The sequence below is a fragment of the Candoia aspera genome, chromosome 4, assembly GCF_035149785.1.
Source record: "Candoia aspera isolate rCanAsp1 chromosome 4, rCanAsp1.hap2, whole genome shotgun sequence".
Taxonomy (NCBI): domain Eukaryota; kingdom Metazoa; phylum Chordata; class Lepidosauria; order Squamata; family Boidae; genus Candoia; species Candoia aspera.
In genome coordinates, this window is record NC_086156.1 from 28755408 (window position 1) to 28899586 (window position 144179).

At 39.0% G+C, this 144179-nt stretch overlaps 2 protein-coding genes and 1 long non-coding RNA gene across 3 annotated transcripts; all 3 read left to right on the forward strand.

Annotated features, from left to right (window-relative positions):
- The first annotated feature begins 55368 nt into the window (after nt 1–55368).
- Nucleotides 55369–106644, forward strand: SCIN (scinderin). The gene is made up of 16 exons (XM_063303701.1): nt 55369–55620; nt 58240–58394; nt 59403–59564; nt 63521–63670; nt 77989–78081; nt 82243–82375; nt 83472–83560; nt 86194–86409; nt 87498–87619; nt 90554–90644; nt 96964–97134; nt 98059–98236; nt 98487–98608; nt 100389–100466; nt 101683–101743; nt 105668–106644. The coding sequence occupies exons 1-16, from the start codon at nt 55419–55421 to the stop codon at nt 105799–105801; spliced, it is 2157 nt and encodes a 718-aa protein (XP_063159771.1). The 5' UTR covers nt 55369–55418; the 3' UTR covers nt 105802–106644.
- A 5271-nt stretch (nt 106645–111915) lies between these two features.
- ARL4A (ADP ribosylation factor like GTPase 4A) lies at nt 111916–114628 on the forward strand. Its single transcript, XM_063303702.1, has one exon. The coding sequence runs from the start codon at nt 112219–112221 to the stop codon at nt 112819–112821; it is 603 nt and encodes a 200-aa protein (XP_063159772.1). The 5' UTR covers nt 111916–112218; the 3' UTR covers nt 112822–114628.
- Nucleotides 114629–126911: 12283 nt separating this feature from the next.
- LOC134496183 (uncharacterized) lies at nt 126912–131609 on the forward strand. The gene is made up of 3 exons (XR_010067871.1): nt 126912–127274; nt 129163–129230; nt 129923–131609. It is a non-coding gene; the product is annotated as an uncharacterized LOC134496183 (long non-coding RNA).
- Nucleotides 131610–144179: the final 12570 nt, after the last annotated feature.

The following is a 144179-nucleotide window of genomic DNA, read 5'->3' on the forward strand; positions in this document are numbered from 1 at the left end:
CTGCCTCACTCCAAAAGCTCTCTGTAAGTAATCAGTTCAAGTCTCTGGCAAGATGGGCAGAAGAAGAAGAGAAAGGAAGATGGATGGCACAGAGGAATAGAAAAGTGGTAGCTACTTTCACTACTGGCTTCAGCCCCCACCTTCTTCTAACATGGAGTTCCTCAAAGACTATTCTGGAGAGAACGTGGCCCTTAAATTTGACTACCTCTACTGGCTAACAAATAAAGCAACAGTCAATGCTAAAAATGCAAAACAACAAAACATGCTGAGAGGACAGTGGGATGATGATGATAATGATGATGGGCAGCATCATGACCAAGTTGCCCAAATTATTGATTGGAAACTTTGCCAGAGGTTTGGATTTGAATGTAGCAAGAACCACTGGGACCATTAAGTTGAGGTGGTTTTGGAAAATGAGCAGGTTAAGATCTTATGGGACTAAAATCCAAATAGACAGGCACCTTGTTCATAACATGCCTGATATAACAGTCATTGAAAAGAAGAAAGTCTGGTTCATTGATGTTGCTATACTGGGTGATGCTAGGATTGAGGAAAAGCAATCTAAAAAAGTTACAAAATACTGGGACTTGCAGATTGAAGTTGAATGCTTGTGGAAAAAGAAATCCACTGTTATACCAGTTGTGATGGAGCCCTTGGAGCAATACCTAAAGGACTCTCTCGATATTTGGAAATTTTGAATTTTCAGACCTGAACACCCTATATCCTCAGACACTACCTTAATAATTCTTAGGTCCCTTGGTTAGGACATGAATTATTAAGTTTTCACCAGTCTTTGACTGTGAATCTAACTGTAAATTACCCAAATCAATATCATCATCATCCCTCTAGGGCAATTAAAACATTTTTCAGTGCTGGAAATATTATAAATTGGTACCAGCCAAACTATTCTTGGGAGAACATCCAGAGAAACACCAAAAGAAAAATACTATCTTGGGTAACTATTTTCCTCACCTCAGACAGTGAAGAAACAAACAAACAAAAAAGTACATTTGAATAAAATCTGAGTCAAGACAACTACATGTGGGAATATTTGGATATTGAGATACATTGGTCAGGAAGTTTAAGATTAAAAAGTGAAAGCCACTGTTGTTTCAAAACGTGGTAAGGTGTGTTCAATGTGGTCAGTAGGCTAGTAGTATTTTAACTTTTTAAAGGCACCTCCAGCCAAGTGGATTACAATAAACCAAACAGGATGTTCTCAACAAAGTCCAACCTTTCTCTTTCGAGAAGTAGATGCAGTTAGGCTCCAATCAAAGGCAGTGCTTTGGTAATTTCAGCCTCAAAAATAAGGATGGATCGGATCACCTCTTGAAACTTCAAATCTTATCCATAAGTGGGAGGGAAACCTCATTTGGAAGAGGCTGAAACAAATGACCCCTGACACCAGTGCATCCATCCATAATGCTTCCATTTCTCTGCTTCCCCATGCTGGCTGGGGAATTCTGGGAGTTGAAGTCCACACATCTTTAAGTTGCCAAGGTTGAGAAACACTACCCCAGATTCTATGTGCATTATGCAGGTAAAAATATACATCTGTTGCATAGATGGAAAGACAGAATTCATGCAAAATGGTTCAGAAAGTGCTCTATAAATACAGTACAGTGGTTAGACCATAGATCAGAGAGAGGGAGATTCACCTTTAAGACTCCACTCAGCCATGAATCTCTGGATGACCTGAATAAGGAATACTCACTGTCTCAAATGTATTAGAATGACGCAAGAACCATGTATATTTATGTTAAATTGAGTAGCTAGGGACAACTGTAGTATAGAAGTGCAAATGCTTACAGGAATAGTCTTCTGCTAGGTAATTTTGGAGATCACGAAAGAGCAACATATATATTGGTACTACTGCATTTTTACTGTCAGGAAGGGAAGATGTGTGATTTCTATTTTGCTTTAAGCAGGAAAAAACCCCATGTACTAAATGAAATAACTTGATCTGCCTAGAGAGCCACCTGCCCTGATTTAGGAAAGGGAGAGGTGGCATTTGCTGTAATTCATATTGTTGTTGTTGTTATTGATGATGTTATTAATATCCCACCTATACTACAAAATCATTGTCCTCAATCAACCTAAAATAAGACTAAACTAAATGTCACTGAAAGCAGTGAAAATTAAATGATGATTTTATTTTCTCCATTACTATTCGACCTTTCATGTAATCAAAGGGCATTTTCGCCCCTAATCTTTTTATAATACACTTTTTTAATGCCTTGGATCATTCCCTTACCTCCTCTATTAATTCAGTCAGAGGCACTAAGGTCTCCACCGTGAGACAGAAGTTCGTATTTCGAATGTAACCTTTTTCTTAGCCGCAGCCACTATTCTTACGATTAGTACTACTAGCTATAATGGTGATCGAAGTACAACTTTTATTATTGAACTCTTGTCAGTTTTATTTCCCTTCCCTGCCGCAAAGCGATGCACAACGGACATAAAACGTGTTAACGAAACAATCTTTCTTAAAAACTCATCAGGACAAAAAATAAAACCCAAACACCCAACCCCAACGGCACCATGAAATGTATTGCATTTTCCATCTTGATCGCCCACTTTTGCATGATTCCAACTACAAGCTGTTCCCTTCCCTTCCCTCCGAGTCGGGCCTCTCTCTCCCTCTTACCTCGCTGGCGACGCGTGGCCTCGACGCCCACCAGTGCCACCCGAAGGGAGAAGGGAGGGCGCGGCGGGCTCGCAGAGTGCTGGAGGGCGAGCTGGAGCAGCCACCGAGCCGGCCAGCCAACGCGGTGGGGTGGGGAAGCAGGTTGGCTCTCCGTCCGCCCCGCGCGCACTTCTCCCGCGCGGTTTCCTCTCGGAGGCAAGGAAGCTGGACGAAGGGGGTCTTGTGGCGCGCCCTCTCTCTGCACAGGCCGGTTTCCTTGGAAAGAAAGGGAAGGCGGCGACCAGAAAGAGCAGCGGCAGCAGAATTAGGAGGGAGAGGCAAGTAGCCGCAGCAGGGCCTCTTTACACTCCTCCGAACTCCATCCGACCAAGTTGGCAGAGCCTGTTGGAAAAACCTCGCGCAGACGGGGGCAGCCATCCCTCGAAGCACGGAGGGCTTCAGATGAACTCGAGGGGCTGCTGCTGGCTCCGGCTGCATGGCGTAGACTTGCCAGGTCCAGGCGGGGATGCCCGCCTTTCCAACGCACGGGTGCTCGCAGGGGCGACCCGTGAAGGATAAGCACGAAATCGGGGGCGGGGGGGGATGTGTCACAGATCCGCTTGGAGGGAGTTTCTCTATGCAAGCGTAGTAACTACAACACTAGAAATGAGCCGGGTGTTCGATTAGGACTAGGGAGATCAACCACGGTTCAAATCCACCTCGGCCAAGGAAGCTACGGGGTACGGGTGGGGGGAATGAGCTTGCATACCGTACCTCCCTCCCAGGACTACTGCTCTGGGCATTGTTGTTGTTTATTCGTTTAGTCGCTTCCGACTCTTCGTGACTTCATGGACCAGCCCACGCCAGAGCTTCCTGTCGGTCGTCAACACCCCCAGCTCCCCCAGGGACGAGTCCGTCACCTCTAGAATATCATCCATCCATCTTGCCCTTGGTCGGCCCCTCTTCCTTTTGCCTTCCACTCTCCCTAGCATCAGCATCTTCTCCAGGGTGTCCTGTCTTCTCATTATGTGGCCAAAGTATTTCAGTTTTGCCTTTAATATCATTCCCTCAAGTGAGCAGTCTGGCTTTATTTCCTGGAGGATGGACTGGTTGGATCTTCTTGCAGTCCAAGGCACTCTCAGAATTTTCCTCCAACACCACAGTTCAAAAGCATCTATCTTCCTTCGCTCAGCCTTCCTTATGGTCCAGCTCTCGCAGCCATATGTTACTACAGGGAACACCATTGCTTTAACTATGTGGGCCTTTGTTGTCAGTGTGATGTCTCTGCTCTTAACTATTTTATCAAGATTGGTCATTGCTCTTCTTCCAAGGATTAAGCGTCTTCTGATTTCCTGACTGCAGTCAGCATCTGCAGTAATCTTTGCACCTAGGAATACAAAGTCTTTCACTGCTTCTACATTTTCTCCCTCTATTTGCCAGTTATCAATCAAGCTGGTTGCCATAATCTTGGTTTTTTTGAGGTTTAGCTGCAAACCAGCTTTTGCACTTTCTTCTTTCACCTTCATCATAAGGCTCCTCAGTTCCTCTTCACTTTCAGCCATCAAAGTGGTATCATCTGCATATCTGAGATTGTTAATGTTTCTTCCAGAGATTTTAACTCCAGCCTTGGATTCCTCAAGGCCAGTTTGTCGCATGATGTGTTCTGCATACAAGTTGAATAGGTAGGGTGAGAGTATACAGCCCTGCCGTACTCCTTTCCCAATCTTAAACCAGTCTGTTGTTCCGTGGTCTGTTCTTACTGTTGCTACTTGGTCGTTATACAGATTCTTCAGGAGGCAGACAAGATGACTTGGTATCCCCATACCACTAAGAACTTGCCACAATTTGTTATGGTCCACACAGTCAAAGGCTTTAGAATAGTCAATAAAACAGAAATAGATGTTTTTCTGAAACTCCCTGGCTTTTTCCATTATCCAGCGGATATTGGCAATTTGGTCTCTAGTTCCTCTGCCTTTTCTAAACCCAGCTTGTACGTCTGGCAATTCTCGCTCCATGAACTGCTGAAGTCTACCTTGCAGGATCTTGAGCATTACCTTACTGGCATGTGAAATGAGTGCCACTGTTCGATAGTTTGAACATTCTTTAGTGTTTCCCTTTTTTGGTATGGGGATATAAGTTGATTTTTTCCAGTCTGATGGCCATTCTTGTGTTTTCCAAATTTGCTGGCATATAGCATGCATTACCTTGACAGCATCATCTTGCAAGATTTTGAACAGTTCAGCTGGGATGCCGTCGTCTCCTGTTGCCTTGTTATTAGCAATGCTTCTTAAGGCCCACTCAACCTCACTCTTCAGGATGTCTGGCTCTAGCTCACCGACCACACTGTCAAAGCTATCCCCGATATTGTTATCCTTCCTATACAGGTTTTCTGTATATTCTTGCCACCTTTTCTTGATCTCTTCTTCTTCTGTTAGGTCCTTGCCATCTTTGTTTTTGATCATGCCCATTTTTGCCTGGAATTTACCTCCAATGTTTCTAATTTTCTGGAAGAGGTCTCTTGTCCTTCCTATTCTATTGTCTTCTTCCACTTCCGCACATTGCTTGTTTAAAAATAATTCCTTATCTCTTCTGGCTAACCTCTGGAATTTTGCATTTAATTGGGCATATCTCCCCCTATCACTGTTGCCTTTTGCTTTCCTTCTTTCTTGGGCTACTTCTAGTGTCTCAGCAGACAGCCATTTTGCCTTCTTGGTTTTCTCTTTCTTTGGGATGTATTTTGTTGCCGCCTCCTGAACAATGCTGCCAACTTCTGTCCAGAGTTCTTCCGGGACCCTATCTACTAAGTCCAGTCCCTTAAATCTATTCTTCACCTCCACTGCATATTCCTTAGGAATATTAGTGAGCTCATATCTAGCTGATCTGTGGGTCTTCCCTAATCTCTTTAGTCTGATCCTAAATTGTGCAAGAAGAAGTTCGTGATCTGAACTACAGTCAGCTCCAGGCCTTGTTTTTACCGACTGTACAGATGTCCGCCACCTTTGGCTGCAAAGGATGTAATCAATCTGATTTCGGTGTTGTCCATCTGGTGAAGTCCATGTATAAAGCCGTCTCTTAGGTTGTTGGAAGAGAGTGTTTGTTATGCAGAGTGAATTGTCTTGGCAAAATTCTATCAGCCTGTGTCCTGCTTCGTTTTGTTCTCCCAGGCCATACTTACCTGTAATTCGAGGTGTCATTTGACTGCCCACCTTAGCATTCCAGTCTCCTGTGATGAAAATAACATCTCTTTTAGGCGTGTTGTCCAGTAGGTGCTGCAGATCCTCATAGAACTGCTCTACTTCAGCTTCTTCAGCATTTGTGGTTGGGGCGTATATTTGGATCACTGTGATGTTAGATGGCTTGCCCTGAATTCGAATTGAGATCATTCTATCATTTTTTGGGTTGTATCCAAGCACTGCTTTAGCCACTTTACTATTAATTATGAAGGCTACTCCATTTCTTCTGTGGTCCTCTTGTCCGCAGTAGTAGATCTGGTGGTCATTTGATGTGAAGTGGCCCATTCCAGTCCATTTCAGTTCACTGACGCCCAGAATGTCTATCTTTAATCTTGACATCTCACCAATAACCACATCCAATTTGCCCTGGCTCATAGATCTTACATTCCAGGTTCCGATGGTGTGTTGATCCTTAGAACATCGGATTCGCCGTTCACCACCAGCACCGTCGGCCGCTAGCCGTCCTTCCGGCTTCGAGCTAGCTGCGTCATCATGTCTGGGGCTAGTTGAGCTCATCCTCTGTTCCTCCCCAGTAGCATTTTGACCATCTTCCGACCTGGGGGTCTCATCTTCCGATGGTATACCGACATATCTCTGGTTGTACTGATCCATTTAGTTTTCACGGCAAGAATACTGAGGTGGGTTGCCATTACCTTCCCCAGGGATCGCATTTAGTCTGACCTCTCTGTCATGACCTTCCCGTCTTGGGTGGCCCTTCACGGTTTAGCTCATGGCATCATTGAGGTGCTCAAGCTCCAGCACCACGACAAGGTAACGATCCTTTGCTGAAGGCTCTGGGCATAAAATTGGAGAAAGGCCTACCGTGCCTGAAACCCCTGGAAGGAAAGGGAGGAAATAATCAAATCAACAAATATATAAAATAAAACTACTGTCAAGAGTGGACGTAAGTACAGCCAGGCCTTGGGGCTGCCTTCCCCAACTACCCTCCAGAACCATCCAACTTCTCTATCCCAGCTTCTGCTCTCTGGATCACTCCGCCCCCCCCCCCCCGAGTCATACAGCCCCTGGTCTCATTTAAACAGCCTTAAAAAACTGGCAGGCATCCTAATGGAATGTTTCGTGTTCCTTGTGTGTTTTATTGCAATTATTATTTTCAGATGAAGATGACCTAAGAATAAAAATAGCATTCCTCTTGGCTAAATAAAATAGCCATTGCTGTTTCAGAGTAGCTTGCCAATGAGCACTGAAGAATATTTTTTTTCTCTAAATAATCTTGGCATTAGTCTATATCAGTGTTTCTCAGCCTTGGCAACTTCAAGCTGTGTGGACTTCAGCTCCCAGAATTCCCCAGCCAGCTTGTATAGAGAAACTCCCACCAAGCAGGTCTGTGACACCTGCCCCCCACCCCATTTCTATATATTTGGTCTATATATTCAGCAATCCTAATGGTTAAGTATTAATGTTAAGTATTCCTCCTTCCTTTTTTCAGGAGGAAGACAGATTGAATTAATAGGAACAATGCAGTTTTGTTTGCATACAGAGATAACATTTAGCATATTTTTGTTTGTTCATGTTTAGCCTCATAAAATGTTCACCAGCTGTTTTGTGACAAAGTATAAGCAACATAGGGACGCGGTGGCGCTGCGGGTTAAACCGCTGAGCTGTCGATCGGAAGGTCGGCGGTTCGAAACCGCGCGGCGGGGTGAGCTCCCGTTGTTAATCCCAGCTCCTGCTCACCTAGCAGTTCGAAAACATGCAAATGTGAGTAGATCAATAGGTACCGCTTCGGCGGGAAGGTAACGGCGTTCCGAGTCGTCATGCTGGCCACATGACCCGGAAGTGTCTATGACAACGCCGGCTCCAAGGCTTAGAAACGGAGATGAGCACCGCCCCCTAGAGTCGGATTCGACTGGACTTTACGTCAAGGGAAACCTTTACCTTTTATAAGCAACATATGTGAGCCAAACCTTATGCACATTTATTTAGAGGCAAGCACAACGATGTTCTATATTGATTCTTCCAGATAAATATATGTAAGATTGTAAGGTAATATTTCCTCAGATATATTGATGTAATAAACAAGTGTGTATTTGACAACTGAAAAAAACTGATAGCGCACCGTATTGACAGGGCATCCAAAGTAGCTATTACTTTAGCAGTCCATCAGATGGCCAGGAGAGGAGCAAGTATTTCAGAAAAGCTTTAAAAATATGGAAAGTTGAAACAATGAACAGGCTGGGACTGCTGTAGACAAATAGGTAAGATTAAATTTGAATGTCCTTTGCTTTATAATTCATGCTTCTCCTTGAAACTTTGTATAGCAATAACTTTGCACCATTCATGCGTTTGCTGAAAGCTCTGAGCAACCCATTGCCACACTGTCAGTTGAAATTAGTAGTATAAGAGATGGCAGGTAGGCTGCCCAAACAATGTTGCTGATGATTCATATTCTGGGGTAGATACTAAATGTGCAGTAGAAGTTGCATTACACCTGATTGATTTTTTGCCCATCGAGTCTATAATTGTCCACTTTGATTCACCATGCTTCTCTAAGATGTTTTGTCATCACCGGCTAGGTAAAGGTAAAGGTTTCCCTCGACATTAAGTCCAGTCGTGTCCGACTCTAGGGGGCGGTGCTTATCTCCGTTTCAAAGCCGAAGAGCCGGCATTTGTCCGCAGACACTTCTGTGGTCATGTGGCTGGCATGACTAAACAGAATGCCGTTACCTGCCCCCCGAAGCGGCTACTTGGCTACAAATACTAGGCACTGAACCTGGATCCATCTGCCAGAGCTCTCTCTCTGAACATTTCCTCACTTGCCTTTATCCACAACATGAATATATTCCGGCAATCTCTTTTTGCTGCTGTGTCCTCGTGTTGCTTTCGTAACACCTGAGGCAGCTTAAGATATCATTAGTTGTTCTAGTGTTACAAATTCCCCTCCCCCCATATTCTAATGCAGTTTTTGCCATAGATACAATCTGATGGACTTGACTACCTATTTCATCCGTGATGTAGTTGGGTGACCACTAAATGGTGAGATTGTCCCAGCTCACATTTGCCACTTTAGGCTTGTGAAGACAAACCTCCTCCCCCTTGGCTTTTGGGCACTGTCCTCCAGGGTTTTTCTGCTCAGGCAGTAGGAGAGACCTGATTTTGGCAGAGGAATCAGTCTGTTCCCAGGAGGGGTTGGTCTTGCAGTGGTCACCTGTTAGCTGGAGTCCTTTTGAAGGAGAGAACACTTCACTGTACCACTCATCCTGCTTTTGTCAGCTGTTAAGTTCCTTTTGATGCTAAATCTATGTCAAAAAGGAGCCAACTAACAACTGAAAGATGGGACAACAGTTACAGGCCCCACCGCACTTTCGAATTGTGCAAGGTAGAATTTGTCTCCCAGGGCATGCACAATTCCTCCATCCTTGCTTTTCAGTTAGGCTCATTATGAACATGTTAAACCTGACTTAAAGCCATGCCTAGCAAGAGCTTCAAGGTGCCTTGCTGCTTCACCGTACTGTCCTGCAGAGTGCTGCTCAGTTGTTAGGATATTTCTGAATCACTCACTCGAAACGCTTGTGCAAAGTCAGTAGCAAACACAGAATCTTCAAAACTCCTTCCCCAACCCCAGCCAATGGTACGGAGAATAATGGTGGACGTTTTTCCATTAGCAGATGACATTGGGAAAAGAAGGGAAGTTATTTAAGAGAAAGGATCTCATTCTGAAGGCAGTCATGTTCTTTATTAGATAAGGCACCAGCAAGCCACCAGATAATACCCTCTTCGAAAAAAATAATTTTCCAGGGAGTCAATTCATATATATTAGTCTCCCCCAGTAATTATTTTATCCATCTACCATTGTTACATTTTTGGAAAGGTAAAGTTTCTTAGTTCTGTCCCTCATTAAGGAGGTTGTGGTGTACCCCCTCTTCAAGAAGCCAACAGTGCAGGACAATTTTCATCCAAACCTCCTATTTCGGGGGAGAGGCACTGATGATACCCAGCGGTATGCTTTCACCTTGGGCCAACCAGGTGATAAGGTTTTGTCCCAGTGTGTGGAAGCTGTGCAGGTTTTGTGTCCTGGCTTCAACAAAGGGAGAAAACACCCATGCAACTGGCAAGCAAAATGCATGCACAATGCAGGCACTTGGGGTGAGGCTTGCAGAGGTGCTGGGTGGGAAAACACACACTGTGGGGGGAGCTTGGTCAAAATGCAGCAAGGAGGGTGGCTGGAGCTGAGCAACTGGAGCAGAGCATCTGCAGGAAGGCTTGTGAAGGTGTCCGGAAGCTTGTCTGGAGAGATGGCAGCAGACAGTCTGGGGAGGCAACAGTAGAAGAGTTGGGAAGCAGGAGGAAGAGCATGCATGGCAGCTTACTACAGGCTGAGGAGAAGACATAATCTGAGTCAGACAGCCTGTAATCAGAAACTCACAATGTCTTGAAAAGTACCAAGGGAAGATCCCTAGACTTGGTCAGGACCACTCAAAGGTCAAAAACATAGCAGGAGTCAAGAGCAAGAATACACAAAGCAGATGTCACAGATGCTTCTAGCAACGGAAGGCAGGCCCTGCACAGTTTAAATCCTCTCCCCACCAAGCATGCACAGCTGAGTCTTTCCCTGCTGAGCTGTTGCCAATAATAAGGCACCAGGCTTGCTTGCAGAGTCAGCATTCTCAGGGTGAGGGGGTTTGCCCTGCTTCTTGGCACCTGTGTTGGCTAAAGAAGAATCCATGCTGGCTGAGGAGGGACCTGAGAGGGTGTCAGTGTTTGATTCAGTGGCGGCTGAATCAGTTGGCATAGCTCCTGGTGGGACCTGATCCACCCACATCTTGAAGCCTGGCTCTGAGGCCATGACAGCAGGTCTGGATGGGAAGGAGCAAACTCAAGTCCAACACTGACAAGCCCAAGTGACTGTGTGTATTTGGATCAGCCAGTCCCAGACTACCACTAGTCCTAGACGGTTGCACTTCCTTAAGTGCCTTGGCAAGGACTACTGATGCCCCTTTTTTTCCTCCTTTTCCCCTTCAGGTTTATGCTCTTTGCCATTGTTTACAGGTAGTCCTCACTTAATGATGGTAATTGAAACTGGAATTTCCATCGCTAAGTGATGTGACATCACGTAACTGCTCCTGAGCGACGGCAGTTCTGGCACTTCTGATTGCCATCATTAAGCGAATCCCATGCCATTGTTAAGTGTGATGTCAGGTGGTTGCCAGTTGCAGCCTCCTGTTGGCTTCCCCATTGACTTTGCTTGTTGGAAGTCAGCAGTGAAGGTCGCAAATAGCAATCAGATGACTGTGGGATGCTGCAACAACGTAATTGTAAGGCAGTCACCAAGCACCTGGATCACAATCATGTGACCATGGGGATGTTGCAACAGCCGCAGCTATGAGGACCTGTCATAAGTACCACTTGTTCACCACTGTTGTAAGTTCAAATGGTCACTGAACAAGTGGTCATTAAATGAGGACTGGCTGTATTCTTTTGTCTTGTGCTGTTTTTGTGTTTTTTTTTTCTGTATTGTTCCTTGTTACTAAATGTTTTAACAATTGTTAACTACCCAGAGTCGCTGGTAGTCAGGTGGCATATAAATTTAATAAATTATTATTATAATATTAGGTTGAGAAATCAATACAATGGGTATTATTCAACACTGTAAAATTCAGGGTTGATCCTTTAATTCAGTTGATACTCCTTGCACCCTATGTACTATAAGGTACTCCTAAGTATTCCTAATTCATAGAGAAAATTAGTCTTACTGCTTGGTGCAATTTCTTTGATGCCCATAAAAGAGGTTTAAAAGCAATCGTAGTAGAATATTATCTTGGTCAACCATGTAACATCCTGTATATTAAAAATCAACTTATGGATCAGTATTATGGTAAAAATATCAGGAAATATTATGGTAAAAATCTAGGAAAAGTTGAAAACTTCCTGATTAAAATTTTACTCCTAGAAGTTTTACAATTAAATTGAGAAGTCCCTGTTGAAAAGCATTAAATAAGCTAATCTCATGTCATGAATTTTGACTGTATTTCCTGCTCATTGAAAAGCTGAGCTTTTAAGATTGATCATTTTTATCTTAATCATTAAATGCTGTTAGACTTTTGTATGTGAACTGTGAGAGCTTAAAAAAGTCCCCTGGGTGATTATGAAATTCTCCTCGTTTTCTTTGCTACAATTAAGTGATGGAATCTGAATATTTTATTTTTTTACTGATAGCGAAGTAGTCATACAATGTAATATACATCAGTGCTCTAGCACCAGGCAAAATTATTTATTGCCGAATAGCCTTCTATCTATAGCTGTGCTGTTCTTGCACAAGGGAACACTTCTGTTTCTCCTCTAATGGACATAGATAGTATAAGGGAATCATAGTTCAAGCAGTCAGAATCACAGAGCAATAAATAATCTGTTAGTTTGTCTTTCCTTGTATCCTGGCAAGTTATTGACACTTTTATAGAAAAGAGAATAGACATTTTTTAAGGCAGCTGTGTGGCTTTGATACTATTGGTCGATTGGTGATGAAAAAAATAATCCTGAAAGAGAGGAAAAACTACTAAAAAATATAGAGAAGTAAAGAATTAATGGGGCTTTTTATCTATGGATAAAAAGCATGGATATTCCAGGGTTTCTATTAGTAATTCAAGAATGTTCACTAGAGATTGTGATCTTTGTTGTGATAGTATGTGGGTTAAATCCCAGCATGCTTTCATGTGCAACAAGCATGTCCAAAGACAAAATAAAAAGTACATCCCCAATAGTATGGCAGGAACAGTGATGACCATTTACTCCCTGAATGCTCTCCAGGATAGCTCAGTCTTTCATAGCTTCCAGAAGGCCAAAAAACAGGTATCCTGGTTTAGTTTCCAGAAGAAGGCTGTTCCATAACACGGGGATGCAATTGGAAATCATTGGTTGTGACCTCCTGCCTCCTTCACTTAACAAGCTTGGGGGACCATTAAAATATGTTTGTGGCATGGATGTATTGGATGAAAGTACCTTGGTGCCAACCCATACAGGGTTTTATAAGTTAAAGCCAGCACCTTAAATGGCACCTAGAAACCTAATGGTATCTAATCCAGCAATTCTCAAATGGGTATTATATGACTGTAGCAACTTCGATTTGCTAATATATAAGCCACTGCACTTTGTAGTGGTTTCCAGCCCCATGTTGAGTGTGGTGTAACCCCAGGCAGGTGATTGAGTCACTGTGGCTAGTTATAGCTGGCACTGGTGTACCAGCTACAACTGAGCAAAACAAAAAACAACACCCAGCCATGGCCTTTACCTGCTTATCTGGGACAAGACCTTGCGGAAGGGCTACATAAGCAGGAACATGAAAATAGTTCCGAAACCTTCTACATTACAACACTACAGGACTCTTATTTAAGTTCTAAGCAAGTGTTTGTGAACCAATACCTTGGCTGGCCACCCTTCTGTGGACTCAACCTCTATTTATGAAATGTCAGTATCAAGCCAAATAATACCAGGAAAGGAAATCATATTCAGGAGCATGTTCTGAAATCTTATATGTATTCTATGCAAACTGGGGATAAACTAAGCCTCTCTGGTATAGCTCCAAGATTCAGCCTTTGAATATGTGAAGTGTTATTGCATGTAAAGAACATGCTCTTGAGTCACCACTAAGCCATTACAATAATCCACCATCACAGAAAAGATTTAAGTCTAGAAAGGATTATTACACTCCAAGCCAAGTCGTTTAGAAATGTGGAATTCCAAAGAATGCCTCCCATGATTGATTTCTATTGGTTAAGCCAAGGTCAACCAGGGTTCCGTGAAACCCTAGGATTCTGCAAGAGGTCACTAGGGGTTCCCTGGGAGATCACAATTTATTTAAAAAATTGTTTCAATTTCAGGCAACTTCACATTAAAGAGGTAAGTTTCATTCTTTATTTTTAGTTTAAGAACTCTGTTAATGCATATATATAGGCCTGCGCATGAAGTGAATCTAATAATTTTGTAAGTTCTGGCCTATATTTGAGCCTGAACGTGCAGGTGTTCCCTGAGGCCTGAAAAATATTTCAAGGGTTCCTCCAGAGTCAAAAGGTTGAGAAAGTCTGGGTTCAGCTGATAGTCACTTTTCTCTTTCACAACAAAGTAAAAGCTTTGATGCATATTTGCAACAGTAAAATAAAATAAACAATAAAATGCATTTAAAGACATAACAATTTAAAAGTGGATTAAGGCAGAATCTAAACTCCCCCCTCCCCCCAAAAAGATCTCAACCAATCTCATTTTAATTCCCTTCAGAACTAGCCTCAAAAGAAGCGTTTATATTTATATACATTTGGGAAGCTTTTATATTTTATGTAATAAAATATATTTTACCTTTTACTATAGCATTACAATCTGTGGTTTTCTGTTTTCTTTGAAGTTTGTAGTCCTACAAGGTATTATGTCATACTGTATAACCAGTTATTAGATTATGTTAATTAAAAGTCCTGCACATAACAAAAGTTTTAACTCAACCCGGATAGTTTTGAAGGTGAAATATACCGCACATTAGTCTGGACGATTAAACACCTGTTGCTGGTCTCTATTTTAAAAGGGATCTTTAAGGATAGGAATATAATGCATATAATTTCACTGTATTTTAAAGATTATTTCCAGATGTGGAAGGACACTAGAAATCTTTGTATTTGCCTGGGAGAACAAAGTAAGAGAATTTATTTTGCTCAGTGGGGCAAGTTGCAAAAATAAAAACTTACTTGCAACTTCACTTGAATTGTATTATATATTTCTCTGTAATGTTTGCTAAAAAGTTATGGAACACCATAAAAAGATAGATAATATAGAACAGATAGAAGGAATGAAGCAACAAGCTATTAGAAGTCTTAACACAACCCCACCCCCCAAATATGGCTGAAACAAAACTGTCCTAAAGCAACTGTCTAAAAAATGAAGAAAAAACCAGACCACCCCTGTAATAGATGTGCTTTTCAGGTGAGTTAACGAAGGGTGCAAAGTAATCAGCAGACTTTGGATAGTTTAAGCCAGTCAGGCAAATAATTATCACCACCTTTTAAAAAATCTATTGTCTTCTTACTATAGCTATCTATTGAGAAGACAAACATGTCCTTTCTGATTGTGATTTGTTAATTGGGTTTTATATTATCTTTTTGTTCAGTTTGGATTGTTTTTTATTTTTACACCACCCAAAGTCATAGATTATGAGTTTGGCAGCATTATATCTTTCTTAAATAAATACATCTCAAGCTGTAGATCACAGGAGAAGAAATCTTTCCAAATAATGACCCTGCTCTTAAGTTCCAAAGAAGGATCATTTGCTAACCAGGAAAGGAAAAAATGGCACAGTATGGTTGCTACAAGGCCCCATAAAGGTCCATTTCAGAAGGTCCACCTAAATATGGCATCAGCATTACCATTTCAGGTAGCTAATAAACTTCCTGGAAAAATTTATCAGGTTTAGCCCGGGATATGCAGCTGTTTGAGGCAGAATTGCAAACAGCGTCCGTCCCTGGGGTCAGGGGGCTAAGATCAGCAAAATAGTTTTGTTTTATGATGGAAAATGGCCCCAAAACATTTCTTTCACTTTTTAGCAATAAGTAGATGACAACCTTGGCTGATCCCCAAAAGTAGCTGCTAAGAAAATTATATGGACATGTTTGTGAAATCAGAAAGAATTGAGCTCAGTGTGAGGACATCTGTTTTTTTAGGGATTGCCCTAGAGTTTTGAGTGTTTCTCACCTGTTTTTCTCTTAGCTAAGTGAGAACAAGTGGTAGAAATGACCTCTTGCAAATCAGTTTGGCCTGGAATTTAAAATCGTTAAGAAAAGTGTGTGCAATTCTGCTTCCTCCTGTGAATGATGAAGCCTTTGACTATGGAAGTGTAGATAACATAGCTGGGGTAACCTTCTGGAATGTAGTATCCCTAATGCTGAAACTGCAACTCAGGAATCCCAACATATTGGAGGGTACCAAGTTTGAAAGTCCCAGAGTGTTTTGGTGCGAAAATTTCCCATATGGTACATTTGATCCACATAGTATTGAAGAAGAACATACTCCTTTTGAGAGCAGGGAATTTCCAGCTATATTTCTGTGTCATACAAATAAAAAAAGTGTTTCACTTTTGCTTTTTGCAATGAAAGCCACGATCTTTCAGCACCTGGTATTCTGAAAATGGTTGCTAAAGTAGAGTAGAGGTTAAGTGTTGGGCTTGGACTGTGGAGACCCATGTTCAAGTCCCTGCGTGAACATCCCAGCCCACCTCATTAGCGGCATCATTCCCCCTCTGTAGACTTGGCTACTCAAAATAAGGGCCCAGAGCTTACTGGGTTGTTTGGGGCCAGTCACTCTCTTGGCCCTACCTCACAGGATTGTTCCTATATAGATAAAATGCAGAAAGGTCCCCAGGTCCCATATATTGTCTTTTAAGAAAAAAGGCAGGAAAAGAGAAATACAGAGATGAATAATATGAGATTAGACTGTGGAATTATGCATGTTCTGCTTCATATTGTTCTATGTCAGTTCTATTAACTGAATGTATTTAATTCTAGCAAATATACCAGCAACATAGCTCCACATGCAATAAATATGAGCGCTTGAAAGCTACTCAGTTTGCTGTGGGCATTGGGGACGATGAAATAAATAGAAGAGCACATTTGATTATTGTGCATGAAGGAACTTAAGGGAGCCTTTAATTTAGAGTATGCAATGATAAATTAAGTAATTAACTTTTTTTTATCTATCTGTGACACCTGAGTCAGCCGTTTCAATCTGCCTAATAGTAAAGTCAGCTCTGCTACTGATAGTGATCTGATGCCTTATTTTTACTCCTAACTGAGCAGTCCAGTCAATTCCAGGTGAGTATCACCAGACCTCTAGGTAAGCAATTTATTGTGATTTCAGAAAATAGGTAGCATTTTGATGGAGGAACCCACAAAATCCCACTAAAATACACTTACCACCATTTTAAAAGTACAGAGAAAAAAGAAAAATCGTAGCCCCACCCCATTAGCAGTATCATTCCCCTTCTGTAGACAGCTACTCAAAATGTGGACCTAGGCCATCAAAATGTTGCCACCTCTCACCATCTTCTCTTCCAAAATGCCTTTGACCTGATTTTGTTCTAAGAATTGGGAAATTTTAAAGGCTTTCCACGCTCTTGTAACATTTCCCTCCCAGCCAAGAAGTCCACTGGGGGCCAAATACAAAGCAGTATCCCACCTGAAGACTACCACTCCCTTTAAACTTGAATCCACCCCTGAGTAGGCCAGGAAATGAGGCAGCCTTCCTGAAATAAGGCGAACTATGAATGGCACTAGGTCAAACAAATTTGGGACCAGAAGTTCCTGTGGAAATGTGGCACTATTCTGCTGTACTGTAACTGCTGCTTTCTGTGACAAGGTTTAGTGACAATATGACAATATTGTCACTAAATTGTGACAATATGAGTGAAGCAAGCATACAAGCCTAACAGTCCAAGTGGTATCACAGAAGTGCTTGTGAGACTTGAGTTATGTCTAATCCACAGTGGCTTTGTGACAAACAAGCGATTACCATGTTGGACTCAGATTGGGTTCAAATCTGCTCTCACCCATGGAAGCTCAGTGTCTGGAGCTGCACACTTTGTTACCTTCGGGACTACAGTCCATGAAACGTCAGTGTAATATGGATGCAGCTGCTGCAAACTAAAGGGCTCTTGCAATGACACCGTAACTCTGATCGTAATATTACATTTGCCTGGGTGTAATGTGACATGGGTGAAATGCAGACAGATTCATAGATTTCAAGTTTCTCTGTCAATTCTACCTACCCCCAACAATTTTCATCTGCAATGTGCATGGCGGTAGTAGCCCCTTGAATGGTTTGTTCCATTGCTTCATCTGGCTTTCTTGTAACTGGTCTTTGTGAGTCATAGATTCTCCATCCAGATATTCTTTAGAACTTGTCGTGAACAGACCTTTGTGAGATCATGGACTCACTTCCCAGTGGAAGAATTCTGCATCACTGAGAATCACCATGATCTGAGTCTCTCCCCATCTCATCGGTTGTGAACCATTTCTATCTCTTTCATTGCTGTATGTAGGACCCATATTATGATAAATGTTTGTGTGTAAGTCTCCCAAGCATGGGGATTAATGTTTTTACTTGTATTCTTTCATATATGGAATACTCATTTTCTAGATAAATTTAAGCCTCATAGAAAGGTCCTGTGTAATAATTATAATAATTATAATAATTATAATTATTTATGGCCAAAAGACCCAAATAAGATACTGCTTAATACTGATAGCTTGTCTAAGTTTAAATCCATTATACAACCTGATGCATCTAGCAACTCTGAAATTAGTGAAAGTAATCTCAGTTGTGCCCCAGCAAGTTGGGCAGTACATTGTCCCCTGCACTGGAAGACTTTAAAAAATGAGCAGACCAAAAATGTTCCAGATACTAGCTTTCCTTCTGTAATTACATAATCTGTAGACAGGGACGCGGTGGCGCTGTGGGTTAAACCGCTGAGCTGCTGAGCTTGCTGATTGGAAGGTTGGCAGTTAGAATCCGCGTGATGGGGTGAGCTCCCGTTGCTAGTCCCAGCTCCTGCCAACCTAGCAGTTCGAAAACATGCAAATGTGAGTAGATTAATAGGTACCGCTTCGGCGGGCAGGTAACAGCGTTCTGTTCAGTCATGCCGGTCACATGACCACGGAAGTGTCTACGGACAAACGCCGGCTCTTTGGCTTTGAAACGGAGATGAGCACCGCCCCCTAGAGTCGGACACGACTGGACTTAATGTCAAGGGAAACCTTTACCTTTACCTAGACAATTGTATGGTTTGAATATATCTATTACATGTACACTATTTTCATATAGTTTTTTTTAAATGTATCTATTAAATGTATATACTTTCTTGTATTAGTGGTTGTCCTTTTTTGTTAGGTTTGATCCTGACTTTCTTTGCAAGGCAGCAGAACTAACATTCCCTTCTCCCATTTTTCCCCACAACAATAACCCTGTGAGGTAGATTACACTGAGATATAGAGTGACTGGCCCAAAGACATGCAGTAAATTTCTGTGCTTGAGGGTAGCAATGAACTGAGGTCTCCACAGTGCTGCTCCAGTCACCAAACATGGTAATTTTTGCAATGTTTCTTTCATAACCCAAAATAAAACGGGTTGCTTTTTGGTGTAGTGGTTAAGGCACCAGGCTAGAAACCAGAAGGCTATGAGTTCTTAGGCACAAAGCCAGCTGGGTGACCTTGGGCCAGTCATTCTGTCTCAGCCCTAGGAAGGAGGCAATGGCAAACCACTTCTGAAAAACCTTGCCAAGAAAACTGCAGGGATTTGTCTAGGCAGTCAACACTGACTCAGAGCCACACACGCACAAAAAATGAATAGATGTTAACAATTTTGACATTAACGTTTCATTTTAAAGAGCTTTTATCAGTGAGATCTACAAGACTGGCATCTTTCTAAAAGTGTGCAAGGTTGCAGTTGCCCATGGCTAAAATTGTCCAGTGATGTGGATATATGTTGCATTTTATTGTGAGTTAAGCCATCTGTTCTGCAAAGAATTGCACAGTACAGCTGGAAAGATAATTGTAATTCTGCAGCAAAATATGCTGTTAGATGTGAGGTGAGTTGCAACTGGGATTTGTCCCTTCCTGAGTAGTATCCTTTGAGAGCCAGTCTTTTGTAGTGGTTAAGGCACCAGGCTAGAAACCAGGAGACTGTGAGTTCTAGTGCCGCCTTAGGCATGAAGCCAGCTGGGTAACCTTGGGCCAGTCACTCTCTCTCAGCCCTAGGAAGAAGCCGATGGCAAACCACTTCTTTTTAATAAGAATTGTATTATGTTTCAAGCAAAGATAAAAGCTACAGAAAAACAAAAAAACTACAAAGAAAAAAAGAGAAAAAACTAAAAAAGTGTAGAAAGACAAGAGAAAAATTTTTCAAAATTACAAAAAGAGGTGACTTCTGACTTTTAACAGCAAGGTATACAAAAATTTCCATACTCAATCCCTTACTCTATATTAAACTAAAATCACATTATTTCTATAAATCATTCCATTGGCACATTATAAAAATCACTAGGTACAGTTGCTCCCTCCCCTTATATTAAAAGAAAAAAAAAAGAAAAATTTATATAAACCTCCTAATCAACTCCCCCCCAAGATAACATTTATTTAATTATTTCCTTCCTACTACTATTCTATACATTCCTGCCTACTATAATAAAGATCAAACTAAAAAACAAATTGTCCGCCATTGTACTTTATAATACAACAATTTTAATAGTCTTAATCATATTAAACCCAAAACCATCCAAATAGACATTTGTTATTTTTAAAAATTATTCCTTAATAATAATCCAAATTGAAATTAGCCAAACCCTAAAAGCAATCCAGATAAATATTCTTAAACCCTTATCCCACTTCAAAATGAACCAGAGTATTTACATATCCCCACAATGTGCACAGAGCTTTTTTCTTAAAAAAATTGAACAGCCCAACTGCCCCCCTCAAAAACTCCGACTTCTCTTCAGGAGACCTCCCATACACAATAACCCCTTCTTTTCCATGGTGTTCCACTAGAAGATCAATTTCACTTGTGGCTTGCAACTCAACTCTCCCTTAAATTTCTCCAACTCAACTATCCGATCTTCGTCCAGCATTTCAACAGAAATCCCGATCTCACTCTTAGAAGAGACATTTCTGTCACTGTTGAATTCCTCAGTTTCATCCACAACATCCCTAAACAGATGACACATTTTAGACCTCATATTTTCCGCAATGTCCTGACTGCCTTGCATAAAAACTTGGTAGGAATCAGAAAGAATCTGTTTAAAATCTTGTTGGAAGTCAGAGGAAGTCTGTTTAAAATCTTCCATGTCTCAAGCAGTAGATTATGGCGCCCCCTGGGAGCTTAACCAGTGAAAGTCAAAGAGATGAAAGAATGTGTTTACACAAGTGAAAGTGAGATAAGCAGACAGTTCCCCAGGGCAAGTAGAAGCAGGAAACTGAAAGTTCAAAACAGCCGATTCAATGTGTAGGAAAATGCTAATATCTTCAAATTTAGTACAAAAATAATAACAGGGAAACAATTATTTACTCTCAATACTCCTTAATATTTGGAGGGAAAACAAAGTCCAAAACTTAAAAAGATTTTTTTTAAAAAATCCCAAAAATAATGATAAGCACCAAGACAGCCCACTCTTCCTTGCTGTAGAAAGCCTCTCTTAGGGTACGCATACTTAAAAGAAATATAAATTGGGTGATTTAGAAATGGGGTGGCTGGTCTTGGTGTCCCTTTAAGGCTACAGAGTGGCTTGGAAATGGTGATATCCCAGCCTCCCAGGTGCTCTTACCAGTCGAGTCCAAAGGCTGTTTGTGATCTTCTGGTTGCAAGCAGCCGTCTGGAGGACAGATGGAGTGATTCCAGGTGTTTTCCTTTTTCCAGAAAAACACTCCTGGGCTTCAGGAAAATCCTGCCTGAGCCTGAAAAAACTGCTGCATTGTCAGTTCTGCCCGCTGAGCCTGCGGGCACAGCTATTCAGTCTGCCATGTCCCCACCGGAAGTGACCAAGGGCAAACCACTTCTAAAATACCCTGCATTGACTTGTCCAGTGCAGACAAGACCGCAGGGACTTGTCCAGGCAGTCTCTGAGAATTGGACATGATTGAACAGATTAAAAAAAAAAGTAGTATCCTGGTTTGCCCAGCCTGTGGTTAGAGCCTACCCTTTTAGCTTTTGAGTAGCACTTGGACTGTTTTATTCCCCTAGGAGTTTAGTGGCTGCTGCATTTTCCTTCTTTTAATATAGTACTCTTTTTCCTAGCAGACTTTATACCTCCTGCTATCTTCTTTTCACTGTTGTTGTCATTTTATTAAGATTTGATTTTTTTAAACATCTGTTTTAGCCAAATCTACCATGAAAGGATTTTGAAAAGAAGACTTTTAAATAAAAGAATCATGGACACAGAACTTAATTTGATGTTATTTCCCTTTGTAGAACAAATAGAGAAATCTTTGTGTCAGTTTTGGATCTTTGAAAATGAGATCATAGAATACAAAACATATCAAACCAGTCTTATTATGTGAATCATAAAATTAGCTATGCCTATTTCACTGTCTCTTCCCTGGGCCCATTTCTTTAATTGGATACATAGATTAAATGAGCTGCATTTTTCTGAGCTGCCAGTATGCTGCTTAACTCTGGATGTAAATGTCACATAGCTCAAGCCTCGAGTGTGATTGATGGTGAGATTATTTAGTGTACAACTGAGGTTGCCATGTTCATATCATTTGGAATACAAATGTCTCCAGATCGCAATCCTCAACTGCCTTAAAAATCAAGAGCAATTTTCCATGACAAATAGTCAAGATATAAACTGAGCTTGAGAGCATGAAATTCAAGGATGACAACGCTGGATGCTCTAGAAATTATTCATTCCATGCCTTTTTGCATATGAAGCACCTTCATGAGTCTGCCTGGTGGCTCCTACTGAGTAGTCTGCCAATCTGGAAAGCTGTATTTCCCAGTGATATACTGCAATTTCAATATGCTAAGCATAAGAGAAGAATTAATGATTTATAGACTGGCCTCCTGATTTTTGCTATTATCACATACATTTTAAGTAAATGTAAGGCCATCATTATATAATATTCCAAGGTACACATGGAACTGACAGGAAGTCCCATTGTGCTACGAATCCACTTCCAATGACGTTAAAGGTCAGACTTGGGAAGAAGTCATTTGCCCTTTCTTATTGGCATTTCTGCATTGCTGGCTTCATATCAAAACACCAACACAGTAACCTCTCAGCACCCACAGGAATGCCAAGAGCAAGTGGCATGTAAGAAATCATCCATTGTTTAATTTTTTGCTCTTGATTTTTAAGACAGTGGATACAGTGTATGACATTATTTTTTTCAACACGTTCTTCTGAAACTCCTTCTTGCTATCTGTGTTCAGCTGCTACTTAGCATTTTGGGATGCTGCCATTCCACTTATTATTACTATTATTGTGCTTTTTATTATTGTGCTTTTATTTATTTATTTATTTATTTATTTATTTAGATATCTATAGCAAGTGACTCTTTGTAATGGATGTTTGGCATATTTGTTTTTAAGCAGGCATATACTCATTAAAAACCCTTAGAGGTGCTTTTGGAGTTCTTTTTTCTTTTGCTAGGAAACTGGATATGACACCTGTGTGCCTAGTGACATTTTTAAAGAATCTATGTAGATGTAGATTAGAAAGTTCCATTTGTTCCAAACTATCCTCTCCTTTTGTAAAATTTGCATTACTATAACAAGTAATATACTGCCATCTAGTGGCAAACCATCCCATTGTTTAAATTCCTAAGAGATAAACATTCATTTTAATATACACTGAGGAATCCTGGTTATTTATAGTTAATATCATGAACACACATAGCAATCATTTGATGTAGCTATTTTTCACTGATTGCACTGACATAGTAGACAATTTAAACAATATTTGAATCATTTAATAATCTCTGTAATTTAATGTAATAATTTAATATTAATATAATAGTCTAAATAATAATGTAATAATTTGTTAATACTAGTAAATAGTATAATAAAAATTAATAAAATTTTAATAGTCAGCATTTAATAATATATATATTGAATTCAATATGAAAACATACACTAATTAAAAATGGGTCTTAAAAGATAATCTGGTTATGTCAGCCATTATTTGTATCTCATTCTTTTTGCCTTACAGGGGTCTTGTAGAATCTCAACAAAGACAAATGCATGAACCCACTATACTGTATCCTTTTGATTGTTGTTTTACTTTCAACCTTTTGTGCCTCCTCATAGCAGTTTGTTATATATTTTATTTGCAAGAAACATACTTTGGAATTTTAGGTGCCATTGTTCAACAACCTAGAACTTGCACTGTGTTTGCAATGGCATGGAGGAAAATAAAATTTCAGGCATTGTTTGCAATGCATAGACAGGAGGCATCATAGGCCAAATCTGGAAAAAACTGACTACTGAAGTCAGGGTTTAAGTATTTAATTCAACACTGAACAGAATGTCTATGGGATTTGTATGTTATATTTGAACAGTGAAGTTTCCCCTCAAACATCAATGTTATGTAAAGAAATCAAACATTTTAACCTTGATTCCTTGGAGAAATGAGATGCCCATTTTCCCAGGGTATGAATGGATTTTTGAGAATATCTGTTCTTCTTTTGGCTTTGTGCACTATTATTATAGTATATAAAGATGGATCAATAGCATGTGTAATAGAAGTCCTAAATAAGACTTGCTCCCTTAGTAAATCTCTGCTGTTAAAAAACAGAGATAGCTTTGTTGGTCCATGAAGTTGGGAAATAGTTTTATTAAGATTAATCAAAATGTTCCCCTCATCCAAGAAAGCAAGCTTTTAAAATTTCCAGAGCTCTTCATCAGACTGTCTCTGACAAAAAACAGAAGGGAGAGAATTTGGGACTCTTTTCTTTCTTGCCACATCTCATACTTTTTGTCTTGCTTAACATCTGGCAGCATCATTTTACCAACCCCTAATCTAATTCTAGCCTGATGTACAAGTCTGGGGACCTTGAATGCACTCATGTTGTTTTGGGACATTTTGCTTGCTCCTAATTCAGGTATTGCTCAACTGTAGATTTGGAATTTGTTTTGGATGTTCCCCAATGGAAGGTTTCTGCTGGTGGCATTGCATAGGTTCTCTCTTTGACAGTTTTACTTTTTCCTGGTTAAAAAAGACAAAAGCAACAGTATGAAAACACAGGCAGGTCACAAATCAAAGCCTTCCTATAAAATTCCATTAAGGAGTCTGGACAATTTCTAAATTAAAGACTCATATGGAAGCATTCCTTGAGATGTTTATATTTGTTGATCACATTGCAAAACTGTAACTGTAATGGGGTAAAAGAGTGTCCAACATAGAAATGATTCTATTTTGGAGGAAAGGGGAATAGGAGAGCAATTCTATTATATTTCACTGTCATTCATTCAGTTATCGAACTTTTAAAACCGGTGATTTTCTTCAACTGATGGCTTCCCTGTGTGCTAGAGGCAAATTGATGATTAGAATAATTTCTCATAAATAGCACTTATGTAAATTTGTCCTAAGTAGAGTAAGTAGTATTGCATTTCATTACTCCAGCTTGATGGTGGTGTATAAAGCATGTAGATATAGTGGTATAACCTGTCCGCATTTTCACATATGTTTGATTACTCGGCAGTGTCAAAATATCAATAGAACAAGGCTAAACAGAGCTTTGCTGGCTTTAAGTAACACACAAGTCCCCATGAACTAGCCCCATATAGCTAGTCACAGCTATGTGATAATATATATTGATTTTTCCCATATGTTGTTTTTGGAGTTGCATTGATCTCCATATTGTAAAAATGGATGAAGTGTCTGGCGTACCACTGCAGATCCAGTATGTAAGGATTAAATACACATAACAATGTGAGAGAGTTTATACCAGTGTTTCTCAGTGTTGGCAATTCTAAGATGTGTGGACTTCAACTCCCAGAATTTCCCAGCCAGCATGTCCACACATCTTAAAATTGCCAACGTTGAGAAATACTGGTTCATACTGTAGTGGTGGTGGTGGTGGTGATGATAATGAAGATATGGTAGTAACTACAATATTTACTTGGAATCTCATTAAGAAAAAGAAAGGGATCCTGCATATTTTCTTCTCTTCAATAGTTTTTTTCTTCTAATGATTCCTAGCCGTTCAAATAAAGTCCTTGAATGGGTGTCCCTGTTGCCGGGTTTCACGTTAACCTTGTTCAGCCAACAGAGAAGCTATTTTCAGGGGGGTTTAAAAGTAAATCATGGAGTCCTGAGGCAAAATTGTTGTTTCTTAGCAACCCAGATGGCTTGAATATAGTTATGCACTCAGGCTTCTTTGTACCACAAAAAGGCATAAACATCTTCCAGAACAAACACTGCTGTGAGTTTTTCTCTTTGCTTGGTTTCCTCTGACACTTTGAAGAACAGTGTGATGCAGTATGAGCAGTTTGAGAAAGGTGTGGGTGAGTAGTACCTCTTAACATTTTCAATTCCATTCTGCATTTTATTGTCACTAAATTAGTACGGTTACCTTTTAAAATATGCATTTGCTCATTTCAGGGGAAGTCGTGTGAGTGGCCATTAGGATCTCCATTCTATATCTCACAGTTTTGTTGGATCACAGCCTGTCTAGCCTACAGGGTAGCTGGTGATTTCATATATTTATTTATTACTGATGGTGCAATGCCCTTCTACTCCGAAACAGCTATTTTCACAATACTGAGTTTGCATTCTTACTTCAGTTGAGGTTCTGCAAAAAGAAAACTAAAGTCCAGTATTTGTTTCTCTTCATTAATTGTGTTATTTGATGAGCATCCACAACTTTGTTAAAAGAAGTTCCTGCTATTTTATTTGTAGGATTTTTGTTTCTCTACCCAGTTTTCACTGGGAGTGCCAGTGTTGTATAAGCTTGAGATATGGCCACAACTCCAGTGTTTTCTATACCTTCAGGTTATTAGTTATGAGGACATTTTATTGAAGGACAACTCTGATGTAAATGTAATAATATGCACTGCAGAGAAAATTGTGAGTATACATGGAAGAGAGTTCCTGTGATATTATATCCCAAATGTTGATCTTAGACTTAGAATAATATGTTTATTCAGTGCCATAGGGTACTGAAAGAGTAACCAATAAATTTCATTTTTAAAAACTTCTTTCAGACATAGAGGGAGAAGTACGTTATGTTTCCCAGGACCTCTATCAAGAACCCATCCAAATGTTCTTTTGATTCAAAAGGAAAGTTTACTATAAACCTGGAATTAGCATTAGAACGAAATCGAATCCGTACGTCACAGCAACACAGGGTCCCTCCGGAAAGAGAACGCTGGATAAAGCAACCACCTGATTTTAGCTATAAACTGTATTTAACTCCAAGTAAGCCAACTGGAAGGCCACAACAGCTGAAAATGAAGAAAAAAGAGAAGACACTCAGTGAAGAATTACATAGAATAAGATCAGGATTGATTGTCCCAGACACCAAAGAGAATAAGCAAACAGAGATTGTTACCAGGTTTCCTCATGTAGGCCCCTATGAAGCCAAGTTAATGTTTGTGAAGATGGGAAAATTTAAGAGCAACAAATACCAAGATCCCAAACCATATGATTACAGACAGGTAAAAGTAAATCGAGACTGAAACAATTACCTATCTTGAAAGAGGAACCTATGCTACCTTATACAGGAAATATGGATGCTGTTTTGGTATGAGCTTCAAAATAATAACAAAGGCAGGGCATCCATGGAGGGGTCCAAAAAAGTCAAGATGGTGTCTATGGCCACTCAATTAAAGCCTTGCCCCCTTTTGAACATGTGGCAGACACAACACATATAACTAGGGGCAGGACCTTTATTGTGTTGTCTTCGTTGCCATCTTGATCTCCCTTAAATGCCCCCCAACAAAGAGAAGGCACGTTCTCTGCAAGATAGCACACTTGCAGCAAAAGCCTTGACCAAATTAAGATTGTGCTGTGGGTCACATCTAACTTTCCTTTTGGTGGGGGGCGGTTATGTGGTTCATAACAGCCTTTGAAAAATTTGTTTGAAGCCTCAGGGGTTCTCAGAAAATTCTTGGCTACTGGAATATTTATCTTCAGTCACTATGCTCAGTTGGTGCCTGGAGAATTTTTGAGTTTTCTTATTAGGCTCAAGTACTTTTAAATAGACTAGTTCAACCTGAATTTATTTCTCCCACTTAACATTACATTGTTTTTCTCCACTTGTTCACAGCATGAATTAGCTGATTAGCCCCTCTGTGATATTTTTCAATTAGTAATATTACTTTTATTGCTATGAACCTTTGAGAACACAGCTTTTTCTAATGTAATGTTTTCATGCAAGAGTTGCTTTTGGAATGATTCACATATGGAAATTATTTCACTGATTTTCTTTCTGTGTTCCATAATATTTTTCATATGGATGTCTCTATCTAGCTCATGTGTATTGACTTTCTGCCTGCACAATTGCTACAGTTGGTAGAATTTGGAGAAAATGTGGTACCTCACCGACATGCCCTGAACAGAAATTTAACATCGCGATTAAGGATGTTTTGTCAGTTTCCTTATTACCCTCTAGACCAATGTTTTGCAACCTTCTCAACCTTGGCAACTTGCTGGCTGGGGAATTCTGGGAGTTGAAGTCCACACATCTTAAAGTTGCCAAGGTGGAGAAACTCTGCCCTAGACAACCTTCACTGATCCCCCCTCCAAAGTTAGGTAGATGGTAGTATTTGGATGAGAGATTGCCAACAATTCCAGGACAATAGGCTCTACTGGGATGTTGAAAAAACATCCAGAAGAAGGCACCGGCAAATGATCTTTGTACTGATAACCAGAAAACTACACATCCATGTCCATTTAGTCATCAAAAGACAAAATTGACTCAATTTTTTTTTTTTACTTATTGAATGTCAACCTGGATGCATCCCTACCTGTCCAGGGTTGACCCGAAATATTAAAATAAATTGTAGCCCTGTAAATCACCTTAGGAAATAGAACAAATACTTTATGATATAACATGGCTTTCTAATATTATAATTTTCTCAACTTTTAATCTATGTGGAAAGTACCTGATATAAAAAGGGTTTTTAAAGAAATGAACAAGCAAATGTAGTATTTTAACTTCTATGCACTCATCTTTAAAAAAAACACTGAAAAAAATCAAAAATTAATCTTAAGATATATTGGTATTTTAAAACATGTGTGGTTCAAAATAAAAACTAGCATTAGACCAGAATGAGAAAATATTAAGTAACATGGTGTACAATTCATTACAGTTATTTGAGCATGAACAGTAGTCAAACTATTTTTCTTTTTTATTAAACATTACAATTAAAAAAATAAAAACTAATAATACAGACTAAAAAAATAAAAGAATAACAAGGAAAAATAGAAGGTACAGAAAATAAAGAAAAAATTGAAAAAGAAAAATAGAAAAGAAAGAAAAAATAAGAATATAGTAAATATATAAAGAAATGACTTCCCCTTCATCACAACAAGTATAAACAATTTTAGTAACTTATCACCTTCTCTTAAAATACAACAAATGATTGCTTCTTCCCATATCTCATCTTTTATCTATTAACAAATCCTTAAAGCTTCATTGTTCAGTCCTGATCAGCAAAAACCCATTATGGGTTAGCAGAGGTAACAACACATCTATTTTAAATAAACCAAATAAACCAACATCATATTCCTTCCTCTTACTTTTAACAGTCTTGATCTTTAACCCCTTCAAATAATGTCCTAGAATTTGATTTCTTTTCATTCTTTCTTTGTCCCTTCTCACAAAATTCTTCAAAGCTTTAACAGGTCTTTTTATAAATCCAATACAGTGAAGATATCTAGGTAAGCTAATTTTCTTTTTTGGAAGATGCCCAGCTGAGCAGCTAACATAAGTCAAAGCTAGATCTCATACTGAGAACTTGTTTAAGGGACAGAGTAGTTCCATCCAGAATAAGTTGAACACCATCACCTTGAACAATCGTATCTATATTCTGTATTGTATATCCATCTTACCTGGGCAGAGTTTCTATTTAGCAGCTCATCTGCAATCCAGCCCATTACTGACCGTAGCCATCTCGCCAAATCATTGCTCAGTTGTCCGGATTTGAATGAAAAGGAGAGATAGATTTTATCATCAAGGTGCTCATGGTACTTTACATGTAAAACTTACTCAAACATCTTCAGATAATTTAACTTATTTATGTAATGGAAATCTTTAAAAATATAGGACATACGCTAAGATGATTATAGAGCATTATAAGATCAATACTATGACACCAAAGTCTTCCAGCAATACCCTCTTGAATTAAACTCCTACTTCAGATTAGAATTTTTTTTTTGGTATGAAATCTATTACAAGCACTTACGCATGGCCAATATGGAACTGTGTGTGTGTGTGTGTGTGTGTATCTATATATGATATAGATATGATTAACTGAAAAAGTTAGAAAGGCTAAGAATAGTAGTTCCTTATCAAAAACCAGACTAACTGGAAAACTTATTTCTACCTTAAAAGGACGATGTATTATTAACAGACCATTTTAAGCCCTTTAGAGCCTCTAAACATATGAAGATATGGTTTGTTAGCTGAAAATTTAGGAGTAACCGATAGGGATAAATGTCAGTCTGTTTCTGTTCTATGTCTGTTTTGCATATGTTCATTCATCAGCCTATGATTAAAAAACAACACAAATACACACATTCACATTATTGTGGTTCACTTTTCACCAAATCTTATCCTTGAATGTTCATTTTTTTATGCATTATAACATGAATTTTATTACCATTTATTACCATATTTCCTGAACTGCAAAGCATGAAAACTGAAGGATAACTTCACTCTGATCTCTGTCTTAGCTTCAAAAGTGTGAAATCAGAACAAATACAATCTTCAACCATTCCTAGTAGCTTGAAGGAAATTTTAACCGGTTGATCTGTCCCTAACCTGGCCTTTCAGGTCTTCCAACATGCATCCATTGCCACTCTAACTGAGTTTATCCACCTTGCTGCTGGTCATCCTCTTTTCCTCCAACCTTTTCCAGCATTAGAACCTTCTCCAGAGAGCTAGGTCTTCACATAATGTGTCCAAAGTAGGATAATTTGAGCCTGGTTCCTGGATTGCTTATTATTAATTTGTTTATTTTAGAGTTATTATTCAAAAGAGCTGTCAAAGCAGCTTTGAGATTTAAAAAGCCGAAAAAAGCCTGAATAAATAAATACCAACTAATTAAACTGAAATAAAAGCAAGAGTGGAAGAGAAAAATTACTGTTTCAAATCAGAGTGTCACAGCAGCAGGTTACAAAAAGACAAAACCCAAAGTTTTTGCTGTCCTAATGAACCGTTGTGAATGCCTAACTGGAGGACAATTCAAGAATCATCTCTTCAGAGTTGCTTGCCAGCAAAACCATATCTTCCTTCTTTGCTTTCCCCTCCCCCCCTCCTTTGCAGTATGAACAAGGAATACCAGATTTTGTGACAAGTTATGCCAGGGATCCTTTAAATCTAAAGTTCAAAACGCAGTGTTTAAGCAAAAGTAAGTCTGTGCTGATGTATTAAGGTAAGTATGAAACCTTTCACATGGATCGTAGAAATGTTAGTTTAGGCATAACCTTCTCCCGTTAATACGTAGATATTAGGATGCAGATACTTCAAGAAGTCAAAGAGGTTTCTGAAATTTGGTCTGTGACCTTTAATTTTCTGGAGTGGAAACATATACCGTAGTTGGTTCCCATGGTAACCATTTATTTATTATATTTTTTAGAACAAATGCAAGAAAGGTTAGCTCTTGGTATATGATTAATAAAATATTGTTATGAGTCCCATTTGGCAGTTATATATAGGATTCATAAGTGCTAACATTAATTATTGGAGATGTTTGAAGTTCAACTAATCATTGCATATTAATAACTGTAAAAATTAAATGAAATAGCCCCAGTTTTTCACTGTTAAGACATGACAGACTAATAGTATGAGTTATAAATTGTGTCCTCCGTACTTCACAGATACAAAAATGGCAGTGTTAAATAACAGATTGTTATCCAGGGAACTATATGTTCAGTAGAAAGCAGAATATCTGCTGCAGTGCTTCCAGAATCTCACACAATATTTAATTGTACATAACAGGTACCTACACTTGGTAGTAATACTGCTACACAGCATAGTTTGGATAGTGAATGTTCAGTGTTATAGTAATGTGGATGTTCAGTGTTATAGTAATGTGGATGTTCAGTGTTATAGTAATGTGGATGTTCAGTGTTATAGTAATGTGGATGTTCAGTGTTATAGTAATGTGGATGTTCAGTGTTATAGTAATGTGGATGTTCAGTGTTATAGTAATGTGGATGTTCAGTGTTATAGTAATGTGGAACAATTGTGTTGGCCGACAAAAGAGTTAAGGAGTTAATTTTCCTGCTTCCATTCTCATGATGCAAGACAAATTTAACCCTATAGCTCCTGTTCTAATCTAGGAGGTAGAATATAATCTGATGGTAATCCATATATAAACACTTCTTCACATATAAAACGCATTGAAAATAATTGGGAAAGAAAAGAAGCATTGTACCAGGGGCTCAGTAAAGAAGGCAAAATGCTAACAGATAACCAGGAATAGGCAGAACTATTCATATCCTGGTTTGAGTAAGTCTTCTCCAAAGGTGCATTTTCCACTAAGAAACTATGAAGAGCAGTTTGAAGGGGCAAGATATTAACTTGAATTTGATAGGCATTTCCTGACCATGCTCCTGTTTACCTTGAATGAATTGAAATAATGGCTTCCAGTGAGGATTCATGATGAACTAGATGTCCCTAAAGGAGAAAAGATGGCATTGCAGTGGAGATTGGCAGCCAGATGGTGAATTCTGGCTGGCTCAGTCTTTCTGGATAAAGGAGAGACCGTAAGATTGCCCACTTGCACTCTGGACAGCTGCTCTTTGTAAGTAGACTGTAGGAACTGAGGTTTTTGCGGTTGGCTCATGAGTTCAGTGGCTGGAAGTCGAGGGATTTCAATCAAACTCACAGCCATAATGTGGCCTATATGGACATAAGGTTCACATGAGCCTCATTTTTTAAACACTTTCAAGTGTAAGTAATTTACAGCTAAAGAGAGATTTTCTGAGTGGCAGGATAAGAAAATTCCATGTGGTGAGTCAACATTCTTTCTGGATTACAAAGCGAAAGTAGGTTTTAAAGATTTAAAAACTTTTGACAAAAAGCTTAAGAAGGAATGGATATGAAACAGTTTAAAATGGATAAAGGGGATAGTTATTTTGAAAGATTATTTTTTGGGGAAAAGTGCTTTTGAACAAATTGGAATTAAAATAGACAAACAAACCGGACCTTTGTGGGAATGTTTTTTATTTACTATTAAAGGGTGCAGGCAATTGGTGGATTTTAGAAAACAAAAGATAAAGGTAGTATGAGCCAGACTGTGATGCTGAGTATAACTATGGAGTGCCATTTGAGACGAAAGTATTAAGGGCACAGGAAGACAAAATAGGGAAAAAAAGGGAACCTTGCCTTTTTTCTTTTCCTTACTTGCAACACTTTCATTTTTGGATTATAATATCATAATGGCAACCACCAGAAAAATGGCAAAAATAGCAGAGGGGAGGAGAGGATCATTAGAGCAACCTGCAGAGAGAGGAACTACACCAGATTTGCTTCAGAAAATGTTTGAGGAACTAGGCAGTAAGTTAGCATTTAGCTTGGTCTAGGATGCTCACAGTTTCCCAGTTCAACTGTTGACCAAGATAAATCCAAAAACGCTAGGGAATTCCTGGAAGCTTGGCACTCAGACACATCAGCCATTAATAGACACACAGAGATAAAGCACATTTACACACCATTCAAAAGAGACAAGAAGAAAGGTAAGAAGGAAACAAAAAGACCAAAACGCATCCTCTCCAGCAGCCAACACCCAGATAAGCAGGGATTAACACCAGACAAACAAGCAGAAAACAATACTGTAATGAAGGAACTACTGAGGAGAAAACCACACCCCCACCAACACTGGCAGGGCAAGCTACTGTGTATAAACAGGGAGCAAACCCCACACTCAACAGCACTGATGATGTGACCTGATTGGGTAATGAAACTGCAAGCAAACAACCAAGCTCAGAGAGCACCAGGGACTCCATAATGAAGATGATCAGGGGACTGGCACTGGAATCTTATGATGAGAATTTGAGGGAACGTGATAAGCTTAGCCTGGAATGTGAGGGTGACCCTGGAAAACAGGGGGAAGAGATGCTGAAGGGCCGCAAATCACGGCTTAGGACCGGAGTCCTTTAAACCTGGTATGGGTCCCAATAAACACACCAAGTGAGAAATAGGATAACCCTTTTATTTGAGTGCTCAAGTAACAAGGGGGTCTCTCCTCTGAAAAGGAGAGCCCTCTGTGTTGTGCTGTCTACTGACAGCATCTTTTATACCATTATCCATAAGATACAGTTACAAGCATAAAATGACTATTGGGCAATTTCTGTCACAAGGTACATAGGCATGCATACATTTTTGTTATCTATGTTAATTAAACAAGCAATGTGTGGAAGTGGAAGAAGGCAATAGAATAGGAAGGACAAGAGACCTCTTCCAGAAAATTAGAAACATCGGAGGTAAATTCCAGGCAAAAATGGGCATGATCAAAAACAAAGATGGCAAGGACCTAACAGAAGAAGAAGAGATCAAGAAAAGGTGGCAAGAATATACAGAAGACCTGTATAGGAAGGATAACAATATCAGGGATAGCTTTGACGGTGTGGTCAGTGAGCTAGAGCCAGACATCATGAAGAGTGAAGTTGAATGGGCCTTAAGAAGCATTGCTGATAACAAGGCAGCAGGAGACGACGGCATCCCAGCTGAACTGTTCAAAATCTTGCAGGATGATGCTGTCAAGGTAATGCATGCTATATGCCAGCAAATTTGGAAAACACAAGAATGGCCATCAGACTGGAAAAAATCAACTTATATCCCCATAGCAAAAAAGGGAAACACTAAAGAATGTTCAAACTATCGAACAGTGGCACTCATTTCACATGCCAGTAAGGTAATGCTCAAGATCCTGCAAGGTAGACTTCAGCAATTCATGGAGGGAGAATTGCCAGATGTACAAGCTGGGTTTAGAAAAGGCAGAGGAACTAGGGACCGAATTGCCAATATCTGCTGGATAATGGAAAAAGCCAGGGAGTTTCAGAAAAACATCTATTTCTGTTTTATTGACTATTCTAAAGCCTTTGACTGTGTGGACCATAACAAATTGTGGCAAGTTCTTAGTGGTATGGGGATACCAAGTCATCTTGTCTGCCTCCTGAAGAATCTGTATAATGACCAAGTAGCAACAGTAAGAACAGACCACGGAACAACAGACTGGTTTAAGATTGGGAAAGGAATATGGCAGGGCTGTATACTCTCACCCTACCTATTCAACTTGTACGCAGAACACATCATGCGACATGCTGGGCTTGAGGAATCCAAGGCTGGAGTTCAAATTGTTGGAAGAAACATTAACAATCTCAGATATGCAGATGATACCACTTTGATGGCTGAAAGCGAAGAGGAACTAAGGAGCCTTAAGATGAAGGTGAAAGAAGAAAGTGCAAAAGCTGGCTTGCAGCTAAACCTCAAAAAAACCAAGATTATGGCAACCAGCTTGATTGATAACTGGCAAATAGAGGGAGAAAATGTAGAAGCAGTGGCAGACTTTGTATTTCTAGGTGCAAAGATTACTGCAGATGCTGACTGCAGTCAGGAAATCAGAAGACCCTTAATCCTTGGGAGAAGAGCAATGACCAATCTCGATAAAATAGTTAAGAGCAGAGACATCACACTGACAAGAAAGGTCTGCATAGTTAAAGCAATGGTGTTCCCTGTAGTAACATATGGCTGCGAGAGCTGGACCATAAGGAAGGCTGAGAGAAGGAAGATCGATGCTTTTGAACTGTGGTGTTGGAGGAAAATTCTGAGAGTGCCTTGGACTGCAAGAAGATCCAACCAGTCCATCCTCCAGGAAATAAAGCCAGACTGCTCACTTGAGAGAATGATATTAAAGGCAAAACTGAAATACTTTGGCCACATAATGAGAAGACAGGACACCCTGGAGAAGATGCTGATGCTCGGGAGAGTGGAGGGCAAAAGGAAGAGGGGCCGACCAAGGGCAAGGTGGATGGATGATATTCTAGAGGTGACGGACTTGTCCCTGAGGGAGCTGGGGGTGTCGACGACCGACAGGAAGCTCTGGCGTGGGCTGGTCCATGAAGTCACGAAGAGTCGGAAGTGATTAAACGAATAAACAACAACATGTTAATTATACACTACATGTACACCCATCACCATTTAGGGATTTCTCCCCTCCTTCAGGTGTACAATTCCACCTTGGCCCCTCCTTTGGGAGTGGAATGATCTAATTGTGGGAGGAGATTTTAACAGTACAATTACCTGTCCGGTTACTTTCGGACAAGATGTCCCCCATGTGCACATGCTTGCATTCTTGTACTATCTTCTACTGGTTTCTGCTGGTTCTGGTTTGTATTTCCTTCCCTTATCTTCCATTTGTGCTCTCTCCCAACTTATATCTATCATGTACTTGTCCGCCTCCCTCATATTCCAACGTTTTCTTAGGCATCCTTATCCCCCAGGAGAACCTTGAAGCTCTTGAGACAAGGAAGCTATTATTTTCCTTGACAGTTATAGCTTACACAGTTAGCTGAACACATACATTCCTTATAAGAAGGATGCTGGTAAAATTCTGTCTCCACAATGCTGCCTAGGGAATGATCAGATGAAAGGAAAGGGAGTCAGAGAGGGGGTAACAGTCTAAAGAAGAAACTTAGGAAAGACCCCGCCTGACCATTCAAGCAATAAACGGGGGGTGGTAGGTTTGTACTTTGAGACTTGCAAGATTCTGTTAATGTAGCCTTACAATAAAGTAGAATTAGTTTATCTAGTCATGCTTCCTGTCTGGTTTACCTGGAAGGGCTGGCAGGGCAGGATAATCTTTGGATTTATTGTAGAAAAGAATGTCAAGATCAATTCTCTCTCATCCCAGAATATAGAACAAAAAATAATTAGCTTAAGTGACAGAAAGGCAGATTTTGTTTGAATTTTAGAAAAAGCTTCCTAACTTTAAGAGCAGTTTGAAATGACAACCAATTACCAAAGGAGGTGGTGGGCTCTCTGCCACTGGCTGGGTTCAATCAGTGGCTAAGCAGCAATCATCTGATGGTTTCAGCATGGATTTCTCTGCTAAGCAGGAAGTGGACTTTCCTGCCCTAAATAGCCTCTCCAAACTCTGTAATTCTATGATTCTGAAAATACCTAGAGATGGGATTTTAAGTGCAGTTTGGTATCCATTCAAGTACCCTGTGAGGGATTTTCATCGTGTTTTTGCAAACACAAAGCAATAGAAAGAAGCGAAGGACATGTATCTAAAAGGCCTCCTAACAGAGATGGTTAGGAACATAAGAATCTCCTTTTGGGGGAGATGGGCAGTGATAGAAATTTGAAAAAATAATTAAAAAATAATAAGCTGGCTTGTAGCTGTTGATCTCACAGTATAATTCATTCTGGCTCGCTGCAGCCTCCAGCAGAGGTCTTTCATATCAGCCACTACCTGAGTGTGTAAACCACAGGTGGCAAGCATTCTGAGCGACATGTTTAACTTCAGAGCTATGTCTTCTCTCCCAAGGAAGGAAATATTTTTGCATTGGAGGTTTTTATATCTATCATTCGTAGTCAAATAGAAATATCCCAGTCAGAGTATGTCAGTGTTTTGCACGGTTTGCTTGAGATTGATTTCTGTCCAGTGTATTCAGCTATTAAGAAACAACATCAGGAAAAAGGCATTTCCTGTGGGAAATAGGAACTTGGACTGGTTAGATCTTTGATCTGATCTACAGACCTCTTTTCTTCAGTTCTGCTGAACTTGCAAAATTAGTGCCTTGGGTGTATCTAATTGTCTGCTTACTTTTTTAATAATGTGTATTGCTGACCAAAAGTAAATAGTTACTGATCCAGAAGAGTTCACTAGGTAAACTATATTTAATGCTTGTAATAGGCAGTTATTGTAACCATATGATTCTATCCATTCACTGCATATTTGCAAAGTGCCTGTGATACTTGAGGTAGAAACTGGTGACCATCAGTGAGAGGGGATTTTTGTTAATCCTATTTCTCAGAACATTTCTTCTGGGGCCATTTTGGGGATATTTCAGTGTTAGGTGAAAACTTTTTCATTCACATACAGGTAGCCCTCGACTTATGACCATTCGTTTAGTGACCGTTTGAGGTTACGACGGTGCTGGAAAATGAGACTTACAACCGGTCCTCGTACTTACGACTGTTGCAGCATCTCTGTGGTCACATGATCAAAATTCAGGCACTTGGTGACCAGCATGTATTTATGACGATTGCAGCATCCCATGGTCACATGATTGCCATTTGCAACCTTTGCAGCTGGCTTCTGGCAAGCAAAATCAGTGTTGGAAGCTGGATTTGCTTAACAACCATGTGATTCGCTTAATTGCCACAGCAAAAAAGGTCATAAAATCAGGCATGGCCATGTGTTGCCTCACTTAATGAGCGCATTGCTTAGCAACCAAAGTTCCAGTCCCAATTGTGATCGTAAGTCGTTGACTACTTGTATAGTTTTTATTATTTTCATTTTTTTAAATTTGACATGTAATCATTAAAACAAATGCCAAGCTCTTTTTTTTTTAATAGTCCTTGGGGCTGTAAGGGGCATCTTAAATGGTGCTGTAATATCATTAGGTGGGCTCAGTAGAAGATCTTACTTGGGCTCAGAAGTTACGTGTGCTTTAACATGGTTACTTCTTAACTGATTAGGCATATAGAAAATCCCAAGGCTGTAAAGTAGACTGGGAAATTTTAAAAAGTCTTCAGAGAAGGCAATGGTAATCCACTTCCATCTGATTACCAAGAGAATTACTTGTGGAGTGAAACTTGACTTGGATACTTTACCATGTATTTAAGAATATGTATGCCTCTGCCTTTCCTAAAGCAGTAAGAGCAGCACATACTCTGGTTATTGGTGTTACATTAAATTCTTAGTGCAGAAATTTTGCAGTTACTCTATTTTTGAGTCTGCTTTGGACTGCAGGCTTAAATCCTGTTATTAACAATAATGCAGTATGGATATTGAGCACAAACCAAACTATTCTTTGTTTGTGTAATCCCTTCAGTTGACGGACTGCATCTTAAGACAGATGAAAAAAAAAAGTCCAGCTCAAAAGAAAAATTCATCACCTACAAGCCTCAAGAGCTGAAGTGGGATTCAAGGCTGTTTCTACCAAAGGAGCCCTGGCCTACAAAACCTGGTTCCTATACGGTTAGTATAACGCATTTTTCGTTCTTCTTCATCTGCATTTGCCATAGCTGTTTTGGGCACTTTTAAGGAGAACATTAGTTTGCTAGAGTTCCCAGAAGCCTCAGCAAAGATCACCAATGGCTGGAGTTTAACTACGTGGAAGTAATTGAGGGAGCAAACATCTAAAGCAGCCTTTCTCAACCTTCTGACCCTGGAAGAACCCTTGAAATATTTGTCAAGCCTCGGGGACCCCTGCACATTCAGGCTCAGATACAGGCCAGAAGGTACAAAATTATTATATTCATTTCATGGGTAGGCCTGTATATACGTGTTAACAGCATTCTTAAACTGAAAATAAAGAATGAAGCTTACCTTTTTAATGTGAAGTTTCCAAATTTGAAATAATTTTTTAAATAAATCATGATCTCTCAGGGAACCCTTAGTGACCTCTGGTTGAGAAACTCTGATCTAAAGATTGATTAAAAATCAGGTTTGCAGCTTCCTACGTTTCTAGGATGGATATTGCCCATGAATTGGTTTGGAAAATGTAATTTTTTCTTGCCTGATGTGAATTGCATCATAGGCAATATCATCCCCTACAATTCGTAGTAGTTTTACACTGTAAAATCTTTGACGACACCTTATACATACCTTTTTTTAAAAAAAACCAAATTTAGTTCTTGAATGTCTCAGATGGACTAGATTGTAAATTGAAAGAAGTAGGTTGGAATCTTTTTCTAACAAAACATAAATAATTGTGTCATTTTAAAGGAATCTAAGTCAGTCAGCTACGTGGCTAATTTTTAAAATTCTCAGTTAATTCAGAATGTATGATTGATATTTTGTTTTGCTCAGGAGGAACAAATTAATGCTGGCAAGTATAAATGTGCAAATAAAATGCTTAAGTTCATAATGTTGGATGGGACATCTTAAGACAGGTGGAAGAAAGTTCTATTGCAACGTAGAAGGCTTCCCTGGGATTGCTTGATGGAATAGTTTTATCTGACACTGGATCAGGCTGTCACACTCACATGTAGTCGTAGTCATTGTGCTTAAGATAAAGATATTAACAGGTGATGGTGGTAATGTAACAGTAGCTGTATCTGATGCATTGCATTCATTATTCAAAAAAGAATATCAGGGCTGTATGTACTGAGAACATCTTCTGATGCAAAAAGTGATTTAGTAGTTATAATTTTATAAATATGGAAAACAATGGCATCAACAAGTTATTAATTAGAATATTTAAGGATTCAGAAATTTATGTTTACTTCCATCTTATGTTTTTAGTTCTCTTTTTTCTCCTATTTTTTTCTAAATTATATTTAGGTTGAAAACTATTTAGTTTTTGTATTTTTAGGTATGTTATAAATCAACAAAATAAATAATATAAGCCTATATATATAAGACACACTTTTAAAGGAAAAATTGTACCAAAGGCATAACTCCCAACTATAACAATTGTATTATTTTGGTCTTTGGGTTCATAAAGGCACATCCCCTTTCACATCTCTTCCCCTTTTAATTCCCTTTGACAATCCTCAGAACTATTACACACAACATTGGTTAGAACCCCACGTACTTTTTACAATCCTACAATATATTAGGAAAAACTTAGAAAACTTGAAGGACTATATATTTTGATGAAACTCTTACCTGCTCAACAGATTCTTTTTCTTACTTGGAGTTTTCTTCATGAGATTGTATTTGAGAAAAAAGCTGCTGTAACTAGTGATCATCTCAAGGAGAAAATTATTAAAATAGTGGTCATCACAGCTGCCCCCCTCCCCCTTCACCAATGTGAAAAGAAAGCTACCTATATAATTCACCCAGTCTCTCAGCATTGTCCAGCTGACCAACTTTGTCCAACCTTATTGGAGATGTCAGGGACTCAGCCTGGAATATTTTGTATGCAAACCCACAAACCCTGAAACACAGTTAAAGCAACTAGTGTTTAAATATTTGTGTAAAGAAAGGTTGATTTTCATGGTTGCCATAATTGTGATGCTTTTGTGTTGTGAACTTCGGACTGGGTCAGTTACTATATCTAACCCTGCTTTCAGTGTCAGGAACTTTAACTAGGGAGGAAAGTGTTCAACCCAGAATTCTGTGGATATGTTTTGGGGTACAAGAATGTATAATTAATGCAGTTTTTCAGTATATGTAGAAGAAGAGTGACATCAGCTGAATCCAGAATAAAGCTTTTAGCTATTAATTTAATAGTTAAAATCCAACATGTTTCATTCCTTTTATAATTTCAGTTTCAATTAGTTCGGTTCAGATTCATTAAGTTTATTTGCTTCAAATCACAGAAAACTGGATCTGCATTTAAAGGCCTACTGAAATTCAATTAGAATAAGGCTAAAGATACTGTAAAACAGAACACTAAATACCCAATAACAAATAATTTTGCAGCACCTAAAGGCCATATTTGTTTTAAGATTAGGTTCTGAAATTCATGAGAGGAAATCATCTGTAGCTTATTTGGATAATTTGATATTTCCTAAATATAGGGACACTTTTGTTTTGGCATTGTGTGATCTACTTTCATCTGCTGATTTGAAAGGACAATGTTGAAGAAGAGAATGTCCTAACAACCAGGAAACACACTGAGACAATGAACTGGTCTCTAATATTTATTGCTAGTACTTAACAGGAATCCTAACAAACTGAAGAAGCGTGGGAAAAACCCAGACATATAACCCCCAAGGGTTAAGGCGGTCCCGATCTGTGTCTCTTTGAATGGCTGACCAATTCCTCAGTGCTACGCATGCGCTTGACAGTCTGGATGGGAGCCCCCTGCTCGCCATCCTTACTCATGACAGAGAAAGGGTTTCATACAGTACATCTGTCCCCATGGTTGTGGGGAAGTAGAGACCATAATACCTGTCCTACTGTTGTGAGTTTTATAGAGAAATAAGGAAATAGCTCATCCTATTGCTAATTTCAAAGGATCCAGGTAGAGATTCTAAATTGTATAAACTATTAAGGGATCATATTATCTTTGGTACAGAATGCATGGCTAAATTTGTGTGGGAAGCTATGAAGGTTAGGAAAAAGCTACTGTAATTTAAAGTTTGCGCTTTTGTGAAGAGTGATACTTTTTTTAGTCATTGGTCTGAATATGATGCTTATCTGTTTTATTTTATTTTGCTTATTTGTTCTGTTGTAATGCATGCAATATCTCATTTTTCTTTATAAAACAAATAAAGCCTTATTGCAGATGTCAGGGAGTCAGCCTGGAATATTTTGTATGCAAAACCACAGTTAAAGCAACTAGTGTTTAAATATTTGTGTAAAGAAAGGTTGATTTTCATGGTTGCCATAATTGTGATGCTTTTGTGTTGTGAACTTTGGACTGGTACAACAAAAAATAGGTTAAAATAACACTAATTACAAAACCATTTTTCTGAGCAGATGAAGAGATGTGCCACTTCTCTTCCATTCTCCCGTCTAGAACATTCTAGAATGTCCCTGGGTCAAGAAGCAATAGAATATCTCATCTTTTCTCGTGTCAGAAGTGCAGGAAATAGAACGGGGGAGAGTATTAATTAAAAGTTAAAAAGTTAAAAACATTTAATAAATTAAATAACGTTATTTAATAAATAATGTTAATATTTATATAACTCTAGCCCAATGCTGGGCCACATTGATGGCAGAGGTGTTTCTGACCAATAAGTCACTCTGTGTGCATGTCGGTCCCAAGGGGCACTGTAAAAGATGGGTAGTTGTTTGAATATTGCCGCATTCACAGCAAATACCCTTGCCCTCAGGGAAAAACCCCCATTTTTCCATATAATCTTTAGTTCTGGCCAAACCAGTCCGCAATCTGTTTAAACATCTCCAAACCAACCACTCCTCCTCCGAACCTCCAGGCAACTCCTCAAGCAGTTCTATCCAATTATGAAGATGTTTTACTTGAGATTTCCATCTTTTTATATCTCCTTAATATATTGGACTCTGGTCAGGTATTATCTTAAGCCAAATCCATGGCACTAGTTATACACTACTATCAGATGTCATAGGAAAACTCATAATGATACTCTTCATAAGCTTCAATAGTGTAAAAGACAGGCTTATTAAGTATGGCCCCTATAAATGGGTGCTGTATGAATTTTATTCAGCTCATGCCTATTGACATACATGGCATGTAATGGCATTTATATTCTTATAAAGAATAAGATTTACTTCTGTTTAAAGAAATTATTTCTATAAGAAGGTTCCTTGTTGTTGCTGATGATGATGATGATTTTGCTAACTGTGAGTTCCCATTTAGTTAAAAAAATACTTTTCTGATGACAAAAGTGCTTAATAATTCTCCCAAATTGTTTTATTTATTTTACTTTCAGAGGCATAGAAGCCAGTGGGGTACACATAGTGGCTTTATAGAACTTGTGGAAGAAACATTAAGCAAGCTGTGGATGAAAGAGGCAAGTAATTCTTAAATAAGAACATTTAATAGCCTACCAAGACATATTTAGGCTGGCTTTCTGAATAGATTGCATAAATACAGAAAACACTTAGGTCAACTTGTTTTGTTTTTTTCCCCCACTGGTTGGTTGATAGATATGTAGATGTGACTTTGAACTTAGAAATACCTCTGATCTTATGGCTTTTCCTAGAAAGTTACTTCCATATTTCATAATATGTTCTATCAGGCCTGCAACTAGGGTCTGTGTTACCTGGGGCAAACATGGATTCTGTGCCCATTTTGGCAACCCCCCAGCGCTCATTTTGGCGCCCCCCAGCACGGTGCCTGGGGCACATGCCTCGGTTGCCCCCCACTAGTTGCAGCCCTGTGTTCTATGATATATTTTGAGCTTAGTATTTCTTTGGAACATAGCTGGATTTTATTTTGGCCTGGAACAGACATGGCGCATTAAAACCACTGCATTATTCTTACCTCCTTCACACAGTAGCTTATTTGAACTCCTGGCAAGTTTCAAATTGAGCCTTGTAATGCAGCTGCTGAATTTTTAAAAGATGCTAGCTGTTGCTTTGTGATAAAAGTTGCACAGTTAAGCAGTTTGTGTCGCTCTCATTATTGCCACAGTATTGGGATGTTGAGGTTTTTTTTTTAATGAGAAACAACAACAACAACAAAAGAAGATGAATCAAAGATGCTGATTAGTTGGGTGAGTGGTGAGAATGAGTGTATAAAATAGGTGAGTACCAGGAGGGAACAAATTGAGTGCAGTCTCTGTGGGGTGCAAAGGGCAGAGGGTAGGTTGTCGGAGATGACAGGATTAAAGAAAAGTAGTTTGGAATAGCAAGAGTAGGCTGTGTGCTTTAGGGGTAGGGAGCATGCATACGGAGTGTGTGAATGGTCCCTCACCTGAAGGCCTTGGATACGTTCTTTAGGATTCAGAGTGAGTGTTCAATTTTTTTCACTCCAGGCAAGCAAGAAGCAGGAGGAAAGCAGGAGGAAGGCAGCAGCGACTCTAAGGCAAGGAATACCAAGCATCTCTGTTTCCATTCAGAATCCACAGCTGTCTAGACGGGAGGAAGAGAAAAGCCTGCCCAAAAGACTCCCCCCTGCATCGCCACCCTTTGGACAACGTGGGTGGACAATGCCTGAGAACACCCGCCTTTTATTACATTCAAAGCCCGAACCTTTAGGCTTCTTGCTGCCAAAAGGCATTGTTCGAACTGTTGAAGAGTTGAAGTACAAGTAATGAAGATGGGTAACAGAACTTGTCACAAGTATTTGCATGAATGTTACTACTATTGTTTTTTAACATTTAGTATCAGTGGTATTCTGGGTACTGTGGAAGCATCTCTCTTGGACCCATGCCCCCGTGCTATTAGCTCAGTGAATGTCAAACTGAAAAAATAGCACACACACATATACACACAATAAATGATCATAAAATGTCATTGGATACTTAAGCCCCTATTGGCACTTTGATTAATTTACTTTAAAAGATGACCAAACACATTATAAAACTTATAAAATATTGCGAAAGGGAAACGTTTAGAAAAATATAGGTAGACCACTCATTCAGTGACCGTTCAAAGTTACGACAGCGCTGAACGTGGGGAACTTACAACCAGTCTGCAACGTTGTGGCTGCTGCAGTGTCCCTGCAGTCACATGATCGCAATCTGGACGCTCAGTGCCCAGATCACAATTCCAACATTGAGCGAGCTGCAGTCACAGATTTCCGACGCTCCCTGCCAGCTTCCCACAACCAGAGTGAATGGGGAAGCCAGCAGGAAGTTGGAAGTCGCTCCCACTCCCGCCTCTTTTTCACCTGCCCGTGCTTCATAGTGCCTGCCTGCAGCACCCCCTACCCCCCACGGCACCCGCATACCTTCCCACACTCCAGAGTGCCTGCCCATGGCACCTTCCTGCCTCCTGCAGCAGCCCCACACCCAATGGCCTGCTTGCCTGGGACTCCCACCTCTTCCCACTTAATGATCCAGGTGATCCTGGGGCTACAATGGCAACTGGGGCTGCGGGATTGCCATCGCTAAGTAATGTGGTCACATGACATCGCACTTTATGACTGCATCACTTAGCAACAGAAATTCCTGTCCCAATTGCCATTGTAACCCAAGGACTACCTGTCTTGTCCTCTATGTACTTGAAGAACAGAATGTTGCTTTTGTAAGGAAGAGCTATCTTTGGAAATAATTTCTGAACTCTGGGCAAAATCACTGCAGAATTATTATATGAAAACAGTCTGAAAAGGTCATTCATTAAAAGCTTAACAGGACCAAAACTGGTTTCAATAAAACATCACAATACAAACAGAAAAGTGTTGTGGACCGAATCAGAGAAGCAAACTAGAAACAGATGAAAAAAGATTTCCAGCCTAATTTCACAACATAATCTCAATGTGGGCTTCTGAGCACTGTGATCTTGCTGATAAATAATGGTTTTTGGAATAAAATAGGAATTATTCATCCGACCTAAGTGCATCTCAAGGGAGGAGCATATGTGGTTCATTAGTTTTTGAACATGACTGTATTACTGTTTATCAGCCTGCGGGCAACTCTGATAGGTTGTATACAGTAGTCCGTGATAAGGGCTTCAAAATGGATATGTTGCTACCAATTTATTTGCCCTTAGGGATTCACACTGCACAGATTAAACACAAATTAGAACAATAAGCAATTATCACAGCTCCATAAACTGAAGACATTTGTTGATGAGTCTGAATAAGACTCCCATGGAAAATGAATGCTCTTAAGGCATTCATCCGCATAAAAAGTTATATTAGCAATTGCTGTTTTTTTCTAAGGCCCAGAAGCCCCTAAATCCATTCGAAGTGCAGTATGTACTGTTGATCTACCAAGAAGATATTCACCATGTAAAATTCTGAAATTCAGATCCTGATTTTTTTTTGGTGTTCTTTTACACTGATAATTCTTGTTAGTGGAGTTCATAACATTTTCCATGTTTCAGCACTTTCTTTGAACCTAAAAATACAAACAGTTATTCTTCTACAGTACATTATGTTGGTGGCACCATCTATATATGACTACAATTAGGCTGGAAAATAAAGACAGTTTGGAAAGAATGATCACAATACGTATTATTTCTATATCTTTACAGCAAAGGTTTGCAATGATTTGGGGGCCAGAAGCAAGATCTTTAAAGGGCATGCTGAAGTCCTCAGTTCAAAAATAGATTAGGTCAGGACAAAGAAGTGGATGGAGCTAGGACAAAAGAACTAAAATTTGATAATTTGGAGAAGTGTTTTCGGTAGTATACCCCCAAATTTAATGATCCAAAGAAATGTCATTTGCATTAATAATCTTGTTTTATCTGAATTTCTTCTTTGTTCTTTAAATATGAAAAGGGTTTTGCCGCTATTTTTTCAATATCAAAAGCAACTTCTGTTTGGTCTCTGGAGTAAAGAGTAGCCAGAAAAAGAACAGACATTTTGTTCTATTTTTCCAGGAAGTGTACTTATTAATAAACAGAACAGGAACCTTCTTATGCTTTGATGTGAAATGGCTCTTCCTTGGTTCTGGAAAAAGTTTAGCAGTTTTGCTTTGGCCTTTTCCTACAAAGGGTCTCTCTAAGGCTCTTCTCACCACCTTTAGAAGTTTTGGGTAGGAAGGCAACACCTTATTCCTATCTATTCCTAGGAGAGTAGAGATGAATTTGGAAATAGAAATGGTCTTCTCACAACTGATGTCAACTGACTTACCCATGAAGCCCTGATCCCTTTGAAATTGGTAGAAAAACCAAGCATTGACCTGAAATGAATCTGAATCCATCATTTAATTTGTAGTAGTCAACTGCATAACAGCACATTTTCTGACTGTTCTGACTCACTTCAACAGCAGTACTGATTGATTGTGTGCCATCATGTTGTTTTCTCCACAACAATCTGTCCCTAACCTGTTCTTTCAAGTCTCCCAATGGTGCGCTCGTGGCCACCATAACTGAATCTATCCACCCTGCTGCTGGCCGTCCTCTTCTTCTCTTTCCTTCCACCTTTCCCAGCATTAGAGCCTTTTCCAGAGCAATCCAAAATCTGATGCCTTCACTAAGCTTGGTAAAGACTGTTCAGGAGTTCAACATTTTTCATATACCTGTCTTAATTGATTGTATTTATTTCACAAAATATCCACTAGAGACAGGTACTGAAAAACCACAAAGCAGCATATATTATATATAGTTTACTGTATCTGATTCTATTTCTATTTCTACTGGCAGAAAGTTAAATATCTATTACTTTTTAGTAGTTAGTACATCTTGATGTGTGATCACAAACAGATGGACATATTCTTTAGCAAACTGAGGATTATTTTAGATGCTCATTTCTGTGGACAAAGTTGGGCTAGATATGCATTGCTGAAACTTCACTATGATCACAGAGAGCTGAACTGCAGGAAAATCAACTTGTAATTTTGTAATGTTTGTATAAATCAAAGATATTTCACACTTACTACAATTGTGTTTTTGTTTGAGATTCAGCTTGGTGTACTGGTTAAAATGCTGGATTAGAGCACATAGTATCCCTATTTCTAGTCCTCCCTTAGACACGGAAATCAGCTGGGTGACCATATGCCAGTTGCTTTCTCAACCCAGCCTACCTCATAGGGTTGTTGTTGTGGGGAAGGAATATTGTTGTTGTGTGGAAGGAATAGAAGGAAGGACAATTATGCACATCACTTTGAATTCCATAAAATAAAGCCAGGATATAAATGTAACAACTAAATGCTTACTATAGTGAGTAATACATGAAAGTCTGTTTTTTTTAGGCAATAGCTTCAGAATGGTAAAAATTAAATTGAAGTATATATTTATAGTTTCTAAAGTTCACTCCCTTTACTCATATTTATTTGTGAAACACAAACTGTTTGGTATAAACAGAATAATGTAAGATAAAGGTGAGAAAGCTATGCAGTTTAGTTATGGTGTATGTTTAAACTCTGAAGGATAAGCTGTGAGGAAACAGGCATTACAAATAAAGCATTGCTATCTGGTTCCTGGAATTCTGGAACATCTCAAGAAGATTCTTGAGGATTATGGAGCGAAAACAAAACTTCCTATAGTTTATGTTGCCATTTACTGTATGTTGTAAATATACAAAAGTCAGCTTCATTTACTGGAACATTCTCTCAGAAATGAAGCACGCATCAACATTTTAATAATTCACACTCATGTTCCAGATCTGGCCTATTCTCTGTGTATGTATTTATTATTTGCCTATATACTTATATTCCCCCATTTACTCCAGGAGCAAAATACAGTGTACACTGCCATCTTTCCTGACCTCCAGTTTTTCCATTCTATAAAGTATGTTAGGCTGATAGATAGTGACTACCCAAAACTTCTCTCCAGTCCTAATCTAATACTTCTACAACTATAGTACAGTAATTTTTTCCTTGACAAGATTGACTCTTTAGGAACTCCATAGTTCAAGGTAACATGGTGGAAGTATACAATACAAAAATGCTGTGAGTCAACATATGAAAGTTTCCCAAACTGGCCAAAAGATTACAGTCTCATCACTGCACCTTCTGTCAGTGCACTTGCAGTTGTTGTGTCTCTTGTGCAAAGAGCGGAAGGAACCAGCCATGAGCCATCTAATCTAATCTATAACATATCTATAATAGATGTAGATGAACTATATACAGTATAAACCAGTCTGCTGGGACTCTATGGAGTGCAGAAGACCTGAGATGTGGGGAAAGGACTTATCCCCTACCATCTTACTCCCTTGTGCCTATATCTAACTTAGGCTGTAGCAGCTCCCAAAGTCTAGAAAGACTTGTGCTAACAAATAGGGTTCATTGTTAGGCTGATCATTTTTCCCCCTCTGTATTATGTATTTTGGTTACTTCATTGTAATACTGAATTTGGCATACAATTATTTAATTTGTAATTTTGAATTCTGTGATATGTTTTATAAATTGCTCTCCCTAAGTGATCTATTTTAACAAACTGACCCAGTGAGCCACTTTGGACAAAATCTAGTATGTTGTGCTAAAAAACAACCACATTTTTTTCCAGCCATTCTCTGAATTTGATGGGGGGAAAAAGTTCTTCCAAATTCGTTTCATGGGAAGGGAAATCCATAGTGAAATTCTCATGGCTACTCACAAGGTGTTTGAGGGGATGTCTGTATGTACAATTTTATTGTACAGTTATTTGCCCAGCAGTGCACAGCCCCTCTACCTTTCCATGTTTCAATTAATTCCTGAGGGAATTAGGGAATTCTTATGGCCATTTTCTAATTAGGAAGCACAGGCCACCCAAGAAATTGCAAACTGATGGAGAGATGTGAAACAGAAACAAACAATAGCAACAGTAACCAAAACACCACCATAAAAGATTCTGAAAATGGGATAGGAAAGCAATAGAACTTTTACAGTAGAATAATACTTTTGGGAAACTGGAAGACAAATTTCAGCACAGTAGTACTAAATCAAACTAGTATTTTGGAAGCTACAACTGGTACGCTATGCTGCCTCATACCTATTAAAGTTCTCCATAGCATGGCATAGGATTATATTAGGGGCCACGCTGTCCAAAATGATCCTGTCCATCCTGTGAGGTCTTGGCACAGTTAGGCAGACCTTTTTTGTGTGGGCTACATTGGTATGGAAAAGATGACCTCCAAGATGTGCTTGGATTCTTTGCTCCTGTTATTCCCGAAGGCTTTGAAGGATTTGCTGTTAGCTTTCGAGGCCTAAATTGATGGTGACTAGAGAGCCTTTTTATCATCTATGCTTTTTAAGTTGATTTTTAAAGGGTTGAGAGTTGCCTATTCAGGGATGCTTTTATTTCTCACGTTTTATCATGTATCCTATCCAGAGTAGTGAGTGGTCTAAAATTTCTGTACAATAAATGTTAAGTAAACTAAACGAAACTAGTACTGTTGCATAAATATATCACCCCCTTTCCTGTTAGAAGCAAGAAACAAAAACATAATTATTTGTGGAACTCTCTATTAAGAGTAACTTTTAGATTTTTTTTTGTATTAAAAAATTAATCAGCCGCTGCCTGATAACCTCTTTAAAGTGCTCTGAAGCCTGCAATGGAATTTCCCAGAATGAACTGAAGAGTACTTGGCCTGCAGTTCAATTATAAAGCACTTAGAAAAATGCATTACAGAAGGTCAAGGTAGTGAAGCTATGAGTTCTCCCTCTACATAAATGCAGGAGTAAAAGCCTTTCCAAATTCAAATACAAAGCTAAAGGGAAAGTAGAATTTTAGCCTGAATATGCATCAAACTCAGTATTTAGCAGTGACCGTCATTCTGGGGTTGGTTCTGCATTGAGAATGAAAGAAAGAAAGAAGTTCTCAGGAGACAAGAAGGCCAATTTATATACTCACTACAGTGTTGTAAGCATGCAGTTTGAGAGGATCAGAGCTGATTTTCTCACATAATAAAAATAGTAATACGATGACAGTTTCAGTCTGAGGTACAACTCACATTTTGGGTGCAATCTCCAATTTGTAAGTACTATAGGTTATGTGGTGAACTGCAGACCAAAATTACTAAAAACTAAACTCACCCTCCCATTGTGTTAAGACCATAGATGTCATGAGCACTGATGGTGAGCAGGAAGGAGCCCCTATCCATGGGGGAAAATGCATGCGTAGTAGCGAGGAATTGAGCAGTCATTCAAAGAGACACAGAACAGACCCGCCTTGACTTTTGGGGTTTATCTGTATGGGTTTTCTCACGCTTCTTCAGTTTGGTAGGATTTTCTGTCTAATGTAGCAGTAATAAAACACTAGAGCCTTATTCCTCGTCTCAGCATGGTTCCTGCTTGTTAGGACAACAGATCCCAGAATTCCCAGCCAGAATGATTTATGTTGGCCAGAATTCTTTGGAAGGGGGCAGTGATTCTAGGCAGCAAACAAGGATTAAAACTGAAACATAATACAGTATAAATTGTGACTCAAACGAGCAAGATAAACATGAACATATGAATGGGGTCTAAGAACAGTCCACTTCTAATCCAAGGGCTGAAACCCAACTGATCAGCCAACAGTGCTCATTTAACCTCCTGGCTTCAAAGACTGGGGGACCAAGCAGCTCTTCAGTGCCTTACGAAAAGCCAAAAGGACCAGCCCAGATCTCCAGGGGGATGTTGTTCCAAAGGGCAGGTGACATGACAGACAAGGCACTCTGAAATGTAATGATTATAATGGGGGTGAGAATATTTTTATTCTTTCCTCCACCCATACATGCAGGAACAAGACAGCAGGAAGATTGATAAGGTAGAATATTTGTCTAATTTGAGTTTCAATTTCCAATCAGGGTTTTTTTTCATATTAAAAAAATGTTTAAATTATATCCAACTACTTACCTGCATATATGGACCAGGCCTTTCTCTCAGAGCTGCTTTGAGATATAGCAGTCAGGAAATCTGCAATACATATCTGAACACATTCTTTTCTTCATCCTGTGAGAACGGTTTTAGGTATTTTATCTTCATATCACATCTCACACCATTTAAAGGGATGTGGGTTCTAGTTCCGGTCAATGCTTTCCTATCTTTACCCGCTTTTCTGCTGAAGAACAAAATGCTGCTGTTTCCCTAAACTGCCAGAAATGCTGCTAGAAGAGAGAGAGAGAGAGAAAAAAAGTTTCCCAGGTTTATTTTTTGCTTCCTTCGGTTGAATAGGATTAAATAATATTTTTAAAGGAATATTGGACCTGGAATATAGCCTATATCAGGTCCAATGTTGACCATGTAGATTTCCAGCTTTCCTGTTTACATGTTTATTTTATTTATTTCTATTTGTTTAATGTTTTATATGGCTGCCCAGCTCACTGAATGCTACTCTAGGCAGTGTACAACAAGAAAAACAAAATCACAGTATCCCAACATTGACAACAGTGAATCAACAATAAAAGCAAAACACACAGTCAGGGTAAATCAATCTTCTCCTCAAGGGCAAGTTCACCTAACATCCTGCCCCAATGTCTTGAGAGAACAGCCAGGTCTCCAGTGTCTTCCTAAAGGCTAACGGGTTGAGACCAGTCAAATCTTGGGGCTGTGGGCGGATTGGGCCGGGGGGTGGGGGGGAGATTATTCCATAGGGCAGGTGCCACACCTGAAAAGACATGTTAGGTTGCCAAATAAATTTCATACCAATATTGTTTACTGCCAATATACTGTTAATGTAAAATTTAATCTGCAGATGACTTTCACGAGGATCTAATTTGAGCCTTGACATTAACAAGCAAAGAATTCTACCTAACTCCTAGCTCACCAGGACTTTCACATTCTGATCAGATGAGATGTTTTCAGTACATTTTGATATATGGCTAGATGGCAAAGCTCTACTGGGGTGAGCAAGATGCTCAGAGAGTTTGAGTCTCTTTATCTGGAAATCACACACTTGTTATTTTTTATAAAAGCATTACTTGTATGCTAAAATAGACTTACACTGAGACTTAAACAAGACTTGTACTGAGTCTGTTTCAGAAACATAAAGTCCCATTTATATATTTAGCGAGCAAATAAATCCTTAAAAATAAAGTATTTTCCATGACATCTTAAAGACAAGTTCCATAGCAGCCTACAGAGAAGCAATTTTATAGTTACTTCTGGCAAAATGAACTTTTTTCCATGTTACTGTATCCTAAATTCAGTATGTTAATGTTTAGAATCTACTGGATTATATATAATTCTGCACTTGCGGTTAGACTTCTTCAGGTCTAATATTTCCATACTTGTCCTAACTGGATATAGCTGCTTATTAGAGTTTTGCCCTCCCTCTCATATCTACTATATGGATGTGCATATTGTACTTAGACAGAACTACTTAACCATGGTGATTGTTGTTGTTTTCAGTAAGTCACAATTGGTTGGGTACATACTTCACACTAATTGTAAATTACAACTTATATACCAAATGCCAAGGTTCACACATCATGTTAAAGCAAAATCAAACAATCCACATTATGAACCCAGACATAGACAGTCCTCTTACGGTGACTACTTAAGGCTACAGTATTTTCCCCCTAGTGATTTATACGAACTTTGTGAGTTACCCGACCATCACTGTGTTGAAATAACAATAATAAGGACAGGGTGATACCTGCACTCATTATAAGTCATTGTTCCATGTGAGTCTTTGTTCCATGTTACTAAGATGAAGAAGAAATGTATCACAAAAAAGTGGACAAAAAAGGAAACAGTTTTGCACCTGCTAATTTATATGAATAAATCCAATTCAGAAATCATAACAGAAATGCAATGCATTCCAGGTGGATGAGCAACCAAAGTCCCACCTTATGTGGTAAATTGTTTTGAGTTTGACATGGACTAGAGAACCCTTCAAATGGAGTATGCCATCAAAAGAGATCTGTATTCTAGCCCACTTAGCTATCCTATCTACATAAGAGTTCAATGGTTTTTATTGCTACACGCAAGGAGATTCAAGAGGGTAGTTAAGAGGCAGACAAAGTTGTGTAGAATTGGTCTAGGACCAAGTGCTAGTCTTGACGGCTTCTATACTACCTTCTGAGGGAGCACATCTTAAACACGTAGGACACAATAGTCCATGTTTATGGTTGGTTATTGTGGGATACAGAATGCTGGCCTCAATGCATCCATAGCCTAACACAGCAGGCTTCTTCTTATGTTTTATCGCAGGCATGGGCACACTACAACCTGCAGGCTTCATGCAGTCCCACCCACTACATTTTGCACCCCCAGAGGATCTCTAGCTAATGTGGCCAAAATTCAGCATCAATTGATGACATACTGGTTACTTATTTAAACGCCCAGTTCCTGCAGCAGTGGAAGCACAAAAGAGCTGTGGAACAGCTACCGTCATTCTGCTCTGAGGAGGTACCTCAGTAAAAGGAAATCCTGCCCCTTAAAGGAAATTGGATGAAGAGCTCTTGGTAGCCCACGCTTTGCAAAAAACAGTTGTATATGGAGTTAGTAGGTGAGTAAATAATAGAACAAGGACCACCATGACTATATCATGGCCAAACAAAGCAAGTTCCAGCTCAGGCTGCGTTTTCTTGCTTTGATAAAAGTGTTTGCAAGCCACAGAGATCTTTCAGTTGAAATGCAGAATAGAAAATTTTAAATTACATAACAGCAGCCGGTAAAGTTAGCGACATGGCCCATTGCATGTATGAGAGTTTCTGCAAGAGCATCTAGAGCCAGGTTATGAGACTTGGCTGAAATTAGCCCCAGTCCTGCCCTCTTCCTCTGCTACTTCTCCACGGCTTACCAGCCTCACAAAGTGAGCATTCGGCTCCTAAACCCACTCCATTGCAGCCTATCACATCACAGATATTTTTGCTCCAATTTTAGTTGGCACAGATCCCTGAGTTCTTCCTGCATTCTACCAGTTCAGGGATGTATTTATTAAAGAGAGAATGGTGTATGTGAGGCTGCATTCACACAGCCTTTGTTGAACCATATTCTTAAATAAACCATTAGCTATGGCTGAGTAACAGTAAGCGGTTTGCCATCTCCAAGGGCTGGGTTCACACGACCGACCGACTTAGCTCACGCCCCCCCCCCCTTTATGGCTTAGCCAGATGTGGGAATCTGGTTACAGAGTTCCGTTGCAAATCATTCCCTCCGCAACTTTGCGCCTCCAAAACTCAGAAGCCCGAGTGGTGTGTGTGTGAGGATACCGGATGATTCTGATACGGTTGCTTCAGACGTTCAACGAACGTCCTCCCTAAACGGGGTAAAAATAAAAACGGCGGTATTGCTTGCTTGATTTTTGTGTATTTTTTTGAACAAGGCGTTGGCTGGATCTTTGCGCTATAAATGACCCGCCTCTCACGGAAAGAAAACAAGGCTGAGGAAAGTGAGGCTAGTTTCGCAGCCCTTTGGCTGCCTCGAGGTTTTCTGCTGGCTGCTCCTGAACGAGCTCGCTGTTCCCCGAGACAAGTCGCCTTTCAGCAGACCTGAGGCGCGGTCGCGGGCTCCCAGGTCCCAACGGAGCGCCAAGGCAGGACGGCTCAGAAAGCGCCTCGCCTCCCCCGCCAGCCCAGGTGCGCCTCCGAGCTTAGCGAGGCGTCGGTCTGCCTCCGGGCTGCAAGAGCGAGTAAACAAGACCCGCCTATCGGACCGCTCTCCTCCCCGGGGCGCCGTGGGCCCGGGCGGGCTGAACTTAGAAAGCAGGGAGAGCCGCTTCGCTCTTCCCAGATGAAGCTCAAGCAGTTGGGAGGCGGGCGAGGCAGGCAGCGGGTGGAAGGGAGCGCTTTGAGTGCGCTCCTTAGTTCAACCGCCTGAAGCAGCGACGGCGGGGGCGGCGACGAGATGGCCCCGCCGGAGCTGTACCACAAAGAGTTTGCCCGGGCGGGCCAGAAGGCCGGGCTGCAGATCTGGCGGGTAGAGAAGCTGGAGCTGGTGCCGGTGCCCGAACCTTTGTACGGCGACTTCTTCGTGGGCGACGCCTACCTGGTGCTGCACACCTTCAAGAAGAGCAACGCCATCTTCTACAATCTGCACTATTGGCTAGGTAGGCGCCGGGGGCACCTGCTGGGATGGGCGGACTCGACGGAGCCCAAACCAAACCAAACCAAAAATTAAATCAGCTTTCCTCCAACTAGCGCCGCCAGAGGGATTGGACTACAATTCCCATCATACTCTGTCAACTCGGGCCATGGACTGCGCGGGCTAGGGATGAGGGTAGCTCTCATTGCACACATCTAGATACGGGGCCGGCAGGAGAGGATAAGACTGATGGTCGAACACAGCCTGGAAGAGGAGCTGAGTGTTAGGAGCATCAACACAACTAGAGAGCACCAACTGATTGGGGAGGGGGTGTTGTAGTCCAAGACATCTGGAGAAAGTGCTTGAGGAAAGTCCGGTTGAATTGACTGGCATTGACTTGTCTTAATGACTGAAGTTGGTCTCAGTTATGGTGAACAGCACTCTTTGCTGGGAAAGCAGCTGTTGTTCTAGGTGGAGTTAGAGAAGAAAAATGAAGCCTTTCAGCTTTTAGCTGGACAGAGTGCAAAGAGCCCAAACTGAACTTAGCAGCCAGTTTAAGAATTCATTAATAAGTGTCCCTGCGGAAAGCACTCAGCTCACAAATTATTTCTCTCTGCTGCTTCCCAGATGTTGTATGGCTACAACACATTCCAAGTTTGCTATCCAAATGTTTGGCAACTTCACTCAGCTGGTGCAATTTAGTTTCTGCCTCTCCTTGGTAAAGATGCAATATGAATAGCAAAGATTGTTGTTACAGTTCAACTTGGTGGCATAGACACGCATAGCAAAGTTGATCCTGGGGAACAAAAGTTATACAAGATACAGCAAAAAGAGGGAGTCTTATAATCTAATTCAGGTTCTCCCAACCTGGAATTCTCCAGATGTGTTTCAACTGCTTAGCATTCATAACAAAAGGATTAGCTGTGAGTTTTGTGGGTTGTGTCCCAACATGTCAAGTTGGGAAAGTTTGGAATAGACTGTAAATTCCTGGGATTGAAATATGATCTTCTTGTACTCTGTAATGCACATGTGCACTAATGGTGATGCTATAGATATATGAAATAATGTCTACAAATGTATAGTGATATTCCCGTAATGCAGCCAAATTGCTGGGTGAGGTACCCAGCAATTTTTGGCCTTGGGCATTACTGCATCTCTGCTAAAGCAACTGCGTTTGTGGTCAATTAGCTAATGACCAGGTTCCAAGTTTTGCTTTTAACATGTAAGCCCATAGACAACTTGGGACCAGGATACCTGACTGGCCATCTTTGCTGTTCTGGACAGTCCTGTTGCATGGATCAAGATTTTCAGTGTCATCCCGCAGTTACTTGCAGGTGGGCCTTCTCTGTAGTGGCACCTGCACTCAGGCTATGTCCCTGGAATTTGTGAGGTGCCTACTTAAGGGGGATCAGTTAGCAAGAGAGAGTATCTCTTAACTTGCACAGTATTTCATGAGTTACTTCATTTACATGATGGCTTCATTATGCAAATGAAGAAAATTTTGTCATTCACATCACTTTATGTGATTTGCATGCTGATGTCATTATTTAAATGATGTAACTGATGCAAAATGGTGTCATTTCCATAATGTTACTAAGCAATAACAAAAACCAGTCAGTTGTTTCACGCTCTGGAAAATGAAGGTTTCAAAGTTTTAAACACTATTAAAGACTTACTGTTCCAAGATTGAATGTTGAATGAATGGTTCAATGACTTTTTAAATTTCCCTCCATCTCACCTTTTTAATGAATTTATTCTGTGCTGTTTAATTTATTATATTTATTGTTTTATTTTAATTTTATTGTAAATTACTTTGGGATGCATTTATGTCAAAAGTATGAAATGAATAATCCAGTATCTTTTGAATTGCAAATTCCAGCAGGGTGAAGTCAATTGCATAAGAAATGCAGAAAAGAATGTCATGTCAAAATAAAGCCCTTATATTTTCAAGGTAATGCCGTGGTCTGTTTGATGGAGCAGATGCCACCATTCTCCTTTTTCTGAAACTGGATTTCCACTCTGCTGGAACTTGTCATTTGGAAGAAGGTTATTAACATTCAATGGGTAGAGCACAATTTCTTGGGGAATGCTGCCTGCCTGATTTAAGGCAACCTATTTTCCATTTGGCTCAATGAGGAAAGGAAAGTGTTCAATATCTATGTATTTAGGTGGAATGAATCTCGTTATAGCATTTTGGTATGATAGACAGTACAAATCCTTCTGAGGGAGTTTTATCAATTGTTGAAAGATAGCCAAAGATTATTACACTTGCCTGGGACATCCCGCTTAGTTTGGATGATGTCAGAAAGAAGGCAGCAGTGAAGTCCACTGGAACAAGGCCAGGCTTAGATTTTTTTTATTTTTTTGGTCTAGCGGTTAAGGCTCCAGGCTGGAGACTGAGAGTTCTAGTCCTGCCTTAGGCCTGAAAGCTGGTTGGCTGACCTTGGGCCAGTCACTCTCTCTCAGCCCAACTCACCTCACAGGTGGTTGTTGTGGAGAAAATAGGAGGAGGAAGGAGTATTAGGTATGTTTGCCACCTTGAGTTAGTTATAAAAAATTATAAAAAGGTGAGATAAAAAATCTAAATCTAATCTAATAGTCCCTTCTTTGCTTCTCTAAATAGAACAGTTCCATTTTCTTGTAGGTAAAGAATGTACTCAGGATGAAAGCACTGCGGCAGCAATCTTTACAGTTCAGCTGGATGATTATCTTGGAGGGAAACCTGTGCAGCACCGAGAAATCCAAGGCTTTGAGTCTACACAATTCATTGGATACTTCAAAGGAGGCATTAAGTATAAGGTATAGGATGAAAATGTGAGGCTTTTTCAAGAATCTTCTATGTTAAAAGATCAGTTTAATATTAAACCTGAAATCAAAGGAGGTTTCAACCCACCTACTTTTCAGCTTAAATGAGATAATTACTACCAGGCCTCTTCAGCTAAAGAATTATGAACTCAGTAAGAGAATTCAGTTGATGAAATCTTAGATTAGTGTTCCTCCTTCAGTGTACCATGAAGTTGTTTCATTAACTCTAGTTTCCCGTGTGTACAAATCAAGGACAATTATTGATCAAGAAAATGGTAGGTTATTTTTTTCCTATAATTTTTATTGAGAATTTTTTTACATAATTAAAAACTACAGAAAAAAAAGAAAATTAGAAAAAAAATGAAAAGAAAAAAGTAAGAAACAGTAACAGTCAGAAAAAGAGCAGTAAAAAGAAAGAAAAATAAAACTATCTAAAGAAGCGACTTCTGACCTTTGCAGTAGTTACAAACATAATTATTACTATTTCCACCATCCCAAATTACATACCATGGTTCCCTTCTTCCCATAAACAACCCTTTTTAATCAGTAAGTTCTGAGATTATCAGTTCACTTTTGTCCATTTTCAGCAAAATAAAGGGTTTCCAGTCTTTTATAAAAGTAGATATTGTTTCTTCCCTAATCAGACAAGTCAATCTGGCCATTTCAACAAGTTCTGCCATCTTCACAATTCACTTCTCCATTGTGGGTATTTCTGTATTTTTCCAACTTTGTGCATATAATAGCCTTGCTGCAGTTACCATATGTAAAACTAATCGTCCATGAGTCTTTTCTAGTTGACTGTCCATTTGTCATAATAAAAAAAGCTCTGGGTTCAACTGAAAGTTTTAAAATTCTCTGCATCGTTGTATATATTTCTGTCCAATAACGCTCCAAGCATAACATGCGTGCACAGTCTAAGCTTAAGATTTGTGGAGATGTTTTGGTGTGATGTGTAATGCATGTTGCTAAAGCCTAGGTTCTTCCCTGTTCTTGTTGTTCTAGGCAGGTGGCATCGCTTCTGGTTTTAAGCATGTAATTACAAATGATTTAAGTGCTCGGAGACTCCTACATATCAAGGGTCGGAGAGTGGTTAGAGCCACAGAAGTTCCTCTTAGCTGGGAGAGTTTCAACAAAGGAGACTGCTTCATTGTAGATCTTGGAACAGTAAGTTATCACAGAACTCAAGTTTCCAAAACAAACAAAGGGAATACCTTTGTCCTGCAAATACCACTTAATGTATACATTCAGACCAGAATGTCCTGCCCTAGCCTTTCTCTAATTTGATGCTTCTCCAGATGTTTTGGGTAATAACTTTCATAATCCCCCTGCCAAAACATCTACAAGCACCAGGGCTGGAAAATCTGTTCTGAACTCTGTATGATTTGAGACTCAATATTAAGCATCAGAGGAGGTTTGCTACTAACATTTTCCCATAAAGTATTTAAGTAATACGACTGATAGGAAGCTCTGGCGTGGGCTGGTCCATGAAGTCACAAAGAGTCAGAAGCGACTGAATGGATAAAACAAAACAAAACAAAAAAATCCACAGGAAAGCCTGTTTCTTAGAAATCCTAAATTTCTAAAATGAAATCTGTATTTCATTTCACGCAACCAGTAGTAGGTCAGTTATCTTTTAAAAAAATGGGTGTTTGTGTGTGTGTCTTTATATATATATATGCTTTGTTTTGTTTCACTTCTCACCAGAAAGCAGAAGTACCTAAAAAGAACTGAAGCAACTCTATTCTCATAAGACATGAGTCAAATTGTCTATATCCTCCATTTCATTTCCTCCCACTATATGGGGTAGGAGGTATGATTCATAGCTGGGTATTATCATGGGACTTGGGCCAAATGTCACACACAGAATTATGCAAAATAGCGTTGATGCAGTTACATTGCAAAAGAAAACAGAAATTATGGAAGTGAGATGCTGGGATGGACAGCACTCAAAAGCAATGGGATAAGAACAGGGACAAATACCTGTCCATATTGTAGACCATAAGTAGGCTTTGTAGATCACAAGTTAAACATGAGCCAGAAGTGTGATAAAAAGGGAAATGATATATTGGATGCATTAACAGGAGCATAGAGTTCAGATTATAGAAAATAATTGTTCCAATCTACTCTGTCCTGCTTAGAGCCCACTTGAAGTGTATCTAGTTCTGTGCACCACATTTAAAAACTTACACTGACAAGTTGGAGCAAGTTTCAAGGACAGCTACCAAGAAACTATGGGGTCTGGAAACCAAACTTTATGAGGACAGGTTAAAGGATATGCATATACAGTATTTAGTCAACAGAAAAGATGACTGCGTGGAGATAAGGTAGTGGTCCCCAGATAAGCTGCCACATGACGAAGTTGTGAGTTCCCTTTTCCTAGAGTTCTTCAGATAGTAGCTAGATGGTCATCTGTTAAAGATGCTGTAATGGATCCTGTTCTCTGCAAAGGGTTGGATGAGATAATGTCTAAAGTCATTCCAACTCTATGGTTTTACGATTCATGTCGTTTAGAAGATTGAAGTCTTTCCTCTGGCAGGTAGATAAAGGCAAGCATGGAAATGTAGAACATGAGTTCGATAGACACAAAATGTTAACTGCCAGTGGCAAGAATGTGGGTAACAGAGTCATAGTTGATAGAGATTTGAGGGAACACAGAAGTTTGTTACCCTGTAGCCATAAGCATGGAATATAAATGGGCCAAGAGTTCCTAGCTGCCATTGGTCAGTGCCATAAGAAGGAGAGCAGATAACAGAAAGAGGCTATTGCTCTGTCTTGCTGTTGGGACCTTGCCTTCCTCCCTTTTCTACTGCCTGTAGCAGGCAGCAAAAGAAGAACGTCCTTGCTGCCTTCGCTATTCTTTTCTGATGCTAACTAGCCAACAGCACATACACCAACTTCCAAGAATAATGCAGGACCTATATGAAAAGGGTCCGCTTTTGATCCAGGCTGCCGTGGAAATAATGTCTCAATGACTTTTGTTAACAGTGGAAAATCCCAGTCTGAACAGGATGTTTCTCCAGATTTCTTTCTGGGGGAAAGGGGAGGCTATTAATGGAAACCTTTAAACCAGCAGTTGTCCCCATACAAGTGTAGCTATGATTCTTACTTCTCATCTTCTACGAAGCATTTCAGGACCTTCTTATCTCCTTTTGCTTCAAATCTCTTTTGTTTTATCATAGGAAAAGTGAGAGAACGGATATTTTCCTTCTCAGTCCTTTAGCATTATGATGCCCTGTTTTCTTTTACAAAAAGGCAGGGCTTATTCAAAAGAAAAGGAAAAAAGCACTTTTTATTTTTGTGTTTACAATATTGTGTTTACTGGGCTGCAGGGAGTTCTTTCAAGATCTAGCTGTTCTGTTTAGAATCTACCTGATATTGTGCAGTGAGTCTCAAGCAATTCATACACACACACACACACACACACACACACACACACACACATGATACACCGCCCTTACATAGATACACACATACACACACACCTGCCACAAGTTGCTGCTGAACTGTAATTTTTAATGCTACAAAAGACAGAAATTATTAAATAAATGGTGATGTTATTAACTGTATTTAAATCACTTAATTTAATTTCAGTTAAAAGTAAATGTTAAGTGAATTGAATTACATGCCCAACAATGATTCATGCAGTGTATTTCTAGACCAGATCTTGAATATTTTCTAAAAGGAAATTTTGAATTTTATTTTCTATGTCATATGCTTTCATTACGTGGAATGAAGTTATATTAAGATTTGTAAAGTCATATTCTAACATGATTTTTATTTTTGTTTCTATGTTTGGAATGTATTATGTACAACAAAAATGCTGGAAATTCAAATGCTTTATGAAATGATGCATATGATTAATTCTGTAGCTTCTGTACTTTCTTAGCAAATGCACCCTAGTGTTGGTAGATGAGAACACACTACTTCATTTGCTTAGTTATTGGTTCTAATCAATACTAAAGAGTACCGAAACAGGCTAGTGAAAGTTCAAGTTACATTGTAGTATGAATAGATTATCACATTTTTCTAGACCCCTTTGTTATATTTTCTGGAAACAAGAGGAAACTGTTCTAGGATGCTTCTGGGCCAGTGGACCGGCCAGAGACAGAGCTGGCAAGTTTTGGATAGCTGGGGGTGGTTGAGGGGTTTCGGTGACTTTAGAATCATGCAGAGTGGGTTGGCACATTTTCTGTATATGTCTTTTATTGGAGGGGTAGGAGTTCAGAGTCTGTCTTTTTAAATCCTTGTTGTAAGTCTTTTGAGCCCAGATAGGTAGCCACATAGTCAAGCATGGGGAGTCTCAAAGAGTTAACAGGATTGAATCTGGTTAGTATTTGGAATGTGTTCATCAGCCAGGAACAGGATCAGTTCAATGAGATAGCTTGTACCAGCTTTTTCTTTGTTTTTCGCCTCATTGTTTTCCATTAGCTAAGTGAGAATAATTGGCAGAGATGATCCCTTGAGAATAGATTTTCTCTGGACCCTGTGATTTACGTGTCTGGCACTTATATTCATAAAGAAAAACAAGTGCAACTCTGCTTCCTCTTATGAATAACAGAGCCTACCTTGTGGACATGTAGAAGCTCCTGATATTAAAGTTAGCCTTCTGGAATGTAGCATCTAAACCACAACTCCAGAATTCTCAGCTGGCCATAAAATGTGGAGAGCATATTTGGAGGCACCAAGCTGGAAAAGACTGGCCTGGAGCCTTTCAGTAGGGAAACCTTCCATAAATCCAATCCACATGAAGAATGTACAAATTCCTGTTGAGAGCAAAAGGATTTTGTTTTCTCAACTATGTTTCTGTGTTGTAAGAGAAAAAAGGGAAATGTTTTAACTTCTACATTTTGCAGTGAAAGAAAAGCACCCGGTGTTCTGAAAATAATTGCAAAAGTAGAATAGAGGTTAAGGTGTTGTGCTTGGATTGGGGACCCATGTTCAAGTTCCTGTTGATCATAGAGCTTACTGGGTGCTGGCTGTCTCTCAGTACAACCTCACTGGATTGTTGTTATGTACATAAAATGTAGGAAGGCCCCCAGTTTTCCCTACATTTTTCATACTTTGCATTCATACTGTCCTAGGTAAATTCTGTTAACTGAAGTTCTGTTTGTCCATTCTAGCATATCTACCAATGGTGTGGCTCTACCTGCAATAAATATGAGCGCTTGAAAGCTACTCAGGTTGCTGTGGGCATTCGAGACAATGAACGGAATGGGAGAGCACATTTGATTGTCGTGGATGAAGGAAGTGAACCAATGGAGCTCCTTAAGGTATTGCATATTCATTTACTTTAAAAATAACTGTTAGTTGGATAGTTGCTCTGACTAGTCAAACAGCTAGCCTGCATCAGGCCATAGTTCTAGATCTCATGAATGGAATTTGTCTGTTGTATATGTGAGAGAGTATAACTTAAGAGTATCAAGCATCTCTAGTCAAGTCTAGGAAAGGTGCCCGGCTAAAACCCTGGCCCTGCAGTCAGTGTTGATTTAGATGGACCAGTAGTTTGATGCAGGCTGAAGGAAGTCGAATAAACACCAGAAAGGAATGAGCATTAAAAGGTGACCTGAAATAGTTTGACTGACTGACTGACTGACTGAACAAATTGAAATGAAATCGTCCTGTCAGACTCCAGAGAGTGAGTACCAGTTAATATAAATAATATCTTGGTAATTGGACCAACTCAGTATAAAATAGCATCATGTGTATCAGGAAAGAAATATTTTTGGTTCAAACTGTGTATAATAAATGCTTGAGGTGTATTTATACTATAGGTAAAGGTAAAGGTTTCCCTTGACATTAAGTCCAGTCGTGTCTGACTCTAGGGGACGGTGCTCATCTCCGTTTCAAAGCCGAAGAGCCGGCGTTTGTCCGTAGACATTCCCATGGTCATGTGGCTGGCATGACTGAACGGAACGCCGTTACCTGCCCGCCGAAGCGGTGCCTATTAATCTACTCACATTTGCATGTTTTCGAACTGCTAGGTTGGCAGGAGCTGGAACTAGCAACGGGAGCTCACCCCATCATGTGGATTTGAACCGCTGACCTTCCGATCAGCAAGCTCAGCAGCTCAGCGGTTTAACCCGCAGCGCCACCGCGTCCCCTATTTATACTATAAACAGATTTTATCTCATTTTCCTCCTTCAAGGAAACGTAGTGATGTGAATAGGCTAAAACTCTTGAGTTGTCTAGGGGAAACAATTATAATTAATAAGAAACCATGCGGATATGACTTTGGGGCAATCAGAGGCAAGGTTTATTCGTTAGTGTATAGGGGACAACTTTATATGATGATAGTACAGAATTCTGTTAAAACCATTAGCTGCAGAAATAGCTTGGTATAATAATGCTATCTTGCTGGTAAGGAGAGTTTTGTAGTCTTGGAAAGAAATGTTCAAATAATGCTACTTGAACCCACTTGCTTCAGTATCATACAAGCAGTGGCAGAAGAGTAGGACAGAATTTGGATCCATGTAAAGTGGTAAAATAGATCTGTCTCTGTCGAGTTTGTTTCAAGATTGGACAATGTGGCAGTGAAGTGTGGAGACAAGACAACGCAAGTTCTGTGAGCTTCAGTTGCTTGATAAATAGCTAGGAAGATGAGAGTGGATTTGGTGCAAGAATAGTGCTTTCACTCTGAGTACAAGTTAAACAGAAAAAGAAAAGCTTGCTTGAACTATGGTTTGCTTTGCTTATAGTACTTATACAGTACTTTTCACCTGAACTTTCATTTTGCTATTTTTTTGGTTGTTGGTAGTGGTGAAAACTGCATTCCTGAAATGAAAAACAGCATATGCTATAGCCTCTAATCCTGGAGTTGAGCTTTGTCTTTGAGAATTTTAAAAAATATTTAAAATTTTCAAAAAAGTGGGAACAGTGCTAATTTTTCAATCAAGTGCGTAACAGAAAATCGTTACATGTACTGTATGTATGTGTATATAAATATTTCATTCATTCTTTTCCTATTAAGCATTATTGGTTGTGCTTGTTCTGTTGTTGGAAAAAAATATGCAGAATTTGGGAAGAACTATTGGCCTCAGTTATAAGCTGTAGATTAGGTAAGCTGTGTCATTAAAAATGTATTCTGCATGTAATGGCAACGGAAAATAAGCAAACTCTTGGATAACTGAATGAAGTTTGGTAGCTTCAAAGAGACTGGGGTGTACTGGAGTTTTGTATGCTTTACCTCTTTTTATGTGCATGGTGAGTGTCTGTGTGTGCCTTCAAGTCAGTGTTGATTCTTGGCAACTGCCTGGACAAGTCCCTGCAGTTTTCTTGGCAAGATTTCAGAAGTGGTTTGCCATTGCCTGCTCCCTAGGAGTGAGAGGGAATGACTGGCCAAGATCTTAGCCTTGGTCCATACCATTAACTTGCACATAGTGCTAAATTAAATTGGCTGAAGAGGGACATTTAAATGACTGATAACCTGGTAGCCTGATTCATGTGGATAGTTCAGTTCATATTAGTGATAGGGGAAGAGTTTTCCCCATGCATGACTACAGGCTGAATATTTGAACTAGAGCTTATAGGTTGAATCTTTGTTATAATGTCACTCCCTGAAAATGCAAACCCGTGTTTGAGAGCCTGTGCTCTCTCTGATGTGATAGGGCTGAACTAAACAGGGATATCAATTACTTGGATGTAATTACTATGCTCATATTTTGTTATATAAATAGCAAATTAAATGAATGCTTTCACTGCAACTAAAAACCTCTTTTCAAATTCGTTATTTTATAGCAGGAATCAGTGTCACAGGCAGAATATTCTCAACAGTTACCAGTAACTTTTAATGTTAAATGCCCATATTGCTTTTTTGGCAATAAGAAAGTGGATTGCCACTGCTTTCTTCTCATATGTTTTCAATTTCCCAGTCTAGTTTACAGATTTTGACTACTAATTTCCTGGTAGTCAACCGTTCAGCTACTAACCAGATCAGACTGGCTTAGCTTTTCAAGAGTATGTGCTACTGCTCCCTGTGGCATGTTTATTATATTTATTTAATCAATAGAATTAAGATCAGAATGAATGAAATTAAAATGAGTTTTCATACTGTCCTGTTCGCTTTTTGGAGTGTGGCCTTAACATGCCAATCAAAGAACACATGTGGCTCTCTGCCCAAAATAGGTTGTGCATGCCTGTTTCATATCAAGGGCTGTAAATTAAGCTGCAGAGAGGAAGTTAATTGTAATTAGAAATAACAAATACAGGTAGTCCTTGCTTAACAATGGAAATTAGGACCGGCAACTCCGTTGCTAAGCAATGCAGGTGTAAAGTGTGACATCACATGATTGCACCGACTTATGACGACAGTTGGGGCAGTTCCAGTTGCTGTGGTTACAGCTCCTGCAGTCACATGATTGCCATTTGCGACCTCCTGCCATATTCCCCATTGATTTTGCTTGTCAGAAGCTGGCAGTGAAGGTCACAAGTGGTGATCCAGTGACCGTGGGATGCTGAGCCTATTGTAATTGCAAGCTGATTGCCAAGCGCCTGAATTGCTATCATGTGACTGAGGGGATTTCGTGACAGCCACAACTATGAGGAACGGTTGTAAGTCCCCTTGTTCAGCACTGTTGTAACTTCGAGCAGGCACCAAATGAGTGGTTGCTGAATGAGGACTACCTGTAGTCATTGTCATATGTTAATTTTGGGATTAATACAGGTCACAGTCTGCTTCATGAGGTGCATGGGGTATTATCCTGAGAAAAGGCAAATTATGTATATGTATGCACATATAGCATAACCTTGGAGATATTGCAGGTTCAGTTCCAGACCACTACAATAAAATGAGTATCACAATAAAGTGAGTCACATGAATTTTTTGGTTTCCCAGTGCCTAGAAAAGTGATGTTGACACTATAATGTAGTCTAAAAAGTGTTTAATAGCATTATGTCTAAAAAAACAATGTACATATCTTAATTAAAAATGCTTTATTGCTAAAAATGCTAATCATCATCTGATTAATAATAATGAAAAAGTTTGAAATATGCGAGATATTTCAAAATGTGACACAGAGACACCAAGTGAGCAAATGAGGTTGGAAAATGGTGCTGATAGACTTGCTTGATGCAGAGTTGCCACAAACCTTCCATTTGTTAAAAAAAAAAACAATATCTGCAAAGCGCAATAAAGTGAAGTGCAATAAAACAAGGTATGCCTGTATTATATGCACACACCCATGAACATATACCTATACACACATGCATATTCAAGATAGTAGGTATATATAGATGAGCCAGGTTGGTATAGTGGTTAAAGGCACCAGGCTAGAAACTGGGGGACCATGACTTCTTGTCCCGCCTTGGGAATGAAGCCTGCTGGCTGACTTGGACCAGGCACTCTCTCAGCCCTGGGAAGAAGGGATTGGCAAACGACTTCCAAAAATGTTACCAGGAAAACTCTGTGGATTTGTCTAAGTAGTCACCAGGAATCAAGTCTAATTCAATTGTAAATAAAATAAAAGAAATACACACAGACAACATTCAGTGAATAATTGTTTCCTGTAGTTCTTTACTGCTGTCAAATGAAAAAGAAGATTCATACAGTCACTTAAAGCAGGAGCTTTCATACCTTTCCAGGCTATGGAACCTCTTGTAAAAAAAAGTAAAAAAATCCCATAATCCCTGATCAAGAGGCAAAGCTCTTCTAGCCGAAAAGTGTCTGTGGTCAAGTGATATATATAGATATATTGCCCTTAGTCTCTCACAGAACTCCTAGCTATTTATTATCTTAAAGCGGCAGAACTGCATCAAAGGGTAATATATCCAATTTATTGCTGTAGTGTCCTTGAATGCAATACAACACATGATGAGTCTAATCTCCTTTGAACCATTTTCCAAAGGACAAAATGTCTCTTAAAGAGAAGCCAACTAGAAACTTGTGTGTTTTTTCCCCCTCACCCAGGATTTTAATTTGCGGTAGATAGCCACATGTTTAAAATTATGGGATATTTGTTTGTTTGCTTATGTATTTATTTGTTATCCCACCTTTATTATTTTTACAATAACTCAAATGGGGAACATACCTAATACTCCTTCCTCCTCCTATTATCCCACCTGTATTATTTTTACAATAACTCAAGTGGGAAACATACCTAATACTCCTTCCTCCTCCTCTTTTCCCCACAACAACCACCCTGTGAGGTGAGTTGGGCTGAGAGAGAGTGACTGGTCCAAGGTCACCCAGCCGGCTTTCAGGCCTAAGGTGGGACTAGAACTCAGACTCCTGGTTTCTAGCCTGGAGCCTTAACCACTAGATGAAACTGGCTCTTATTTCCTTTTGCATCATATTTCCTTATGTCTTAGAAATAAAGCCTTACCCTTTAACCAAATAAACTGCCATTTTCTTCCCCCTCACCTGCTGGCATTGTTGCAAAGTCAGAACTAACTTCCTTATATATTTCAGAGAGTCATAAAAGTTAAGCAGCACGTTCCATTTTCAACTTGCAGATAAGATCACATATGACAAATGATCCATGCAGGCTGGCTGGACATTAAGGAGGCACGTGTCAATCCTGCAGAGAGAGAGGGGGAGAGAGGGAGGTGGTGGTGGTGGTAAAAAGCACCATACAGTATGTGAAGTACCTGCATTCTCATTTCTGCCCATTAAGTAATGGATTTGAAGTTCTCTGATTTGACCATAGTTCTAGTTCCTACTTTTGGAAGTGTATAAAACTTCTCAAATCCGTCTTGCTGCTATGTGAGCTTTTTGAGGATATTCAAAAAGTGGCTAAAAAGGGTTACAGTACTACAAACACTTAACAACTGCAGATGTTATGCCCTTTGTTCTGAATGGATATTTCACCTTGAAGACCGTGGGGCCATTTACCAAAGTAGATTGAGCAAATGCTTCATGAAGTGTGCAATAGCTGTAAAGGGGGGCAGTGTACTATTGCACCAGCTTGGATCAAATTTATTATTTAGAAAACATGGACCTGAAACTGAAATAGCAGATATTTGATTTTTGCAATGATGAAAGTACAGAACCTATATTACCACGTTATAAGGTGAAGATTGGGTTGGGGAATGGAGATGACTCATCTCAGCTTCTGTTTAGAAGTGTTTGTACACAAAAGTATCCATAAAGCTTCCATATCATTTGTACATAGAACTGTTTTTACCTACTATATTTCAATTTAAGCAGAGCTACAATGTTCTTTTTGCATATGCATAAAATTCTTTTACTTTTTTCTTCTTTGCAAGTAGTAATTAAACCAGGATATCATTAATTAACCAGCATTTTCTTTGCAGTCCCAATTGGGAAACAACTCTGCTTTACAACAAGCCAAGTTTCTAAACTTTAGTTTGAAATTGATTTAAAATGGTTTGCTGTGGTTTCCTTACTCATGGCTTAAGCCACAATTATTTCAGTGTAACTAAATATACATCAAATCCAACTTATTTTCTATTCAGAAGGATTTTTACTGAATTTTACATGGGAGAGTTTTTAAATGTTCCTTCAGTGACTTTGTACACACAAGAATGCTTTTGTTTTTCTTAAAAAATCCAACATTTTAAAAAGTATTTTTTTCATTTTGATGCAGCAAAGCAATTCTTTTAAAGGAAGCATTTATTTATTTATTTATTTATATTATTAATTATGTAATTTATTAATTCACTTCTTAATGGATTTAATTGACTAAAAACTATAGGACTATAATTTATAAACCAAGGATATTATTCTTTTAATAATACAAAATCCACTGGACAATCTGTCCCACTTTTATGATTGCACAGTGGGAATATTAACTTTTATTTGGTTAACTTGAATGCACTGTGTAATTGAAGTACTATAGCAAATACGTTGTTTATTTTATTCTCACATCTGTCATGGGATTGTGCTTACTGTTTTCTTAAAATAACAAGCTTTAAAACATTGTTTGAACAGAGAATATTTACTGGGCCAGGATGGAGTAACTATTGTCTCTCATTGTTTGAAATAAAATAAAGCTTCATTCAAATACAAACAAAGAACATTTAAGTGTCATTTAGGAAACTTGGTGTAGGTTAGCAAATCTCCTGTGTATCATTGCCTTTAAAAATAATTGATTCAGGGCTTAATTAAACATGCTTTGTAGAGATGTATGAATAGGATCCCCTATAATTTTTCTTCCCATCATATTTATTATAGTTTGGGTGTAAATAAACACTTAACTATAAAAGACTCATACCAGATGAAGCTACAAATAAATAAAAGATGCAAGATAAATGGTTACCAAACCTTTAAAAGTCCTCCACTTGAATTAAAAAACAGTTTTCTGATCAGAAAACTTTGTCTATCTTAGTACTTAAAAGCATGCTGATTAATCGTCTGTTTGAAGACCTTGTACAGTATAGATATTAGGCTGACAAGTTTGCAGTTTCCCAGGTCATTTGAAAATGTCAGTGCCTCCATCATAACCTGATCTTTGGATGTGTTGTGGGGGCTAAATTCCGAGAATTCTCAGCCAGTGTGCAAGGATGCCATATGGAATAATCTGCCTTAAATCTCAAATTAATATCGGAATAGATGATGTCTTAAGTATATATAAGGTAAGCCACTGAAATCAAGGGGACTTAACTTAGTCCATTATGATTAAGTCTGGACCCAACCCTTTGAAAATATACATGCAAAAGTAATTATTGAACAGAATAAAGTTTGAAAGTTGTGAAGCTAGCCAACCCTGTTGGACATGATTTCATGAGTTATCCTATGGCATTGTGGTATTAAATGTGCCCTGGACTCAATATAAAATGTTCCAGCAGGCAAGCTTGAATATTTGCCAAAATGAGCTTAGTACTGATGTACGTTTAAACTCATCATTATTTAAAGCACTGGATGCTTAAATAAAGAGACTGCCATCTGTTACAAAGTATTGTGTAAGCTGGTTGGTGTATATAGAATTGGGTGCTTGTAGTATGAAAAAGCAGAATTTACTCAGTAGATTAAATATGAATTTGAAGGACTTCTCAAAGGACTTCAGTGAAAAACCTCATGTGAAAATTATTCCAATACATGACGTTTATCAAGCATTTTAAGGGAAGCTCTAAAATGAATGGTTGCGCATTGCATTTCTTTCTTTAGGCAAGCTGAGACATCCTTGAATAAGGTGATTAAACAGTTTTCTTAAGAAATTACATTTTTTTCAACTCTTTACACTTAAATTATAGTGTACTAAATCTACTCATCCATACTGTATGGTTGTCTCCTTGTCTACTTATAAGATCAGAGCCCCTTGGACAGTTATAAATTACTTTCAAGACCCTACCTTGCAATTATCAAAATAGTCATGGTTTCGTTTACACATGAAGCTATTATTAAACTGTTACAATTCACTAGAGGAAAGTGAAATAGAAAAGGTTGTAAGTCCCATCAAATATGGAAAATTAAACCTGGTGTTGAAATGGAGTGCTTGCTAGGTAAGGAGAGTTTATTCTCCCAGGAATGAGCTTGTTCCTACAATTACTGCAGAACCCAAAGAGAATTTTTTTTCCCTGATGGATTCTGAGAAGGCCACCCACCTGTAGGATAAATCCATGTTCCTGGAACCTTTTGGTAGCTGGGCAGGGCAAGTATGGCTAGATTCAGGAGGTAATTAACACTTATTTCAGGGAGGCTTTCATCTACTCTATGCATATGGAATTACTGGGAAAGGTCATCTGTCAGTTTGGGATGAAGTATTCCCAATATTCTCAAAACCCTCAACTTCCATTCCAGGCCAAGCTGGAGATTCTGTGGAAGTCATGAACAGATGTCAGGAAGCTGTAAGAGACTGGAAGAGTGGAAACAAGCTCAGATTAAATTACCCCAAGATGGAGTTGCTATTTGTCATCTGAACTGTCCAAGAATTTAGCCTCAAAGGTAGTTCGTGGCTGATTCACACACCTCTGAAGGATTTGGTCCATGATTGTCTAGACTCATGGCTCTTGCTGGAACAACAGGTTAAGCCATGCTTAGAAGGGCCATAGCCCAGCTTTACTTGAGGCAGTAATTATAGCCCCACCTGGTCCAGAAGCCATTATGACAGATGTTTTGGAAGCTTTAGCTGGTGCAGAATAGAACAGCAAGGCTCTTAGTTGGTGAAACTGGCTACTGTAGAATTATACCTATTTAGAGGATACTGAGCTAGTTGCCAGTAGATTTGATGCTGTATTCTACATAGGGCCTTTTGAAGATTTTGCCATCATGTGAAGTTCAGGGGGTTTGGACTAGGCATCAGGCCTTCTCTGTAATATTCCTCATACTTTGGAAGGTGTTGTCCCTAGAAGTACAGGTGGTCCTGACTCTCCACTTGTTCAGCAAGGCCTTGAAAAGAGTTATAAATCAATGGGGGTTTTGGCCCATAGTATTATTGTGGGCAACCACTGGTTATTTCCATGGTTACTATTAATGGGGAATGTTCTTCTCTGCTTTGGTTATGTTATATTTCTTTTCCACTGTCTAGACTCTTACTATTGGGATGGAATACAAAAATGGTAAAATAGGTAAATAAATAGGGAGACAAACTGACATTCTTGACAGTTTCCTTCCAGTAATTACACTTCCTGTTCATCAAAACATTCTGCTCCATGAACATTTATTTCAAATGTTTATATCCTTTCTTCAGTAGGAGGTATGAGCTCAAATATGAGGTATGTTGTCTTGTGTCCAGTATGCTTGCCATAAATATTTGCTGTGAGCAAATACGAACAATATCAAAATATCAAGATGTAAAGTTATTCTGGGAAAAATTGTGAAAACTGTGGTCATGATAATGGCATTAAACATTGTGGTGATAGGTTGATTGATTTAGTATTGATATTCCTTTCCTGCAATTCTGGGGCTCATACTCCACTCAGAGCAGTTTACAATTGAAACATTTTTCAAGTTTTAAAACTCTGATTATTTTCCTGCATGTGGCAGCTGAAATAAGGAGACTATATAAAAGTAGACATAGCAATCAATATGGTGTATTAGCGGTAGGCAAAATGTTTTAAATTTGAAGTATTGATTTCCAAAGGAAAACAACTATTTCATATCTGAAGCAGACTGATCATTTTGGAAATGTTTTGAACTCACAAAGCCCTTTTTAACTCTCCGCTTCTTTGGAATAGAGAAAAGAAACAATTCATTTTTTCCATCTGCCTTCCTGCTCCCTAAATTAGTTGCAATAATTTTTTTCTTCATTGGTAGAAGTTAGAAGATTCTCAGTGCCACAGCAAACTTTGTTTCTTTAAAAACAATCAGCTAAAATCATAAACAGAGGTTAAAAATTAGAAACTTGGCCCACTTTGTGTTCAAGTCCTTCCTACTTTTGGCAGGCCACCCTAGATATGCCATGCAAGCATGGTAGAAGTTTCATGCACCTCTTTTAGGTCCAGGTGTACAACCTGAAGCTCCAGAGCAGTGCTTCTCAACCTTGGCAGCTTGAAGATGTGTGGACTTCAACTCCCAGAATTCCCTAGTCAGCCATGCTGGCTGGGGAATTCTGGGAGTTGAAGTTCACACATCTTCAAGTTGCCAAGGCTGAGAAACACTGCTCCAGAGCCTCAGATGACCCGAGAGCTTTGAAAGTCAGCCCCCAGAACCTCCTAAGAGGGATTATTAAATCATGTTTGATACAGTACAACAGAAATGGGAAATTATTTCTTATATAATACAATCACAGAAAAAGGATTATGTTATCTTTATTGAAATATAAATAGAGAAGTAAATGAAAGAGAATCAAAGGTAGCTTCTGCCCAGGCTCCACTGTAACTTTTGGGAGGGCAGTCTCTGGCATGTGCTCAGAGGCAAGGGCAGCCCTCAGCCTCTCTCTGCCCCCTGCTGCATGCCTGTTTAAGATGGCGGGTGGAAAAAATATAAAAGACACTTGAATCCTCAGTTTTTAAGCAGTTAGAAAAGACAGGTTTTAAAACAAAAACTCAGATGCACTAAAAAAAGGTTTAAAACCGCTCAGAAATCTCAAACGTCCATCCCCTAACCACAATGCTTTAAATGCAGGAACACCAAAACCCTTGAAAAAAGTTTTTAAGGCCTGCTTAAAAGTCTGGATAGTAAAATAGACTTTGGATTTCGTGGATTAATTTTTTATTTGGACAGCTCCCGGAAACAATGGATGAAGCCATTGTATACCAAGTTGTCCATTACCATTCTTTTTCCCTCCAGAGAGAAGCTGCTTAATGAGCAGTGCCTCTTCTTGGTGCAACCCATTTGATGCCACCGCCACCACCACGGCTAGCCTGGGGCTATTTTCTCCAGCCACCCTTTGTGCTGCTCTGAAACCAACATTGACTAGGCCCGCTTAGTGGACAGGTTTTCATGCACAAAAGGGACCTCAGATTTAATAGGCACCCTCTCCCCTAAATGTTCAGTTAAATAAAACTTTTATTCCATTGTAGAATTTATACACTAGTCAGCTGAAAAAGTCTTATAGCTAAGGAAATTATGTTCATCATCAAAACATAAGCAAGGTCTCTGAAACTGAACTTAGCATAAAGAGGCAAATGTATGGAGAGGCAAAGGTGCTCCTTCAAGCAACGTGATCTCCAAACCATTTAGGGATTTTAAGAATAACAGTGGCACTTTAAAATAGGGTTGAAAATGCACTGCTATCAGTATGGAGTAATCCATGCAAAATTGATATATGCGAGTTTTGCTGGAGGGACTGTTCAGTTTGGCAGTTGACCGTTTTCCCACCTACCTTAAGAATTATTATTTTGCTAGTGTCTGTACCTAATCTCTTCTGCAAAGTAGGAGTGGTATGGGCCATGCACCATGAGTAAAGCAGTGCCACTATGTTTACCGGCTGGCGAATACAATTTTATTAGAGCAAAATATTTTGCTGGGGCAGAAGTGTATGCAGGTAGCTGGTTGTTTGAAATGTTAAAGGATTTCTTCTATTATCTTTACACTACATGTCCTGGCTGTTTCTCCCTTATAAAATATTTACATTGTCAACATGGGACTTTGCTTCATAAATATGTACTCCACAATGGGTAATATTGCATTATGATTATTTTATTTATTTTCTATCCTGCCTTTTATTATTTTTATAAGTTAACTCAGGGTGGGGAACATACCGAATACTGCTTCCTCCTCCTATTTTCCCCACAACAACAACCCTGTGAGGTGAGTTGGGCTGAGAGAGAGTGAGTAACTGGCCCAAGGTCACCCAGCCGGCTTTCATGCCTAAAGCGGGACTAGAACTCGCAGACTCCTGCCTGTTGCCTTAACCACTAGACCAAACTGAAATATTTTACTGGTTATTCATTAAGCCAAATTAAGTTAGCCTTTCTCTAGTAAATGTGAAAAGAATTCAAAGTTAAACATTATATTTACTAGGCAGTGAATTTCTAGCAGTCTCCCACATTTGATGCCTGTTTAATTCAATTATAAGAACTAGCTTCATGATTGTTTCATTTTAGTTGTACAGATATAGTTATATCTTGCAATTATATTTCTTTCTGCCATCAAAATGGATAAATTTGAAAACAAGTCAGATAAATGATATCAAAGAATAACTCTTTTTACTTACAGAAAATCAAATTATGTAAACTTGGCCATTGTTAAAGTGTGCATCTGTTTTTGAGATTTGCAAAGGATTGGCTCAAGGTTTGTTGGCCCTTGGATAAATCTTTCTAGATAGTCTCATTTTAGTGCTGTCCCATCTTCATTTTGACCACGTATCTAGGAAAAAACATTCAGTGACTCATCAACAGATGTGCAAAATGGGTTCAGAAACTAAGCAGGGTTGGGCTTAATTACTACTTGGATGGGAGACCTCTAGGGAATACCAGAGCTTCTAAGCTAGTTTGAAAAGAAAAAACAAAAAATCCAGAAGACGAAGAAGGCAATGGCAAATCACATCTGCCAAGAAAACCCATGTACATGGTCATGGAGTCACCAGAAGTCAACCTCAACTTGAAGGAGATTTTATCTTTCTTGTAATCAGTCCAAACTATTCCTAGTTTTTGGAAGGCAAGGTGGGACAGATTGGCTTGTATAAAATGACTTACGTAATTTCTCTGTAATTAGAAGTTTTCTTCTCTTGCTAAACTTTTAAAGAAGTTTAATAAGTGCTTCCTCTTCATTGGTATAAAGGTAAAGGTAAAGGTTTCCCTCGACGTAAAGTCCAGTCGTGTCCGACTCTAGGGGGCGGTGCTCATCTCCGTTTCTAAGCCTTGGAGCCGGCGTTGTCCATAGGACACTTCCGGGTCATGTGGCCAGCATGACTCACGGAACGCCGTTACCTTCCCGCCGAAGCGGTACCTATTGATCTACTCACATTTGCATGTTTTCGAACTGCTAGGTGAGCAGGAGCTGGGACGAGCAACGGGAGCTCACCCCGCCGCGCGGTTTCGAACCGCCGACCTTCCGATCGGCAGCTCAGCAGTTTAACCCGCAGCGCCATAATTTCCATGAATTTCCCTTACTTAGTTCTGTTCTCTGATATCGTCACCTTTGACGATACGAACAGACCAACTAATGGGCAGATAGATTTATAATTATCTTTTGGATTCTCTACTTATTTGAATTTTGTAATAGAAAACTTAACTGTCAAATGCATATTTTAGACTGTCTTTGTTCCAGGTTGCATCTGCTTAGGAAAGCACATATTATGAGAGAATAAGTTCAAAAGAACATTACAAAATACATATTTCTGTATGGATTTTCATGGAAATTGGAACAGAATGGAGTTATGAATGTGAAATTAGCATGGGCCACAAACAGGAAGAACTGTTTATCTCTTGGCATGGATTCTATCTTGTAGACAGCTGACTTATTCACCAGTGGGCTGCCATTTGCTTTGAGGTGGAGCCTCTGCTAAGTGCTTGTCTCTCTGCTGCTGTTTGAGTTCTTGTGTGTTTTCCCAGTGTTTGCATGTGGCAGCTGGGCAGGGCACTGCTCAATCCTGCAAAAGCTTGCAGCTGCTTTAAAAGGATACAGACTGGTTATAAGCAGCTATATGCTGCAAAGCACCTTTTTGGAATCAAATCTGAAGGGTAGCATGGCTCCACTAAATGCTTCAAGGCTTAGTTTGTACTCATTCCTGGGGCAAAAGGAGAAAAACAACAACCATCAACCAGAAAATCAGGAAAAAGAAAACATAACATAAAATGTCAAAAACTAGGTGCAAACAAGAGACGTAAACTGAAAACACCACCAGAAGCTACCAGTCGGGTGTGCAGGCATACAGTATCTGTCCATATGCTATTCACAAATGGAGGAACCCAGTGAAGTGATCACATTTCTTAATAACCCTTGCAATGATTAAAAGCAGCTGTTTGCTGAGGGTAGTTTGGGATTAGGACCACGAGACTCGGGGAGTAAAAGACTTCTATTGGAGAAGTATTGTGAATGAAAAAGATTAATACCCTTTACTTTCCTAGCACTATAGCTGTTTCAGATCATCACCTTTTCATTCATCTTTCCAAAGACAAGAAGAGATCTGATCGAAGTTGTAAAATTTAGCTGTGCTTTATGTTGCTGCCCTTTTGGAACAACTTTCAAAATTACCAGGAAAGAATGATCAAGAACATTAATCCAGAAGTTAAAAGGATAAGTCATTTTATTTATGTTACTTTGCTGTATTATCTTTCTCTCAGCCCTCAACCTCTTTTTTATGTTCAGGTTTTAGGACCCAGGCAAAGTCTTCAGGAAGGCAGTGACAATGATGATGAGGCTGCTGATATTACTAACAGGAGAAATGCTAAACTCTACATGGTAAGAAGCCTCTTCTTTCTGCAGATCTCTTTTTTATGGAACATGCAATGAAGGCATGTTCTTTTATTATTAAAAAAGAAAGAAATTTTATTAAATTTATATGGCTGCCCAACTCACTCATGGTGACTTGGGGCAGCTTACAGAAATAAAAGCCTAAATCCAAAACCCACTACACCCCCACCCCCTGGTGACAACAGTACATTCAAACAAACCACTTGATGGGCTTTGTATCAATCAGGGATCCCCAGGCCTGCTGCCAAACCATGTCTTCAGGGCCTTTCAGAAGGGTATTATGTTGGGGGCCAGTCTTTCCTCAAATTTCTTCTCTTGATCTAAAAGGGGAATCTCTTCCAACCAGCATACAGCCAGGGGCAAGGTGAACCCAACAGGTGCTATAGCAGTGGCTCTCAGCATCTTCAAGCCACCACCCTTCCACTCCTCTCAACATCAGAGAAGATTGCATCAAAACCACCTCATCCCCTCCACACTCACCCTGCAACTACTCACAAGCACCACCTTCTAGTTGTTTGATTTGGCTGCTTTGGTAGGCTTATATTTATACCCTTCTTGGCAGCCTAAATTAGTTGTTAAAATGCTTTCAGCCATTTAAACTGATGACAGATTTAACATATTAAAGCTATGTGATGTATATCCAAGGGCATCAGTGGAGGCGGGGGGGGGGGCGAGGAGAGAAATTGATGAAACAGTCGTAATATCATCATGCAAATACTATAACTTACATATCGGCATCAATGTCAGGATTCAAGTATGTAATGGTGGCATTTGCATGGTGACATCACTGTGTGTATGAGACATTGCTGTGTGTATCTGACAGCCAATTTTGCTGATGCGCCACAAATTCTGTGCAGTCCTTCCCATAGGTAAAGTGCAGAAGGAGGTTGGGGTGCTCAGCTGTTGATAAAAATGACAACTAGCACAAGGAGTCCCTCTACTCTTCTGCTGAAGGAGCCCTTAAATTATGGAGATGAATGACATTCTCCTTTATGGAATTAACCTCATTGAAATAAAGCTGTGTACTGTATTCCAGTTTTCACAGACAATACAAGGCAGCAGCTTTTAGGATCAGGCAAAAAAGACAACTTATTCTTTTATGCTAGTGTAAGGACTCAGTTCCTGCTAATGTGGCATTGCTGTGCAGAGCTAAATTCTTGCGATATCAAGGGACATCAGCAGCTGTCAGGGGCCTGGTGCCAACCAGTCCTCCTACTTCCTGGCCAAAATATCACTGTAGTTGTGGTTTTGGTGCATCCCTTCCACTTACAGCCCTCTAAGCTTGGAACTTGTACATACTTGGAACCTCTTGTAGACCTGTTGCATTTTTATATGGCAGGATAAAGCAGGGTGCACAGGGGGTTTTTTTTGTGAGAGGGGGCTTTTTAATGACCAAGGCTATATTTTTACATTTATCAACATATCGGGCCAAACTTCAAAAAGTATAGGAGGATGGAACACAGAAATAGGTGGGACTAAGTCAAAAATGATCTGTGATTTCATTTCATTTAGATGTAAATATCATTGACTTGTAATTTAAATTAATGGAGAGTTAATGTGATTATTTTCCATATGCTTAACTATGTGTTCCTTCTGCCACCAATTTGGAAGAAACTGCTGGAGGAGCTCAAGGGAGTTCATCCATGGCTTTTGCATGCTGCCCTCAACTTGACACTGTGGACCTACATCCTAAAAACTTCCCCATTACTATGTCACAGCTTGCACATCTGGGCAAAAATCCAGATGTCCACTAGATGGAACCAAAGGAATACAGAAAACTATCTTCGTTGCTATCTAGTATTTGAATTTTTGTAGCCCTAGTATAGAACAGGCTGCTTCAGGAGGTGGCAGATCCTTCTGGGCTGCTGCTACTTTAGTAGAGATTGGGGAACCCTTTGTTAAAGATGCTGCTCTTGCCTCTTGCATTCTTGCACTGAACAGAGTGCTAGACTTGATGGCCTTCAATATCTTCCAAATGTTAGACCTCTACAGCAGTGTTTATCAACCTTGGCAGCTTGAAGATGCATGGATTTGAACTTCAAGCTGTGCTGGCTGGGAAATTCTGGCAGCTGAAGTCCACACATCTTTCAAGCTGCCAAGGTTGAGAAACACTGCTCTACAGGAATTCACGTGGAGGGCTTTGAACTGGATAGCAAACAGGGACACCCATGTTCTGTCCTGTACTGTTAATTGGCTCCTTGAATTCAGCTGGAAAGTTTCAAAGGGAGACCTGTACTTGGGTTGGCTTGATCATGATACTAGAGCTGGATACTTTTGATTTAATACCATAATTGTGCTTTGAAATACAGAAGGAACAAATGCAACTCTTGACTGCAGCTCTTTAAAGCAAACACATCTTTTCCTGGGTCTAATTGCACTGTTTAGGAATCGAATCTGAAGTGCTGCACAGAGCTCATGAGTATGGTTTCTGCATAACCTGGTGCCCTAATAAAACAGGGTCCCAAAATTTTATGGAGAGGGGTATTTACATTCAAGTAAATGCAGGTTTGGCTCCCCTTGAGATCTTCCAACTGAATCCTTGGAAATGGGGGAGAAACGTGGGTGGGGCCATCATGCATGCTGCTTCTCTACCCAGTTTGAAGACTTCTACACTCTCAGCTAAATAGCAGAAAAGGACTTCTAATATTTTATAGCTCTCTGATTTCATAGTGAATCTCCATTCTAGGAAAAGCTTCGTGTGCTAATGTTTGCCTGCTAAACAATTAAAATGAGTGCTGCTGGCGGGGTGGGGGAGTTGACAGTGTACTGCTTGATATCGTTCCCTTCCCCAGGAAGAGGTGATCAAGAAAAAAGTGCCATCCGTTCTTGATCACTTAGTTATAGAATAGGAACCCACTTCAGATGCAGCAGTTCAAGTTCTTTCTTCAGTTGATGTTATAAGCATGTAGAGTGCATTGCAGTAATCCAACTGAGAGGTTATGAGGGCAGAAGTGACTGTGAGCATTGTTCATACAGTTCCAGAATGACAGTCTCTCTAAAGAATTTCAGTTACTTGATTTTAATGGTATAAAACATTCATTTCTGATTTTTGAATTCTAAAAAGAAAAGAAATGACCAAAATTATAAAGTGTCAGCTCCCTCTTCTGGAAACAATGGGAAATGAGGCTTAAGAGCACAGCTAGTTCTCTGGGAAATGAAATGGAATAAAACGTTGATTCACCCTCTTTTTGTGTCAGGAGTAGATTACATAAAGTAAAGCTGGTACATATTTACTGAAAAGTGTTTGGTGCTGCAAAGGCACTGCCTTAAGTAGCCAGAAGAGGATTTACATACTTTTTAATATACTGCTATATATAATCCTGTAGAGCTGGTTCCTTTTCCAGGAAACTTGTGGTATATTTACTTCTAACAGATCCTATCTGGCAAAGGATCTTTACAGAGTAACAGAAAAGTTTCCAGTTTGCAGTCCCTACTGATTTTAATGCTTCCTGTTTGGTACGACTAGGAAATTGAAAATGAATATTTTTGGGGCTGTCTGTTCAATAGTCCCTGTTACTTGTCCAAATGAAGTGTCTGCCTGTGTATTCAGGGAAGGCTTTAATCTTTGGCTTCTGGCATATTTTTTTTTCATTTTTTTTCCATTTTTTTTTCATTCAAGCCTTCCCTGAATACACAGGCAGACACTTCATTTGGACAAGTAACAGTGCCAATTTGCTATAACAAATGAGATGAAGGCAGCAATTGTTTTCCTCCCCTTCTGCTATAGGAACAGAAATTGGGGCTGTTGGTTCGATAAAGAATATTATCAGTAAATGTTCAGCCTCTTTTCTTTCCAACCTTTCTGCAGAGCTCCCTCTGTAATAATTCATTTTTAAAGTTTTAATTTAAGATTATTTAAGATTACTCAATTTAAATAATTAAAATTTACTTAATTTTTAGTTTTGACCTAAACTAATAGCCCTACAAGCAAATCCAGTGAAGCTAGTAAGCAAGAGAAACCAGATTCTATCTTTTTTGTTGTCTTTTGCTTAGCTTGTGGCATCAAGAGCACAACATGTTCAAAGTTCAACGCGGTGACATCTTCTGTACGTCTCTTACTTAGACACATAGATGGACGTTAGAAGTAGTAACCGTATGAAATTACCTGGATTGTGAGTTGATATTAATGTGAATGTCCTGCATCTTCAGGTATCCGATGCAAGTGGATCTATGAAGATTACAGTTGTCGCAGAAGAAAATCCCTTCTCAAGAGCAATGCTTTTGTCCGAAGAATGTTTTATACTGGATTACGGTGTAGCTAGACAGATATTTGTATGGAAAGGTAAATGGCAAGTCTCTTTGCTTCTCTTTTTAAAGTTCGTATCTCCCTGTAGAAGCTTGAAAGGAAGGCACTGGCCTCAGAGGAGAAAACCTGACGTGGGACAATCTTCCTAGCCAGACTCTGAAACTGTGTCTTTACACTTCTGGGAAAGTTTGTCAGATGGTCTTTATAGCAGGTGAGGTGGGAAGGGCCAATGAATATATGGGTCCAACAGATCGCTTTGGCCTCCTGATGTATTTCTGTAAGTAACTAAAGAGTAGAAAATCTTTTTTTAAAAAAATGAAAAGGGAGAAATGCAAACGTCTTTCCTCTTTAAGATTTTGACCTGCCAAAAGGAATTTGCTGAGCCATTGAGCTTTTGGGGGTTGTGCTATCATAGTCCTCCAGAGAGACCTTTGTTTTAGCATGTGGGCATACATTGGTACAAGGTCTGAAGTCTTACAGAGATGCAAAGTCCTTGTTTGCTTCACTGGTGGATCATCCTCTGTAATTGGCTCTTCAATAAAAATAAAATTGTTCAGAACATGTAAATGAAGGTCTTGTGAAGTCATCAAATCTGTGCACAGAATAGGTCCTCTTCTTAGGGGTGTGTGTGTGTGTTTAGTTGTTCTTTTCTTCATCCCCTGGAATGTCTTGATACTATAAAACAAGTATCATGCTGGGGATACTGTAAAACATGCTAGTGGGGGGATTCTGGGAATTGAAGTCCACTCATCTTAAAGTTGTCAAGTTTGAAAAACACTGCTATAAAGGTCTATTGCGATAGGTCTCTTTCCTGTAGTCAGTAAAGAACAGTGTGAACCTGACCAAATTAGATTGTTTTAATTCAAAAGTTAATTATAATTCATAACTAACACTTGTCAAAAGCTTTGTTGCCTAAATCAGTGAAGAACACCAATTGCTACAGTTTTTTCAGGAATTTTTTGTATTATGCCATATGAAGTTCTGCTGGCCCAAAGATATCACACTGAGCTGAGACTCAACAATCAATCAATAAATCTATCTATCAGTAATAGTTCCTAGGAAGTTTCTAAACTGTTCATTATCTTTAACCATTTCACTATTGTAATGTGAACTTCCACTTTATTTTAATAAGGTAAAAATGCTAATCCAGATGAGAGGAGAGCTGCATTAAAATCAGCTGAGGAATTCATTCAGCAAATGAATTATCCTTCCAGCACACAGGTATGCTTATTCGAGAAACAACTACTTTTTAGGCAAGAGAGTTTCCAAAGTTATGCTCAGGACATCTGTAAGGTTATCATAGCCCAATTGCTATGGGCATAGATGAGGTAGAGAAGATGTAAACCTAATGTCAAAACATCCTCAATTCATTCAGATCACATTTCATTGATCTGAACTTTTATATTTATTTATAATAAAAATTAAGATTGTCAAAAATTAAAAACGCCAATATAAAATCCTACAGCAAGATAAAAAGTGGCATAAAATCAGATTAAAACCAACAGCAGAAGCTGTTACACATGCATGATCTAAAAAGAAGCAAAGCTTGTAAAATTGAAAAGACAGGCAACATGGTGTTGGCATCTCTAAACAAATAGGCAATTTCTCAAGAAGCTACTACTCACATTTGTTAGAACCACCCAGAGAAGTCCCTCAAAAAGATCCACATACTATTTGTTTTGCATGAGTGTAAACATTCATGCTGGTTGTTCCATATACTTAACTACAAGAGAGATTAGAAGCAGAAAGAGAAGAGTAGTGATCACCTTCATGGAAGAGAACAACAAGAAGAGATGGGCAGTTGGAAAAATCCAAATAGCTGCAAATGCATGGTAAAAGCTCTCTCGATCTGTCAGTAGAAATGGAAAAGGAGAGTCAAGGTTTACAAGAAAGGTATCTTCTTAGGTAAGAAAATGCAGCAGTTCTGAGCATCCAGAACTATCTGAAAGGCAAAAAGAATTGGCTGGAAAAGTCATTAACAAGTTGTAAAGATTGACAACAAGACTACCTGTCTTAAAACAAGCAAAGAGGAGACTCTTATCTGAGAGATTTCAGAACATAAACAAAGCACTGGAAACCATTTCAGCATCAACGCTTGTTAAATTAAGGAACAAAAGCAAGTGAAAAAACCTAAATGGAAAGTTTGCATAGAAGTGAAAGTGAAAAAACTACAGGCAGATCTGAGCAATTTGCAAAACTTAAAACTATGAAAATAGAAAAATAAACAACTGAAATTGGATCTAAAAATTGTATTGATTTTTGGCAAGTACCATGTGATTCTGTTTTTTAAAGATCTTTGCTGTCAGTGACCAAAATAAAATGGCTGACTGACCTAAAAAAGCAGTGTAACATCAGAACCAAAACCATAGCTGAAGTTCAAGAAGAACTAAAATTATGGCATTATCAGAAAAAATGAAGTATTATAATGCTCATATAAGCCAATTCAAACAAAATTTAAAATTTGGACCAAATTGAGATAAATTCTACAAGAATATTGACTCCAAGTACCATCAAAGTGAAAAAAAATATTTGGAAACCTAAACCAAAATAAAATAAATATATTTAAATATATTTAAACATAAATATTGTTAGTATAAATATTAAAAAAACAAAATAATGTTGCTTTTTGGGAGAGGACTTTGGGATCACCCCATTTTAATAGAACAAGAGGGCATAACATAACAATGGAGTTACACTACTGTAAATGAATTAAAAGGAAACATTATGCAAAATTTATAACACAAAATTGGTTCAGAAGCAGTAAAAAAAAATCAAAGAGCTGGAGTGCACCTGGTTGATGAATTGCATGCAAACTGTAGAGGAGAAAGAACAATGATTTAATGATTGCATTAAGACAAATAAAGAAAATTTATTGAAAGAATCTCAAAAGGAAGAGCTATTTGCAGAAATGGAATCTAGGCATAATGAGATTAGAAAATTGGAAAACTAAAGCTCTCCATGGGCATTTTTTGAAAGTTACTGAAGGAAAATTGGACAACACCAGAACATGGCAATGGCTTCAGAATATGGTACATTAAAAAAGAAAAAAGAAGGAATGTTTTCTGCTACCCAAGAATAAGCCCTATGCACAAATGTCATCAAGCCCAAAGCAGAAAATATTAGTTTAGATAGTAGATGCTGAGATAAGAGTGACACATATAAAACTGGATGCAGTGAAATCACACAGACTGATTACAAAAAAAGGCAAGATTGAGTAGGCAAGATATTACACCAGCATTTATGTAGAAACTATGGCTTCACTGTCAGTGAGAATTATTTGTAATAAGAAGTTACAGGTAAAGCAACTGAAAATGACAGAGCAAAAATTGTATAGGTTCTTACCATTCAGACTGATTGATACACAGAATATGACACACCAAACATTGCTGTCACTGAAAAGAACTATAATTGGTTTATCAGTGAAGCCATTCAAAGAGACTAATGCTGAAGACAAGGAATGGGAAAATAAAAATACTGATGATTGCAAACATTTGGAAGAAGGCTACAGTGATACCAGTTGTTATTTGGCCGATTCCCAAGCCCTTTGATAGGGCTCAAATCGTTAAGAAGAAAACCAACTGATATTGGCTGTGACACATGATGAGTGGAATTGGACTAATAACAATAACAACAACAACAGCCACTGTGCTAGATTTTTAGAGCAACTATTGTCCTGATTGGTAATAATAGAAATGAGCAAAAGACAACTTGTTTCTATTCCATTTTTCTAGTGCATATTTAGAGATTGGATCGAGTGATGTTTGATTCTACTTTCCCACCGTGTAGGAAAAAAAGCAATGCTGGTAATTATGTGCATCTCAATTTTTTATATAATGGTGTGATTTGACTTACAGATTCAGGTTCTCCCAGAAGGTGGTGAGACACCAATCTTCAAGCAGTTCTTTAAAGACTGGAAAGACAAAGATCAAAGCAATGGTTTTGGAAAAGTGTATGTCACAGAGAGAGTGGCACGGATTGAGCCAATTGAATTTGATGCTAGCAAGCTACATGAATCTCCGCAGATGGCAGCCCAGCACAACATGATAGATGATGGCTCTGGGAAAGTGGAGGTCTGTATGCATATTGACCTTATATTGCTGTCAACTTTCAAGACTTACCTTTTCAGTTGTTGTTTTGTTTTATGATGGTAATTTTGTAATCCTTTCATCCTGTTTCTCTCCCAGAAGCTCTCACAGCTCATGTTTTAATGGAAGTATTTCAGATCATAAATGTAAAACTTCACTGTGAGTTACACAGACACATCTTAGCACAATGCTATAACTGTTATTTTACAAGTGCAGCAGCGGCAGACTTTATCAGGGCCTCAGACTAAGGAAAGGGTGATTTGTTCTTCTTTCACTTCTGCCTCCCCACCCAGACTTCAGAAAAGCTTTCTTGGTATCAAGGGGCTATTTTCCCCACAACCCTTACAGAAGAACACCAGGGGAAGAGTGATTTTTGTTTGAATTAGAACTAAAGAAGGGAGAGGTACCCCCCTCCCCATCCTTGCAGGCAGCATTCCTAGTAACAATCAGGCTTCCTATGCCTGTAATTAATTAAAGGGAGGAAACGAGACATACTTAAATTCTTTGGATTAAAAAAAAAACTTGAAATTTGGCTGTGTGTTCCCACTGAATTCCCAAAATTTCTGGAACCTGAATCCAGTGAACTGGAAAAAGATTCCCTGGGCTGCAGAATCCCTTGCAGATTTAGGGGGAAAAATGTGATTCTCCCCTTCTAACTTATATTACACAGGAAGATGAGAATTATTGTGCTGTGTGATTTCTTAACAAAACCTAGCATACATATTTCCTTACAGTGCTCCTATAGGGCAGAGGCCTCTAGTCAAGCCACAAATAAAGGAGCATTTAAGATGCTGTAGGATACTACATTGTTTTGTCTTCTCTCTCAACTGAGGTATCAAATCTGAATAAAGTGAATGCAAACAAATTGCTATTTTGACACCTAAATATTAACTTACAAATGTGCCGTTCATGTATCTAAATAGATAAAATCTTAAGCTTACACCTTAATGTTATTTCTGCTGTGAAAGATTTCAGATAGATTATCCCTCTGGAGGTGATCAGTTTATCAAAAATTCTGTTTTCAGGATCTACAAAAGCTATGTAGTTTTCCACTGATACCTTATGTTTCCTAGATTTGGCGAGTTGAAAGTAATGGCAGAATCCCTGTAGAACCTGGTAGCTATGGGCAGTTTTACGGTGGTGATTGCTACATCATATTGTACACCTACCCTAAGGGCCAGATTATCTACACATGGTATGTTTAGTTGATGTGTTATTATTGTGTTAATGTGATTTGAGTAGACTGTCTGAAAGCTTTGTGATTCTGCAGGCATACAGAGTCAGACTAAGGGCTGATCTGCCCTCCCAGCTTGCCCCAGGGCAAGGATTGACCCCCTACTATTTTGGGGGTGGCTGGAGTGGATGACATCATCCTCTGCCTGCTCCTAGCCTGCTGGGAAGAGGACCTTCACCTGAATTTTCTGAGCTGCATCAAAAGTAGTTGTGTTTCCTCATGCTGACACTTCATTCCATTTTATACAAATGTCAATTGGTTGATGTGATGACCCACCCAGTCAGTGGTCTCTGCCTTCAGCAGCCATTTTTTATTGGGCTGCTGAGGTGCCTGCCGTGAAAGGTTGACCTTTTTGTTTTGGAGTTCAGCAAAGAAATGGGGAACTGCTAGCTATTCCTGTGTTTTTTTAACTGTGTGAAATTGACTGTTCAGTCAACTTTCCATTCTAGTTCAAATGACAGGAAGAATGCAAAACTATTTTTCCCCCACCAGTCCTGAAAAAACATGCCCACAAAAGGAAAAGCAATTGAGCTTCGCTTTCCTGACATGGGTGAAAGGGGAAGTAGGGGAATCTACCAGTTGGGGCTGTATTAACTTTATGTGGTCTGGACAGAGCACCTGGCTATCACTGTGGCCAAAGTGGAGGAAAAGATTGAAATCTGGAAAGAGACTTCTTTAAATGGCTTAATTTTCACCTGGTTTATGCAAGAGCATAAGCAGCTGAAGACTGCTTATGCAGCTGAAGACTGCAGCATAAGCAGCTGAAGACTGCAGTGTGGGAAAACCCTTCGTTTTGGGTCCAAAACAGCCCCATTTATAGTAGAGGTGACCAGCACTGTTTTAGATGAAGGGTCCATTGCCTCAGTCCTCTGATTTTTGCTCCCCTGTCTCACTCAAACTGTGAAGTGTAATACATTTGTAGTACAGTGAGATCTGAAACGAAATTATCTGAGGACAGTCTATTTTTATTTCAAACTATTCCAATATTTATAACTGATAAAACTTTTAAATTATGGCAAAAAGATCTTTTAAAATTTATTTGGCAAGGAAAAAGACCAAGAATTAAATTTAAATTACTACAAGAAGACAAGGAAAGAGGAGGCTTGGGTCTTCCTGATTTCAGGCTATATTATGAGGCATGTGGTTTATTATGGTTAAAAGAATGGATCACCCTACAAGATTAGAAATTACTAAATTTAGAAGGGCATGATTTAAAATTTGGATGGCACGGCTTCTTATGGTATAACAAATTGGAAGTAAATAAAACATTTAACAATCATTGTATTAGATCTATTCTTAAAATTTGGGAAAAATATAAATCTATTCTAACATCGACAATACCACTATGGATTTCCCCACAAGAAGCTTTTGTAAGGTGAGAAACAATAGGAAATTATAAGTGGCTAAAATATTTGGATTTAATAAAATTTGAAGGGACCAAATTTACAATGAAAACAAGAGAAGAATTGGAAAATGAAGGATATTTATGTCATTGGTTTACATATATTCAATTAAAAGAACAATTCAAAATAGATGCTAAAAGTTACAAATTTATAAAAAAAACTATCTTGGTGGAATGAACAAATCTATGCTAATAATGACCACATGATCTCTAAAATATATAAAATGTTATTACAAATGAGAATACCAAATGTACAAATTAAGCAATGTATGAATAAATGGGAGAAAAATTTTGGATATAATATTGAATATGATGTTTGGGAAAGAATGTGGACTAAGGGATTAAAATTTACTTCAAATTATAATTTAAAAGAAAATTTTTATAAAATGATGTACATGTGGCATACCATCCCTGAAAAATTATCGAAAATGTTTCAAAATACATCAAATGTCTGTTGGAAATGTAAAAAAGAAATTGGAACTTTATACCGTATGTGGTGGAACTGTAAAAAAGCGAAAAGATTTTGGTCATCTATACATAATATAATTTGTAAAATGCTGGCAGTTAATACTGATAAATTACCGGAACTCTATTTATTGGGCTTTATGAACAAAGATTTGGAAAAAAACTATGGAAAACTTCTACTGTATTTGATTACTTCGGCCCGAATTCTCGACGTTGCAAAGTGGAAAGAAGAATTAATCCCATCCGTGGAGGAATGGATACTTAAATCCCTAAATTTGGCGCAAATGGCAAAACTGACAGACCAACTAAACGATAAAAATATGGAAGATTTTCAAAAGGACTGGACACCTTTTTTCAAATATGTGGAATGGACTCAAAAAGTTAATAAGAATATATAGTATATAAATAGCAAATTACTTAATTGTTTAATCTCTTAGAATTAATGAAGGTAATTTAGAGAATTAAGGAAAAAAAATAACAACACGCTAGGATACTAAGCTGCACCGTCTAGAAAGTTGGAAACCCTAATCTTTCTTTCTATTTATTTATTTATTTATCATCTTATCACCCCATTTATTTATATATATATATATATCCCTTTTTTCTTTTCCCCCCCTCTCCTCTTCCTTCTTTTTCTTCTCTCTTCTTTTTTATATTGTAAGATATTATTGTTTGTATGTAATTCTATGTTTATTACATAAATTAATAAAAATTTCATGGGGGAAAAAAATTATCTGAGGACAGTGAGCTGTATATTCTGATCCCATAATTCAGGATTTCCTTGTGTCCCTTCTGTTCTATGTTACTGTCTGTCTTGTTCCTAATCTTCTAAATTGTTGATTTCCAGTAGCTTTTGGAATAAAATTGCTTATATAAGCTTCGTATGCTGTAATTTTATCTTTTCCAAATGTACCCAACCCCACTACTTTATGTTTCTTGACTCATACAAGAGCTCTGCTTTATGTAACCATGGGGGAGATAGGTTTGAAATGAGACTTCATCTTTCTTTCTGTTTCTTCCATCCATAGGCAAGGAGCTCATGCAACTAAAGATGAACTGACTCATTCAGCATTCTTGACTGTCCAACTTGATCGATCACTTGACGGACACGCTGTCCAGGTTAGAACTCTGTTGAGAAATGTGAAAATCTTTTTTTAAAAGAATTTTATTAAATTTCAGAAAAAGATAAAAGATACAGAAAAACTAAAAAACTAGAAAAAAACTAAAGTGTGAAAACACAAGAGAAAAAATTTAAATATATTACAAAAAGAAGTGACTTCTGACTTTAAACATCAAGGATATACAGCAATTTTCCATAATCAATCCCTTACTCTAAATTAAACCAAAATCACATTATTTCTACAAGTCAACCGCTTAGCACATTATAAAAATAGCTAAATACCATTGCTCTCTCCCTTTATACTAAAAGAAAAGTATAAATCACCTAATCAACTCCGCCCCAACATAATTAATTATTCCTTTCCTACTACTATTTTATACATTCCTGTCTACTATAATAAGGATCAAAAATAAAAAAGCATGTAAATTGTCTGCCATTGTAAATAATAATACAAGAAACATGAATTAATATTAATTTTTTAAAAAAACCTTAATAATCATAATCCCAATCATTTATGGTAAGTAAAGTCATCCAAAGCCAAAAGACCATCCAAATAAATATTTTTGGTCCCTTAACACACTTCAAAATAGACCAAAACATTTACAAATCCCCATAATAAACACAGAGCTATTTTCTTAAAGAAATCAAACAGCCCAACTGCTCCCCTCACCAACACAGACTTCTCTTCAAAAAACCTTCCATACATAATGACCCCTTCTTTTCCATAACATGCCATCAGAAAGTCAAATTCACTCATGTCTTGCAGCTCAATTTCTCTGTTTAAGTTCTTCAGTTCAGCATTGTCAATTTCATCTAGGATTTCAACAGGAGACCGAATCTCATTCTTAGGAGAGACATTTCCATCGCTGTTAGATTCTTCAGTTCCATCCACAACATCCCCAACCAAATGACACATTTTAGACCACATATTTTCCACAATGCTCTGAATGTCTTGTATAATAACCTGGCAGGAATCAGAAAAAAACTGCTTAATATCTGCTTTAATATCTTGGTGAAAGTCAGAGAAAGCCTGGTTAAGATCCCCCATGTCTGAGGCAGTAAGATATGGCGCCCCCTAGATACTTAATTGGCAGAAGTGAAAGGTAATGGAAAATTTCTGAACTGAGTTAAGATCACACACAGTTCCCTAGAGAAAGTAGTGGCAGGAAAGTAAAAGTTCAGAATGGCAGATTCACTGTGTAGGAAAAATACAAAAATCTTCCAAAATTAGCACAAAAATAGTAACAGGGAGATGATAATATACTCTCAACCCTCCTTAGTATAGGATGGAAAGCAAAATTCAAAGCTTTAAAAAAAAATTAACAAAATTAATCACAAAAATAATGATAAGCACCAAGAGAGATCGTTTCTCCTTAATGTAGAAAGCCTCTCTTAGGGTAGAAATACTTTAAAAAAAAGTTGGGCGCCTTAGAAATGGGGTGGCTGGACTTAATGTCCCTTTAAGGCTACAGCACGGCTTGGAAATGGTGACGCCCCAGCCTCCCGGTGAAGTCTTCCCCATCGATCGCAGATGCTTTTTACAATCTCCTGGTTGCAACTCACCGTCCGGAGGACAAATGGGTTGATTCCAAGCGTTTTCCTTGGTCTGGAAAAACGCTCCTGGGCTTCAGGAAGAGCCAGCCTGAGCCTAAAAAAACTGCCACGATGCCAGTTCTGCCCACGGAGCTTGTGGGCACAGCTGTTCAGTCTGTCATGTTCCCACCGGAAGTCGAGAAATGTGAAAATCTTGATGATGCAAATATGAGGAAAATAACAAGTGAAGCAAAGTGTTCCTTTTAAATTACATACCAAATATACCCATATTTTTCTAGTCAGTTTCACTAAGATCATTAAATCATTTCTGGTCTATGTAGATCTCTTTTAGCTATTTTTAATGCTGCTTGTTCTTTAAAGAGAACAAGCATGTCCCCTCAGTTTTTGTTACACTTAAAGAAACAATTATATTTTTGAAATGGGAACAGATCTTTGAAAATCCTTACTACGATAATATAGAGTGCAACTAGCTTATCAGTCACCAGATGGCACTGCTGCCTATTTTAACAACAAAAATAAAGCTCTCCAAATGTTAATTTCTAAATTGTCTTGTGCTATGTTTTCCTGGGAATCTCCACAGGATCATGGCTACCCTCTCTCTGTTTGTTAATTGCCTCCATAGTGAGACTCTGAATCATATACAATGAAGTAAATAGTTAAAACAAGGCCAGACAATAACAATTTAAGAAATTAACAAAACAATATTAATAAGCATTAATTATTTATAAATGTGCCCACAGTCAGTCAGCTAGGACCAAAACCATGATGGAACAAGAATGTTTTTGTTGCCTTGCACAGTGCAAGTGGGGAGGGTAAATCTATAGTGATGCAAAACCATAAGAGGACCAACAAAAGAGAGGGCAAACTTCATGCTATAAATGTGAATTGAATTGTGGCAGTCTCAGATCTCAAGATTGTATTGTATTTTATTTTTTATAAGAATTTTATTAAGTTTCAAACAAAGATAAAAGCTACAGAAAAACAAAAGACCACAAAGGAAAAAAACTAAAAAAGTATGGAAACACAACAGAAAAAAAGGTTTTTAGATTTACAAAAAAAAGACTTTTAACAGCAAAGATATATAACAATTTTCCATAATCAGTCCCTTACTCTATATTAAACCAAAATCGCATTATTTCTATAAATCATTCCATTGGCACATTATAAAAATCACTAAATACAGTTGCTCCATCCCCTTTTATTAAAAGAAAGAAAAGAAATATACATATATGTGTATATGTGTATATATATATATATATATATATATATATATACACACACACACACACACACACCTCCTAATCAACTTCCCCAAGGATAACATTTATTTATTTATTTTCTTCCTACTACTATTTTATACATTCCTGTCTACTATAATAAAGATCAAACTAAAAAACATATAATTTTTCTACCATTATACTTGATAATACAACAACTTTAATAAGCAATATTTTTTATACCTTAGTAATCTTAATCCAGATCATTAAAGATAAATGTAATGAGCCAAACCCTAGAAACAGTCCAGATAAATATTCTTAAACCCTTATCCCACTTCAAAATAAACCAGGGCATGTACATATCCCCACAATGCGCACAGAGCTTTTTTCTTACAGAAATCAAACAGCCCAATTGCCCCCCTCAAGAACTCCGACTTCTCTTCAGGAAACCTCCTATGCATAATAACCCCTTCTTTTCCACGGCATTCCATCAGAAGTCCATTTTCTCTTATGGTTTGCAACTCAATCTCTCCCTTTAATTTCTTCAACTCGACTGTCTAATCTTCATCCAGCATTTCAACAGAAATCAAAGAGACATTTCTGTCACTGTTAAATTCATCCACAACATCCCCAACCAAGTGACACATTTTAAAGCTCATATTTTCCACAATGTTCTGAATGCCTTGCATAAAAACTTGGTAAGAATCAGAAAGAATCTGTCTGAAATCTCGGTGAAAGTTTGAGAAATTTTGTTTAAGATCCTCCATGACTCAAGCTGTAGATTATGGTGCCCCCTAGGAGCTTAACCAGTGAAAATCAAAGATATGAAGGAGTTACAGAATGTGTTTTCACAAGTGAAGGTGATAAGCAGACAGCTCCTCTGGGAAAGTAGAAGCAGAAAACCAAAAGATCAAAACAACTGGTTCAATGTGTAGGAAAATGCTATTATCTTCAAATTTAGTACAAAAATTCTAACAGGGAGACAATTACTTACTCTCAATCCTCCTTAATATTTGCATGGAAAACGAAGTCTAAAACTTAAAAAGAATTTTTTTTAAAAAAAATGAATCCCAAAAATAATGGTAGGTACCAAGAGAGCATAGGGACGCGGTGGCGCTGCGGGTTAAACCGCTGAGCTGTCGATCGGAAGGTCGGCGGTTCGAAACCGCGCGGCGGGGTGAGCTCCCGTTGTTAATCCCAGCTCCTGCACACCAAGCAGTTCGAAAACATGCAAATGTGAGTAGATTAATTGGTACCGCTTCGGCGGGAAGGTAACGGCGTTCCGTGAGTCATGCTGGCCACATGACCCAGAAGTGTCCTATGGACAACGCCGGCTCCAAGGCTTAGAAACGGAGATGAGCACCGCCCCCTAGAGTCGGACTCGACTGGACTTTACGTCAAGGGAAACCTTTACCTTTACCTACCAAGAGAGCCTGCTTCTCCTTGCTGTAGAAAGCCTCTCTCAGGGTATGTGTACTTAAAAGAAATATAAATTGGGTGATTTAAAAATGGGGTGGCTGGTCTTAGTGTCCCTTTAAGGCTACAGCACAGCTTGGAAATGGTGACGTCCCAGCCTCCCAGCTAGCTCTTACCAGTTGAGCACAAACGCTGTTTGTGATCTTCTGGCTGCAAGCCGCTGTCCAGACAACAGATGGGGGGATTCCAAAGTGTTTTCCTTTCCCAGAAAAACACTCCTGGGCTTCAGGAAAAACCTGCCTGAGCCAAAAAAAAATGCGTTGTCAGTTCTGCCTGCTAAGCCCGCGGCCACAGCTGTTCAGTCCACCATGTCCCCACCAGAAGTCATCTCAAGATTGTATTTTAAAAGGTTGTTTGATAGAGACTACTGTTACTGATGTCTGTGCAAGATGAAATGCCATTTGTAGCAGGTAGGGAAACATCAAACCTTGTCTCTGCTCACTCTTCTCTCTCCATTTCACATTTCAGTTATTTGGCTGTTTCCCTCTCACAACCAAGTCCAGGGCAACCTCCCTGTGGTATTTTTAGTGATCTGCTATGTGCCTGAACAGCTCTCTCACTTTTGGAACCCTGGGGAGAAACCAGAAATTAGTAAATGCATCAAGGTCCTAGTAAGCCATAACACTGTACTGTATATGGACAGTGGGCTACGTTGGTTGGTTTGCCACAGTTACAGGAATTCTAGCACCCACTGTAGACTGTTGAGAGAAACCTTGATACTCTTCAGTGCCTGGGAAACATATGATGTCCACAATACACTTTAAAGAATCACTCCTTCCATAACCAACGAAGTAGATTTTTCTCCTCTATTGTTTCTACTAATCATTATTTTCTCCCACCGATAACTGGCTTACTTGAAAGGTAGAACTAGCCAGCCTCATACTATCCTTTTCAAACTGCCCCATAACCCAATAAAGTTACTTGGAAGTATTCAAACAAACAGATATATAAAAATACAACGCATAAATGGCCTGAGAGAAGAGGAATGTCTCAATGGTTTTGGAAAGCATGCTTGTAATTCCATGAACAGAGACCTGCAGTTGAGAAAGGCTGCTTCCTGCCTGCCATTTCTCTTCGGTTTCTCTTGGGTCAAGCGCTAGGTTGAAAATTCCTTGGGTGTGGACTTTTAATTGAACAAACAAAACATAAAGATAATTATGAAGGCAAAAAGATCAAGAAATTGATTTCTGGTCAGCTGTCTTCTTTTCCTTCTTGATATATTTTGCTTCCTTTTAATTTGGTTCCATTTTATTTAATTTAATTTTTAAGCCACCCAGAGTTGCTGTGGAGTCAGGTGGCCTCGAAGTTGTAATAAGATATTTGAAAATGGAAATAAACTATATTATACATATACACACATACACGGTGTGTGTAAAGTATGTATTTGTAAATATATGTGAAATCTTAAGGAGAAAGGCAAGTATTTTAAGCATCCATATCAGATGAAGATAGTTTCTTAGGGGGAAAAAAAACACATTTTGATATAACCTAGAAATCAGTTTTTCAAAGCTGTTTGTTACTGTGCTACTTTTTTGGCCAAAGCAATTTCCCACATTTTTAATAAGACTGAAAGGTGTACATTGCTGTCCATACATATTGCTAATGCTATTAAAAAAAAGTCTCAGGTCTTTGACAAGGCAGTTTGGCACAATGGAATTCAGATTATTTTTGGAGTGTTTGAACAACAGGCAGTGCTGAAGGAGTGTTAACAAGGCTTCCTGAAATAGACAGAGGGTTTTCCGATGTGTGGTAAACACCACTGCTTGCTTCTGCATTTACATGCAAACCTTCCTGAATCACACATACATGCTCACTCCACTTTACTTAAGGGAATATTTAGATTGCTGCAAGCATGTCATATTGTTGCTATGGTGGGAGAGAGCGCAGGGTCAAAGTTCCATAGCTGTAGTGCATGCTTATTACAATCAGGTAAGCTTAAATTATTCAAGAAATCATTCCTGCCAAGATGCAATGAAGCATCTATTGTTCAGGGCAACATTGGGCGGTAGACTTTCTCTCACAAGACTTGTAAAATCTGTTCCTGTACTTTTGTATTCAAACATTTCTGCAGGTTAGAGTGAGCCAAGGCAAGGAACCTCCACATTTGTTGAGTCTGTTCAAAGATAAGCCACTCATTGTTTACAAGGATGGGACTTCCAAGAAAACTGGCCAGGTGCCCCCTCCTGCAACCCGCTTGTTCCAAATTCGCAGAAACCTTGGAGCCATCACCAGGATTGTAGAGGTAACAAATTCCCATTCAGAAATCTGTTCTCTGTGTAACCAGATATAATTATCTGGAGTTCCAGGTTGAGGGCCAGGTGTTTTCATACAGATCTGCCTCAGGTATGTACTTTTGGTATTTATGCCTCTTTGCTGCTATAAATTGCTTGCAGCTTAACCTAATTTGCATTCAGTGAACAAATATCCATATACCGAATACACATTTTGGGGAGTTTCAACCAATAAAAATAATGTACAAAATAGTATTAGGAAAGACGATTTACAAAAAAAGTTACATTAGGGAAAATATTTTTTAAAAATGCACAGACCTTTAAAAATTGCAAATGGATACAAAGCTTCAACAAAGTAAGCCCCAGGTAACCAAAATAAGAAACCGAGCAAAACATTTGTTGTAGATGTGCAGCTGAGAAAATACAGTTCTTTGCTTAAGATCCTCCCCATGTTCCTAATGTCTGTGATACCACATCACACGTCATATTTTCAATTATAACACTGCTAAACTCCAACTTGTCTCCAAACTGCAACTTGATAAACAAGGACAAGTCTAATTAAACACATATTATGAAAATACAAACTAAATGCCTTCTTCTCCACCCCTCCGCCCCAAAAAGCTGCCATCATCATATATATTTTATTTAAGGTACATGGAATAGTTGCTGTACTTCTGATTTGCTTGTTACATTGAACCTACTATGTATTTTCTTTTCTGCTTTTATGATTGTGTGTATGTGTAATGGTGAAATCTTTCTTTCCTGACTAGTTTGTTCTTAAGATTATAACTGACAATTTGAATCATTTACATAGTCTTTTATTTCAAAGACTATTTATCTAATATTATGCTTGGAATAAATTAATTTCGCACACTATTTAAAATTCAGAAACAGGAGGCAAACAGAAGAGTGAATCTATCTTTACTTTATCTCAGGTTGATGTTGATGCAACTTCATTGAATTCCAATGATGTTTTTGTTTTGAAACTGCCAACTAAGTCTGGGTATACCTGGATTGGTAAAGGAGCAAGCGAAGAAGAAGAGAAAGGAGCTAAGTATGCAGCTGGTGTCCTAAGATGTCAAACTTCAAGGATTGAAGAAGGCCATGAACCACGTGAGTGTGCAAAAAAAAAAAAAAAAAAATCTCAGCATGCCTTGGCAATCAGGAAGGTGGTCTCTTAAGATTCGGGAAGAATGCTTCAAGATTGTCAATATATACACACATGAACTTCTATGCATAAAAGTTGCTGAGGACAGAGAAGGTGAGATAGGGAGAGAGAAAGGATGAGACCAGAAAGTGGATTATTATTCTCTTAATGCCTGCAAGGTAATTCACCAAGGAATTTTTGTGTGGTATTTTCTAGAGGAATTTTGGACTGCACTTGGCGGAAAAAAACAATACCAGTCATCTCCCCAATTGCGGACTGAGTCAGAAGACCATCCGCCTCGTCTGTATGGTTGTTCTAATAAGACTGGCAGGTTTATAGTAAGTTTAAGGCAGTTTTTCCTGCTTTATCCCTTTATTACTATGGTTGTTCTATTTCTTGGGCTTCAATGAATCTATGTGCATATGTTTATTTACTTACAATAAAAATACTCTTTGCAGGAACATAAAAGTATAAAGGAGCATTTTATAGAGACTCAGATATTAGGTCTGGCCCAACAGTGTCTATGGGGGAAGGTAAATCAGGCAAAATGATGGTGGAAGCAACCCTGCCCCTTTTCTATGTGCATCAGTGTCACACATATGTACAAAGAGGCAGGACTTCAATTGCAATGTTGTACTGCCATCTTCCCTATTTTGATCCTCCGCCACACAGATGTTGCTGCCTTGTAGTTGATAGAATAATATTGGGATACTACACATTGATTTTCAGTTTTTGTTTTCTTCTTGTTGACATTTTAAACTTCATTCACTGAGCTACTATGTGGCATATTCATTTAAACTTGGTCAAAGTGATACGGCTTCAAAACTTTGAGAGTTTAATGTGCAACATTCTAAATAGAAGCCAGATGTTTTGCTTTAGTATGTTTTCTTGACACAGTTATATAAAACAGGGTTTCAGAAATATAATAAAACAATAGCATTCTTTATGAATTCTGTCATCAAATCTAGAATAAAGAAAATAAAGATATCTGACTTGAGCCAAATGCAGCTGATTTTAAAGTGTGCCAGTCCTTCAGAGGATTTTTGTGTGGCCAGGATGACCAGAACAAAAGTTAAAAGAAGTGAAATATTTTTATCCTTAGGCTTAGATAAAGAATATATCAAAACAAAAGGTTAATATTTCTGATTTTCTGATGAAATTTCAAGCCCACATGTATGTTCTACACTTCTCAACTTACTAATTTTGAATTTTGTTTAAAGTAGCATGAGAAGAGTTGAAACATGTTGATTTATCTAGTGAGCATATTCTCTTAATGGGGCAGGAGAATGTCTTAGCAATTTCTGCATATGGTAGGTTTATATTATATCTAATCAAATGGCAGTTCTTTAATCATTAGTGAAGTAACAGGTGCAACAAATTCCCACGCACATCTGCTCTCATTTACAAAACACAAATGTTCTGTACTGAAAGTTTTTCTCATGAACGTTTGCTAATTGATTTTTTTCTTCTAAAATAAATAAAGTAACCTGGTGCCTAATTAATTTTATAGATTAATCATTTTTTATTCTGTATTTAAATCTTTTATGAAAGTAAAAGATCTAATATGTTCACTGGGGTCTGTAAGTACAATGCCACTGGAACATTTTTATTCAATGTATCATCCTGCGTTCTTACTGACCAAGAAGAGGTGTGCCCCATTGCTTGGTTTGTTCACATATGAATCTCTGAAATTATAGATGGTGGCCTATTGGCCAAGATTTCTGTGGAAATCTTGTAGTCTAAGCCATTCTGGTATGCTGCTTCCAATGCTGTATCTGTAAACACTGTACCACCACAGGGTAGGATACATGAACTATTGTTTGTTTAATACCTAGCTTTTGGCAACTTTCTCCCATTACTTAACCTGAATTCCTGACTAACATGTCATTTGGACTATGACTGTCTCTAGCCTCCTTACTGCTATGTCACTTTTTCAGCCTTTGCAGTCTTACCTGTTTTTTCCTTATTTTCTTCAGTTATGATACAGCTTTTGCCATCTTAAAATTACATGAATGTGGTGTTTACTTACCTAATGAATAAGTAAGGAAAGGTTTTAGCCTAGCCCATGTGTTTTTAGTAATAGAAATGTATGATTCAGTAAAGTATTCTTCCTTACAGATTGAGGAAGTGCCTGGAGAATTCACTCAGGATGATTTGGCTGAGGATGATGTCATGTTGTTAGATACTTGGGATCAGGTAAGACACTTAAGTTAATAAAGAAATTCTGTATGAGGGAAGCTACAGTATGCAAGAGCTAGATTAGGTGTAGAATGTGTACATGATAAAATGATTTGCGTCATTTCAGACTGAAGATAGGGAGTCATGTTTTCAAATTCTGTATCCAGCAAACAGAAAAGGAGTAGACGGAATGGGTGGGGCTAGAAACAGTCTCTTTACAATGCTTACTTTCTGTTTTGAGGTGGCTGTTTGTGTGTTTTTTTAAAATCTAGGGAAAGAGTGAAAAGTAATATTCACATACGTATACCCATTTTATTCTAAGCTAATTCTTAAACCTCAACAAATATAAATAGGTGTTAAAATGAACTATTTAAATGGATGAAATTAAGAGAATATTGCAATATAATGTTAAACAGATGAATGGGGAAACATGACATGGTCAAAATGAGGTTGAGGAAGATCTCTTAAAACAACAAAACAAAACAAAACACTTGTACCAGATACTGAAACCAAATTGGGGAGAGGAGATTTATTTGTTAGGACTCAATTCCATTATATTTTAGCCAAAGGCAAATCCTTATTTGCTTTTCTTAGGGGCCATTGCCCCATAATATTGGATGGCTGTAATATAGCAATAGAGCAATTCCTATAGATTGTGGCACAGGGAAACTTTTAAAATTGATTTATACATTCTGTAAGCTTTTTTTAATCCTTAATCCTTAATACTAATTGCTTTTATATGGCTCTTTTATATTGTGTGTTTTAATGTTCTTGTTTTATGTTTTTGTTTTATTAACCTTTTGGAAGCTACCCAGCAGGGACCTATTAAATGGCAGGCTATTAATCAAGTAAATAAGGGAACCCTTTTAGAATGGAGGAGGGAAGGACAGGTATTGCCTGGAAAGTGAAATACTTGAATGAATAAGGCTGTACTATGAACTGTGAAACGAATCGCTGGTTTTCAGATGTAAGGAGGAACAATATGTTTGCACAGCAAAATAAACACTCAGATAACACTTCATGCATGAAGATGCACATACTTCCCTGCATTTTGATGCTAAAATAAAACATAAAAATATACTTAGTCTTTTAGTATATGAGGAAAAATAATGGTTAAAACTGGATGCAAGCTACTTAGTCATTTACTGGACTTCAATCTGTATGGTGGCTTCCAGGCTATACTAGTGCCATTTCAAAAACTGATGTATTTTTTTTTCCTTCTTGTTATGCCAAGGTATTTGTCTGGATTGGCAAAGATGCTAACGAAACTGAACGTGCTGAATCAGTTAAATCCGGTAAGGAAAAGAAACCAAACAGTTGATTGAAGTTAGGATTTGCAGGATGCTCAAATCGTAAGATCAGTGTTTCCCTTCAGATGTGTTGGCTTTCAACTCCTGTAATTCCCTGCCAACACAGCAATTGAAATCAAATAATGCATCCTAAGTTGGAGAAAGGTTTTCAATAAAAGACAGATTTTTTTATTTTTGGCACATCCCTAATCTAGCTACATTTATTCCTAAGAGACAGTACGTTATTATGAGTAACATGAACCAATTTACTTTTGTGACATGGCAGTTGCTCTTTTCAACATGGTACGCATTCGTGTTGTGTGTCTTCTGCCATGTAGTACAGCCACAATCATCCTTTACCTCAGTTTTCTGTTACATAATTTTCTTCAGTTGTTGATTAGATAAATTTAGTTAATTTTTGCACATCTGTACTTGTGTTTTTTAATGCTAATATGTGCTCCAAAAATATGGCAGCAAAGCACTACAGCTTTCTCCATTTCATTGCTGCCAGCTGTTCAGAGTTTTGCACCCCAAATATGGTAGCCCAGGTGTTTTCCAAATGGTTGCAGTGTTTAAACATGCTGTTCTGTAGATATGCTGCAGCTGCACAGAGCTGTTATTGCACTTTGAGATCCCACAGTTAATCAGGTTTCTTCTGCAAAGGGACTGTTTCTGTAGTGGGATGGTGCTGTTCTTCAAAATACATGGCTTGGCACAGGTTTTATAGAAACCCCTTTTTAATAATAAGGAAACATGTATTGAATCATAAGGTTTGTGTTAGGATGCGTTGCTTGTGTTTTAAAACCTAGTGGTTTCTAGCTGTGAATTCTGTTCACATCACTGGTTATTAGTTCACAGTTCAATCTTACATTTTGTAGTTATAATCAATTATATTAGGTTTTTTTTTCCTTTGACTGTTGCTCTGAACATCTTGACCTTCGTCAGAATCTATTTCTATCTGTTCACTTTGTTGAAAAGTTTAGGCTGTATTTATACAACATGCTAGTTCACAATTTACTGAACCATACAGGTAGTCCTCACTTAACGACCATTCGTTCAGTGACCATTCGAAGTTACAGCGGTGCTGAATGAATGGTAGTTATGCCTGGTCCCTGAAGTTACGGCTGTTGCAGTGCCCCCCCAGTCATATCAACATTTGGGCACGTGGTGGCAGCCTGCCCGCACTTAGAACTTCAGGGGTGCTTCAGCTCCTCCCACCAACCTTCAACTCCTCCCACCCACTCATCTCCCCACCATCTCTGCCCTTTTGGCTGCCCTGCACTCCTCCACTTCTGCTGGCCCTGCCGCCCCCAGCTGACCTTCACTGTCTTCTTGCTCCCACTGATGAGCTGTGACTGGCCTAGCCCTTCGTGAGGCAGCTGCTGGCCATGTGAGGCCTTCTTCCAAAGGCCACAAGCAGCCTTGTCCAAACTGTGTGCGGCCTTCTTGCAAGGCTGCCGCAATTAGGACAAGGCATGAGACTGTGGGAAGAAGGCCTTGCGCAGCCAGCAGCTGCCTCATGAAGGGCCAGGTGAGGCGTGCCTCATCCGAAGCAGGAGCAAGACGACGAAGATTAACTTGGGGTGGTGGAGTGCAGGGTAGCAAGGGCCAGAGTTCAGGGTGGCAATGGTGGCTGCTGCTGGGACAGCCAGGGCTTTCCACAGCAGTGCTGGGGCTGGGTGGCGTGGCTTTGCACCTTGGGGCTGGGGCAGCCAGGGCTTCATGACACAGTGATGGGCTGGGGTGGCCAGGGTTTTGCATCATGGTGCTGGGGCAGCTGCAGCTTCATGGAGGGCCAGGCTGGGCATGCCTCATCAGCAGTGGAAGAAGAGGCGAAGGTCAGCTGGGGGTGGTGGGGGCGGCAGAGCTTAGGGCAGCTTGTGTGCCCTCCTGCCCCCAGCAGCAGCCACCCCTGGCCTGGCTGCACTCGTGCTGGGCCACGGCAGCCACTTACCTGCCCGTCAGCCTGCTTGCAAGCTGCCTGGGACTTGCAACTTCCTGCTGGCTTCCCCATTGTCTTTGCTGTAATGGGGCAGCGGAGGACTGCTGGGATTGCCATTGCTAAGTGATGTGGTCAGGTGACATCATGCTTTACGGCTGTATCGCTTAGTGATGGAAATTCTGGTCCCAACTACCTCATTAACCAAGGACTACCTGTACTGGGTTAACCCAGTGTCCCGGATTTGAATATCACACTGACCCATAAATTTACCTTATTGGTTGGGATCCCATATGGCACAGGGCTACAAACTAGCCAATCACATTTAACTTAGCATGTTGTCAATCCCCACTCAAGACACTTTCAGCCTCTTGTAGCTAATTGTTGTTCTACACAAGGTTTCCTTCTCTAAGCTGCCGTTAGCAAGGCAATGATCTCCTTTTCAGTGTGTGTGTGTGTGTGTGTGTGTGTGTGTGCACCTTCAAGTCAGTCTTGACCCTAGCAACATGCATTAAGCTGCATGTACTTTCCTGGGCACATTTTTAGAAGTGGTTCGCCATTGCCTTTTTTTCGGGGGGGGGGGGCTGAGAGGGACTAGCCAAAGGTCACCCAGCTGGCTTTGTGCCTAAGGCAGAACTAGAGCTCAGGGTCTCCTGGTTTCTAGCCTAGTATTTTTAATCACTATACCAAATTGGCTTTCTTACATCAATTTACTGCAGTACAAAATGACATATTTCAAAATATTAATTTATATAAAAATGACAACTATTACACCGTACCGCTTCTATTCCTTTTTACATGCTAGTAAGAGCCAAAGAGACCACTTGTGTGTTTGCAAATGCCATGCATACTTGTCTTCTGATTTGGGGAACCCTTTAATATGACACCTGCCTGAAAACCTCTTAAAACCTTAATTTGTACAATTAGAAGTATAATGGTTGAAGTCAACAATAAGAACAAGTATCTCTCTATAAAAGCCAGTTTCCAAGATATAAGGAAACTATTATGTTTATAAAGAACATTTATGGATATTGCTGAGATGACAGTAACTTATTCATCACCCCAGTCATGCACAGGCCATTCTTTGTTATGAGGAGTTAATGCAACATGGATCTGTGAAGCAGAAAGTAAGCTACGTAAAAACATTGTGCATTTTGTTTAGTTTTAGCTTAGTGTATTGTGCAAACCAAATCACTGCAATTTTAAATTCATGGTTTATGCCTCCTTATCATGTATGAACCTAGCCACCATGGTTCAATATGAAGTGTGAACCCAACCTATATTTTCAGTGGTTCAGGTAATATCAAATGCAAAAACATATAATCACCTCTTTCTTGAAATGACAATCATTCTATTCAATATTAAAATACATTACTAAAATTGTGTTATTTGCATAGACAATTTTATATTTATAAAAATGTGTTAAATTTTTAAACCACCCTGTGTCAGGACTTTCAGTGATTGATAATAATACTAAACAAAAATTACAAAAAGGATCAGATTATCATAGGTAATCCTCACAAATCGTAAGGTACACAATAATAAGAGTTTGGCTTAGGTTCATTAACAAATCAGTTCATTCAATACCATCCAGCTTGTGCCCTAAGATCAGCTGGGAGGCCCTATTTGTGGTCCCACTGGTGTGTTTGGTTCTGTTAAAGGGCCATCTCAGTGATAGTGTCCAGTTATGGAACTCTTTCTTGAGATGTTCACTGGTCCCCACAACGTCTCCTTTCAGTAAACAGTGAAGATGTGTATGTATGGGATAATAATTATTTCTTCACCAGACTGCTTTAATTTTGCTGATTATTTAACAAACTTTTTAAAAATCTTGTTTTTAAAAATTAATGACTTTATTAGGATGGCTTTATGCCAGATTTACCAAGGAGGAAGACTGATACAGAAATTAAAGTGATTTAGAAATTAGCTAAAAATAGAACACCCTTTTGCTGTGATATGCTATTATTATTTTGCATATTCATATATTTCAGCCAAAAGCTACATTGAGACTGATCCTTCTGGAAGAGATAAAGGGACTCCGGTTGTTATTGTAAAACAAGGTTATGAACCTCCAACATTCACAGGCTGGTTTTTGGGCTGGGATTACAACAAATGGAAAAACTAACAGCCACAGAAGACTGAACCATGGAATAAATACCAGAGCAGAATATTCTCTAACAGGTTTAAGTATGTGCTTGCAAAGGGGTGTATAAACAGCTATTATTGAGGCCTGTGCCTTAATCTTGAATGAAAATTTATGAAATAACACACATGTACACATTCTAGAAGAACAGATATTTGTTCCCAGTGGAATTAGAAAATGCCCTTTCATAAATGCATCATTCAGGAATAAAAAAATCCAACACATCTGGGCAATGTTTATGGCTACCCTTGTCAACTCCATTGCTTAAACACCATAGCTCCAGTCTGAAGAGATTATGGGATTTCCACAGCATTGCCTTCTTTTCTGCCTATAGCTTGACTTATTATGTGCCGCTCTGTTATTACCCCAGTATGACTGAGCACTAGCTCAGTAATTGATAGCTTTCTGATTGAGTATTTAGGGAAGACTGGTCTGGTTGTCCAAACTTTTCTCCTGACTCATTATGTTGGTGCAGTCATTTTAGCTTTGCTTTTGCTTTAGTCATATAACATCTATATTTTTCATCTATTTTTATGGACAATAATCACAACTTATCTCTTCAAACCTGACATTTAAGGCCCCAGCGAATTGTATAGCCCAGGGAAGTTCCCAATTTTTTAAAGAAGTAACTGTGCAATGCCTGAGTTTATCTGTCCATGCTTAAGAAAGGAAATGAAAGTATAGTGGTTTAAATACTCCTCTAACCTATGCATCTTACAAAGCTCTGTAAAAAGAAAACTGTTCACTATTGTTCAGAATGAAGAGTTGCCCAAAATGATATTATTCTTTCCTTTGACAAAAATTGATAAAAACATTCTAGAAAAACCTGTTGACCCACCATGCTTCTGTTCTCATCCTTCCCACAAACATGAAGTTACAAATCAGGCTGTCAGATTAGGGCTGCTAAAACCTTGATGATCAATAGATGGCAGGAAAGACAGAAAAACTCATAATTTGCTGCTATTTACTGTTCGTTGAGATTTTTACAGCCCTGATCTGGTAGTCCTGTATTTACTGGTTGTAAGAATGTATCTCAGAAGTGGTGGTGTTTACATTTTAAGATGCTTTGGAGAAATGGTTGAGATATACATTCCATAGCTTGTAGCATTAATGAGAAATGAAACTATTATGCATTATTAATTGGACTGGTATATATAGATTATATCCTATCTATATGTTCAATTTTGATCAAGAAGACATCACATGGAAGCCTGCTTCCACCTGTAATTCTCCCTTCCTTGACCTGGCCACCTATGTATTAAGTTTGATTAGAACGTAAAGGATAAAGACTAAGAATAAAAATGAGAATAATTTGGGGGAGGGGAGCTTATAGTAAATTAAATGTGAAACATGCTTTTAAGTATAAATTTTGTATTTCCAATTAATAAATCATTTCTAATCTGAACAAACTAAACTGTTGTCTTCCTTTTATGCAATTATGTTTGACTTACTTACATATTCAACTAATTTATTATCTTGGCCACTTTCTAAAGAGTTTGTCTCCAACATTTAAATATGGCAGAAATATTCATTAAATTTTACCTGTTTTCTCCCAACTATCTCAGAACACAGTGTATAAATTTCCACCCATTCCATTATCATTACAAGTCTGACAGACAGATTAACAAAAAAAACCCTCAAAACCACCAGATAAAGTGTACAATTTAGTGTAAAACTGTGTATCACACTGGCTGTATCAGGAAAACAAGTACAGGTAGTCCTTGTTTAGCGACTGCTCATGGGGAATTATTTCCTTATAAAAGATCTGTGCATCATATATAAATTAATGGTCACCTTTCAGATATAGATTTGACTACCTATTTCCTTGCATAATATAATAAGCAAAAGTACAGTTTACTGCTGTATGTTTCCTCATTTTAATTTCAAAATTCAGACATTAATGCAGTATCTAAAATTATTAAGTCTTGCTATTTTTATTATCTGCATAGTGTGTGTCCAGTCATGTTTATATTTCTGTCTCAAAGGAAAGCAGAATACTTTTTCTTTTTAATTCAGTGTTAAGTATCCTTTCATTGTGGCATATCACATTAGAGAATTATGTTTGCAAGTTAATAACTCTACTGGAAAATGAATATTATTAAGAGTATTTAGATTCAGTGTCAGCACTTCATATCGTAACAAACTGAAGAACAAATACTATAAATTTTAACTCAAGTATATTTATAATGAAGACATTACACTCATGAATCAAGTTGATAAATACAATTAAACATAACATAAACTTTGTGCAATACTTGGGGATGCGGACTTAAAACATGAAAAGTAGTTTCTATTCCAAATGAGTATTAAGTAACTGAGTTTTCCAAAATTCTAGAAACTTGCGTTTTCTAAAATAACAGGGCACATATGTGATAACCTTACAGAGGTTTTCTGAAACAATGGTAGGAATTCTAAAGCTACCTGCATGCAGCAAGGCAGTTTATGGTCATAGTTCTGAACGGAGGAAAAAACAACACAGGCATCATCCACAAAGAGCAGGAACAGCCATACTGTTAGGTAAAATGAGTGCCCATTTCCAGATGGCCAATGAAGAATAGCAAATGGTAGCAAAGTGGTAGAAGTCCGAACTGTGTGTGCTATATGGCTTATCACGTGTTCTCTACCTTGCAGCTAGGCTATGGTGACAGGCTTCACTTGAGGCTGTCCTTGAAAATGACTTGGGAGCTGCAGTTCATTCAAAATGCAGTGGTCCGTTTGCTGACAGGAGTGTAGTGTAGCATCTGTGCCAAGGTTGCTGCAGTGATTACCGAAAGCCCAATTCAGGGTTCTGATTTTAAACATTAAAGCCCTACTTTGCTTAGTACCTGCGCATTTGAAAGAATGCCTCCTCTTGTCAGAATCAGCTCACCCTGTGCATATTTCCAAACATGCTGGAGGCCTGGAGAGGCACATTCTCAGTGACAATCCCTACATTCTGGAACACCTTGCATCTTGAAGTAAGGGAAAAGAGAAGGAACTGGATTGCTTTTTAAATTGTTATCTGTAACTACCATTTTATTTTTGTTTGCAAAGCACATTGAGTCCTGAGAAATTAGGGCAGAAAGAAATGTTCTAATTAATACATAAACATCAAAAAACACCCTAATGCGGACTTTGGGGAAGAATGAGATTTAAGATGAGATCTCTTCATGTCTTTGTATCTGTAACATGGCTGAGTCAGGTAACACAAACACATGATATGTTTAACCCTTTTGAAGAAAAATGTCAAACAACATTTAGCCTCTTGTTTATTGGCAAGACAGAAGGAAACTAAATTTCATGAAATCTCCCTAGCAATGTGTCATGAAATTAGTAATTGACAAAAAAATTAAAATATAATAAAGGCATATCATACACATAAGCCTAATTATAAAGTGATGCAGGCAAATGTATTATTTTATCTTTATAATGTAAGAAATGGGCATTTGGTCTGACATTATTTGCTTAATATCCAATCAATATTTTCAATTTGATCGCAAATATTTGGATATTTTTTTTCTAATAGAGGGATTAACCAGTACATGAAAAGGCACTATATTACCAAACAAAATACAAGACTTAGGCACTTGTGACACTAGAAATGGAATGTGTAGCTACTTTGGGCACCATTTAATACATTGCATACTGCTAGGGTGGGAATCATGCAGTCCTCCAAATACTGCAAAATTTAGAGTTACCATCCATCTGGTAATGGATGTGTCAATTTTTTATCATTGTTCCACTTCATCCATCCAGGAGGAAATGTTTGGATTGAGGGCAGCATCACATGACAGGAGCAATGGGGCAACCCTTCCCAACAGTAATCTCTAAAAAAGATGCATCACCCCATTGCCCCTGATTGATATATGAAGGAGAAAGGGAGGGATCAGAAATACTGTAATATACAGACGTGCTGTAAGTCAGACATGATCCAAGATTTGAATTTGGGCACTTTTTTTCCAAGACAGCAAAATCATTTAAAGAAGGATAAATGATGGAGATATTTAATTATTTTAGAAATTTGGTTTAGCTTGGAGAAATTTGTGATTTAATACCACAGACATTTAAACCAAATGCAATTTCATGCCACAAATATCAGTCTAGCCTGAAAAGACTGTAATACCACAAACACTAGCATAGCTCACAGACACTTGACTTTATACAAGAAAGCTGATGAATTGTTTAAGTTTCAAAGACTTATGATTTCATTCCACAAAAGCTGATTTATGTCATGCAGACTTAGTTTCATGACAAATATTAGTTTAAGTTAAAGAGGCTACTAATATACAAATACTGGCTTAGCTCACAAAGATGTCTATTTTATACCATCAATTATTTAACTCCCAGAAACTTCATACAGCAAAAGCTGGTTTAGCAAGCAGAGACCTGTGATTTGATACTACAAAACCTGATTTAATTCAGGCATAGATGATTTCATATAACTTATATTAGCTTAGCTTGAAAAGACTTTTTATATCATAAACACCTTAGTTCAGGCAGATTTGTGAGCTTAGCAAATACTGTAGCAACCTGTTTTGCAAAACTCTTCTTCCTACCACAAACTATGGCTTAGGTAACAGGCTTAAGATTTCATTCCATGCCTTACTTTGGAAAACACGTTGCTTTCATGTCACAAACAATGGTTTAGCTTGTAGCAATCTCTATGTTGCTCAGAATTGGTTTAGTATTTCAAATAGAAAACAACTTTTGCTTCGCAAGCCCAGACCAATACTGTGAGGGATAAAGCTAAGCTATAGTACTGATACTGGAATAACACTGGAATGACTGGCAATAAGCAGCAGAGAGGAGAATCTCTGGCTTAGAAACATGTGGCTGCAGTTCATCAACATGAATACATGTGAATGGAATTCTGAACTGATATTGCCATTTCTCTAATCAGACCTCTACCTTTAGGTAGAAATTAAGGAGGCACATCTTTTCATCGCTAAGGAAAAGGCGTTTTTTTCCCCACCGAATTTCTTGTTGTTGTTACGAACACATCATACGACGGGCGAGTTTCTCTTCGGTACAGGAAAAATTACCACCTCCGCCAGGAGGTCATCAGGTAAACCGGGCCAAGCGGAAGCTCAATAGGGAAAAGAACGGCTACAGAAGAGCGGGCGGGGCCAAGGCGCCGGTCTGCCATTCACGTGACCTGGACGAGGTCGGGCTGGGGAAAGCGGCGAGCAGCACGTGGAACTCGGAGGCGGGGCTATTCGCGAAGGACGTGCGAGAGGAGGGGGAACACCGGCGGTTCTATAGCGCTTGGCTCGGCCCTCTGCCGGTTGCTTGAGGGCATTATTTGAAAACGGTTGCTAGGAAACGAGTGTACAGGGAGGCCAACGGTGGAACTCCCGTTACTGCGCTTAACGCGCCTGAGAACGTAAAAGGTGCGAAAGGCTGGTCGGACGGAGCGCCTTTATTCCTCCTTCAGCCCTCATTTCCCCTCTCAGGAACCTTGAAGACGCCCATTCCCCCCCTTTCCGCGTTTATGGAGGAGAAGGAAGGAAAGGAGGATTAAGAGTAAGGCTTCCAGAAATGAACCTCAACATGCCTACAGGTGGGAGGTGAAGCAAAACGAGAGCCCAGGAAAATCCAGGGCATCGCCTCAGGGGCGCAGTCGACCTTTAGCGCGGGCAGGGCGTTTCCCGTTAGAAAAGGAGCGGGATTTGAAGCCAGATCGAAGAGGGAGCCTCAGTTCAAGCAATTCTATGACCTTTTTCCTTCCTCTCAAAACAGGACGGGGAGGCAACTCCCTTTTCGTTGAAGGCGTAAGAAGGACGGGCGCTGCTGCAGCACATTCCGTTCTCAGCGGCTATGAATGGAGAAAAGGCGGCGGGAGGGGGGAATCAGGCCAGCCCTGGGGAGGCGACGTCCGCTTCCTCCTGCCCTCACGCGCTTCAGATTGACCAATGAGGCTAAAGTGGATTGAGCAATCAGGTTGATCGGCAGCTGCCGAAGCCAGTGAGCGAAAGGGGAGAGCAGAGCCTGCGTGGAGCTTTCCGTACTTCGCCGCCCAGTTGCTCCCCCAGCGCGGCCTTTTTTAGCCAATGACGGGCGGACTGTGGGAAAAGGGGCGGGAAGGCTGAGGGGTTGGGTGAAGCGGGAGGAGGCGCGGCCCGACCAGAAGCACAGGCGGTTTTTTCGCTGCAGCGTTGGACTGAGTCTTCTTGGAGCCTCTGGGGAAGAGGTGGAGAGACTTAGCCGAGGGGCGGATGGGGATTTATCACTGCCTGCGCCGCGCTTCCTTCGCTCGCTTTTCCTGCCCTTAATCGTTATCTGGTCTGACCCTGCGCTCCTCTGCCTGTCAGGGAAGGATCGTGACCAAGAGCCTGGGACAGGCGAAGGAGCCTTGCGGCGGCGACGGCGACAGCGGCGGGCGACTGGTGCCCTCTGCTCGCCGCGGGCCCCTCCCCTGCGATGGGGAATGGGTTGTCGGAGCAGACGCCGATCCTGTCGAGCCTGCCTGCCTTCCAGTGCTTCCACATCGTGATCTTGGGGCTGGACTGTGCCGGCAAGACCACCGTCCTCTATCGGTTGCAGTTCAACGAGTTCGTCAACACTGTGCCCACGAAAGGTTTCAATACGGAGAAAATCAAGGTGACGCTGGGAAACAACAAGACTGTCACTTTTCACTTCTGGGACGTCGGAGGCCAGGAGAAGCTGCGGCCACTTTGGAAGTCCTATACCCGCTGCACGGACGGCATCGTCTTCGTGGTGGATTCCGTGGACGTGGAAAGAATGGAAGAAGCAAAAACGGAACTTCACAAAATCACACGGATTTCTGAGAACCAGGGAGTGCCTGTGCTCATCGTGGCCAACAAGCAGGACTTGAGACATTCACTGTCGCTCTTAGAGATGGAAAAGATGTTGGCAACCAGCGAGCTGAGCTCTTCCACCCCCTGGCATCTGCAGCCCACTTGTGCTATAATAGGAGATGGTCTTAAAGAAGGACTAGAGAAACTGCATGATATGATAATTAAAAGAAGGAAAATGCTGAGGCAACAGAAAAAGAAAAGATGAGCTGCTGTGGGTTAATTCCTTCTAGATGTTTGACTAAAACAGTGGGCAGCACCAGACTTGCTCATTTGGATCTTGTACAGACTGATTAAACACACAGCCTGGTGGGAAGTTTTGCAGGCAGATCATTTATATAGTTTCCCCACGTATATTTGGGCACTACTACTTTAAAAGGAAAAAAAAGCAACTCCATTGTTACATAGTACAAAGAGATCAGGAAACAGGTGGGTGGGTAAATGAAATCTGGATATCTAAATAACCAAATAAAACAATGAAGAGTGATTTGCCTGGTGGTATAGTCATATGTCTGAGAGTGCCTTTGCAAGAAGATTGCATTCAAGGCATTAGTGTTTCACCTACTGCTTGTGTAAGTGGAGTGTTTAGATGAGGATACACAGCTTTAAAACAATATCCTATAACATGTCTGGAGCTAGACAACCAGTATTTAAGGAGGCTGTGAATGTGAAAGATTGGTTGTATGGTATGCTTTAACTGGTTTCTCTTAAAATACTACTTGGAGCTCAGATGAATTGAATTATCACTATTGTGGTAGTCATGTTATTTGCAGCTTGATGGAGAAAAAAGTATGGACTATGTAAGAGCATGGATGAGTTTCCTGATAATGTAGCATGTCTTGGTGTGTAGGAGTTCTTTAGAAATAGCTGTGCATCGTTAAAGCAGTGCTAATCAGATTTGGACCACACTTATTTGTTCCAAGAAGACATGTTTTAGAAGGGAAAACCCAAACAATTAGACAAATGTATACTACTACCATAAGGAGTTTCAGGATTCTTATAGTTCAATATTACCTTTAGATTAAATTGATGGCAATAAAATTTGATCATGGTTCAGTATAAGTCAAACTAACATCAGCAACACTACATGTCCTGTGTGCCCAATATTGTTGAAATGTACTGCCAGGTTTTTTGTAATCAATGTACTGAATCTTTATACACTTGAAAACTTTGACACTGTGCAAAACAAGAGTTTAAAGATGACACGTGTCTGCTTTAATTATGCTTTAAGTTTTTCTTGTTTACATTCATGCAAACAGTGTTTAAGTTGGTGGGATGGCACATGATACTGAGACATGTTTCTTATTGGTACAATTTTTTTCAAAAAATCAGTTGGTGTGGGTAGCAGGTCAAAGGGCTAAAGTGAAGCCTGTATTACTCTACTGGTGCTGTGAAACATTGTTATAATAATTCCGTTATTAAATGAAAAGAACTTGAAAGGAGCTGAGATTTGTCCTTCCTTCAGCACAACCAACAAAGTTAGTGTGATTTTATTGATCAGATATAAGGAGGGTTAACTACAGTTCTGACTGTTAGGAAATAAAAATTTCTGCAGAATCAAATTTTATAGCCAGAAACTGCTTAGAAGGTAACCAAAAATGCACTTTAGTGTTTTCCAATACTGAAAGTGTCAGCTTTTTAAAAAAAAAAATGAAATCCCGATCCTTTTCAAAAGAATTGAAGTAGCTTCCAATGGAGCTTTTGTATGGTGGTTATATGTATCTGCACTAGTGACATTAAAAGTCACTTTATGTCTATATTTATAGAAATGTAGATAACTTCTTAAACCTCAGTAAACTCAGTTCCAAGTAATTCATTGAAACAGAAGTTGAAAACATTCTACTGTGTTGATCTTGCTTTTTATCAGGACTGTCTGCATGAAACTGAACTCTATTCATGTGACATTTGTAAAATGTGACAATGTTTTAAAAATCACTGGTATCTCATTAAAAATTAAATGGCAATTTGCATTATGTTCTGTGTGTTTACAACAGTGAAATATACTTTTTGATACAGTTTCTTGTCCTAGTTTTGTGACTCTGGTGCCTGACAAGCTCCAGTACATAATAGGTGTTCTTACTGAGTTGTAGAATAGTTTGGCTGTTTTAAGGTGTGGCACATTTCTCTGTAGTCTTATCTTAGTATACAAATGTTTTTCATTTCTTCTCTTGAATACTGTGGCCACTCATATTCAGTGGAATACAAAATTTAAGGGGCTAGTCCTTGTCTCTTAATTTGTAACATAAATTTTAAAAAATGACTGTCATATACACACAGCTTGACAATGTATTTCCAGTAATAACTGGAATTATTAACTATGCACTGCTAAGCTAAAGAGATTGCATTAGGGATCTTTAGCTGAGGCATTGTAGCCTGATATTCTCGCATACACTTCCATGCTGGATGATATATATTTAAGTCTTAACTAATGTTTACATACAGGAGAGGTGAAAGTACTGAGATACCATATGTTTATGAACATCAATGGTCTGTTTCTGTTCTGAGAGTCAGCATCCTACTATTAATTGAACTCATGTAGTTTATGCTATAAAAGCATTTAAAAGTTCTAGTATTTTCTGTGCTGTAAACATTTCATGAAAGAGGTTAATGCCTTGTTAAAGCAATGAAATTGCTGTGCTGTTTGGAGACTGAATCATCAGTGTAACTGATTAAGATGGAGCCAGATGTCTGCTGTTATTTTTGAATGCTTTAGTAAAGGTATGCCCACTTAAAATTACAGATTTGAATTTTGGGGAAACTTTTTTGTAGTTTTCTTTCCCTCATCCCTGTAGAACAAAAGGAAGAAGTATTCTGTTTGTTTACTACCCCCAAGGAAAGAGATGAGATTGGCAATTTTCTCTTGCAATTTTTTTATACTACCACAACCTCTAGGGTCTAATGAACTTTGTTCGGCCTTGTTGATGAGATATGTATCTGTTAACAGCAAAAATATTATTTCAATAAAATGACTGGATTTTTACTAGGGATTTATTGAGACTGGCAGAAAAACCTGCTGAGGGAAATGGTGGGAAAAATATTTCCTTTAAAAAATACTCTTCCACAAGACTTTGATGTAGATTAGCACAATTCCTTGGTTAGAGTAGATGTTACTTCTATAGTTTGGGCGCATTTAGTGGCTATACCTAAGCTATAGTTTTGGGAGTCGTTTTTTTCTTGATAGGTCAGCATATCATTTACAGTATTTCAGAAAGTTCACCTTTTATACATGTGCAGATATTTTGAATATTCTAGAGCTGGATGAAATAAAAATCATGCCTGTAATTGCATAATCAGTGCAACTTCACTAGGAAATAAAATATATAGTTGTGTCACAAATTATAGCTATGTTTGGAGCTGGTAATAATGTTTTAGAATTTGCTACAGGGAGGAAACTGGTTCTGGACCATTTAAAACAAAATCTAAACAATGAAATTTGCTCATTGTAATATCTGATAAAGTAATGTCAAGGAGTTCAGCCAGACATGTAATCTACACAAACTGTTGATACAGGGGAGTGAGAAGCTATTAGGTACATTGTTTCTTTACAATTTTTCTTTTGAAAGAGAAGTGATCATTCCTGCAGAACCATACGGAATTAAAAAAAAAGTGGAGAAATTGAATACGCTTATTTATTGTGGGACAATTCTTGATACTTGTGTCAAGTTTTGTTGAACCACAGAAAATTTTGTTGTACTTTTCTTTATTGGAGGAAAGGATTGTAACAGTGAAACTGGTGGCAGATTTTTGGGACTTGGACTGAAAACAAGCTGCAGATACTGAGAAGCAATGATCTTGCTAGGTGTCTGAAGACCCCTACTAAAGAATGTCTCTGTTCAGTAGCATGTAAATACTTCAAACAAATGAATACATCATCATTTTTCTTTAAAACACTTAAAAACAATGATTTGGAAGTAGCAAATATATACCAAGAATCCTATTGATCTCAAATGAGTTTAAACATTGACTGAACTTATTTCACAAGCCTACAAAGGGGATTTTTTGCAGGATTGTTTTTCCCCATTGAGGATTGTCAAGAAAAATCCTGCAAGGCAGGTTATCTGAGAGGCAATGGCAAGGTATTTTAGATATAAGGATGACTTCTAAATATACCCCACTGCTGCTAAGACCAGTTGAGCATTGTTTTAACAGCCTTCGAAAATCCAGTTCTCAAAGCTCTGCTGGCCCAGTGTCAGGACTTTGCTGGGAACACCGTCTCCTGATCTGACTAGAATGTAGCAAGGCTGTAAGAAAGCTGTGCTCATTCTGGGGTATGTCTGCAGAATCAGAGGGGATAGAAACCAGAAAACACTTGTACTATAGGGCCATTGTATTCCCATTTTAGAGTAGGGGTCATTGCCCAGATTTACCTGTGAAAGTAATACATCTCTATTATCTTGGAGATGCAAGTTGGTCTTGTATTTAAAAAATTAATAGACTTCTGGTGTATATACCAAAGAGTGCTGCTACTTCGTTATTTATTAATTTGAGTCACACCCCAACTTTCTACTTTTCCATAATATAGGAGTATCTTGTTCATGAATAATTGATTCCTGCAGAGGCAGAGAACTCCTTAACATTCTACTGAAAAATGTGTATCAACATGATAGTCCCCCCCAGCCCAGCCCAGCCCAGCCCAGCCCAGCCCAGCCCAGCCCACCCTCTTTAGAAAAGGATGGGCCTTGCATTCTTTATCTAACACCTCTGCATGCTTTTATCAGTGGCAACAACCCTTGTGACTTGCTCAGTTCTGAAATGCTTTCAGAATGGATAGAAGCGTCTGACTGAGCAACATTAGATAAATAGGAGTGAACCAGGCATGGGGCTTCTCTTCATACAGTATAATGAAACAAAGGGAGAAAGATTTTTCTTTCTTTCTACTGTGAATTGGGCTACTATTAAAAGTCCTGGAACACAAGCAGCAAAAAGTTGGCAATCCTAACCTTTAGCTTTCATCCTGCTACTTCTCACTATATTGGAAATTCTGTTAAAAGTGTTTCACTTTCCTCTACATCCTATCAATCATGTAGATTAACACTGCTCTGCGCCACCTTCACTTAGCACAGTCCACCCTACACCATATTACTTGTTCAAGGGGCTAAACTATATGAAATATTAGAGACCTGTAATTGATTCCTTCAACCTATAATTCTTATTAATTATCCTTGGCTACAAAGGAATTACTTTTCAAGTATATGAATTCAGGATAAGGCATTTAATTTCCATTCTGTGACTTCAGATATACTTTTTCAAGTCTCTTAGCTGCTGATTAGTCTTTTAAGGAAACCATGTGATGGTCTTTTTCTCTAGCTTTTTTGGTTTGGGGCGGGGCGGGGTCAAGCAAAAGACTGAATAAACTGAAGGTTTCCTCTGATTTTTCTAGTTGTAGATTGCACTTTATTAAGTTGAATGCAGCCCACTAGACATATGATATGACCCATCAGATTGCTTTCCATGTTTCACCTTTTTTTTTTTGACTGAGAATGATGGAAATACTAATTCAACGCATGTTGAATGCGGGTGAATGTGGGTGCCAGGATGGGGAATACATTTATCAGACTGGGCTACAAAAATCTGTACAATCACTAGATGGCTGCAAAGAATTAGCATTTCTGTGTCTCTTTGCTACCATGTAATGGCTGTCCAGATTTTTGCAGCCCACTTCTGATAGCCACAATAGGGAAGGGAATCTACAGGAACTCTGTATGTCAGATAATTCTAAGAATGTATGGCAGAATGCCTGTTCTCATTACTCAGTTCGGAGGCTCCATGAGGAAAATATCTGCATTTATTATATTGTACAGGCAGATGCTGCTGCCATATGGAAGTGTTAGCTGATATTCCCCATGTATGGGTAAGCTAACCTTGACTGATGAATGAGACTCATTCTAAAGGCTCTTCAGCAAGTCTTTGGAACAAAGATGGAAAAGGAATGTACTCCATATTCAAGAAGCAGAGCATGGTAAAATAGTACCGTATTCTTGATACCTATTTTACCATTCCATAATTCCCTGCAGGAATCTCCAACCAGATCTGACTCTGCTTGGCTTCCAAGTCTAAACAAGGTGAGCCTGCTATTACCACCTTCCAATATGTTTATCCTAAATAGAGTATCCTAAATATCATATAAAGACTTAGGTGTCTCTTTTGTAGGAAATCTACAGTTCATGCTGATATTATCTCCCCGCCTCCCCACCCCCCCAGTCTAGAGCAAAGAAAATACTTGGGCCAAGATTGAGGTCCATGGTTTCTATGATAGGGATGCTGAGTTTTGTATATAAGAGTTTTTAACTCATAATATGCATTTACTTGCCAAAAGTGAAGTCTATTACTGAAGCAAAGCGGGCACTCCCTTCCATATATGCACTGTTATTCTTGCAAAGGAATCATATATAGAGCTTATTTATTTTCTTGTTAATTGTGGTTTATGTACCATCCAAGATCCACAAAGAAGCTTTAAATGTAGGCCAGCGCTATAAGATTTGGCTGACCATATTAGTATAGTGAGTTGTCACTGTAGTGAGTTGTCACTATTTCTCTTCTTTGGTTCAGGAAGCCTAGTTTCTTTAAAAGCCACAAAATTACATATTTATCTGAAACCTGGCTGCAGGCACTTTATATTTGGACTTCTGTCAAAATACGATGATTTAATTTGACATTATCACTAAGATGTAGGCAAACCAAAGAGAAAATACTGTTTTTGCTGTAACACATAAAACTCAAAATTGACTATTTAAATAAAATAGTATTAGACCATGGTTCTTGAAAGATATCCAAGGGTTTTTGAAGCTATCTTGGATAGCATTTTAGAATATGAGAATTAGAGTAGTTGCTTATCTGGGTAAATAAGTGTAGCAATCTCAAATGTGCTCAGATCCTCAGAGGTGTTATCTAAATTAGGCAACAACTGGTTCAGATTAATCCCCCCCACCAACCAATCTTCCTGCTATAGCATCTTTTTGCTACAGCGGCTGATTTTTCTGCTGGACCGCTGCCCTGCATACTTTCAACGGAATGCTTTACAACAGTTGTAAAAAAATATGCTATATCCAATTTAGAATGGGATTACTAAAGACAAGATGTAATTTTTGAAAAGTTAACCATTAATCCATGCAAACTGGACCAAGCCAGATAGCCCAACGCCACTATATCCACCCTGAGTCTAAAATTCACAATATAGCATTGGCCAGTTACCTTGATAATACTTTCTTTCTTTCCTTATGTTTTGCCTCCGAGGCTTTGTCTAACAGCTGCATAACAGATAAAAGTTCAAGAAGTTAAGATTGTGAGTTTCTTAGGGACAGAAGCCTCTGCCTTTGGAAAAACTGCTCAAGGCTGCTTTGAATTCATGGGCACAGTTATTATACATCTAAGTAGGACCAGCTTTGCTTTCTTATCGGATCATTGCCACGCTGAGCACCCGCTGAAGTAACAATGAAGGAGCTTATGGTACATTAAAGACATGGATTTATATTGTGGCAATTGTTTTATTGGACTCAAGCCCACTTTATCAAGTATATTAATACAATCTTACATGCACCTGCGTGTCAGTTTGATCTAACTCAGTAGAATTTTTTACTGGATATGCATAGGATAGGACATGTATGCATCTCTGTATAATACCAATGGCAGCACACCAATAGAGAGAGATTGTAAACAGTGCATGACAAAAAGTGCCATGCACTCTGTGACAAGAATCTAGACGTCATCATCCTTGGAGCAGATCTACTGAAATCAAGAGGACTGAAGACCGTCCATCAAAATTTAAGACGTTCTGATTTCAGTGGAACTATTTTTAAATAAATACCTGACAAGCTTAATGACCATTCATAACCACAGAGTAGGTTTTTTTGCATTTGTTCATTTAATTTTGTTTCTTGATTGCCTTAACCCCAGGGGAATATAGGGAATCAAAGTATTGTTCAAAATATAAAACACAATAAACAGTGTGATCTATAATAACACAAACAGTAAACACCAGCCATTCTGGTGCTGATCACACTATCCAATCAACTTCTAAAGCATTCTGAAAAGCTAAGTTTTCAGTAGCCTTTGGAAGATTAGAGTGGGACCCTCTTGGGGGTCACATTGAGGATCCCACGCTTGCCACCATAACCTGGGGGGGGGGACAAGCTGTTCCAAAGAAGGGAGACCCCCAAGCAATGCCTGCTGTTGAGCTTTTCCCTGTCATGCCTGGGAAGAGATAGTGCCTGCTAAGGTTCCCTTAGCAGGCACTATCTCATTGCCCATATTGCATAGGCAGAATTTATCTGGGAAAGGTGGCCTTTTAGATACCTAGGCCTCAAGCCCAGGCCTCAACTACACTTAGAAAAAAACTGATAACCAATGCATCTCCTGCAGCAACGATGCAGTATGGCAGTACTGAGATTGTCTAGTAAGCATAATGGCTGTTATGCTTTGGAGCAGCTGAGATATCCAAGGTGTCTTCAAGGGCAGTTCCATGTATAGCAAAGTATAGCAATTTGGTTGAAAATCATTTGCATCCTGTTTCTCCATTTAAAGGAAGGTGTACAGCTTGGCTAATACTGTAATCTGCTTTATGACACATGGGGTATATTCTCAGATAATCCTAAAACTGTCCTCTTGATGTGTTTGAACTACAGTTTTCAGTCAGCATGGTCAAAGGCTCAGAAAATGCCAGGTTATGGAAGCTGTACTAAGCCATGATTACAACTCAACAGCTGAAATTAAAAATGGTGAGGAAACATGGCCTTGATTGCAAATTGCACCAAACAGTTTTGTTGAATAAGCTAAGGTTAGTTGAATTCACTCAAATCAACTCAAAACCAAGCAAAACAATTTAGGGATTGGTGTGATGCATACACTCAATCTGTTATACTAGCTATTTCTATAAAACTGTGTATATATGTAATGCTAGATTAGGATTTGATCTAGTGGTTAAGGCAACGGGCTAGAAACCAGGAGACTGAGAGTTCTAGTCCCACCTTAGGCACCAAAGCTGGCTGGGTGACCTTGGGCCAGTCACTCTGAGCCCAACTCACCTCACAGGGTTGTTGTTGTGGAGAAAATAGGAGGAGGAAGGAGTATTAGGTATGTTTGCCACCTTGAGTTATTTATAAAAATAATAAAGGCGGGATAGAAAATTAATTAATTAAATAAATAATAAATGCATAAAAATAGCCTTGCTTAATCAGATGAACCCATCTGGGTTGAGAGGCCAACCATATGCCCCTGAGATGTTCACAAGCAGGATGTAGTGTTCTGTGCTGGCAATTGTACACACAAATAGTTTCTGCTGTAAATTCAGGGTCTTGGTTGCTATAATAAATCTTCAACAGAATTAACACAAAAGCAAGCTGTAAATTAAACTTTTGCTTTAGGTGTACAGAAGAATATAAGCATAAGGGCTTACTTTTCTCAAACCAAGCGTTCTGAGAGGCAAATCACAAGTTCAGGGAAGATCAAAGAGTAGTCAGTTTCCAGTCCACAGTTCAGCCTGGCAATCCAAATAACACATGGCAGAGTTTCAGGAAGGGAGGCAGAAGTTATTTATCACAAAAAGCCAGTAACACAGATGCCCCCTTTTTACAGCCCTAACTGCCAGCTCAACTAATTGGCTGAATCATGCTTTTTTCAAGTAGATAACTTTGACTTTCATTGCTCTTTGGCTTTCAGTTGTGACGCATTCTAGGGCTCGGGACTTTGCCCACCTCAGGTGCTGAGTCAGCCCACACCTGTGTCTCCTCAAATGTCTCTTCCACCCGTACATTCTCTTCTCCTATTTCCTACGGTGCAGGCTGAGATTCTGCTTGGTTAGGCCCTTCAGTTTCTGAATCTGAAGAATCAGACTGATCCCTAAGAAATGGAGACTTATCTCTTTCTGCAACTAGTACTGGAGGCAACCCTGGAGATAACACCAGCGAGCTATCCTCCATTAATTTATCCAATCTCTTTTTAAAACCATCCAAATTAATCACATTGTTATCATCACATTATATACTAATTAATTCCAAAGGTTGATTATGAGCTGTGTGAGAAATGGGTGATAACATGAGAAATAGCTGATACCATGATCTTTCTAGATTTGTTCTATCCCAGCTGTTTGGGGAAATTGTGCCTTGATTCAGGTTCACGCTTAAACTTCTGAAATCAGAGTAGCTGGTTCTGCATATAATTTTTCTTTATGCAAAAGAGGCATGCCTGTATTAATCCACAATAGGATAAAACACTTATTACATTGAGCAAAAATCCAAGGCCCAAGTAAATATAGTTCTTTGATGTAGATTTTGTTTGTTTTCCTCTAATGGATCAAGTCAGTACTAGTGACACTTTTATACCAGACTGTCCCTTTGAAGATTCAATGCATTATTATTGGCAATAAAATGGATGTAGGATGTACAGTAAAAACTTGATTTAATGTATCGGTTTGGAGAAGGGATGTCTGTTAGTCCAAGACAGTGATTTCCAATGTTTTGTGTCATTTGTGTAATAATGTCATTTTGTAAACAAATACATCTCTGTGAATGACAGAAAATTAATGTAAATTTAACTGCCTCATCTAAACTACTTTGGATGTCTGTTTGTTTGTTTTCAAAGCGGGGGAATCTGAGATGGAAATTTAGTCCATTGCATCCAAAGTCTGCTAAATGTGGGTCTGTTAAATCAAGGTTTCACTGTATTAAATTTCAGCTATGGGATAACTGAATGGAAAGGAGTGTAGATGAAAGAAAATATTTACAAGCTATATTGGCTTTAATAGAGCTACTGGCTATTGTTTGATGGCTGTAAATCTAACAGTATCAGAAAAAAAGATTAGGAGTAGAAGCATTATTCTGTCTAATAGCCACCACAGGTGCTTCAATAGGTAAGCTGCTGAAAAGGACTTCTGGTTGCCTCTGAAACCTGTGCTTCCCCAATCATTGCTTATCCAGAAGAACTCCTAAACTGCACAACTGGTCTTTTAGGGAAGGTTCAATCCTACTTGGAGGGGACGCGGTGGCGCTGCGGGTTAAACCGCTGAGCTGTCGATCGGAAGGTCGGCGGTTCGAAACCGCGCGGCGGGGTGAGCTCCCGTTGCTCGTCCCAGCTTCTGCACACCAAGCAGTTCGAAAACATGCAAATGTGAGTAGATTAATTGGTACCGCTTCGGCGGGAAGGTAACGGCGTTCCGTGAGTCATGCTGGCCACATGACCCGGAAGTGTCTATGGACAACGCCGGCTCCAAGGCTTAGAAACGGAGATGAGCACCGCCCCCTAGAGTCGGACACGACTGGACTTTACGTCAAGGGAAACCTTTACCTTTACCTTTACAATCCTACTTAGGATCTGTAAAAGTCATGGGATCTTTATCTTATTTGCCCCTACCCATTCCTAAATGCCTCCAAACATGAGTTCAGAAGCATCTTAATGTCCATTGGATCAAGAGATGGAAATGAGAGTGTATGCAGTCCTCTTCCTACAAGGGCATCTTGCAGAGGGTGATCAAAAAGTCTAGATGGTGGCCATGATCCTGCAATTGAAGCCACAACCTTTTTTTACATGCATACTTTTACATATTTAGAGAAACCCAGGTAAAGTCTCACACAGGGTTCCCCATGTTTGAAGTCCTGGCAAATCAAGCATGCCTCATTAGCATATGGATGGTTGCTCTAGGATGCAAACTCTCCATGGTATTGAGGAAGCTGTTTGTTGCCACTCCCACTTCCTCTCTCTCTCTCTTCCTCCTTTTTCCACCAGGAGCGAAGCACACAGCTGTGTGCTGCTCCATATCACTGGGCACCATGCTGTGGGCCTGGAATTCCCACTTTCTTCCATGCAGCTCTTGGCAGCTAAGAGATCACCAAGTATAGGTAAAGAACAGAAGAAACAAGGAACTTTCTAGTCTCTCTGATGGGAGGAGATGGGCAGTGACAAATTTGATAAATAAATAAACTTCATCTTTCCGCCGAAGATGGATGTAACTGAACCGAGAATAAAAAGTCAGTAAGATTCTTTTTACTTTTAAAACCTACTCTGTCTGTGTAATTCTTTATGCTTGGGCAGGCTGAGTGTGTAAGATCAATAACCTGTGTTTCTCTGATGTGCTCATTAAAGCTATCTAAGATAATATTCTTTTTCTGTGCACAGCTTCTCTGCTGTGTTATAATCTCTGCTCCATTATGTGGTTCTAGCAGGCCACTAAATGGCTTCAGTATTGGTCAGTATTGACCCCCAAGGTCATTGGGATTATCCACAGGGTCAGTAAATGTCTGGGGGTCAATAGATGGTCAATAAATGATGAAAGGTTGATTGAGGTCAATTAATCTTTTGGGTCTCTGTAGAGCTCCATGTCAGTCCCTAGTCCTGAAGCAGTGGTGGCTAGCAGTGAGACAAGGCTACCCAGGGTTGGATGGTCAACTGCCAGCAGAGCGCCCTTGAGTTGTCTTTATTACTATTGTTGTCATTATCATTTGTAGTACTATTGGTTAAAGTAGTATTTATTTTTTTCATATAATAAATGTTTGTGGGTCGATTAACAATCTGAAACTTCATGAAGGGGTTCATGAGCTGAAGAGTTTGGGGACCCCTGGTCTAACATGGGCATACTTCATGTATTGACTAAGAAAAAGACAAGGCTTTTTCTCTGCAGTTGTAATGTTTAGAGCTGTTCTAATATTGTTCTAATTTCAGGGAGTATGATTGGCTTGCTGTGAAGAGAAATTATGCACATCATGATTATTACTATATATTAAAATGTTTCCCAAAGTGCATCAAGCAACAATGAGGAAATATACCAGTCTATTGTTAGAAAATAATAGATCAAAAGTTTCTCTTACGAACTAAAAAGATCCCTTTCTCCCACATGCTCCATTTTACAGGCCTTTCAGATATAAGACACATTTAACTTATAAATGAAGCCTGTTAAAAATAAAGTTTTGTTTTTAAAAAGTTGTCTTCACAGAAGCTGAAGATTCCTCATGAAAGATTGCTTGTTTTATTAGTTAGGTAGTAGCATCTCATTAGTTTTCATAGCTGGGAAGCAATTTTTGGAGATTGGACGCTTGCCTGCGCTAAGCTTTTCTCGCCCAGAGATGCTCTTGATAATGTGCATTTCTACATCCTGTAATATAATCATGCGACCATAGGCTAGGTTATGAGTGGAAGAATAGAATTCAATCTATTTTATGATCATTAGCTGGAGCCTCACTGTGCAAATCTCAGCTTTCCTGACTTGATTGGTACAGCTAAGGCTAGTCTTTGGGGCCAAAGTCCATGGCCTGGCAGCCCAGGTGTTCCCCAAGTAACTATCGAAGTAACTGCTAGGGGCAACTGTGCCAGTGCATGACCTAATATGGACTCAGAACTCAGCAGGGTGCTTACCACAGCATTTTTATTCTTACTATTTTTCCAAATATTTTATTGTTGAGATTGTTTGGCTGTCTATATACACAGTTACAGATTCTGGAAGGTAGCTGTGATAATTGCAGCAAAGAATTGGGTTTCATGTAAGCCTTTGAGGATTAGAATCCCCTTCATTAGATGCACAGAGGGTATATTTGTATCTCCTTTTTCAGGACCGTATGCCATGTTTCTGATAAGTTGGACTGCGATTTGCAAAAGCTGATGAGAAAATAAATTTGTTAGGCTTTAAAGTGCTACAAGGTTATTTTTACAGCTGTAGATGCTCATTTTATTATTTAAAATATATTGTTACTTTTAAAAAAAAATCACCACCAAAGATGCTTATTTCCATGCCACACATATGGCTGTTCAAAGCTTTTCCCCAGTAAGAATATTATATCCAGGGTTGAACATTACAGAGTTGCACTACGGCCTGAGGTGAGGCAAGTCATAGTTCTGCTTTAGCTGTCCCTCCCCATCTGTGACACAATAATACATGCATTAAATCATGTTTTATTGACTAAATCACCATAGTTCAGGTTGTACAAACAACATTACAGTTTCGCAAGACATGCAAACTCTATCACTAAACTGTTTTTAATGCTAGTCTAGGCTACAGGATTGGCATAGTTAGGGGGCTTATTTAAAGGAGTAGGACAGCTCAGCATCTGTATTTCCATGACCTCCCCTGACATTCTGCCCACATAAATCCAAGAATTGCTCTTTTGAACACAGTGGTGGTGCTTTCTGTTACTGTGCCAAGAAGGCCTCATCAGTGGACATTCCTATCCAGCAGCAGGCCTCCTTCTCTAGCAGTGAGGGGTCACTTCTATTATATCAAGACTGGTGCATGATCAGAGGGTTGTCTTAGACCCAAACAGTAAGAAAAGGACCATGGTACACCTTTAAGTGAGGACTACCTGTACACAACACTGTACATGCTCACTTTGTCCAGTAAAATACCAGGCCTTGTGACATCTGTTCTTACTGTGGTGTTGTGTAGAATACCTTCTTCTGTTTCAAGAGAAACTCTTTGGTCTCTGCTCCTAGGAGGAAGAAGAGAGAAAGTCTCTGATCTTACATAATTATAATGAATCATTTCATATTTCAATTGCATTAATTTGGTAGAAGTTTATTATTAAGCTGTTTCGGTTCTCCATACAGGAGAATATTTATACCTACAAATTATTCTTTTCTGGGCTTGGTTGTCTCTGGGATAGAAGAACAAATCAAAACAAAACATTCAGACTTGCTAGGAGCAGACATGCCAATTTAGCATGCAGTTGAAACATTTAAGGATAAGTAATTTAGCAAAACAGGACTGCCTTCCAATGATTCATACTTGAGAGTGGATGGTCTGCCTGCTGAGGGAACTATGACTAGAAGACAGAATTCTTGATTCCACTTTACTGAGGGAAAACACAAACTGAATCAACAATTCAGCTTGATTGTAACCCAACTGAATTTCCCTCCAGTGTGACACAGTTTATAGAATGCAATAGATTTTTCCTTGAGGAATTACTTGGCAAAGTACAGTAAAAATGTATTGTTTATATCTATTCTTTGTAGTCATCCACTTGAAAGAAGGGTCAAACAGGACTGCCATCTTGATTTTTCCAGAAGGGACTGGAATGATGGGCTTCTATCCAAACAATAGAATTAAGGAGGAGGAGGAAGGACACTTTGGGAAAGGGGTGTCCATGGTGGATGGATGTTAAAAAAGTAAAGACAGCAACCATGATCACATGGTCATGGCTGCCATCTTGATTTTTCTTTTAAAATCCTCTGAGGAACCCTACTTTGGGACTAGATTATTTAAGTAATTTCACAAGGCGTTTGGAATTGGCCTCTGTCAAAATCCCTCTTATGTGTTCAGTCTAGACCAGGATTTCTCAACTAGGGTTCCGTGGAACCCTAGGGTTCTGCGAGAGATCACTAGGGAGATCACAATTTATTTAAGAATTCTTTCAAATTCAGGCAACTTCACATTTAAGAGGTAAGTTTCATTCTTTATTTTCAGTTTAAGAACACTGTTAATGCATATATACAGGCCTACACATGAAACAAATATGATAATATTGTAACGTCTGGCCTATATTTGAGTCTGAATGTGCAGGGGTTCCCCAAGGCCTGAAAAAACATTTCAAAGGTTTCTCCAAGGTCAAAAAGTTGAGAAAGGCTAGTCTAGACTGCTGGTAAGAACTGTCTGCCATTTTCCTGTCAGACTGTTGTTTGGGGGAGAGAGAAAAGAAGACTTTACTATCCCTCACAGCAAAAACTGAAGATGTGTAAGAGGACTAGTAGCCAAGTGTTGGCAACCTAGAGGTCAAATGTGCATTTACAAGTATTATGTTGCTGACTGTTAGCCTGCAACTATATGTGTCCACACCTGTCTTAAGACTGGCCCCAGTGAGAGGAGCCACATTCTGACTTTGTGCACATGGCTTGCTTAGTATGCTGTTTCGGGTCCTGAGCATTCTGGATTGACAAGAATGAATTCACACAAATTAATTCAGCAGTGATTTGGAAGCATTTGGCTGTCCTCTCTTCCTCTTTGATCTGCAATGAGTGTATCCTCAGGTGAGAAACAAAAGAGAACACAGTCAAACCATTTGCCTCTCTTCTGCATTACCCGCTGAAGACAGGTTGGCACCATTGTATACTTGTATCCTAAAGTATTTTGTTTCATCAAGAGCAACAAAGAATTCTACAACACCTTAAAGAGAGCCATTTTCATACAGTCTACATAGTCAATCATCAAAGAGTTCTATGACACCTTAAAGACAGCTGAAAGATAACTATTTTATTATAGTCTAAACTGTCATGAACAAGAACCCTTTCCATCAAATGTGTCTGGTTTGTTTGCTGTAATACTTGTGTTGATCTTTAATGTGGCTGGAATAAGACTGCCTAAATTAAATGTTTTCCCACAGCATGAAGTAAGACAGACAGTACAACAACAGAAGTATTCTGATTGCTGTGGTGGGCTAAGAAACCAGAGTAATGATGTGATTCATTTGTTTGGGTTAGGAAAGCAGACATTCCCTCCCACCCCCCCAAAAGAATTAAGATTCATGCCTCCTTTGAAAGAAGTTAGTATACTAAGTAGCATTAAGGATAGAATGTCAGATGGACTGATATGGAAGGCATGGCATTTGACTCCGCTTTGTTATGTTTCAAATATAGGTAGTCATACTGAGAATTAAATCATGGACTCCAGTACAATTTGATCCAGTTGTTGATGAGATCCAGCCCCTGGTAAAAAGGGAAGTCCCCATTTAGTTACCTTGTATACAAAACAATTCAGTAGGCCCATGTCTGATCAGGCAGTCAGCTGCATGGTTCAAGACTCTATCTTAATGTTATTTATTAATGCTACATATTGTATTTGGCTTTCATATATTAGTAAGGGAAAAGTTATTTTGATAAACAAGGATATATGTGATATGGTGAAGGGCGGACTGCAACTTGTAAATGAGGATTTTAGAAGATGGGATAGAGAAAGAAGGAAGATCAGGAATGTGAAGTGTGTTTGCTTTATGTGCATCGTCAAACTGAATAAGTAAGAAGAGTTAGGACCTGGCCCACAGTCTTAGCGTTTGTACAACACAATACAACATTAAAGCTTGATGGGTAAAAATAATATACCTAATCTCTGAACCAAAGTAGAACACCCGGGGAAAGTTCTATCTGCACTGGCATTTTGGCTCATCATAGCGGTTTGCTTAAGCTACAGTTTGAAAATGTTTCTGGACAGAGTTGCAAACTGTGGCTTGCATTAACCATAGTATGGAAAATGGGCGGATGTAATATTAACTGCAGTTAGCTCTAAAACTGAAAGGATTTCCCTCCCCATCCCTTAAATTACACAGACTTCAAACAGCAGCAGGCTCACGTTTGTTCAGGTGTACAGTAGGTCGACAGTGCTCTTTTCTTCCTGCTATAAACAGGGCTGTGCAACTTCTGTCAGGCTGAGGACCACACCCAGCCTTGGAGTGGTGTTCCAGGTGCCATCCTTTCCAAAAGAATGAATGGATCCAGAATAAAAGCAAAATATCTCATTTATATTTAAACTTAAAAGTTAGTTAAATTATTTACTCTCCAGTCACGTAATGAGTCATTGCTCTTTTCTGTTACACTGAAAATTAGAATTGGGTGAAAAAAGATTTGGAAAGGGAGCCACAGGTAGTCCCAGAGTCTCACATTATACATCTCTGCCTTACAACACAGCCAAAAGAAGGGGAATAAAAATGACAGCTACCTATGAGTAGCTCAGGAGATCTGATATTTTTCTATCTAGATTCCCTTGATAAAATTATACTAGTGGTACTCAAATCAGTGTTTGTAAAGGTACAAACTGCTAAGCGTGCACAAACTCAGCTGACCTTTTAGTTCAATACTTCTTTACACTCAGACAGCTGGATGAAGAATTAGAATGACAATGCTTATACCAATGAAGAGATCAAAGCTTTCAAGGTGTTTTGCAATGGATTCTTTCACACAGCTATTTGGATAAGTAACTACTTGAGCAGCATGCTAATACAGTAAAGTTTACAGTTTCAGCAACTATACATTAGAGCTAGCATTAGGGGAACTTTCCAAACAAAATATTAAATTCCTTCCAAATGCAAAGAGACTACCAGGAAGGAAGGAATGAGTTTAGTTGTGAACCAGTCCAGTGTGTCTTATTCTATAAGTCACGATTTAAAGGATTCCATATTGTTGGGTATAAATGCTGCCATTCTCTAGTGTAATCTCTAATAAAGAGCCTTTTCCCACTTGTACCTCAATACAGCACAAACATGCCCTGGCAACATCTTTTTTCTGGGTTTTTTTGTCAGCTCATGGGTGAGTCAGGCTTAAGTCATCTTTAGTTGCATTTATTTAGTTGTACCAAGTGGTATTTTCCCTTTTCTGACACTATTCACATGCAATCTAGAGAAGGCTCTAATGCTCGGAAAAGTGGAAGGAAATAGAAGAGGATCAGCAGCAGCAAGGTGGATGGACTCAGTTACAGTGGCAATGAGTGCAATGTTGGGAGACCTGAAAGACAAGGTTAGGGATAGATTGTCTTGGAGAAAATATATGTATGTGGTCGCTAGGAGTTGAGACTGACTTGATGGCACATAATTAATTAAATCAATTCATGTGCAAGGCCTGTAAAATTTGTTACACTTCACCATCCATTTTGCTGGAGGTTAAGTCAGGTGTCCACTGGGATTGGAGTACCACTTGGAGGCTGTTTCAGGCTGATGTGAGCATGCTCTCCCTTTTGGTCCCTGGTCTGTCTGACCACCGTTGTGCCACCATTGTTGTCTCTCTAAAGAGCTATATACAGAAATGCTGAGCCACTGAGCCATCAAAATTGTGCAATAGCTCTAGATGGATCAAATAGAGTGCTTTAACTTCATTGCCCTTAGTGGATTTAGTGCAAGGCTGAAATAGCAAAATTGTTTATTTTTAACATATCCATTTCATCTCCCTGTTTGAGTTCATTGTTCTTAAATGAATTTTCCCATTACCCTTTTAGATTCAGATGATAATATGTGCTGAAGTATGTACCAACATACCTCTTTTTATTGCCAAACAGAATCTTAATCCCCAAATATGTGCATTTTTCCAAAGCCGGCAAGTGTACCAATGATTCAATGATATTTAAAAAATGATAACCATCTCTTCAAAAAAGACTTCTCAAACAACTGTTTTTTTTAAAAAACTACGTTGCATAAGAAGTAAAAACTGTTTCTACAGTATGAAATCCAATTCTATTACATGAGTAAAATAAAACAAAATGCTTTTAAAGAGAAAAGAATGCAATTTTGTTTCAGTTCTGGATTGTCTTATTCTGATGTTCTCTGTTTGAAGTACCCACATAATAAATTCTGCAAAGGAATAAATGCTGCTTACATCATAATAGCTCCTTTGTACTTTATAAGATAAATACATTCTGTCTCCCAATTGGCCTCTGGTATCAAGTGAGAAACAACCAGGGCCCAATAACTCATTGCAAGTCCCTGAGGTGATACTGCTGATCTTTTAATGGGTAATAAACTCCCAGAGTTCTTCTCATTCATCTTAACCTCCTAACCAAATAACTAATTGAGGATCCAAAGTGCTGTTTTAACTTTTGGAAATTAATTATAAAGCCACATTTGACTTACCCCCATTTGGTTCCATTCTGGACTCTTTCAAGCAGAATGAAGGTTTAAAATGAATATATAAATGAATAAAATTCAAGTGCAAGACCACTCTCCTTGAGAGTATCTGCCTGCCCATGATGTCATATAGAATGGGCATGTTCCAGGTCCCTTCCATGAAATGTTGCCATCTAATGGGACCTAAGAACTGTGCCTTTTCCATAGATGCCCTGGCCCTATGGAATGCCAACAACCCCACCCCCTCATCCAGCAGGCCTCCACCGTTTTAGCCTTCTGGAAGGCCATAAAGAGTTGGTTCCTCCCGCAAGCACTGGCTTAAGATGAAGTGGGAGCTTGTGGATGGCTCTGTTGGATGCATCCAAGGAGGATGGCTATGGTGCCAGATATTATTATTATTATTATTATTATTATTATTATTATTATTATTATTATTATTATTATTATTATTTCTGGCTTTTGTTGTTGTTGTGAGCTGCCCAGAGTTGTGTTCTTAAAATGGGTAGCCATACAAATCTAATGAATGAATGAATGAATGAATGAATGGGATTATTTAAAAATGGGAAGATAAAAAAGCACCTGCAATGAAATACCGGATTAGTATGACCCTCCCAGCTTCTTCTCCATTTCTAGATTGCCAGTGTCCCCTCCCTAGTCACCTTGTTCTAGCCAGCATACATGATCTGGCTGCCACAAAAGTAATTTATGAAGTCATTGCTGTTTTAAAACCACGTTCACATTTATATTTTTTAATGGGTATTTAATATGCTCATAAATCAACAGCTGCTTCCTTGTTATTAACACACACACAAACACACACTTTTTCCAAGGCCATTATCAGAGGACTAGATCATTACTGAATGATCATTAGGAACTTTCTTATTACCTTGTGGAGAGTCACTTGTTCCATACTTGCCAAATTCCTATAGATTTCATATTATTCTGAACCTTTACAGTGCTTTTTCCATACCGTGCAAGTTTCCACACTGGGGAACTTTCCTTAATTCCAAGGCAGCTTGATTGGAGTTGTACTTCAAAAGCTCCGAAGGGTACCAGTTTGGAGAAACCTGCTCTAAAAATATGCAAGTGGAAAATTGGTAAACATGAAATGTGTGACAGTGGCCTAGTCTGCCATATTTATTAACACTCCTTAAATTTTCAGTTTTCAGTCTGAAAAAAATACCTTGGTCCTTGTTTTGCAATAGATAAAATTTGAGAAAGCCCTTGCTGTTGTTAACATTTCTACAGTTCCAACTGGAACCTAAGCGGAGCCGTAGGGTTTGATCATGAGAAATTTTGAGTAGTTTAATGGATCTTTAGCACTTTTTAAAAAGTTGATAGTGATGGCGCCTAACAAATATCAAAAGACAAGATATTCCATAAGCAAAGGGCCATAACCCCAAGGGCCCTTCCTCTTGTTTTGACCAGCTTAGCAGCCCTCAAAGGAAGACAAAAGAGAAGGGCTTCCATTCCATTCCAAAGTATGGACAAGAGTGGATGAAGACACTCCTTTAAGTAACCTATTGAAGACTTTACTGCAGCCTCCCTGAACTAAGATACCCTCCAGATGCCTGGACTTCAACTCCTAGAATTCTCTAGCCAGCAGGGCCATTGATAATAGCAGTTGAAGTCCACATATCTGAAAGGCACTTAGGAAAGTGGCTTTAAAGTAACCAACACTTTATATGGGGCTTGGAAATGCACTGGTAACCCAGGGAGCTGGTACGATATAGGAATTGTACATGAGTTGATATATCATTTGTTTGAACGGGAGGGAAACCTTTCCTTTTAATTAGTCCTTTAAAAAGGAGAGATACCTGTTTGAAGATCAATCTCTGGAATGAGAAAAAAAGATTTTTCTGGAGAGAGCGCTTGATACACTTATAGATAGGAATTGGCACCAGACATTCTGCAAGTGAAGCAACAGATATGCCAAGACAGCCAGCAGACAGCTGGAAATATTGGAACAGGTTGTATCATTGTGTTACATTTCAAGAAACCAATGTGTAAAATCCTGAAAAACTGGCAGATTTGAGGTTTCCAATTCTCTACCACCTTGGATGCCCATTAGTTTAGCCACAGCCATTCAAAGATTGTTATTTATTTTATTATATATCAATGTATTCCATTTATAGCCCATCTTTTCTTTGGGACCTCAAGGTAGCATAAAGGATGGGAAGCACCTCCCTTCATTTTATCCTCACAATAAAACCTGTGAGGTAGCTTGTGGTGAGAGAGAAAGTAATTGTCCCCAAATCACCCAGGGAGTTTCTTAGTCTGTTGGGGACCTGAATCTAGGTCTCTCTGTTCATAGTTCAATATCTTAATCACCTACTGTATTTAATGGAAGTGCAGGAGAATGGAAGTAAAAGCTGCCTCTTGTTTTTAAGAAGCAAATCATGTGTTTAATATTTTCATTTTAAAGCCCAAATCCTTAAATGAACTCTGCTCAACCACAACAGACTGACCTGTTTGCCTCACCAATGGAAATGTGCTGCTGCACATGTTAAACTTCTTTCTGCATTAGCCTACCAAATCAGCCTTTCCCAGTCTGGTGAGTTGAGTCAGCTGGCTGGGAATCCTGTGAAACTGTAGTCCTAACACACTAAAGGGCACCAGACTGAGAAAGGGTGAACAGTTGTATTAGCTGATTATGGAGTAAAATCTGTCACCTTAATCCTTGCAAGTTCTTGCATTAGGAAAGTTCATGTGATAGCTTTAATTGGTATGTGTGTGAGCATGTATGTGTGTATGTACATGTATACATGTATATGTGCATACATGAAGGCACAGCACCATTGTATGTAAGTATCCAACTCCGAAACAGCTTAACCATGCATGTGCATACACACAGTTTTTGCACTTTTGGTATAGATTAGTAGAGAGAATGCTCAGCTATGATAATAACATTGCTTTTTGAAATTCATTAAGACACCCAGAGCTGGGGCAGAGAAGCTTTTGCTGAGACTATGGATGTCAGAAGCTGGTACCATGCTAGGATTTATTTTCAGCATTAATATGCTGGGTAGGGCATGATCTTCTGAGATGATGCATTGTTTTGCTGTATAATAAATTATGCTGAGAACACTATTTAACCTAGTGAAAATGACAGTGGTTGTCCATAACTCAGACACCAAATAGAATTCTGACTGGAAGTTCCATCATTTAGAACGAGGACCTGAAAAATGCTAAATGTAACTGATTAAAGGCATCTTTACCAAGAGCATCATCTCTCTGCACCACACATACTGAAAAACAGTGGTTCCTTCTAAAAGAGGGGAAAAATACTTGACTATGGATTATTTAAAGTAATAATAATAATATTAATAATAAGCATGTATCTAATATTTTTAATGAATGTGCATTATATACATTGCCTCATAATGCTTACAACACCTCTGTAATATCTTTTGAATTGCTCCATTCAGTCTAACTAGAAACTAATTTCTTCCCAGTGACTTCCATTAGGTGAGGGAAATTGGTCAGATCTCCAGAAATATTACTTACACCAGAAGCTTATGCTTTGGTTTTACCTTAGTTTCATACTGCTTCTACTGAAACTCATACCATGAATTGCTAACCAGGATTGCTGAAATGACAATTAATTATGCTGCTCTTGTGCAATAGGTTGCTGGTTTCAGGTCCCAATTATACGGTAAGAGTTTTGAGATCACTGATTTTCTGGGTTGTGATTTTGCATTTCTGCTAGGGAATGGAAATATGGAATATGGAAATAAATCTAACAGAGTTAGCCTACAGCATCCTAGCCTAGGAAGTAGGCTAGAAATAAAATAAAGTCTCCTTCAAGTCAAGCTTGACTCCCTGTGACTCCATGGGTATATAAATTGTTTTCCACTGGCTTATTCAGGTTTTTTTTTTTTTTGCAGCTTGCCAGAGATTCCTTGGAAGTGTCCCATCTACATAGGTTAGCTTCTGAGCCCGGACAAGGTTGAGCAGCTGTTGCCACCTGCTACATATACTATAGTTTATTGTTATTTTATTTATTCACTGGATTCATATCCCACATTTTCCTTACATGGGGATCTCCAGTTATTTTATTCTCAAAGTTACAACAAAGTCTGACCGAGAGATAGACTGGCTCAAAGTTGCCCAATTAATTTCCATGGCAGAAGGTAGGTTCAAGGTCTCCCTGATCTTCATCCAATATCTTAGCCACTATGGCACACATCGCTTTAAAATACTTCCCCTTTGAAACTACAGACATCCATAAGCATGTGCAGGGAGATCAAAGAGGGACATGGGACAAAAAGTGTGTTGTAATGTCACAATGCAGACTTTGGTAGGTATTTGCTTGCAATGCTGCAATGCAAGCATGAAAGGGCAGTACTTGCATCATGATGTCAACTATAATTTACAAGATTAGGAGAAGGAGAAACAAAACTCAAAAAAATTCCAGTAGCAGACTTCCTATTTTGTATAGTTCCTGCAGTTGTGATTTATTACTATTCCTGTGCTGATTTTAAGAATGACTAGAACGGATTCTGAACATTACTATTCAATAAACCATACTTGAGGAAATGTGACACATGTTGCATGAATCCAGTCTCTAAGAGACAGAGTGTGGAAGCAGGTCAGGGCATTGTTCCTAAGAGCGGTGTTAGCCTCAGCCAATGTTTTGCCTGGAGTCCAGACAAAGCACTCGTCTGTCCCTTTCATGCTTCCAAAGGCCACTCATGTTTCTCAAAGGCTATTCTAATGACAGCTTAAAACAATAATAAATGCAGCTGCTAATTACCTGCTTTACAGTATACCAAGTGTGGAGAAGAGAGCTGCATTCAAATTGCTCTGCTAGGACAGAACTGCTTCAGGGTAGAGAAGATTGGGCAATGAGGAGCCGCACGTAAAGCAAAGAGGTGGGGAAAACTCTGGGGTTTTCTATACGGTTTTGCAAGGCCAGAGTCCCAGAGCCCCACCCTGGATAAACATAGGAGGTGAGAAAGGAATTCTTTTGGAGTGCTTTGCTGAGAGAGAAGCTTCTGTGAAGCTTTGAAGTGCTTCTATTCACATTAACTGGGGAAAGGGAGTTCACACTTTTCCTCTCCTCCCTATGATTGTTTAAGTGGGCCAGGGATTTTTCCTTCCAGGAAAATTCCCAGTGCAGACAATGCATCTGTTTTGAGCTATCTTTGTAAAACAAAAGAGCCTGGAAAAATTGCTGTTGTGTTGAAAGAACGGTTTAAATTCAGATGAAGAAAGCAAACTCCACACTCAGCACAACACTCCCCTCCCCACAGTTCTTTCTTCCTTATTTGCTTTCCACTGAACTTGCCTTTTATTTGATTTTATGGTATATGTTGATATGCAAATTGTAACTTTTAAAGTGGTATGGGGTGTGTTGTTTTTGGTAACCTGCAAAACTGCTCTTCCACTGTTTAAAACGATAGGTGATGACCCTCCAGATTGGGAAGATTATCTGATATAAAGTCTTGAGCTGCAATGTTTAATTGTTTACTTCAAAGTTCTAGATGTGCTTACTCAGAAGAAACTCTAGTTGCATTGAATTACATTTACCACTAGCAAGCATTCCACAGATTGTAGCCTTGTTAAGCAGATTATTTTCTGAAAAAGGCATTTTGATTAACTTCTTTTTTGTACAATTGTGATCAGCCCAACTGCATTCTTTACCTGCAAAAAAGAAAAAAAATCAGAAGTATTTTCTGTTACAACCAGTGCTGGAAGCCAGTAGAGGTGGAGAGGTTTTTGGTTTTTGCCTTTAAAGCAGAAATCATTGAGTGAGGCTCAGTATTTCATGGAAACCAGGCAATGGGGGTAATTTTTCCTGTCCTTTTTCTATTTGACATTAAAATGATAAAAGCCTAAACAGGTCACAACAGTCAAGATGCTGTCCTATCATTATGGTCTTAAAAATATTTCTTCAGATTATTGATTGGGCGAGATCACTGGAATCAAATATACACTTTTTAAGCTCCTTTATGTATCTTTTGAATTGTTTGAATTAAAATCATGTTGGTTGTAATCTCTTAAAAACAATTATCCACATGAATGCATCTATTATTTCTCCAGTCATTTACCTACCATCCTCATGACTTTTTGCTATTTCTTCCTAGGACATATGACCAACCCAAACACTTCATTGGAACAATGCCATCTTGTGGGACCCAAGATATGCATCTTGTGGGACCCAAGATATGCACCACTTCTCAGTGGTGACCCCTATCTTACGGGATGGCCTTTGTCCTGATTTGACCTATGGTTGGCATCAACCCTGCTGGCCTTTAGAAAGGCTGTCAAGACCTGGCTCTTTTCCAAGCCCGTTTGGTCATGATGTGTGGGAGCCCCAATTACATGATGCTTTCTTTTCTGTTTGGACCACCATTTTGTTATAAAGTAAAAGAAAGCCCACATAACATGTGAAGTCAAAACCAACCAAATCACATTATAGCTTAGTACATAAACAGGGAGAAAACACCACACTCACTAGCACTGATGATGTTAGTCGGATAATGAAACACCCGCAAGCAAACAACCAAGCTCAGAGAGCACCAAGGAGTCCATGTCCCCTTCTTTCCCTCTCTCTCCCCTTGTTAAATTTAACATCAAATCTAAGGAAGTATGGTGTCATGAGTACTGATGGTGAGCAGGAGGGGGCCCCTATCCAGGGGGGAAAACGCATGCATAGTACTGAGGAGTTAAGCAGCCATTCAAAGAGACACAGATCAGACCCGCCTTAACTTTTGGGGTTTATCTGTCTGGGTTTTTCCCACGCTTCTTCAGTTTGTTAGGATTTTCTGTCTAATGTAGCAGTAATAAAACACTAGAGACCTATTCCTTGTCTCAGTGTGGTTCCTGACTGTTAGGACATGTGGTGCTTGAAAACCAGCTCACCATTTGATTATTTTTATTTGATTCACCTAAAGTCACTTTTCTGGATATAGCTTGAAATAATACCGCCATCCAGTCCTGTTACAATAAATTGAGGTTTTGCGTGTGAATATTTTTGGAAGAGAATTTTAGCTAGTTTGAATTACAGCACTCATGAGCTTGGAAAATACTTTTGTGAGCCAGCATCTCCTGTGATTCCAGATTGGCATAAGATGAGATGGAAATGTTTAGAATGAATAATAATAGTAATTAATAAAATACATCTGAAGGAATTTTCTTGCAGTATATAATGTAAGACGGCTCCATTTGGATGCAATCTACTTTCCTCTTATGCCACATTCTAATCTAATCTAGAGTCATGGTGGGGTGAATTGGTTGTATTGGATAGTGTTGGTTCAATAGCTAACTCCATGTGATTTTGAGGACTGATAGCTATTGTATAGGTGGGAGACTACTGATTTGTTCTTTATTCCTTTGCTTTGCTTTTAGATGGGTTACCTGTGTATTTTAATCTATCCAGGGAGAATATACAGTCTTGAATGAAAATTATTAGGAGGGGAAGATGAAAGGAGAAAAGAAACATAGAAGAAATGATAATGGAATGGAAGGAGGTGGCATTCTAGGTTGTGCCAACTTCTTTTTTGCATATTAAATAGATCAACAGGTATGGTTATAATAAGGTATGCCCCCTTCTAAAATAGTCAAAGAAGTGGATCATTTTCCTCAAAATATACAAAGGAGTGGATCATTTTCCTCAACAAGTACAATGTTTTTGACTTATTTGTTTAATTGGGTTCACCATGTAGTTTTAGCACTTATGTGCAGAACTGATCATGTTTTAGATCATATTTACTGTATGCAGAAATATTGAAAATTCAGAAGGGTTCACAAACTTTTAAGCCCAACTGTGTATTGATAACATTTGATTTAAGAATACAGGCCTAGAATTTATTAGGCTGGAAAGAAAGCTCCTTTTTAAAGCATAGGTTCACTTGAAGGCCATGTAAAAGCATGACAAGGTTGTCTCTGCCTTTGTGCTGCTTGTTATGCCTCCTTAAGTTTCACTTTCTCTCTCTTTATCCTGGAAATTTTGCAGCTCTTGCATTCATGCAAATGTTGTTCTTTTGGGACTATGGACTGGATTAACTTGTTTTTAATTATTTAAGTGAATTGTGCAGTATGTTGAAAGATCCTATGTTGGATACCGGGAAAAGGTGGCAGGTGATCTTCAACATCACCACATAAATAGGATGGTGCAATTTTCTGTCCCTGCACAAGAACACAAGGAAGTAATGATGTCTTTTCCATCAATGAATTTGCCCTGAATCAGCATTAAAATGTAGGGCACAGGAACAGTTCTATATCAAAGAAAGAGAAGCTGGCCAAAGTCTAGGCTGGGGAATGGGAGTGGAGAAGCATTCATCCAAACCTTTACACTCTATAAAAATGTAAGAAGAACTCTGATAGCTCAGGACAAAGGCCAATCTAACCCAGTATTCTGTGTCAAACAGAAGCATTTGGGAAGCAGCCAGGGAGACATAATAGGTCTCTCATAAGACCTTTCCACCCTTGCACCCAACTACAGCACATTATGGCAACACCTTTTTTCCTGCTGTGCCCCCACCATGTTGCCTTCAACTAGTCCCCAGCCCATGACTGAGACAGGTTGAAGTCATCCTTAGCTGTACCAGTGTTTAAGTAGTATTTTCATCCTTATTCTGACACTGGCTAAAGGCAGCCCCAAAGCTTATAAAATCTGTTACACTTTGTCACGCATTTCCTCAGAAAAAAGTTAGGTATACAGAGTGCCTGGGAATTGAGACAACAGAGGCAGGATAAGGTAGCCACCAATTCAGCTCAGCTGTAGGGAAAGATCCCTAATGCTGCTGCCTACTCCACTGCCATTCAAGAGGTAGTACAGAGCCATCAGAGTTCTAAAGCATGTGGAGCAGCGTTCTGCCCTAAGCCCTGTGCCTTTTCTTCAAGCTTCTGTGCTGAGTATGCTGAAACCTCCAGCAGTACCTGTGTTATTTACACAAGACTGAGAGCAGAACTAGTTGGTCTTAGATTCGCATGCTTAATTTAATGATTTCCAGAAAGCCAAACTGGCAGTGGGGAAACTAGGAAGGGGAGTTTTAATCAAAAACTAAAGGATGAAATTTCCCAACTCCTTGGTTTATTTTCTGTGATAAGATTGTCATCCAATCAGATTCAATCTAACTAGGAACGCATTGGAACAACAATACATTCTTTTTCTTTAGGATATAAAAACTATATACTGGGAGTTAATTTTTTAAAAAGACAGCTTACATATCACCAAGACACAAGTAAAGATTTGTGTGGCATTTTAAGTACAGGGTTTACATTGAAAGAGAAGCAGCTGGAAAGGTTTAGCCATAATCTCTAATCCTTTAAGTATTATATAATGCTTTTGTGTGGAGGGGGATATGATAGAATATTATAACCACACTTCAGTGTGGTCTGGTATTAGACTGTTGAACTAGAATTGGTGAGACTCAAGTTCTTATTTATATTCAGCCATGTAGCTAGTGGGTGACTTTAAGCCAATTTCTCCACCCAACCTATCCTCGCAGTGATCCTCGCAGGATCTCTGCGAGGATAAAACTGATTAAGAATGGGGAATATGATGCCGACTGATCTGAGGATCCTGGAAAGGGAAGGGAAGGGGGTTATCTGTAATTAATACATACATACATACATACATACCCGTGTTTAAGAATGAGTTGCTATTAGCGTAATCTTCCAGGTTGATTTGATTTTTTTTTAAAAAAAGGTATAAAGCATCAGTAATAAAAAATGGTATGCAAAGTTTAGCAACCTGTGAATGTGTCCTCATAACTGAGCTGGCCATTGATCACTGGCATATTCTAATTCTAACACCAGCCTATTTTCCTTCAGACAAAGCCATTGCCGACTGTATTTGAATGATGGCTTACTGCCAAAACTGATCAAAGGGGTTATCAACAGTATGAAATCATCTTCCTTTGCAATCCTTTATTTTCCATTCATACCTTTATAATGGACATTTTCAAGTGTTTAAGCAATTCCCTATTTGTCTAGCTTGATGGGGTTGGATGGCTAGGAACACATTTCCTTTCCCACCACTTTTGACATAGTAAGCTAAGTGCAGGGGTTTTCCTGGTGGAAGTGAACTCCCTTTGAGTGGCTATTTTACAACTCACCAAACCCACACCCTGGTGGAAGATAAACAGAACAGTTTGTGTCTGCTTATATGTACTGTACTCTGGCTCTTTACGTCAACCTTCACACAAGGCTGGCCTCATACTTGTATTTTGTCCTTGAAAGCTAAGCACCGCTGCAGTGGTATGAAACTACCAACTAATGGCTGGGAGAAAAAATATATATAATGAATTGATGAGCCTAATGTTCTGATCACACTTGTAACTTCAAAGGGATGCTGGAAAGTTTCTGTTTGAAAAGACATGATTGATTCTAAAGCATGTACTGTATATATTCGAAACATTTCTGCACAGATGGTTTAGACTACAAATAGGCAACTTTTGAATGCTGGGAGCTGCACTTAATATGCCACATATCTCAGAGCAGTGATACAAAATGAGCATGGTCATAACACACATAAGGATAAAACTGGAATGATCAGCAGTGTAATGCAGCTGCAAAGAAGGCCAACAACATTTTAAGGAGAATCAAGAGAAGCACAGAGTCCAGATCACAGGAAGTAATTCTCTGGCTCTACTCTGTCTTGGTCAGATCTCGCTTGGAGTATTGTGTTTAGTTATGCACACCCTAATTTAAAGACGACACAGATAAACTGGAGCAAGTCCAGAGAAGGGCTACTAAGATGGTGAATGGACTGGAAATCAAGTCCTACGAGGAATGGTTAAAAGTCCTAGGTATTTTCAGCTTGCAGAAGAGAAGGTCGAGAGGGGACATGATAGCTGTCTTTGGATATCTGAAGAGCAGTCACATTGTAAAGTTTCAGACTTATTCTCACTTGCTCCAGAGGATAAGTATCAGCCCTTTGAGGTAGACCAGACAAGGAAACCAAAGTTATGAATGCTAATACTACTTTTATTATAGGGTTACAGTAACAGAAATTTGCAAGTCTGAATGTGACTCCCCCCTCGTTGCCTTTATCCTAAAGAGAACCAGGGAGGGTCAAGTCTAAGACATTTTCTCAAGTTACATTTCTGCTTTGGACTCAGATTTCTCTTATCTGACCATTGCCTTGGCTGTGGCTCTTCTTCCAGTTCCTCAAGGTTATTCTCACAGGCCATTACAATAACAGTAGAACTAATGGGATGAACTTCAAGGATGTAGATACAGATTAGACATTAGGAAGAACTTCTTGAAAGTAAGAGCTGTCAATCAGTGGAATAGGTTACCACATGGAGTGGTTTCTTCTTCTTCACTGCAGGTTTTCAAACAGAGGCTGGATAGTAATCTATCAGGGATAGTGTAGTGAATCCTACAGTGTGCAGGAGGTTGGACTCGATGACCTCTTATGTCCCTTCCGACCCTATGATTTGATGATTTAAGTTTTTCTAAAAAAAGTTTAAGACTTTTGATTTGTTAATTTGGTTGTTAATTTGAATTAGATATTTTAATTCCACCAGGAATGTGAGGTGGCATATATAGCACTTTGTCCTCTAATTTCCCCATGGTTACAGATCTTTGAAATAGGTTTGTAACTGTGAAAAACAATGACTGGTCCAAAATCTTCCTGTGAGCTTCTGTGGCTGCAGATGGACTTGAAAGGGGAACTCTCGAAAAATTTAATCATTATCCCTTTCCTTAGGGATTATGCTACAGCTTTCATGTGTTCCCCACATGAAATGGAGGAGTAGAGATTATGCTGGTTAATTTGTGGAATCAAGCTACTGAATGTGGAGAGGGTTTTGAGGTCTGCTTTAAAGAAACACAGGGGTGCAAGTTTCTCATTCCTGTTTTAGGGAAGATTCAGTCTACCCTTATTTGCATTCATAGTATTAAGCCATAGTATACAATGAACAATTTCTAATAAATAGGTGCATGGAATGTTTTTTCTTTTTCCAAAAAAGGAACTTTTTTCAGGTTTCTAACTACTGAAGATTCCGTGAATGGATGTGGGATCCAATATCATCCAGCCCACTTTCAGATGCTGATTACTTAGAAGGATCAAACTAATAATCCAATAATATTATGT

Bases quoted from the DNA above. Each gene is read 5' to 3' on its own strand.
- SCIN (XM_063303701.1), top strand. From the start codon at position 55,419: ATGGCCCCGCCGGAGCTGTACCACAAAGAGTTTGCCCGGGCGGGCCAG. The intron at 78,082-82,242 runs GTAAGAAGCCTC...CTGCATCTTCAG, and splicing joins GAAATGCTAAACTCTACATG to GTATCCGATGCAAGTGGATC. The intron at 90,645-96,963 runs GTTAGAACTCTG...ACATTTCTGCAG, and splicing joins TTGACGGACACGCTGTCCAG to GTTAGAGTGAGCCAAGGCAA.
- ARL4A (XM_063303702.1), top strand. From the start codon at position 112,219: ATGGGGAATGGGTTGTCGGAGCAGACGCCGATCCTGTCGAGCCTGCCT.